The sequence below is a fragment of the Equus przewalskii genome, chromosome 32, assembly GCF_037783145.1.
Source record: "Equus przewalskii isolate Varuska chromosome 32, EquPr2, whole genome shotgun sequence".
NCBI classification, from domain to species: Eukaryota; Metazoa; Chordata; class Mammalia; order Perissodactyla; family Equidae; genus Equus; species Equus przewalskii.
Window position 1 is genome coordinate 23,613,680 of NC_091862.1, and position 109,849 is coordinate 23,723,528.

The 109,849-nt window shown below is 37.2% G+C and overlaps 2 protein-coding genes across 2 annotated transcripts; both read right to left on the minus strand.

Moving 5' to 3' along the window:
• Positions 1 to 1,324: 1,324 nt before the first annotated feature.
• Positions 1,325 to 75,558, minus strand: VTA1 (vesicle trafficking 1). Its single transcript, XM_070603235.1, has 8 exons — positions 75,318 to 75,558; positions 56,013 to 56,107; positions 53,075 to 53,202; positions 52,357 to 52,432; positions 38,728 to 38,836; positions 17,771 to 17,944; positions 11,012 to 11,092; positions 1,325 to 2,946 (listed from the first exon to the last, which is right to left on the minus strand). The coding sequence occupies exons 1-8, from the start codon at positions 75,427 to 75,429 to the stop codon at positions 2,801 to 2,803; spliced, it is 921 nt and encodes a 306-aa protein (XP_070459336.1). The 5' UTR covers positions 75,430 to 75,558; the 3' UTR covers positions 1,325 to 2,800.
• Positions 75,559 to 82,372: 6,814 nt separating this feature from the next.
• GJE1 (gap junction protein epsilon 1) lies at positions 82,373 to 84,508 on the minus strand. Its single transcript, XM_070602703.1, has 3 exons — positions 84,312 to 84,508; positions 83,449 to 83,631; positions 82,373 to 82,882 (listed from the first exon to the last, which is right to left on the minus strand). Exons 1-3 carry the CDS (start codon positions 84,348 to 84,350, stop codon positions 82,490 to 82,492), a joined length of 615 nt encoding a protein of 204 aa, XP_070458804.1. The 5' UTR covers positions 84,351 to 84,508; the 3' UTR covers positions 82,373 to 82,489.
• Positions 84,509 to 109,849: the final 25,341 nt, after the last annotated feature.

Below are 109,849 nucleotides of genomic sequence, written 5' to 3' on the forward strand. Positions count from 1 at the left end.
AAATATGCATGTCTCACACACTGAAGCATTTCCTATCCCATACTCCAGTTGTCTCCATAGCATTTATCTCTCTCTGATACAGAAGCTCCTCAAATGTGGTCCCCAGAACTGACAAGTTCCACATGATGTTGATGCTGGGAGTCTGTGGACCACACTTTTGAGAACCACCGCTCCAGGGGGATATCTCTCCTCCCAGACTCAATCTTTCTGATTTGGGTAGGGCTAACCCACTCAAACTAGGGACCACCAGACTATCTAAAGTGGTTTCTTAGAGCTCAGAATGCTAACCCCACCCTTAGAGTTTCTGATTGGGTAGGGTCTGAGATTTGCATTTCTAACAATTACCCTTTGAAAACCACTGGCTGAATACACATACAATATACTTTTTATTAAGTTGGTCTGTTTCTTCCCCATTAGAATATAAACTCCATGAGGTAGGGATTTTTTTCTTTTTTCTGCTCTTTCCTCGTGCAAAGGACAATACCAGGCACACAGTAGCTGCTCAATAAATACATGCCAAATGACTAAAGGAATATAAACTCCATGAGGTAGGGATTCTTTTCTTTTTTCTGCTCTTTCCTCGTGCAAAGGACAATACCAGGCACACAATAGCTGCTCAATAAATACATGCCGAATGACTAAAGGAAAACTACAATCCTAGTGTTACATCAGGAAATTTGTAACTTTATCTTATCAGATTTTATATAAAGAAATATAAAGTCAAAAAATCTTCACAGGTCAATCCTCTCACACAAGAAAGCATTTTTAAGCAAAGGGCCACAGAAACAACTGGGATTTCCTGATATTCAGGAAATAAATTCTGATTAACAATTTACCCTATTATGGTAACATTAATGCTAACAACAATAAACATTCATGGAACGTCACTGTGTGCTGAGCATATCATGCTTAGTATCTCACTTAGTTTTCATCATCAACTCTCAGGTGGCTAGTGGCATCGCTTCTGTTTTACAGAACCGGGCTGTTACAACAGCCTACTTATCAGTGGACTCCAGGGTTCCCACATTATTTTCTTCCGTCCAGGTGTTCTCCCAATCAGGAGCAACAAAATAGGGTGTGAAATGGGAGGTGACAGGTGTTCTTTCTCGTGTCCAGACATGTTAAAATTTGAATTAAAGTTTGCTGAACCGTATTTGCCCCTTCTTACACTAAAGCTCATTACAGCCACGTTTCTACTACTGCAGTGTTCTAGAGAACTGTGTCAGAGCACTGGGCTTCTTGATGCAAATGCTGAACCCTACAAACGTACGAATTCAGTTGTAAAGGTAGGAAAACAGTTTTCAGGAGGCATTGTTTGGGAGGCTTGTTTTTACAATAATTTAGAACAGTTTATTCTGTCTGAATATTCATCTATCAAACTCCATACAACAGCATCACACCTTTGCAAAGAAAAATCGAAAGACACAAATGATTATGAGTTAATGATTCATTTTCTTTCAAACAGACTATTAGATCAGGGGTCACTTTTTCTTAGGGAGCCAAACAGTAAATATTTTAGACTTGCAGGCCATACAATTCTGCAATTGTGGAAAGCAACCACAGAAAAAACAAATGGGTACAGTTTTGTTTCAGTAGAACTTCACTTACACAACATGTTCAGCCCATGGACCAGTTTGCTCACCCCTATGCTACAGGACTTTAATTTTAGTAGAATGAATGAAAGGGACCAGATAAATTTTGGGTAAATTGGCCAAATTTCTCTCTTTTAAAAAATTGTTTGTCTCTTACTATAGAAACATACATATTCCTGTAACTAAAAATAATGACTTAAAAAACGCCAATTCTAGCATGCAAATCAAAACGGACATTTGGCTCTGTAATAATTTGAACTAGTTAAAAGAATCCTTGTATTTATTTTTTACACAACACAATGCAGGTGACACAGTTAAGTCCATAATTCCCCACACAGCTTAGAAACGTAACAACTGAGAACGTACAGTCGTAGCATCTTCTGCATCATTCATAGCTACACGCGTACGGAACCCGTCCTACAGCAGCAGAGGAGACCCTAACCTAAGCACCAAGTGTCCAGGCGTTACCACAGACATCTTTTTCTCATTTTCTAATACATGCAGTCACACTGCTATGAAGCAAATACCAATTCACCTTAAGCTTCAATGCATAAGGGAAAGCAGGTGGGAAACCCACATTATTCTTATGTCTAAAAGTGATTCTATCTCTTTACCTTATTATATTTCCTTCCATGAAAATTTTAACTTTTAATGTAGTTACATTCAAAACATGAATATAAATTGAATTTTGACTTCACATTCACCTAACAGTTTAGGATGTTCATATTTGTTTTATAAATGCTGAGGAAAACAAAAACATGATCTCTAATCTCGAATATTCTGGCAATCTTTTTATTAAAAGTTAAATTTAGAATTTTATAGCAAAGTCATATGATCTGTCTGTCCAGACTATAGATTAAAAACATTCCTTAACTTACATTAAGATACAAAGCTTATTCCCAATACATTTTATAGAACTGTATTTTCATTTTTTGAAGCAGGGTTCAATGGGCATAAATTTTTAGGATCTTGCTAACATCAGCCCTGTATACCCAGAGATTACTGGATCCACTAAATGGACAACGAAAACTGGCCGAGGCTGCTGCTGAAGGCTTCACCAGGAATCTGAGCGCAGACACAGATTTCACTGTTACAGTCAGCGGAACTGAAGTCCTCCTTAAAACTGTGCTCCTGATGGGCTGAAGATAGAATGTAAGACACTGTTAGTTCTTTAGGCCAAAAATGCACGGATGTCTTGTACGAAGGCTTCATTCTCTGCCTGTAGTCAGTAACTTGAGAGCCTTCTGTAGATTCTGCACAGCAGTGCTGACATCTTCATATTGCAAAGCACTGCCAGCATACTTGCAGTATTTCTGAGCTCTAGCAAAGTCCTCTGGTGTTAGACGGATATCCCCTAGAAGAAAAGAATAACTAAGATAAATATAAATAAGCATATAAAATGTGTTCTGTTTAGGTTAGGCAAATGTTTACATCTAAGATTATAGAAAATATTTAAGTTTATGTAAAACACAAAGGTTTTTTTCAATCTCACTTGTATTTAAATAAATTTCCTTCATGCTATCAATTTTTTTATTACTAATATAAACAGTACATATGCCAATACATAGTTACTTATATGAGCAAGATTTTCCTTCCAGAAGTAATGAACTAGAAGCCTTTATATTTTGGCAAATCGCAAAAAATTATATTTTGTGTAAAACAAGGACAGTAGCTTTGGTGTTTATGCTAGAATCGCTCAGCCTCTCTTTCCATGGAACAATAAACAGAGACTCAACCATTCAACCCTCATTTGAACTAGAATATAAATATAACCCTCAATTTAAAAAATGAACAACGAACTTTATGTAAAAATATTACATAAGCCCCTTAACTTTTTTTTTAAGCATGAAAAGATTTCTCATTTGTGGGTGCCATCCATATAAAAAAATCTATGGTTTAACCAAGATTTTCTATCATTAAACTACACAATTAAACACGTAAGCAACCTTATAAATTACTTCTCCAAAATTTATTCTCAGCAAGTTTTCCAGGTACACATATGATTAACCTGTGGAGAGCCCAACTAAATAACATGGGTTAAAAAGCCATACTGAAGACATTTAATTGGGGCTGGTCCTGTGGCCGAGTGGTTAGGTTCGCGCACTCTGCTTTGGTGGCCCAGAGTTTTGCTGGTTCGGATCCTGGGCACAGACATGGCACCACTCATCAAGCCATACTGAGGCAGCGTCCCACATGCCACAACTAGAAGGACCCACAACTGAAAATATACAACTGTGTACCGGGGGGCTTTGGGAGAAAAAAGGAAAAATAAAACCTTAAAAAAAAAAAAAAAAGACATTTCATTTAATCTAAGATTTGAATATACTTGAATATATATTTCTAAAGATGAAATTAAAAACTGACTTTGTATCCTGTTTTTTGAAATAAATCTTTTCTTTAGAGATTTTTACGTGGATTCTAAGGAACTGATCTGAAGGCTGGCAGCACAGACTATAACAAAAAGATAATGTATTTTGATTTTCTTTATAGGCCTGTACTTATAAACAGAATAACTTTGTTAGTTGCTTCTAATTTTGCCATAGATATACAGCATAAAATGAAACTCTGACATTACCTAGGTAAGGACTTCAAAGTAGGTAGCAAATCCAGGTACTAGGACACTAAATTCTGATCCAAATTATTATTTTCTAAAATTTTCAAAAAAGTGGACTTCAATAATGTATCCTAAAGTTTCTAGCCCAGTACCAGGCATGTGTAAGTGCTCAGTAACTTGAATGAATAAATATAAAAAAGCTGTCTGTACTCTAAATTATTTCCCACATTTTAAAATGAATAAAGTTCATGTAGAATTAAACATTAATTAAATTTCAGATTTTGAGGTCATCACATATATCTACATACAGTAACTAGCCCAGCGTGTTACATGTAGTAAGTCTTCAAATATTTGTTGAATATTATTAAAGATTACACTGTTATTAGTGTAATCTTTAATAATATTCCTTCCTGTTATAAATCAGAGATTACACATTTAAATTTTAAAAGAACTTATTTTAATTTCCTTGAATTTTGGTCTTTATTAAAAAGCAAGGAATACAAATAAATAAACTAATAAAATATACATTAAAAAATCAAAAACAGTTTCTCCACAATTCTACTTTTAGTATTTTAGCGACCAGGCATCTGCTACCCATTAAATCTAAAAACCAACTATCCTGCAGTTCTACTGACAACTTAATTAGGCATGCTTCAGCTTGTATTTTTTCTTGAAAATATCTACCAGCTTCTTTAATGGTCACATGGACATACACAGTATCTAGGCTGAGTGAGACATCTTTAAAAATTGAGTTTACCTTAACGCTGCTCATTTTGTGCTTTAATATTCTATCCTCTTATCTCAGGGCTATCTTTAAATATATAAGGCATCCATCCAGAATTTACTGGACTTGCTGGAAGAAAGCCTTAATGCTCAGGACTAATCTTATTTTTACAGCATTAGCTTTAGCGCTGTTTTGACATATCACTTATTTATTAATCAGATAAAATGTGTATAGTGGCCAGAACTCTTACTATTTTTGTTTTATAAACTAAACTTATCCACCAATGATAAAAGTATTTTAAAACACAAATATTGAATTTTTTCATAAAATAATTTCAATATTTATAAAATGTGAATGAAGACATTTTAACAAAAAAATAGATATGTAATATATATAGCTTACAGACACGTATGACAAATTATATAACTCATAAAATATAGTTAGATAATAATAACATAGTTTTAGACACAAAATGTAAGTTATAGACTTAGAGATGTTAGATTTATTTTCAACAATTAAAAATATAAAGAACTTAAGCCATGTTAAATAGTTACTTTTGCTATTTTGTAACAGTTCAGGCTTTCCTTCATTTAAATAGTCTATAAGTCATTAATAATAAAATATGTGAATAAAAATTTTAAATTAAGTAGAAATAAAATCTGTCTACAATTATGGTTCTTTTAAACTAGCATTTAGAACTAAATAGAGAAAGCGGAAAAGACATAGGAAGGGAAAACACATTTCAGGAAGAGAACAATTGTTCGACTTCAGTTTGCCTAATTTTATATTCTAAATAGTAAATACTGCTTAATGCACCAAAAAAAAGTTTTTTTATCACTGAAATTTACTAGAAGCCATAACAGAACCAAAAAGAGCATACTGTGAACCCAAAAGTTGTTTAAAGGATTTGAAAGGTTGTCTGATATATCGTCTCCTTTCTGAAATCTGTACTTAGAAGTTTCAGATGGCTTCGGGCAAGACCATCTTTATCCCAGAGATGCTTCTGCCTTCACAGGGTTGGACGAGAACAGGGCAGAAGGCAGCTAGGGTCATCAGTCCAGTTCTCTGTGACAGCAGGAAGAGAGCCTGGGTCAGCACTGGATCGAAGATAACATTACTTGGTGTAAAGAGAAATTCCTACATGCTCAGTTGACATCAGCATCCATTTCCAAGACTGATTTATCTAATGCTATCACAGAAGATAGAATACTGTTTGTAAATATTTCCAAAATGGGTCTTTAGAGACTCTTTCCTATTTAACTAGGTAGTTCTAGAAATTCACGTCAAGGACCCAGCGTTAAGGTAATCTGACCCTCGTGCACTCGATCATCCTCCGACGTGAACAGAACGCACAGGAAGAAGCGTAAGGGAACCATGCGACCTGCAGTCAATTTTGGAGGTAGACAGAAAGCGCTGAGCCTGTGTATCCAGGCACTACCAAAATAGGTCACTCAATAGTGGCAACAAGGTAGAGTTTTATTATGGCAGGTGCTGTGCTGAATACTTTTCAGATATCCCATTTAATTGTCAAAAAACTTCACGAGGTAAGTTGTTATTCATACTCTAATACTATACAAAGATATACAAGGTAAAAAAGTAAATACTGTGCTTCAAATACCTACCTTTCCAATTCTATTCTCCTCTCCAGAGTCAGCCACAAATTCATTACTAAAATATTTAACATTTATTAATACTAACACACACACACACACACACACACACACACACAAAATATATGTATTAAAAAGTGTTAAGTACTAAGCACTAAGGAGAAAAATACAGCCAGAAACGGGTACAGGAAGTATCAGAGGTGGTGATGGTAGTGATGGTAGTTATGAAACCACTTTTTAGTTTGTGCATTCTCTAGACTTCTGCTATGCATTTACACACATGTGTACATGTAGGAAGATGGAGTTTAGTATTAAATGTTTTTTTTCCCTAAACAGGGTCATACTGTATACAGTGTTCTGCAACTTGCTTTTTTACTTAATACATCAAAGGAATCTTTTCACAGGCGAGCTATCATATTCTTTTTTAATATGTGCACAGTATTCCATAGCATGGGTGGACCATAATTAATTTAACTACTTTCTCATTAATAAGCACTTAAGATTGTTTTCTACTATTACCACAAATGACGCTAAAAAACATATCCTTGTGAATACATTTTGTGCCCACCTCTAAATATTTTTTTAAGATAGATTCCTAAAAGTGAATAGCCGGGTCAAAAAGAATTACATTTGCAATTCTGATACAGACACAATGCCACTGAGAAAAGCTTTACCACCTTACAGTCTCACCAACAGCATGCAAGACTCATCCTCTGTCTTCATCAACGTTGTAGCTTATTCATCTTTTTACTTAGTCATTTGTGGGAGCTCTTTATATATGCTCTAGACAGTAATTCTTTTTAAGTATCAATTTCCTCCCAGTCTATCAGTTGCATTTTAACAATGTAATGGGGAAAGGGGAGTCTTTCACTGTATAGAATTTACTACTTTTCATTGGTCAAACTTGTTAAGACACACCCAAAAACAGACACAAGAATTGAGAGCCAGTATCTAATATATTTTTTCCCTGATAACCAACTGTTCTAACATCATTCTTGAATACATATTCTTGCCACACTGATCCAAGTGTCACTTTTATAATTAATTTAATTCTCATACCATGTGGCTGATTTCTGGATTCCCCATCCTGTTTCACTGATCTGTATATTCTCTCTCAGATATTTTCCCGTCAGATGCCAGGCAGAGGTCTCACAGGTGGGAGGGGCTCTGAGGGGAACTGGGGGAACCGCATACAACAGAGGAATGCAGTGCTTGCAGGTCAGGTGCTCTGTCTGTCTGCTAACAGGTAAATTTTCCTACTATGTTCTTGGGGAGTTCGCCGGGCTATTCTAGGTTCCTATCTGCGCCTCTTACCTTAGCACTATGCTCCCCATGAAATATGCAAATACTCTTAAACTAGACCGTTTCAGGATTCAAAGGTCATGTAGCTCTTGATTTTAGGCTTCATAATACATCTGCTTTTGATGAAACTGAGAAAAGTAGAACACACAAAGTAACTCACATACTTAAATATAAGTAAAAAGTACACTCTATTGAAATGTGCAGTCACCAACACAGTCCCCAGAGCGCGGAGACACCACTATCTTATCAGCAGAGCGTACTGTGCTCCACTTCCGACAGCACAAACTTCCAATCTCTCTTCTCCCCTTCTGTTAGATTCTGAACCAACTACAGACAAATCTTTCTGCTGTCAGACAAGTAAGCCAACAGAGTAAAGAATTATAGAAACAAAGTTTAAGCAATTCATATTACATTCATAATAATATCACTTGACCCATGTGACAGGGATCGTGTTGGGCATTTTATTATTTTCAGAGTGATATGCAACGTGCTTTAAAAATAAGGATGGGCCAGCCTGGTGGTGTTAGTGGTTAAGTTCATATGCTCCACTTTGGTGGCCCAGGGTTTGCAGGTTCAGATCCCAGGTGTGGACCTATGTATCGCTCATCAAGCCATGCCGTGGTAGTGTTCCACATACAAAATAGAGGAAGACTGGCACAGATGTTAGCTCAATGACAATGTTCCTCAAGCCTAAAGAGGAAAACTGGCAACAGATGTCAGCTCAAGGCGAACCTTCCTCACCAAAAAAAAAAAAAAAAAAAGATGACGACAACGATAGGACACAAGTTATCTATCACGCTGCTCCCCACTCCATTTTGAAATTATTTCTATTTTTTGTTGTTCTCAACAAAAGAGCTAGGACTTGTCAGAGCTAGGATTGACAAGGTTATTTCCTTAACCCCAACTGATAAGCTTATACTACTAGTTTTTGATTTATCAATTTTTAGACATTATCTACTGACACTCTGCTATGAAAGGTAAGGATTTAGCTCCCTTACACTACTCTTTTCTCCTCTCTGCTCTATCTCCTCCTGTTTTTGTTAATTCTTTCAAATTCCTTAGTTTCTTACTTTTGTCTTCTATTTCTCATTCTATCAACTTTAGAAAAAAACCTCGGCATTTCACTTCTGTTCACTCCTCCTGACAGCTTTCTTTTATCCGCTTCACCTTTCAACTTTCAGGAATATATCTCTACCTTCACTTGTCAGTGCTGATAATATTTATATTCTGTCCTGAATGGAGTATTCTGTTTGTGATAAGCTTGTGTCATTTGAAGGAGAATGTCATCTGTGTCCAAGTCAAACAAAATCCCTTTTCTTATATTTCGTAATTCTATTACTGTTCAAAATCATGGCATATGTTAGTTTGTTTCTTACTTGAAATTTCTTGCACAATTTAAAATTTTTTCTCAGATCTTTTCATTGTTGTTGAGAGAAGAATTCTATGGCTTCCTATCTATGTCTTTCATATTCTATATATTGCATGGGATCCTTTTGATGTTTCTTAAAGAAGGAGAGCTCATTGATTTCTTGTTCTAATTTCACAGCAATTGCTTTCCAAGCCTACGGGGAAGTCTCAGGCTCCCTAAGGTTAATTTCAACATTTCTTATATCTCATATTTCTTTTCTTGGTCATCATGCTTTTCTGGATGGAGCACATCCTCAAGCAACTTCCATAGGAAAGGTATGAGGTAGGCAAAATTTCAGAGTCCTTACATATTTAGAAGTAGTTACTTTAGGGGGCCGGCCCCGTGGCTGAGTGGTTAAGCTCCTGCGTTCCGCTTCAGCGGCCCAGGGTTCGGATCCTGGGCGTGGACATGGCACTGCTCATTAGGCCACACTGAGGCAGCATCCCACATGCCACAACTGGAGGGACCTACAACTAAAATACACAACTATGTACTGGGGGGATTTGGGGAGAAAGAAAAAAAAAAAAGTAGTTATTTTACCCTCACACCTCACCGACAGTTTGGTTGGGTAAAGGATTCCAGGGTTCTGATTCTGGATAGTAGACTAAGTGTACATGATTGAGTACTCTTCCTCCTGAACCCATGTTAAAGTGATAAGATAAAATAAAAGGAAATAAATCCACAAAACTGAAAAGAAAGAGCAGAGAACAGAAAGAGTGGAAACATTTAAAAGGGAGAACTGATAAGTGATTTAAGGAAATTTCTAGAAAATCAGAAATTGAGTTTCACTCAGTTGAGATACACTGTTGATAACAGAGTGGAAGAAATCCCAACTCAGAACATGTACATAGGAGGCGACTCTGGAGCCTCTCCAGAGAAACTTCAGAAATGGTCTAGCCAGATGAGGGGTGGGAGTATGGGTCTTTACTGAGTCAGTCTAAAAAAAAACCCATACCAGTTTCATATTCCTCCCTATTCTATCAACCTCTACATACCACCCTCACCCCAATGGTTTCCTCTCTCTCATATTCGCCCCTAGGCAAAAAACATAGAGAATGTCTCTAAAATTGTGGAATGAACTGCCTGGTCAGAGCTCGTACCCTCTGCTCTCCCCTCTCCAACCTCATTCCACAACTGAGAGGCAGGTAAGCTTAATGGTCAGTTTCCACTCCCATGGGGAGACCAGAAAATCATGTGGGAACCGGACCTGCAGACATAGAGGAAACCAGACAGCTACTGAAAATAGTAAAGCAAAGTCTTCATTCTAAATATCATGAGACTTATGAAGAAAACTCTGAATGAGAAAAACCAAAATAAACACAACAAACTGGGGGAAAAAGCAGAGAAGTCAGAAAAGTAGGAAAGATTAAAATCAAAAACCAATCATCTGGCCTATGAACCAACCAATCAAAATAATTATCCTCAGAGATTTTTGTTTTCATTTATGGCCTTGCCTCTTCTCAGATAATCTAGTAGCTCAGTGCAGGTAAAGAAGATCAGCACCACGACATACGGTAATCTTGAACTAAACTAACGTCATCCAGCATAAGCTTCCATGGCAGCTTTGGCTACATGTTTGTGCCACTATATCCAGCAGGATACAAAAAAATGGAACTGTAGAGAAAGGGAACGCCTTTGGATTTAGGAATTTTTGATAACGTAAAACAATCTTGGTTCCATTGGAGAATGGAGTGAACATGGGCATTCAAAGAAACGTGCTTCAAATTCCCTAGACATGCCAATATATGGCATTCCTAAAGCAAAATTACAAACAACACCTCAGGACAAGAGACACTCTATCTCATAAAACAGCTGACTTACCCTGGGAAATTGTACTGAAAAGGGCTGGATCAATGGCCGGAATCGTCTGTGGAGTAGGTTGGATAGTATTACTTGTTACACCTGCAAATCAGAAAACCACAAATGGTATCAAACTGTTACACTTAATAATGCAGGAGGAAAGCACTTCAAAGGTTATGGAAGAATTTTATTACTTCACTTAATTACTTTCTTAAAACCTTAATGAATTCTCATTTGATATACTTATTTGCTGTTGGAGGCTGGTATAGAAAATATGCAGGAAATTACATATTGAGTGTTTACATACATGTACCGGCTACACACTTCCATTGTCTTTTCTTTGTCATGTCTAATGCTTCAACTTGCTTCTCAATGAAAGTTTACTGAATATCTGTAGAAGTAAGAGACTCCCTTCTTACATTTTTTTTTTTGAGGAAGATTAGCCCTGAGCTAACTGCTGCCAATTCTCCTCTTTTTGCTGAGGAAGACTGGCCCTGAGCTAACATCCGTGCCCATCTTCCTCTACTTTATATGTGGGACGCCTACCACAGCATGGCGTGCCAAGTGGTGCCATGTCCGCACCTGGGATCTGAATCAGGAACTCCGGGCCACCGAGAAGCGGAACATGCGCACTTAACCCTCTGCGCCACTAGGCTGGCCCCTGCCTTCTTATTTTTTAACTTCCTAGCCAATTAAATAATTTGGAGGAGAAGGTGAAAGATGATTATGATTTAGTTTAACTTATAGCATGAGCCTCCTTTCATCACTCTGCGTGAAATTACAAATTATACACTCCAAATTTTCCAGTTTACATGTTTTTAAGATGATATTTTTACCTATCCAAAAGCAATTAGTTTTGACTTCCTGTTAGAACTTATCATGACTGTCATATTCAGTGAATAACTAGTATTCTTGGTTAATGCTAAGTAATATATTAGAGCTGAAGCTTGTTAACCATCTAAAAAATTAACACAAACTATTGAATCTTCCCAAAGAGACTTACATGATTCCATCAGTAGGAAAGCAAATGAAGAAAAGTTGATTACTTTAAATTAATGGACTCACACAACAGGATTCACGTGCCCCAAGCTAGTAGGTTAAACTCGAATAGGCAATTTGTAGAAAGGGTAAAGTGGGAAAGACACTGGTATAAGAAGGAGGAACAGAAGAAAGGGAGAAAACAAATTGGGAAGTTTCTAGGGGCACAAATACATGGTCAATACGAGTTCTAGAATGATGGTTTCACAGAGTTGACTGAAGTCCTAAAATGTAGTCTTCAGGTAGGAAGTTTTGACTTTGAAGGCCAACCCAAAGGAAAAAATGGCTTAAATATATACCATTTTCTCTCATTTAACTTTGAGGGCAAACTAATTTCATTTTATAGGCTTTGGAACTACTAAGTCATGAAAATCTTATTTTTTAACTAAAAATTGAACTAACAAAAAACTCAAAAGTACAAAGGGACATAGATGAAAAGTCAAGTACAAATTTTGAATAGTACAAAAATATACCGGTGAAAAATCTGCTTCTCATTCCTCCTGCACGCCACTGTGGGGCTGTCGGGGGCTTTCAGGGCAGCTTCCATGCGCATACAAGCAGGTGTGGGTCCAGCCCAATGCAAATGCTGTTCTCTGCTAAGAAATGTGTGTTCTCATCTGAATCAAAATCCTCCAAACAAAGTCCTTTCTCTCTGGAGAGGAACACTTTGGTCTGTGTGTGTTTTGCAAATGATAATATGTCTGCGTACTGTACTATTCTGTGCATTTTTCACTTAATACGTCTTAGCAATAACTCCAGATTAGTATATAAAAATCTGCCTTGCTCTTCTTAATGGCTACAATGTGTTCCATTTCATGCATAAACCACAATTTATAAAGCTACCTACTGCTGATGGACATTTAGGTTTGTTTCTAATCTTTTGCCACTACAGATAATACTACACTGAGTATTCTTATACACTGTGTACGTATATACATTTATAGGAAAAATTTATAGAAGTGTAACTGCAAAGCCAGGGGACACACAAATTCTAAATTGAGCAATTCAATGACTATCTTTTACTTGATTTTGGTAAATGCTAACCAAATACATTAAACTATAAACATCTGACATAATTCTCCCCACAAAACTTGCTGAACTTTTAAAGACATATAATTACATAATATTAAAAAATAAAAGGTAGAATGCAAAATTTGAGAGGACTCTTCAGAAACTAGCTAGTCAAGTCTAGTGCTCTGAAGCAGCTGTACCTAAGACACAGGGAGACGACCATGTATGTTCTTCATAGAGATCTTAAAAACAGTTTAAGTCTGCAACCCTCTCACAGATCAATCTATAGATCAATGCCATTTCTTGCTGATTTGTATTTCTGCCTAAATTAAAATCCTCCAAACAAATCCCATTCTCTACAGGAAGGCATACTTTTTTTGGTCAGCATCCTACATTAATTTTTAAATGCTTGTTTGTACATCTCCATACAATTAATAAGTAGGCAATATTAACAAGAACAAAACAATTTAGAGAGAAAAAATTTAGTGACATAGTAAAAATTTGAGCATTATTAAAAAAATAGGTAGTCTGTATTTTATTAAGACCTTCTGGTCACAGTCATTCAACTAAGACCCGAACTAACAACACAGGCTGCCCAACACGCCTCATACAGCAGCCAGAACATGCTGCTTCTTGGTTGTCTTGACGCACATGAGCCAAGGCCAGTCCTCTTGGCTGCCATGATGCCATGTTCCCATGGGGGTCTAGTGCACTGGCTCAACACAAGTTCATAAATGCTGGTTAAATAGTAAAAACGGTTTTTAGTTTATGCTCTCTCTCTTCCTACCTACTTATTTATTTATGTTTTGCAGGGAAGGAGTGGCCCTGAGCTAACATCTGTTGCCAATCTTCCTGTTTCTTTCCTTTCTCCCCAAAGCCCCAGGGCATGGTTGTACATCCTTCCAGTTCTTCTATGTGGGCTGCTGCCACAGCATGGCAACTGGCAGACGGGTGGTGTGCTTCCGCGACTGGGAAACAAACCCAGGCAGCTGAAGTGGGGAGAGCGCCGAACTTTAACCGCTAGGCCATCAGGGCAGGCTCTATTTACTTATTTTTTGAGATGCCCGTAAACCTAGGGCATTATTTCTCCTCTCGATTGGGGAAGGTCTCATTTGTCAATTCGCAAATGGGTTACAAGCCCCTGGAGTGCAGTGATGTGATCAAAAAAACCTTCCTGAGGGAAAGCAGGACTGTGTGGGAAACTTCTTTCTATGATTTAACAAAAGAGAAGTGTTAACAAGTAACTTCTGGCTAATTTTTAAGTAGATGGTCACATAGCCTATTAGAAGGGATTAATATCATTCACGAATTAAACATCACACGATTTCTGATTAAGTACTAAATAGTTCTATTACTAAATGGTGCAGGGGATTCTGAAAAGGGAGAAATGGGTTCTGGTTAGAAAAGCAGAGAAGACTATCCAAAACGTACAATTAAACAGTGCTGAAAGGCAGCAGCCCTGAGGAGCACCCTGACAGGCAGCAGCAGAGGGAGGAGGACACGTGTCTGTGGGGAACAGCACAGGCAAAGGCAAGAAAAGAGGAGGACTGCGCTGAGTAAAACCTCAATGGAACCATGGAAAACAGCACTGACAGAATGGTCATGCCAGAAGAGCAATAACTGAACGCTGTAGAGAAGAATTCAAACGCAGCGCTTCCCACACTTAAAGAACAACAGAACAGCTGAGTTCTTGATCTACATGTGAGGTGAGCTGCATTTATAATTAAAAGGCTAGCATTAGTTATAAGATAATTCTATTATTTAATCTGTTTAGACTTCTTACGGAGATCTTCTGTATTTACTGACTGTAAAAAGCGTATGTTTCCAGAGAAGGAAGAACCAGTACACTCCTCGCCCACGTCTGCTGTTCCCTGGTGCTGAGAGCACCAGAGGCCAAGGCCGGGCCTGGCCAAACCGTCGCCATCCCTGCCCTCCTCGCACGCTCTTTGCTTTTTGGTGGAAGAAGTAAAAACCGTATATGAGTACATACTATTCTTTCAGCTATCTTAAGGATTTCCCTTTGATAAAAGCATATCCTGGCCCTTTACACGAGAGAAAGTAAATCATTCTTAAAGTGAGTAAGAGGGGAAACATCTGCTATGTTTATAAACTAAAAATCTTATTTCATTTTCTACTAGGCAAATATGAACTGATTATTTTTTTTACTGTTTGACAGAAAAACAACCTGCTAGTGAAGAGGAGAAGATTCCAATACCTCAAGCCAATCTTAGGGGGATAGATATCAGGAAAGTAGGGCTTGATGTGACAGGATCTTAGCTCCGTGCACGAAAGGACAGAGAAGGGCGGTGCCAAAACAGGAAATCAGAAAGACTTGGGTTCAAATTCTAGTTCTGTTAGTTACGAGGTATATCTGTATGTTTATTTTCTTGGGATAATTGCTTAATTTCTTTATAGTTTATAAACTAGGGACAGCAATATCTAATATAGTTTCTGTAAGAAGAGATTTATAAAATAGATATAAATATCTGAATGCTAAGTCTGTAAGAGTGTATAAAGTAACAAGATAGGCCCTCACCCTAAAAAGGTTCCAAGGATTTTAGCTTTATGCTCCCACTCTGAGGAACAAGAGAGAGAGAAAAAATAAAGCCCATGCCAGTTGACGGAATCAAAATAAACTCTTCATGCCAGAAAACTTCCTAACAGAAGACCACCTCTAACATGGATCTTTACGTCTTGGATATTCTAAGCAGGAGACAGTGTGTGTTAGTGGAACATACGAAACTACTAATATTTTGTCACTTTTATTGTACAAAAGTAGCAACTTCATATGGTTCAACCTAACAGCCCTCCTATTAGAAGTAAACCCTCCCTCTCATATACACACACAGCAGGTCTATATCTAACACACCCGTACCTATGCTTATACCCTGGCTCTACCCTGGGTATACTGTCTGTAGCAACAACCCCTAGGCAACCTTTCTGTAAGGTCAATATCCTACTCCAACGTGACACTTCCCTTGATTCACAAAATGATTTTAAGTGTTCATTAACTTGCTATTACATACTCTGTCTTTCTTTGGCACGGATATAGGAAGAAAGATTAAAAGAAAGGAAAAGGAAGCTAATTTGCTGAACGCTGATTTTATGCTAGGCATAGCAGTACGTAGTCAATTTTCACTTTTTTCCTCCTCACTAATTAAAACAACCATGAGAAGTAGGCACGATTAATTTCATTTTAGAAAAAGGGAAAAACTAGGTCCTGAGAAGTTGAATAGCAGTCGAGTTTGTGGTTTAGCAAGGGATAGCAACTAATAACCAACACTATTTGACTTCAAAAAGCATTTTATTCTCACTTTGCATTCTATAAGGGTGCTTGTGTTGGAGGTTCTGGTTACTGTTTAAACTTACTAGTAGAATTCGAGCAGTATTTATCTAAGTAGCTGGTTTTGCTTATTTTATTCTACACTGGAAATACTGAATATTTTTAAAAGATAAAATATTTAAAAGTGTTCCATGCAATTTTACTTACAAAACTAATTCAAATTTCTTTGTCTATTAATGTCATCACATAGATCACAAGGCAATGAGAAGTCAGGCTAAAATACACAGAATAATACAATGTTAAAATTACCATGTTCAATAATACTCTTAAAGACAAAAATATTAGCAATATTTGCAGATAATATAAAGTTGAAAATGTGAAAATAGGAGAAAAGAGACTAATAATTGCGGCTTACAATGGTCAAATGTTATTCAACTCATGCAAAGTAACCTAAATGATTTGGGTAACCTGATGTTGAAAATTTGGAAGTCAATTAAGTAATGGTGTGATATATAACAGAAATAGTAGGAATCAGGAGGACGACTCACTCTATCACTTAAATATTCTAAAATGTTTGTATAGTTTGGTACCATAAATTACCCCTATGCTAAGATAAAAGTAAAATTTTAAGAACTTTTAGAAAAAAATGAAGAAAAATTAAAGATTTAAATTATGGTTTTAAATGCCCTTCTATTTGGAAGTAAGGGTGATCCTTTGTTAACAATACCAATAAATGGAAGAGTGTGTCTAGAACTTTCAAAAATATCTTTATCTACTGACATTGACTTATTACTGGAGATTAGTTTTGTCAGATCTTTTTTCTATGAAAACACAGACATATAATACTGATTTATTCAAAGATAGCAGATATCACTTTCCTGTATTCTTTTAGTTAACGCATTTGTAATCTTAAAAGAAAATAACCCAAACCTCTTCTTTCACTTGTCTGTGATTTCCCTGCTACTGAGAGTCTGTGCCTGAAAGCCTGCTCCCTTCCTCAACAACACCCATGCTGAGGGCAGAGGCAGGGTCCTAAGGGAATGAGGCAAGAAAAACTGAATCTTGCTATCACAGTGGGACCCTGATGGACACATCCTATAATAAACCCCACTCATCTCAGTACTATTCTTGAACAACAGCAAAGGGGAAAGAAAGGGAGGGGAAGAAAAAGAAAACAAGCACACACAAAAAACAGAGAAACTATTCTTATTAATAAAATATAAGTTAATAGCAATTGATATATGTAGATTTTTGTCATTTCTCAAAAAACTAAATAAAATACAACTAATATCAAAACTTCAATGAAAAGGATTTAACGTTTTTTTGGCAGGTTCAAATGGGATTTGAAGATCTTATCATGCTTTATGGCCACCACGATGAGGCACAAATATGAGGAGTGCAGTTCTTATTTATGCGAGTTCAGAACTTGTTAAGCTTTAGTTTCCTACCTGTGCTGTGAGGCACTTCTGCTGGCGTATTGGCTGGAGCGTGTGCCCCGGGAGGAATCTGTGCTCCACCATAGCTGCCTGGCGGCATGCTGCCCGGGTCGTAAGCTGAAGTCGAGGGCTGAGGTGGCGGAGTGGGCAGAGAGGTTGCTCCAGCATCTTCATTTTCTTCAACATCTATTATATAAGATATATGCAGTGTTAAACCAGGTATTTTAAAATAAAAACGCCAAACATTCTTTTTGTTAATGGACATGACAAACAGACCTTCACACGCAATTCTATTTAATGCAGTTGATAAGCAGGCTCTCTCTTAAAATAATAGTTTTAATTTTTTCTTTTCTTAAAACACTTAATTGTGCCTGACAATAGTATCACTTCTTTTAAGTTAATACTTTCCAATTCTGTAAAATCTCTGCATATAGTACGTTTTTCTTAAAAATAAACGTTCTTTAACCTTATGAAAAACTGAGTACATTTTTGGCAAAACATGTTACATTTATGCTATCCAATAAGAACTCTATTTTCTGACAGCTGTCTTTTACTCAATAGTTATTATTTACTGGCTAGTAAATGATTATTTGTGTGTTTGTTGCTCAAAGTATTAAGTTAATCAACAAAAACAAAGGAATGAAGTTTCACATTGAGTTCTCCATGTAGAAAGGAGTAATGAGAGTTTGTGTTGGTAAGTTTTGAAGTTCAGACTTTTAAAATATACTATTATCATTAGCTGAATTTGAAAACTACTTTGAGAAAATTAAATTTTGATAGTCTATTAAAAAATGTCAATTAGCCACTTCTGGGAACCTTAGTAACGTAAAATAAAATAAAACAAATGCAAGCTGGAGATACAGATTTCTGGAGTTTGTTTCCTATCAAATTTTTAAGTAACTTTTTAAATGTTATGTCTGATCATAAACATATTATTTAATGTTCAATGTAGATAATTTTAAATAAAAAGAAAATCAAACCTACCTACTACTTTTAGATATCCATTTAACTAAGTAACCTTATATAAGTATTTACACTTTATACACACTAAAATAATTTTCTCCTATATTAGAGAACTTTATCATTTATACATCCTGGGAAGGAAAAAATCCCCAGTGCTTAAAGGCAAGGGAGAGTGAGCAAAAGCTGGTAGGAACTAGAGTGAAGATGGCCCTAAGGAGAGGAAATCTCACCTGGTAAGGTTTGTTTTCATGTGGCTTTTCACCTGAGGGCACTTAACATTCTGTGCAAAAGAGTGACAGAAAAGTGAGCCTTGAAATGTGTGTATGAACTCCAACTACATAGCTGTATAGCCCTGAACTATGCACACACACTCAGGGAAGATTCTAGGGGGCCCTGGAGAAAACAACAGCCTTAAAGCTGAAAGAAAGAGGGGCAGTGTTTGAGCTCAGGCAAGTTAACTGCCTGCTGGGAAAAGAATCAAGACTTTGCAAAGGAAGCTAACAGAATGCAGAGGAGCTACAAGATGTTATCAATAATAACAACAAGAAATATGGAGGGGAAAAAGAAAATGTGACCAGAATCAGGAAAAATAAGAGAGTTTACAGGAAAAGACCTCAAAATTACCCAGATAGTGAAATTAGCAGAAAATAATTTTACAACAGGTACTATAACCATGTTCGAGCTATAGAGAAAAATGTAGTCATAATGAGTGAAAGAGGAAAAACTTACCAGAGAAAAGAAAACTGTAAGAGGGAACAAAAACCAGATGGGACTAACAGAAAAAAACCCCAGCAAAAATAGTGGGCTTAAATCTAGCTATAGCAATAATTACATTAAATGTAAATGGACTAAATATTATTTTGAAGGCTGATGGTAACAGACCAAAAAAAAAGAAATACCACTTTAAGACTCAGATATGTTTAAATTAAAAGGATTAAAACAGATATAACATGTAAATACCAAGCAGACAAAAGCTGAAGTGGCTAATTTCAATAACAGACAAAACAGAATTCACGTCAAGGACTATTAGCAGAGATACAATGGGATGTTTCATAATGATAAAAAGGTTAGATCATTTAAAAAAAATTAAATAATCATAAAAATGTATGTCCCTAATAAAATACCAAAGTTTCAATGAAACAAAAACTGAAAGAAGTAGTAAAATCTCCATAGTTGGAGATTTTAATACCGTTCTATGGTTCACATTCACAGAACACCACAATTCATAAAGGAAGAATATATTCTTTTCAAATGCATGTGCAATGTTCACTAAAACAGATTATATTCCGGGGCATGCAACAAATATTAGTAAACTCTGAAATAATGAAATCTTACCAAGTATGTTCTCTGACCAAACTAGAACTGAATTAGACATGAATAACAATAAGATAGCTATAAAAATCCCAAATATTTTTTAACTAAATAATGTATTTCTAAACCCATTCCTCAGAGAAATCACAAAGGAAATTACAAACGTTTTTAAATTGAACGCTATCAAAATTTGTGGGATGCCATTAAATCAGTGTCTACAGGGAAATTGATAGCTTTAAATGCTTATATTAGAAAAAAAGAAAGGCTTAAGAAAAAATCTATGTTTTCTCTTTAAGAAACTAAAAAAAAAAACAAAGCAAATTAAACTTCAAGTACAGAGAAAGAAAAAATAATAAGGATAAATGCAAATGTAAAGGAAACAGAAAGAAGAAAAAGAATTTAAAAAAGGATTTGTTGAGACAAATTGAAAAATAACAAGACAGATTAGAAAAAAGAGAGAAAAATATTACATATATTAGTAATTAAAAAGATAATTAATACACATCCTACAAACATTAAAGGGATAATGAGGACAATAAGGAAATATTAAGCCAACAAATTACACAGCCTAAGGGAAATATTGTCCCTTTAATGTCTGTAGGATCATTATCATTATAAAACATAGATACAAACTACCAAAACTCATCTAAGAACAAAGACATGATCTGAATAGTCCTACATCTAAAGAAATTGAATTCATAGCAAAAAACCTTCCTACAAAGAAAACACCTGGCCTAGATGAATGAAGTGGTGAAGTCTATCAAACATTTAAGTAAGATATAATATCAATCTGATGCAAACACTTTCAGAAAAGAGGAGGAGGGATCACTGTCAACTTGTTTTATGAGGCCAGTGTAACCCTGACAGCCAAACTTCATGAAGGCGTGAACACTGACACAAAATCCTTAGTATCAGAATCAAATCGAGCCACATATTCTAAGAATATACATTATGACCAAGTGGGGTTCACCAAGGAGCGCAAGGGTGACTCAACACTTGACAATGTAACTCATATGAACAAATAAAGAGGAAAATCATATGATAATTTCAATAAATGCCTGAAAAGAATTTGACTAAATTTAACATCCATCATGACAAAAGTTTTCAGCACCTTAGGAAAAGAAAGGAAATTCTCAGTATCAGACAGGGCCATAAACAAAACAAAACAATAGAAATATTTATCGCTGTTGGTGCAACAGACAAGAAAAACAGGAGAGTGATGTCAATAACATGGCGGAGTGAGCTGTTCCCTTTGTCTCTCCCCCTTTTGAACTACAACTAAATGGACACTCACTGACCAACAGAGGAAGCTCACACAGCACAACAGGATGCCTGAGAGAGACACACAGCTATACATCTGAGGGTGGATGGACTGGCCCCCCTGGGAAGTGTCAGAGATAGGTGAGCACACTCTACATTCCCCCGGTAGCCCTGTGCATGCACACGAATGCTTTCCAAACTGGCGCAAGCCCTCAGAAAGTGGGAACATGCACCAGGGTGACTGTAGGAGGCAGTGGTAACCCTTACCCTGTGATCATGGTCACTCCCCAAGCATGGAGGGGGAGCCCACTGTGCCCCTGTGCCAAGGAGCGAGCCATAGCTTGGGGCCAGTGAGGAAGTCCCACCTGCCAAGCACAGAGGCCCCAGGGACTGCAAACCGTAAACAGAAACCTCAACAGATCTACGTGCTGGAGCAAATGCTTCTCAGGTGTACGCGCAAACACTCATGGTGCTGCTGAGCCCCTAAAGAGGGAATGGGTCCTGGGCGGCTGTGGGAATAGGAGTAGTTTTGAGCCCACTAGGGTTTACTTTCCTGGCGGGGAGAGGGAGCCCATTGTGTGCCTGTGGCACCAAGGAGCAGTCCTAGCTTGCGTCCCAGCAAGGAAACCCTGCCCACCAAGAACAGCAGCCCTGTGGACCACGAACCCAAACAGGGACCGCAGCAGAGCTACATGCTGGGGTAAACGCTTCCCAGGCGTGTGCCTAAGGCAATGTGACCTGGGTGGCTGTGGGTACAGGCATGGTAGCTTTGAGCACACTGGGGATAACTTTCTGGCAGGGAGGGGGAGCTCTATCCAGTGAGACTTTACTTCAGATATGATGGAGAAATAAAAGCTTTCCCAGATAAACAAAAGCTGAGGGAGTTCATCACCACTAGACCTCCCCTACAAGAAATAATTAAAGACGCCCTCACATCGGGAACAAAAAGGCAAAAGTCTACAAAGCTCTGAGCAAGGAGACAAATAGACAGACATGATCAGAAACCTGCAGCTCTCAACCAGAACAGGGAGCCAAAGGCTCAATTACAACTTAGAAAGGGAAAGAAAGCATCAAAAGTATGAAGTATGATAAACACTTCAACTCAGGCACAAACTCACAAAATTAAAAACAGAACAATTTCTAACAGCAATTACTCAGAAGGGGAGAGGAAAGGGAAGGAACCTGCTTAGGTTAATGGAGTTAACAGGCTACAAGAAAATGGACTGTCTCATCTCCAATATCTTTCATACAATCCTCATGGTAACCACTAGACAAAAAATCAGAGAAGAGCCACAATTCACAAAAAGAGAAAACTGAGAAATCCCCCTCAGAAAACCAACAAAATGAAATGGCAGTCAGAAATACAAAGGAAGAGAAACAGTGGAAACATACAACAACCAGAAAACAAGAGATAAAATGGCAGCATTAAGCGTTCATATAACAATAATCACTCTAAATGTAAATGGACTGAATTCTCCAATCAAAAGACACAGAGTAGCTAGATGGATTAAAAAACAAGACCCAACAATATGCTGCCTCCCGGAAACGCACTTGAGCGCCAAAGACAAACATAAGCTTAGAGTGAAGAGATGGAGGACAATACTTCAAGCTAATGGCCAACAAAAGAAAGCAGGAGTTGCCACACTTTCATCAAATAAGGTAGACTTCAAGTTAAAAAAGACAAAGAGACAAAGAGGGACAGTATATAAGGAGAAAAGGGACATTCCACCAAGATGACATAACACTTATCAATATATATGCACCTAACACAGGGGCACCAAAGTACATAAAGCAATTATGAACATACCTAAAGGGAGACATTAACAGCAACACAATCACAGTAGGGGACCTCAACACCCCACTTACTTCTATGGACAGATCATCCAGACAAAAAGTCAACAAGGAAATAATAGATTTAAATGAAACATTTGACCAGATGGACTTAGTTGATATATATATAGAACATTCCATCCAAAAACAGCAGAATATACATTCTTTTCAAGTGCCCCTGGAACACTCTCAAAGATAGATCATATGTTGGGTAATAAGGCACAACTCAATAAATACAAGAAGACTGACGTCATCCCAACCATCTTTTCTGACCACAATGCTAATGAAGGTAAGAAATCAACCACAAGAAGAAAACGAGGAAAGTTAGAAATAAGTGGAGACTAAACAACATGCTCCTGAACAAACATTGGATCACTGAAGAAATCAAAGGAGAAATTAAAAGATACCTGGAGACAAACGAAAATGATAATACAATATACCAACTCTTATGGGATGCAGCAAAAGCAGTCATAAGAGGGAAATTCATAGCAATACAGGCTCACCTCAAGAAGCAAGAAAAATCTAGAGTAAGTAATCTTAAAATGCACCTAACAGAGCTAGAAAAACAAGAACAGACAAAGCCCAAAGTCAGCAGAAGGAGGAAAAGAATAAAAATTGGAGCAGAAATAAATGAAATAGAGACTAAAAGAACAGTAGACAGTATTAATGAAACTAAGAGCTGGTTCTTTGAGAAGATAAATGAAACTGACAAACCCTTAGCTAGACTCACCAAGAAAAAGAGAGAGAATGCTCAAATAAATAAAATTAGAAATGAAAGATGAGAAATTACAACAGATACTGCAGAAATACAAAGGAATATAAGAGAATACTATGAAAAACTATAAGTTCACAAATTTGATAACCCAGAAGAAATGGATGAATTCATAGGCTCACACAACCTCCTAAAATTGACTCAAGAAGAAATAGAGACTCTGAACGGATCAATCACAAGTACAGAGATTGAAACACTAATTAAAAACCTTGCAAAGGGGCTGGCCCCATGGCCGAGTGGTTAAGTTCGCGCGCTCCGCTGCAGGCGGCCCAGTGTTTCGTTGGTTCGAATCCTGGGCGCGGACATGGCACTGCTCGTCAGACCACGCTGAGGCAGCGTCCCACATGCCACAACTAGAAGAACCCACAACGAAGAATACACAACTCTGTACCGGGGGGCTTTGGGGAGAAAAAGGAAAAAATAAAAAAATCTTTAAAAAAAAAAAAAACCTTGCAAAAAACAAAAGTCCAGGACCAGATGGCTTCTCTGGAAGATTCTACCAACACTCAAAGAAGATTAGTACCTATCCTTCTCAAACTATTCCAAAAAATTGAACCAGATGGAACGCTTCCTAACACATTCTATGAGGCTAATGTTACTGTGATATCAAAACCAGACAAGGACAACACAAAGAAGGAAAACTACAGGCCAATATCACTGATGAACTTAGATGCAAAGGTCCCCAACAAAGTATTGGCAAATTGAATACAGCAATACATTAGAAGAATTGTACACCATGATCAAGTGGGATTCATTCCAGGGTCACAGGGATGGTTCAACATGTGCAAATCAGTCAATGAGATACACCACATTAACAAAAAGAGGAATAAAAATCACATGATCAACTCAATAGATGCAGAGGAAGCATTTGACAAGATCCAACATCCATTTATGATATAAAAAACTCTCAATAAAATGGGTATTGAAGGAAAATACCTCAACATAATAAAGGCCATATATGACAAAGCCAACATCATACCTAACGGTGAAAAACTGAAAGTCATCCCTCTGAGAATAGGAACAAGACAAGAGTGCCCACTCTCACCACTTCTATTCAACATAGTACTGGAGGTTTTGGCCAGAGCAATCAGGCAAGAAAAGGAAATAAAAGGAATCCAAAGTGGAAAGGAAGAAGTGAAACTTTTGCTATTTGCAGATGATATGACTCTATAGAAAACCCTGAAGAATCCACCAGAAAACTATTAGAAATAATCAACATCTACAGCAAAGTTGCAGGGTACACAATCAATTTGAAAAAATCACTTGCATTCCTATATACTAACAATGAACTAGAAGAAAAAGAAATCAAGAATACAATCCCATTTACAACCACAACAAAAAGAATAAAATACTTAGGAATAAACTTAACCAAAGAAAGAAGTGAAAGACCTGTACACTGAAAACTATAAGATATTACTGAAATACATTGAAAAAGACATAAAGAAATGCAAAGATATTCCATGTTCATGGGTCTGAAGAATAAACACAGTCAAAATGTCCATACTACCTAAAGCAATCTACAGATTCAATGCGATCCCAATCAAAATCCCAACGACATTCTTCACAGAAATAGAACAAAGAGTCCTAAAATTTATACGGAATAACAAAAGACCCCAAATAGCCAAAGCAATCCTGAGAAACAAGAACAAAGCTGGAGGTATCACAATTCCTAACTTCAAAACATACTGCAAAACTATATTAATCAATGGAGCATGGTACTGGCACAAAAACAGGCAAACAGAGCAACGGAGCAGAACTGAAAGCCCAGAAATAAAACCACACATCTATGGACAGTTAATTTTCGACGAAGGAGCCAAGAACATATAATGGAGAAAGGAAAGTCTCTTTTCAATAAATGGTGTTGGGGAAACTGAACAGCTTCATGCCAAAGAATGAAAGTAGACCATTATCTTGCACCATACACAAAAATTAACCCTAAATGGATTAAAGATTTGAATCTAAGAACTGAAACCATAAAAATCCTAGAAGAAAATATAGGCAGTACACTGTTTGGTCTTAGCCACATCTTTTTGAATACCATGTCTACTTGGGTAATGGAAACAAAAGAAAAAGTTAACAAATGGGCTACATCAGACTAAAAAGCTTCTACAAGGCAAAGGAAATCATCAATAAAATGGAAAGACAAACCACCAACTGGGAGAAAATATTTGCAAATCATTTATCAGACAAGGGGTTGATGCCCAAGGTATAAACAACTCACACAACTCCAAAAAAAAAAAAAAAAAAAAAAAAAGATCAGAAAATGGGCAGAGGATATGAACAGACATTTTTCCAAGGAAGACATACAGATGACCAACAGACACATGAAAAGATGCTCAACATCACTAATCATTAGGGAAATGTAAATCAAAACTACAAAGAAATATCACCTTACACCAGTCAGAATGGCTATACTTACCAAGACAAAAAACAGCAAATGTTGGAGAGGATGTGGAGAAAAGGGAATGCTCATAGTATGCTGGTGGGAATGCAAACTGGTGCAGCCACTATGGAAAACAGTATGGAAATTCCTCAAAAAACTAAAAATAGGAATACCATGACCCAGCTATCCCACCACTGGGTATCTACCCAAACAACTTGAAATCAACAATCTAAAGTAACATATGTACCCCTACGTTCACCACAGCACTACTAACAATAGCCAAGACATGGAAACAATCCACGTGCCCATCAACTGATGACTGGCTAAAGAAGAGGTGGTGTGTGTATGTATATACAATGGAACACTACTCAGCCATAAAAGTCATTCCATTCGCAACAACATGGACAGACCTGGAGGATATGATGCTAAGCGAAATAAGCCAGAGACTGAGAAAGACACACACCCATATGATTTCACTCATAGGTGGAATATAAACAAACACATGGTCAGGGAAACAGTTCAGTGGTTACCAGGGGAAGCGGGGTGGGTGGTAGGTACAGGGAATGAAGGGGAGGACTTGTGTGGTGACAGACAAGAAATAATGTATAAGTGAAATTTCACAATGATGTAACTATTACGACTCTCAATTAAAAAAAAAAAGAAAGGCACAAAGATTGGAAAGGAAGAAGAAAAACTGTCTCTCCTCGCAGAAGAGATGATAATCTACATAGAAACTCAGAAGGAATCTAAAAAGCAAGCACCAGAATAGGTAAATTTAGCGAGGTTGCAAGATACAACATCATTATAAGAAATCAATTTTATTTCATACACTTAAAGCGAACAACTGGAAAACTAAATTAAGAAAATAACTCCACTTACAAGAGAATGAAAAGATATAAAATACTTCAAAATAAATTGCACAAAAGAGGTACAAAATCTCTACTCTGAAAAGTACAACGTACTGCTAAGAGACATTATGAAGGCTTAATAAAGGGAAAGATATACATGTTCATGTATTGAAAGATTCAATTTTGTTAGAGTATCCATTTTCTCTAAATTGAGTATCAATTCAACACAATAAAAATCCTAATGCCAGTAGACTATTTTTTTTTTAAATAGAAACTTAAAAACCTACTGTAAAATTTATGTGGAAACTCAGAAAACATAGAATAACTAAGAAAATCTTGTAAGAGAAGAGAAGCATTGGAGGACTTAAACCATGTGACCACAAGGTTTCCTACAAAAAGGCAGGAGGCAGTGTGGTGTTGGTATAGGCCAGAAACACAATGCAATTGAACAGAGTCCAGAAATAGAACTACAATTACACGGTTAATTGAATTTTTGACAAAGGAACCAACAAAATTCAACAAGAAGACGAAAACGCATAACAAATGGTGCTGGAATAATAGGATATCCTTACCAGGGAAATAATCCTGAACCCCTATCTCACATATATGCACAAAAAATTCAAGGTCTATCATAGGCCTAAAAGAAAGGCTCAAACTATAAATCTTCTAGATTAAAAATATAAGAGAGAATTTTTGAGGCAGAGGTAGGTAAAGATTTCTTAGGACATGAAATTTTAAAAATTATAAATTGAACTTCATCAGGATTAAAGATTTTTGGTAATCAAAAGACAGTTAAAACAAGTAGGCAAGCAATAGAGCGGGAGGAAATATTTGTAAAACATGTACCTCACCAAGAATTTACATTTATAATTTATAAACAACTCAATAACAAAAAGACAAACAACCCATGAAAAACAGGACAAGTACACCAATGTTCATAGCAGCATTATTCACAATAGCCAAAAGGTGGAAACAACTGACAAGCCCATCAATGGACGAGTAATAAAATGTGGTATATACACACTATGGGATACTATTTAGCCTTTGGAATGAAGTTCTGAAACATCCTACAACACGGATGAACCTTGAAGGCATTACGTTAAATGAAATAAGCCAGTCACAAAAGGACAATACTGTATGATTCCACTTAGATGAGGTACCTAGAGTAGTCAAATTCAGAGACAAAAAATAGACGGGTGGTTACCAGGGGCTGGGGGTTAAAGGGGACTTATAGTGTAATGGGTACAGAGTTTCAGTTTGAGAAGATGAAAAGCATTCTGGAGATGGATGGTGGTGATAGCCTAAACAACATGAATGTACTTAATGCCACTAAACTGTACATTTAAATGTTTAAAATGGCAAGTTTTATGTTGTGTATATTTTACCACCAAAAAAAAATAGGAAAAACTTTAAATGATTACTTCACAAATAAAGATACATGAAAAGCCAATAAACACACATAATAGCTCAATATCATTTAGTCATTGGGAAAACGCAAATTAAATCACAATGAGGAACCACTATACATGGGTCAGAATAGCTAAATTTAAAAATACTGACATTATCAAATGTTAGCAAGGACACAGAGCAAGAGAAACTAATATATTGTTGATGAAAGTGTAAATGGTACAGACTTTAGAAAACAGTTTGGGAATTTCTTACAAATTAAACATATAATGCAACAATTCTGCTCTAGCTATTGATAAAGAGTAATGAAATATATGTCATATGTTCACATATAACATGTGAAATATGTCTAAAAAACACACATATTTGAAGGTCAAGAAGCTTAATCATCATAACCTCAAAACAGAAACAGCCAAAACGTCCATTAGTAGGTGAACTGATAAACAAATTGTGCTATCCCTACAATGAAATACCCCTCGGCAGGAGAGAAGAACGGACTACTGATACACTAGACATGGGTGAATCTCAGAGACACAATGCTGAAAGAAAGAAGGTGGGCACACAAGAATACCGTATGACTTCATTTAAAAGTTCTAGAACAGGCAACACTGATTTTTGGTTAAACAAACAAACAACAAAATCAGTTGCTTCCTAAGGTGGGAATGGACTGGGAAGGAGTATGAGGTAATTTTGGGGGGTAATGGAAGTGTTCCATAAGAGGGTGTGTGTCAACAGTCACTGAGTCATTGAATTACACATTTAAGATGTATGAGGTTTTACATTAAAAAAAATTAAGCAAACAGTAAACTTTAACTTTGTACATCTACTTTGTACAGTGGTATGGATTAACGATTCTGACTCCATCATCTCTATCTAGACACGAGCAAATGAGTGAATAAACTGAAGCTAATGGAAACAAGACTTCTTAGTGTTAAAGAATGGATAAAAATATATAGAAATTTATTACTATTATATACGTAATATATATATTTACTTTTCTTGTGCTGTCTTCTGAGAGGGCCTAGAAGCAATGATCTACCAGTAGCAATGAGTACACCTTGTGCCCAGGTCTTGGCTTCTAAATATCATTCTCTACTAAACAGGACCAAGTGCTCTTGAAAGGCTGATTCCAGTGCTGAGTCAAAGAAAGAACTAGATGTACTTGAAGCATTTGGATGTGTCAGAAAGCAAGGAAGTGCAAACCTCCAAGAAAGACAGGAACATATAAAAAGGATACAGGAGCCAGTTTGAAAATTCCCACTGTCTGAATCTGGGACAATTTGACCATCATAATAAAAAATGATAGTAATGGGTTATAATCACTGAATATAAATTCATGAGCCCATACTGAAATAATTAAATGAGTAAATACATAAATGGAGGAAACAGGAAAGCTCTTCCTTATTGTATAATGCCAACTAATTAATATAGAAGGAATGATGGAGTTAGAACATCATTAGTAGATGCTAAAGATGGATGGTAACGTTTCACTAAAAATAGGATATTTACATAGTCTCAAAGTATCTTCCACAAACCGCTTATTATTAACAAAGGGAAAAATGATTTTACAGTGGAGTAACCCAGAGGATATCATATTATCTGAGTGATCAGTTAATATTACCAATGTTTCACCAACATCATACACTTCCAATGTGAAGTAGAGAGGAAACAGGCTCCTTCTGAGATATTTCTGCTAAAAAACGCATAACTTTAATCTAATTATGAGGCAACATCAGACAAACCCAAGTTGAGGGACAGTTTACAACTAAACTAACCTGTACTCTTCAAAATGTTGGGCCAAGAAATAGCTAGAAAGGCTGAGGAACCATCCCAGATTAAAGGAACTAAAGAGACAAGACAACTAGATGCAATGTAGGATCCAAGACTGGAACTTGCACAGGGGAAAAAAATGCTACAAAGGACATTATTTAGTCAATTGATCAAATCGGAATGAAGCACATAGGAGTAAAAGAGCATATCTCCAATTTATTTTCAAATACCTCAAAAAACTTACATATGTAAAATGATATCGTCTTGTAGGGCCATAAGCCACTTCTGAGGAGATGTTGTTAAAAGTTATGATATTAACACTAGATTACTTAAATTTTAGGTTAATGTATTGACTTATTTTATATCTTTCATGTTATCTAACTAAAGGTTTTAATTAATAGCAAATATTTACTGAGCCTAAAAAAGTGTTGAAGTTAACGTATATTAAGCTTTCCCCAAAGAGGGAAACTTTAAATCACTAGAAATTTGAATAAGTAATTACCTTCTTTAGTTTTTATTGCTGGAGTATAGGTTATTAATGAGCATTTAAAAATAATACCATTTTTCAGATACTGAATTCAAGTGGACATGCAAACCTTGAGTTTGAATGTTAAGAGAATTCCCTTCAGTTGAGCCTAATTTTTTCCTAGAATAGTTTTTTGTACTAATGATATGGCTTTCTTACACATTTTTTCACAGTAGTGACAATTTCACATAGCACTGTTTTCAAAAGTACGTACATTCCTCTCTTTTTTCTTACTCTAAATTAACAAAGGTATAGTGTCTATTATTTTTACTGGTTTTACTCAAAATTCAATTCCAGAATAACAGAGAATTAGACTTTTGTTAAACATGCCTTTTACACCTAGAATATCCTGTAACAGTTAACTTAAAAGAACAAGAGAGGGGCTGGTCCCGTGGCCAAGTGTTAAGTTTGAGCGCTCCGCTTGGGTGGCCCAGGGTTTCACTGGTGCGGATCCTGGGTGCAGACACGGCATCACTCACCAGGCCATGCTGACGTGGCATCCCACATAGCACAACCAGAAGGACCTACAACTAGAATATACAGCTATGTACTGCTGGAGCTTTGGGGAGAAGAAGAAGAAGAAAAGAAGATTGGCAACAGATGTCAGCTCAGGTGCGAATTTTTTAAAAAAAAGCACAAGAGAATATAATGCCATACTGAGAAAAAGAAAAATCAAGGTTCTAAAGAAGACTTTTTTCATAGTTAATGATATTCTTTTAGAGCCATAAGCCATTTCTGAGCAAATACTGTCAGATACTATGACATTAACTCTTGATTACGACACCAGGTTATGTTTTAAGTTAACAAGCTGAAAAAGTATAGAGTGGAAATATTCTCCGTTATATTTTAAAGACTTTATTATTAGTATTCTATAGCTCACAATTTTCTACTATCCAGAAGTTCTATAAAAACTGAAGAAAAATAACGAACAGAAATTACAGGTTCCATTTAAGCCGATTTTTGGAAAACAAAAATTATGTAGATTTAATAATCTATTATGTTAGTATTATAAAAGGCCTAAAACAATGATTTCAGAACAAAAGAGATCATGATAATAATCAAAATGTTATACGTCCTACTTTTAAGGGCAAAGGTTAAAAATTTTAAGATTAGAGAAGTCACTGATACTGAAAGAACGCCTAAAAAACAAAACTGATCATTTATTAGGCATTTCAATGTATCTAAAAAGATACCTCAGAAATCCTACTGCACAGTAAAACGGTATGTTTAAAACAACAAAGGCATTTTCATGGTGTATTTAAGAACATATGCATAACCACATACAAAAGGTCAAGTATCTCCTGAATCATGTTTGAAGGTAATGATAAATACAACATGTATTATTATATTTACTATGAATACGTTTGTGTAAGAGCCACCTTAAATGTAACGAGATAACAGAAGAGGCTCAGTTTCATTTCCAATTTAATGTAGTTACTAAATGTGAAGAAAGCTTCCATCTTCGGCCTTAGTTCTTGTTATCTGTTCTCCTGGGGTGACCAACATTTTTATTTCAGCTTCACCTCTTGCTTTCAGGCAGACAACTCCAAAGTTCTACTTTTAGGACAGATCTTTCTTTTTAAATCTTTGGTACAATATCTAATTGCCAGCTGGACATATTCAAGTAGCAATCACATTAGCATATCAATGCATACTCTTAATTTTTCCCACCATATCTGCTCCTCTCTTATTAGCCATGTCTTTGAACGGCTGGAAATTTAGGGATCATCTTCCACTTCCTTCCTCTTCTTCCAAATTAAACTATCTCTAAGTTCTACTGATTACACTTCCTTAACTCTACTTCCTTCTCCTTACCCTCATGACTAATATCTTACCCAGGCGTTTGTTATTTATAATTTGGGTTACTAAGAGCCTCTGCAGTCATCTTGCAACGTGCAGAATTATCTTTCTCTTATTCACTCTCAAAAGTATTTCTTTTTTTTCTTCCCTAATTCTCATAGACCAGCCAGTTCTCAGTCTGCTTCCTTGCTTTCGAAGATGCTCTTTTGTTTAGTTGTAGCATCCTTCTCCTTTTTGTTTACCTGATTTAGTTCAATTTATCTTGAAAGACTCACCTCAGGCACAGTCTCTACCACCATGTATTGTAGCTGCTTATTAACCTATTGCTCCCCATGAGGATGTAAGTTCTTTCAAGTAAGGGACCATGTCTTATTCATCCCTGGTACCTGGCTATTGCCAACAAAAGGCTATTAAAGAGAAAAAAAAGTATTTCTTAAAAATGATTGAAAAAAAATCTAACATTTTAAAAATACAAACATAAGGGTATGTCCTGGGAGGTGGAACGTCATGACAAATTTAGGGGTCTACATCATGTCTAAAGCACCTAAGTGTTCCTCATAATGTTGGTACTGTGTTCTCAAGAGAAGGTTAAGTTAACAGTTATCCTGTTGACTGGCTGAGACATTTTCTTGTAAGGCTCAATGGGGAAGACAAACACATATTACGACTTATCTAACGTCAAACTGGTTGAGGAAAAAATGCATTTGCTTAAATGCAGAACAAGAGCATACACTTTAAAATTAGAAAGATTTGGGTTCAAATCCTGGTTCTATTAACTAGTTATTTGAAGTTGGCTAGGGATGCCCAGCTACCTTCAGAAGTTACGAGGACTAAATTAGATAACATATGTAAAATGTTTAGCACAGGGCCTACTACCTAGCAAGTGCTCTATAAACTATAAATATTACCATGAATTATGAAGACACTCACTTTATCAAATAGTATATATCTTATAAGGCTTTATATACATACACACACACACATAAAATAGCTCTGCAAAAATTCAGATGAAAGAGAGATCATCACAGATAGGCAGGATTCAGATAGGTAAAGATTAAATATTAACTTAAGAGAGAGGAATGGTTTTAACTGAAGAGACAAAGGTACCTTCTGGCTTTTAACTTCTATGGCTGTAATAAATGGTTTACAGAGATGCTATGGACTGAACCGTGCTCCCCCCCCTCCCCAATTCGTATGATGAAGTCCTACCTCTAATGTGACTGTATTTGGAGATGGGGTCTTTAGAAGGCAACTAAGGTCATAAGGGTGGAGGCCCAATCTGATAGGACTGTGACCTTATAAGAAGAGGAAACGATCTCTTTCGCTCGCTCTCTCCCCGCAATGTGAGAACACAGAGAGAAGGTGGTTGTCTGAAAGCCAGGAAGCAGGCTCTCACCTGCAACTGAACCCTGCCAAACCTTGATCTTAGACTTTCCAGCTTCTAGAACTGTTGGAAAATAAACGTCTGTTGCTGAAGCCACCCAGGCTATGGTATTTTGTTATGGCAGCCTGAGCAGACAATCGAGACAGGAGGAGGAAATAAAACTGGCGGAGCAGGTTGGTGCCAGACTGTGCTGAGTCCGGCTTGGTAGGCTAAGGATCTTGTGGTCACTTGTAAACAGTAGGACTGACATAAAACATTCTTGATTATGATCAGTATTAAAGGAGGGAAGGAAGCATGTAAAACATTCTACAATATCAAATGAAAAAGTAAGCAATAGTGTTGTGGCAAGATACTTAAAAAAATCCCAGTTCACTGTCACGAGAAATAACCCAAAACCTTAACCATATTTAAGAATAGTCAATTTTAAATACTTAATAACAACTTAATATTACATTATTCACACTGTAGTGTTAGTGTAAAAACACAGGACATAGAGCAAGAAGGCCAAGACCCAAATTCTAGTTCTCCTTTGTGGTTCTGCGGCGAAAACTCATGTGGAACCTCAATTTCCTCCTTTGTAAAACTGGAATAACATAAACTATCTCTTAGGGATTTCTGTGAGTATGGGCTATGTGAAAACAATTTGCAAGCTTTAAGGCACTATACGAAGGCAAGGCATTTGTTATATAAAATGTATAAGAAGGATTCTATATGAAAAAGACTGCCTAAAGAGTAGACAAGGACATATCATGAGGTGTGCTTCAGAAACAGAGAACAAAAAGTTAACTTGAAATGCTGCATAGAAAGCTTGCCTCTCTAGAAATTGAACTGCAAAATAATGTACACAGAATATTCATATGTAAAGCTGCAGCATGTCTTTCTCACTGAGTGGCATTATAAAATCTAAATATTGCTATAAATAAATGAATAAGGAAAAGATAGTTCCCCACTTTCTGTTTTCTTTTGGTCTTTTAAAGGCAGATTTAGAGATACAATTTCCATATGGTAAAATTTATACTTCTTAGGTATGCAGTGTTGACACTTGCAAAATGCGTAACCACCACCACAGCCACAATGTGAAATATTCCCATCATCCCAAACCTTTCCCTGTGTTTCTCTGCACTAAATCCCCTCCTCTCCCTCTAGGCACTCACTCATCTGATTTCTGTCTCTAGAGCAACGCCTTTTCCGGAAAGTTACACAACTGCAATCAGTATGTAGCCTTTCGTGTTGGTTTCTTTCACTTGGCATAAAGTTTGTTTCTTCTGCCTTGCTGCCCTGAGTATTCTTTCTTTGTCATTCATTTTTGCCATTTTTACTACTATATGCCTTGCAGTAGGTCTTTTCACATTGACAAATCTAGATCTGAAAGCTTCCTCCACACACATTTCTCTCTCAATCCCTGGATTTGGGAAGTTCTCTGTTATTATTTCTTCGAGCACACTTTCTGCTCCATGTTCCTTTTCCACGCCCTTGGGCATACTGATGATTCTTAAGTTGCACTTTCTTATTGAGTCGGCTATTTCTCAGACATTTTCTTCAGTTTTTTTTAGTCTTCGTTCTCTTTCTTCCTCTGTATGGAGCCATTAACCCTATGTTCAATTATGCTAGTTTGCTCCTCTATGGTGTCCACACGGGCATTCAGGGAATCCATATTCTGTTTTATCTGATCCCTTGTAACTTTCATCTCCAGTATTTCTGATTGGTTCTTCTTTATAGTTTCAATCTCTTTTGTGAAGTAACTCCAGAATTGTTGACTTGTTTCTCCATATTTCCCTTTACCTCATTCAGTTTTTTGATGGTAGCTATTCTGAATTCATTGTCGCGTAGTTTACCTATTTCCAAGTTCTCAGGACATATTTCTGTGTTTTTACTGTCTTCCTTTTGGACTGGAGCTTTTATAAATTGCTGGATGGTAGAGGAACAGTTTTTGCGCGTGATGCTATTATTCGGTTGCAGCCACAGCCTGTCACCACTAGATGGGGGTCGAGAGCCACGTGTTCTGAGCCCTCCGACTTCAGCTGAGATGGCGGCGCACAGCACTGGTTGTGGGGAGGGGGGCACTTTCTGTGGCACGCAGACGCGGTTTCCTGATCAGCTCTCGCTATCTGCTCTCCTGGGGTCTTAGCTTGCTGAGGTCCCCCCACGCGAAAGCTTTCCCGTGTTAGAGGGTTTCCAGTGCACAGGTGATGGGAGTCCTGGAGGATCCCGTGGACGCGTGGCCCCTCCCCCCCTTCCCGCACCCACAGCAGTGATCCCAGTCTTTGGGGGAGGGAGTGAAGTTCTCTCCTACCCCGTTCCCGCTCCTCCGAGGGGGGCTCCAGCCTCTCCGCCCTCGGCTGTTTGGCTGCTGGGGGTCTCTGAGGATTCCAGTGCTATTAGGATATTTTTTGTTGGAATGTGGTTGCTCTTTTTTGTATGTTGGAGGGGAGAGAGTTCCAGGGAGCTCACCCTGCCATGACGCTGGCGTCACTTTCTGGAATAAAGCTTTTGAAATCAGTCCGTATTGTTGCGTATGTCAACAGTTCTTTCCCTTTAATTGCTGAGTAGTATTCCACTACAAGGATGTTCCACAATTTTTAATCCATTCACAAACTGATGACATCTGGATTATTTCCACTTTTTGGCAATTACAAATAAAGCTGCTATAAACATTTATATACAGATCTCTGTGTGGACACACATTTGCATTTCTCTTGGGTAAATAAACACCTAGGAGTGGAACTGCTAGATCTAATGCTAAGTATATTTTTAATTTTATACAAAACTACCAAATTGTTTTCCTTTTCTATTCTCAAGAGCAATGTATCAGAGTTTCAGTTACTTGGCGTTCTTGTCAGCACTTGGTGCTATCAGCTTGTTAAATTTTAGCCCTAGATTCTAGTACGTATATAGAATATCTTGCTGCAGTCTTAATTTGTTTCTCCCTTTTGACTAAATATTTCAGCATCTCTTCAAATGCTTACACGCCACTCATTCATTCTTAAACAATATATGGAAATACTCAACATAGCTGTCATATTTTATCAGTGGATACCTATACAATATTGTACACATAAATATACCAGCACACAGAACTGGAATACAAGAGTCATCTGAAAAATTGTGAGGATAGCACAGATATGCAGATATCACTAAAATGGCCTAAAAGAACTAAATTATCATTAATTTCATCAGTGCACATTCACTCATGGGGCACTAACTGAGAAAATTTTAAGAAAGCGAAGAGGATTAATTTTCATAGAAGAATAGTGCTAACAAGCCATCCCCAGTACCAAGGACAATTGGTTTCACAAACAATTCTAGGAAGTATTTAAAGAAAAGATAATTCCAAGCTTATTTAAAATGTTTCAAAGCAGAAAAACACTAGAGACTTTCAAGTTATATTTATGAAGTAAGTGTAACACAGATATCAAAAAGTAAAACTAGACCAATTTTACTTATGAATGTCAATGAAAAAATCCTGAATGATATAGTAGGAGCAAACTGAATCCATCAGTATTAAAAAAAATACATCACGGCCAAATGGGGTTTATTACACAGTGTAAAGGTGGTTCAACATTTGGCAATCTTTTAATAGAATTCACCGTAATAGATCTAAGGAGATGGACTAGCCTGGAGCTGGCCAACTACGGCCAGCGGGTTGGCTGCCTGTTACTGTAAATAAAGTTTTACTGGAACACAGACGTGCTCATTTGATTGCTTATTGTCTGCGACTCCTTTTGCACTACAAGAGCAGAGATGAGCCACTGCAACAAAGACAGTATCACCTACAAGCCTAAAATATTTACTATCTGACCTTTCAAGAAAAAGTTTACCAACCCATGCATTTGATGATCATCTTTCACAGATGCCTAAAAGTTGTATAATCAAATGCAAGGATCATTTTGGAATTTTCTTAATTCAGAAAACAGTTATTGTTTTCGTTGTAACAGTCAATTTCCTATATGTCTAGTCAACAAAAACAAGTAAGTGAAAAACGTTTTTCCTTTTCTTTTCCATCACACATTAACTGAAAGGCCAAGTGAAAATTTTTTCATGATTTAATTTTATAAAACCACTTATAACATGATGGTGAAATTTTCCTATATATATTAAGTAAAAAAAGAAAAACACACAAAAAAACCCAAAACAGGTGCAGAAGAGTGTGTATTTGCCAACTGTGTGAAAGAAGGGGGATATATATATTCCTATTTACTTGTAAAGTCATAAAATATAATCTCTGTAAAGACAGACCAAAAAAACTAAAAACAATATTTATTTATTTGGGTTTCAGTAGGATCTGGGAAGACGAGGGAATAAGAAATTCACTTCCTATTTTTTATATACTATATAAATTTTGAACTATGTGAATGTTACTACCAGCCTCCCGCAAGAAAAACCTCAAATAGATATATTAAAAAAAGAATAGCTATGTTCTTTGTAGTTTGGAAATAATTTATATATTATAAACGAATTGCCTGTTCCATGTAGGAATGAAATCTGATAAGAGTTGCAGGAGATAGTCAAGCCATTTGTTGACAAAGACAGATATTAGAACAGTTTTGCCTTAATCTCTCCTGTCACTAAATTTATGATTTTATATCTAATTTACATGGACTTTGGACCTGACGGGGAAAGAAAATTGTATGGCTCTTTCTGAAGACTTTGAATCATAATATACTAAACAACTATGATTCTACTGAATCATCTTACTCAGATAAATAAATACATACCATTATCTTCTTCAATTCCAACAGGCCCTGCTTGAGGAGTCTCTCCATTCTTTAAACAATTATGGATATATGTTGCCTTCCACCTTGCATACTTCCTGTGTTTCACATTCTAAAAGAAATATTTTTATATTAATATTAGACCACAGCAAAGAATCAACTAAAAATATAAAATTATGTTGACCTGTATCATATTTCTGAGATAAAACCCATTTTTGTATGGTACAGCTCTGAAAGGGTCTGGCAACCTCCCCACCTTACCACTGGATTCTACCAACTGTCTCGGGCTTGGCAGACTTCATAAAAACCTGTCTTCCCCAAAACACATGCCTTGTTCTCTTGTTCGGTTCTGTATTTCAGAAAAGGTCTGCAATGGAAATATGGGAGTGTCCTAGCAAAACTTGCAACCCTTACGCACAGGGGAGGACTAGGTTGCATGGAATCTAAAATTAAATAGAAAAGATGCTAACAGAGTCAACTATATTCAACAAAGAGAAAAAAACTGATCTGGACAAACCTATGAAAACAAAAGGAAAACTCAGATGATGTAGTAAAGCAAGCAAACACACAGAGAGATACCCAGGCAAACTTGGCCTTTTAACCTGCAGTATGCTGTCTATAGCTCTGACTCCCAGTTACCTCAGTTCCACCAAGGGGAAGATAATACCTCGTGGGGTCGTTGTAAGAAGAACTAGAAATATCAGTGAGGAATCTGCTAGTTGCCTCTTCTTTCTTGCCTTAAAATTTATGCTATATGCTAGAAAATAAGATGAGATTTTGCTTTAAAAAATAACAGGAGTAAAATCTGTTGGAATTTGGGATGCGCCAGGGAGTTTTAGCTTATATTTTCAATTGACCTTATGATACTCATGGACCAGTGGTACTGGTATCAGCTGGGAGCTTGTGAGACAGGCAGAATCTTCAAGCCCATCCCAGACCTCCTGAATCGGAACCTGTGCTATAAGAAGACACCCCGGAGGTTTGTATGCACCAACTTGTGACCTCCCACTAAATTTGTTCCTCCAGGTCAGCAAATGGCAACTCCATTCTTGCAGCTGTTCAAGCCCAAACCCTTGGAGTTATTTTTGAGTCCTTTATTTCTCTAACACTCTACCAATAAATCTTTTAAATTCTGTCAGCTCTACATTCAAAATATACCCAAGTCCAACTGCACATCTTCTACTGCAAATTCTGGTCTGAACCAGCACTACCTTTCATTTTGATTATTTAATAATATATTAACGGGTCTCCCTATTTCCACCCTCGCTCATTACAACGAAAGGGGTAATACTTTTTAAACAGCAGTCAAATCCTATCAATTCTGTTTGAACTGCCCTCCCCACCCTCACCTCATATCATTCTCCTCACTCCAGATTCAGCCACATCGTCTTCCTTGCTATTTCTTCAACTTGAACACGTAACCTTTACTGTCTCAAAACCTTTGCACTTTCTCTTGCCTCTTCCTGGAACATGTGTATGATTCATTCTCTTATCTTTTTCAAGGCTCCTAAAACGTTGCCTTCTCAGTGAGGCCTTACCCAACCACCTTATTTATATATATATTTTATTTTTTTGAGGAAGATTAGCCCTGAGCTAACACCTGTTGCCAATCCTCCTCTTTTTGCTGAGGAAGACTGGCCCTGAGATAACACCCGTGCTCATCTTCCTCCACTTTATATGTGGGACGCCTGCCACAGCATTGCTTGCTGAGCAGTGCTATGTCCGCACCCGGGATCCGAACTGGAGAACCCCGGGCTGCCGAAGCGGAACATGCGAACTTAACTGCTGTGGCCCTGGGCCGGCCCCACCAACCACCTTATTTAAATTGACCCTCCCTATCCCTACCTTGAGTTTCCCTCTGACGCTTATCATTTGATATACTGTACTTTTTCTTTATTAATTTGTCTACAGTCTGTCTCCACCAGAGAAGCGTGATTCCCATTACGGCAGGGATTTTATCCATTGCTGTATTACTAGTGGCTAGAACTGGGCTTGGTATATACTAGAGCTTAACAAATATTTGGTGAATGAATAACTGGAGAGTAGATGTGGAATCCATGTTCTTTTTATCAAGTACCCCAAATGATTCTGAAGCTGGCTGTCCTGGAACTACACTGCGAGAAACACTGGACTGGAGTAAAACCTTTTTTGCTAACGAATAACTGTGAATGTTAAACCTGAGTATGCAGTTTGGCTGAGGCTTGCAGAGGAAGGCCAGCGGGAAGACAGGGTGTCAATGAACCCTGATAAAGTACAAAGAATGCAATACACAGGGGAGAGAATCCATAGCTCTCACAACATCTCAAAGTAGTGATATAAAAGAGATAATAACCTCTTAATTTAATCGTAACATATGGGTAACACATACATACTCTTAATCCCTCAATTCTCCGAAGTATATTAAACAAACAACAAGGGCTCTATATAACGCCCACGAACACGGGACATAACACAATGAGAAATGCTTGAAAAACACAGCTTCAACGAATTAATCATCACAATGACTCATATACTGAAATATTTGTAACCACAAATTACATGTATTTCCTGATGGAGATTTATTCAATATTTTTATACTTTATATTTTTCAAAGCTACAAATTTTATAAAACAAGTTTTAAAAATGAGAGTAAAACTGTAACAAAAAATCATAACTATAATACTTAAATAATTCAATTTACTCTATTTTTATAATATTTGGAATGTATATTGAAGTAGCCAAAAGATTTCCAAAGGTATGGACATTAACTGTTTAATACTTAATCTACTGGGGTAAGAAAAAGAACCATTACCTTTTGAAAAAAGAAAATATATATATAGTTTTGTGAAATAATTTTTTATTTTATATAATTTCATCAAGCTTAGAGAAAAGTTTTGTTTTTTGTTTTTTTAAGATTTTTCCTTTTTCTCTCCAAAGCCCCCCGGTACACAGTTGTGTATTTTTAGTTGTGGGTCCTTCCAGTTGTGGCATGTGGGATGCCGCCTCAGCATGGCTTGATGAGTGGCTCCATGTCTGCGACCAGGATCCTAACCGGCGAGACCCTGAGCTGCCGAAGCTGAGCTCATGAACCTAAACACTCAGCCACGGGGCCGGCCTCGAGAAAAGTTTTAAGAACAGTACAAGATACTTCAATATACTTTTCACTCAGATTCCCCTGTTTACATCTTTCTTTGTTTGTTTTATCTATTTATACATGCATATTACTTACTATGAATATATTAATATACAATCTATTTATTTAGATATATGCATTTTTTCCTGTACCATTTAAGAGTAAGTTGGAAGTCACTCTGTCCCTTTACCCTTTCGTTATGCACTTCCTAAGATCACGGACAACCACACACAATGGTTATTAAAATCAGGAAATTTAACACTTATAGAAGAATACTGTTTGATCCACAGTCCCAATAAATTCTGTCAGCTGTCCCAATGACATCCTCAGGAGTTATGCCTCCCCTGGGTCCATCTGTCTTAAGAAGCATGTGTTATTTAGCTGTCATGTCTGCTAAGTCTTTAATCTGGAACAGCCTTTCGTTTCTTGACCACGGACATTTAAAAAAATACCAGCCTGTTGTGAAATGTCGAATAATTTGTATTTGTTTGATGTTTCCTCGTGATTAGGTTCAGGTTATGCATTTTTGGCAGGATTAGCACTGAAGTGATGTTTGCCTTTCTCACTTCATCTTATTAGGAGGCACATGATACTGGTTGGTCTCAATATTGGTTGTGTTGAGTTTGATGACCTGGTTAAAGTAGTGTCAGACGTTTCTCCATTACAGACTTACTATTTTCCCCTTTAAAATTAACAAGCAATTTGAGGGGAGATATTTAAGGACTAATGTAAATATCCTGCTCTTCATCAAACTTTCAACCCACTAGTTTTAAACCCCATTAATGATTTCTAACTCCATCATTATTTCTATATTTATGAGTTAGAATTCTACTGTAAACAGTCTTCTCTGTTCTTCCATTATTTATTTCACTGTATGTTTCAGTGCGGACTCATGGATTCTTTTTCATTCAGTAGGTTATCATCTATTAATATCATTCTTATTTTGATGCTCAAATTGTCCCTGACTTGGACAGTGGGAACCCATTCAAGTTGCTTCTGCATCCTTTTATTACGTCCCCAAGATTATGTGAACACTTCTTTACTTTCTGGCACAAGAAGAAGGTCCAGCTTCATCCAGTACGTTCCCTGATCCAGCCCTCGATTCAGCCCTTTCTACAAGAGCTCTAGTTCCTTTTACAGATGGATGGTATTCAGAACCCAAAATTAGGCACAAGGGGTGCTCACTGCTGCTGGTACTTCGTAGCTCCTAGGTTAGTTCAGTACAGAGATAGAGGAAATCTGTTTTATGTGTGCATATACACACGTCTATGTATATATGCTGTATATACACAAATACATGCATATATTGTAGGTAAAACATTTATAGTATCCATATATACTATCGATATACATATATCTCTTTTGCTCTATTCCTCTATATAATATACTTAAAAACATGAATTAATATGGACATCTCCAATTCCAATCGAACACCATAATACAATCTCATCTTCTCCCATCTCATATTATAACTTCTTTCCCTAGAAGCGAGAAAGCTGGCTCCCCCAATACATTTACTCGTTTGCTCAATCCTATAATACAGAGGAAGCAGTTTTAGAATTGCCAACCCAATACCATCAAGAAAAACAAAACTTAGAAAAAATAGTTCAATCTTCAACTATAAATATTTTTTGCAGTAAAACTGACATACCTTGAGATGCATGAGTTTTAATAGATAAGCCTGTGTAAAACATACTCCTATCAAAATATAACACTTCCAGTTTCCTAGAAAGTTACTTTATATCCATTTCCAGAACAATTTCCCCTTGTTATACATGACAAAAAGCATCCTATTTTTTTTCACTAGAATAAATTTGTCTATTGTGGTACTTTCTATAAAGGGAATCATACAGTTTGTATTCTCTTGAGTCTTCTTTTGCTCAGCATAATATCTACAAAATTCATCCACGTTGTAAGGCATATCAGTAGTCCCTTTTTATTTCCTAGTAACAGCACAATTTACTTATCATTTCCAGATGTTGGGGGACATCTGGGTTGTTTCCAGTTTGGGGTTATTATGAGTAAAGTTCCTATGAGCACTCTTGAACAAGTCTTTTTCTAGTCATACGTTTCCATTTCTCTTGGATAAACACCAAAGAGGAAATGATGGGTAAAAGGGTAGGTGTAAGTTCACCCTTATAAAAATCTGCCGAATCTCTTCCCAAAGTGGTAATAACACCTAACATTTTCACCTAGCAATGTATGAAAGCTCTTGTTTTTCCACATTCTAACCAATACTTGATGTGGCCAGTCTTTATTCATTTTAATTTTACTGTTTTTAAATTACTTATTCTATTGATGACTGAGGGGAGATGTTAAAATCTCCAACTATGATTAAGAATTTTTCTATATTTTTCTTTTATTTCTATCAATTTTTGTTTCATACAGTTTAAAACTCTGTTACTAGGTGCACAGGCATTTATAACTATAATATCTTCTTGATGAACTAAACCCTTTATCATCACAAAATGTCCCATTTTACCTCTAGTAACACACCTTCTTAAAATTTACTTTGTTTAATATTAATATGGCCACTTGGGATTTGTTTACTTAGTATGTGCATTAAATATTTTTTCCTATCCTTTCATTTTCAAAATATCTGTGTCTGTTTTTGAAAGGCATCTCTTGTAAACAATGTAAGTTATGGATTGCATTTTTATCGTTTGAAAATCTCTACTTTTAAATTTGAGTGTTAATCCACTTACATATACAGGATGTATTGATACAACAGCTATATTTAGGCCTAAACTTTGTTATTTGTTTTATATTAGGCATCTCTGTTTTTGTTTCCTTCTTTCCTTTCCTTGACTTCTTTTGGGTTTACCAAATATACATCTAGTTATAATAATTTTTACTTAGTCATGTATCTTTTAAAGAAATGAACAAAAGAAAAAGTATATAGTTTTTTATATACTTACTTACTATGTCTACATTTTATTCCTTCCTGTAAATCCAAGTTGCCATCTAGTACCGTTTTCCTTCAGCCTGAAAAACTTACTTTCTGCTGTTCTTTAGCTCTTTAGATGTTTAGTGCAGATTTGCTAGCAATGAATTAATTTGCCTGAAAAGGTCCTATTTTACTTTCATTTTTTGAAGGATAGCTTCATTCTATATAGAATTCTAAGTTGACAGGGTTTTTTCGCTTGTTCGTTTTTTCTTTCAGTACTTTAAAAATGTCAATGTCATCATCCTCTTGCCAGCACTTTTCTAAAAAGTGAGAAGTTAACCATCCTTCAAAGCACTGTTCCCTTGTGTGTAATGTAATGTGTTGTTTCCCAAGACTGCTCTTCCAGGGTTTTCTCTTCCACCACCAACCTGCACTGGTTTGATCACGTGTTCTCAGGTATGGTTCTCTTTGTATTTATTTTACTTGGTGTTCACTGAGCTTCTTGGATCCATAACTGTTTTTTCACCCAGTTTAGGAAATCGATGGTCTTATTTCTTCAAACATCTTTTTCTTCTACATTTTCTTTCTACTTTCTTTTCTGGGACTCCAGCTGCACATGTTGGACCTCCAAATATAGCAGTAATAATACACAATGCCTATCTATTTCTGAATAAAGTCATCTTAATATATAAGATTGAGCAGTTTAGGATAGTTTTCATTAAAATTTTCATATATTTGCTTATGTCCTCTCTAAATATAGTACACTAGAACATCACCCATCAACTAATAAAAACAAGAAGTAATGTTTTCTAAGCATTTACTATATGCTAGGCAATTTGCTGAAGGCTTTACAAGCATTTTTCATTTGAAATCCAGGATAACTTGATGAAGTAGGTATTACAATTTTTTTCATGTTACCGATGTGGGGAACAGGCTTACATAAGTCAAATAACTTACCCAAAGTCACACAGTTATGAAGAGGCATATGGAATTTTGAGACCAATGCCTGTAGTATTCTTAACCACATTACACTAACACTGCATGTGAAAATGTGGAAAGATGCTCCATTCATTCACAATTAGTTGAATATTAGGTGTAAGACACGGTTCTTGGCAACTATTATATAAAAGTGTGTACAAGATACATAGAATTCCTACTCTAGTAAGAGAGACAATAGTACCCTCATGTTTTTCTATTTATTTTTATAATTACTAAGAAGACGACCTTCAGTGTACAATGACAGCATGAAAACCGAAGGTACGGTCTATGTACAGAACACATGCTTTTGTAATTAGATAAATTTCTCCCACTCTACTATGGTTTTTTAGGCTAGCAATGACATGTTGCTTAATTCAGAACCTTCCAGTGCAAATGGATGCCTTAAAAGACTACATCCTTCGCAGCCAGCTATTTAAGTACATGATCATTCCAGTAACGTTACAGCCCTGTTTTTCAAGCACAGAGAGTCCCAGACTGGGATAGAAACAGGACTCCCTGGGGGCATCCCTGGAGGGATCTAGGTCAGTGCCAATCAAAATGTGGTCCCAGAATCAGTGCTGGTCTGCAAACTCTTTACCAATTTGTGGCAAGATAGTACAGAAAAAGAGAGTATTTGGGAAACACAAATTAAGTTTGCATTTTATGTGTCTTTGTAAATTTCATTTTTCTAGTTCTTCACTTATTGCTTGTATTTTACAAAACAATCAGTCTGCAACGGAATGGAAATAAAGAAGAAAAATAAAAGCTGGACCTTTATCACAGAGAGTTTGAGAATACTGTTCTGGGCCATAGCATCTAGGAACAAAGTACTCATATCTGTCTGATTCTCAGTTTTCTCATTGTGATTCAAAGTTGTGACAGATGAACAAGATATACCTAAAGCGTCTAAGCACAGAGCCAGGCAAATGATAGGAGTGGACCCCTTCCACGTATTTCATCATTACTACACCACATATCCTCACAGTGAGTTATTCTGCTTTTCTTCCCCAGTTAGACACAGGCTCTGTGAGGGCAGGAAAGCATCTCTATTCAACTGATTCCCCCAAATTAGCAGGAACTCAGTAGATAAGAACAGTTTTATTATCCTTTACCTGCCATTCCCACATTCTTCTTAAGTCAGCAGTATTAAACTTAAATCAAAGACTATGAAGGAAAAAAAGCAGATTGATACATTGCTAGAAGTGAAATAAATCTAAAACAGTAAAAGGCAGCCTATCACCAATACCGGCCATAAATAGATTACACAAGAAGCTACAGTAGGATAATAAAATATTCATGTTTTGAACATCCTTTGCTTTAAAACACAAAATTAAAAACTTTAATATATACTCTGGTGACTCTATACCTAAAACTGATACACTGATTTCAAGACAGCTATAGGAATGCTGGAAGTTTACTTAACAATGAATTAGACACTGAAATGGAATTATATAAGGCACATTTAAAAGAGTATTTAATCTATTTAATGATTTAATGTATAACTAAAAGAGAGACAGGAGAGTTAAAAAACAGAATATTGGCAGATAAAATATTAAAAAAAAGAACAGTTAAGACTAAAGAAAATACTGGTTTTATTTATTTTTGTGCAACTATGAATAATGATGTGAAATTAAAAGGGAAAAAAATCAGAAAATAGACCAAGAAAAATGCTATGAGAAAATGAGATCTATTAGATTTTAGAAGAGGTATGAAGGAAGTTCCGTGTAAACAAGTCTGAACATTATCTCCATCTGCAGTTAGAAAAATGAAAAGCTAAACTATAGCCACTTTTGAAATATCAACTAATTAGCCACTGTTTTTACGCAGAGATTTTACTCAGTGTGCAAATTTAGACAATGCCAAAGAAGACATAAGAGGAGAATAAGACAAAGTCCCTTCTTCAAGAACCTGCAGTTTAATCTACTCCGAAATATAATATATAAAACTTAAGTCAATACATTTCTAGCGTAATATCCATACAGTTGAGAGTGTAAGGGTGGCAGAGTTGAGAGAATGGAGAAATTCATATAAGGGCTGGAATAACGTAGCTAAGACTCAAAGAGAACGTAAGACTTAAGAAAAGCAGCCTAGACACAGGAAGCCCCCAAGGGTGGAAGCTGAGAGGCGGTAAGCAGACTGGTCTGCCATGCATGAAGCAGGATTGGTAGGAAGGAGCCTGAGGAGGAGCCTGGGCTTGCAATGACCTGAAATGAAAAGTCCCTGGAGGTTCTTTAATGAAACAATGACAGACAATAGGTTGCAGGGGAAAAGAGCCCAAAAAAGGGAAAACTACTTAATCAGGGAAATTGCAGTAATGTAGCTTGTGAACCAGTTGCCTTTTTAAAGAAGGCTGGAATGTTAGGAAGACTCAAAATCTCTATGCACAAAGGTCATACAGGCGGCCTCAGGTGTTCAGCCTGCATTCCTACACTGACTACCCCCATATATGGCTATGCTGTATTTCTTCTCCCTTCTTCCTACCAGAAATCTGTTCTCTGCCATCATAATTTTCAGTGGTTCTACTTCTAGCATTTGTATAACTTATATAATTTGTTTACGCCCCCTCCTTTTGCAGCTTCTAATCTAAAACCATTTTTGCTTCTCTTTTTTCTTTTCTGTCTGCTTTTTTCAAGATTGTTTTTTATTCTCCTTTTCTTTCATTTCTCACATGCTTAGAGCATAAAATCATAGACTGGCAGAGCTGTAAAGGACCTCAGAGATCCACTCATCCATGTTTCCCATTTTACAGAAGAAAAACCAAGTTAAGTAAAATGACTTGTAGGTTTGGAGTATAGTGGGGCTAGGCTCTGACAACTACTGTCTCTTTTCTTTTAGAATAAATTTTCAGAATGATATGGAAAAACCATAACATTTTCTAAACTTTAAAAAATATAATTTAGGGCCAGCCTGGTGGTGTGGTGGTTAAGTTCACGAGCTCCACTTGAGCAGTCTGAGGTTTTCAGGTTTGGATCCCATGTATGGACCTACACACCACCCATCAAGCCATGCTGTGGCGGTGTCTCACACACAAAACAGAGGAAGACTGGCACAGATGTTAGTTCAGGGACAATCTTCCTCACCAAAAAAACCCACTAAAATATATATATATATATATATATATAAAAAACATTTAAAAACGACTATCTTGATTATAAAGATGATAAAATTAAAAGGTAATTTAAAAATACACACAAAAAATTATAAGACAATTCTAATGCCTTCCTCCTCCCTATTTTCTGTCATTACTGCTGATTTCAGTGTTTTTCAAACAGCATTCTTCGAGAAGCAAGGAAAACAACAATTTCTGAAGTTTCAGCTTTGATAAAAAGCTATGGAATATTATGCAGTTAATAACATGACTGCATTTCTTTTATAAATGAACAAATAAATTACCATAGGTCCTGAAATATATCCACAGGAGTATATATATACTTTTAAAAAACTGCCAACCTGAAATCCTTAAACTCATTCTTTTCCCACCTTTCTGTTTCCTGTCTTTGTCTCTGCTGGTGTTTTAAAAGCACCGGGTAAACTACGGTAGCGGTGGAGAGGAAGGAATAAGTTAAAATTGCGAAATGCTTTGACTAACCAGTTTACATCCACAGCTTTTACAACATTTCATCTTTTTAATACTCATTATGAAATAAATAATGTTACAGTAGCTATGTCTCGTCTTGGGCATACAGTGCTTTATCCCAAGTCAATAAATACAAGCCTGAGATTTTTGAGACAATAATGAGAACCTATGAGAGGGTTGATGTCGATTGCAACCTTGCTTATTTGTACTGGCAAGAGTGGTAAAGTCACAGCCAGAGTGGATTCCTCCTTATTCCACTCAGTGAAGCATTATTTAAAATTATTTGATATTTTAAAGCATTGTTGTGAAAAACCTAGCTCTCAGTAATAAGGATGAAGATGCCATTTCTAGAAATGGGAAATGATGGAATAAAGAACAGCGTGAAAAGAGAATGTGAAACTAGACTGATCAAACTGGTTGCCCTGGGGATTATGCTAACGGCATATGGACAGGCATACCAGTCTTTTACTTTCCTTCTTGGCTGACTTCACATATTCAGTCAATCTTACCTTATGGTCAAAATTCAGTTCACCAGTCTTATAAGGATAAGATTGTTGTATAATAATGAATATCAGAAACGTCAGTATTGTGTGTTGAACAATTTGTAAATTTTGATATACACACTTTTGCTGGATATACAAACTTTTTGGTAACTGACATATGTAAGGTATTGAAAAGCACCTACAAATAATTACATATTGTGTATACACACATTTTCTAATTTTAATATTCAGGATTTACATAAAGGCCCAAAGAACAAACCTCAGCCAAATCAAATAACTACAGGGACTTCCTTTCCACGCTGGCCTTAGAATGCCTAATTTCTTTTCTCTGTACCATTTCAGACCCCTTCAGCCAGGTGGGTCTTCACCCACCAACACAGACACTGTTTCCTACTTCAGTCTAGCCCCAGTGCAGGGCAGAAGAGCAGAGGTAGCAGGCTGGGTGGTGAGACAGGAAAAGAAAAGAGTGCCGACATTCTGGGAAAATGCCCCTTTTACTCTTAAGCTACATATATTCTTTAGTATCCTCAGTCTCTAAACAAATCTTTCCCCAAATGCTTTTGAAGTCCTCTCATTTGCCCCATTTAGAGTCCCTGCCCCAGCTTCTACGTTCAAATAACTAAGGAAGCTGTGCTTTGTAAGGATATAAACCTAGAATTTTCTTCTGAAATGCTGATGAATCGTATGCTAATTATGTGTGGAGGTATTTGTGTCTCTTAAGTAAAACAACAACAACCAAAAAACCCCCTATATTACCCACCATTACTCACTAAGACTAAGACTTCTGGACACGTTGTTCTTTTTCCTGTATCTATTACTTTACCTATTATCTGGGGTCCCCACTGTCGGCAGTTATAACTTCAAAGGATGCTCAAATTTTAAAATCAAAGTCTGAACATAATATTTCCCTCAAATCACAAACAACGCAGCTTGTATGAAGCTCCTCAGTCATTAACTACTCCTTCTGCCAAATGACTTGTAATTCTTCCTCACCCCAGTTCGTTCTACAGATTCCTATCATACAAAGCACCTAAGGCATGGTCCTTTATCCAAAAACACACTAAGTGTGAAATTTCAGGCCTCCAGGATCTGTCTGATCTGGTTTATGACTTACATTTCTAATTCCAAGTCTCATTATTCTCCTCCACCCACCTGGTACTCTCTAAGACCTTCCTAAACTATGCAAAGCTTTCTGTAATGCCATGTTTAAATCACCTCTGTACCCTCAAGTATCTAGAATAGTGCCCCATACTAGTAAAACAGAGGAAAAGAAATCCAGATAAGTGATAAAAGGTGATGGCAGCAGAAAAGGAGCCCCACAGAATGGATCCACATGGCCCTCAGTAAACACAAAAGTGATACCCCTGAGCAGCATTTCAGGTTTTCACACTCCAGGCCTGTTTTTCTTATACTTCTCCAACTCAAGAAAACTTGACAGCAGTGGCTCTCAAGGGGCATTGTCCCATACCCTAGAGGGTGTTCTGGAAATATCTGGGGGTGGTTTCTGTTATCTGAATGACTGGGGAAAGCTGTGGAGGCCAGGGCCAGGGAGGCTTGATGCTGTGAAATAAAAGGGACAGTCACACACTATAAAAATTGCCTCTCATTTGGCACAATTTTGAAATGTTCTGTACATTTCTGCCGACACAAAATCTCAGCTTATAACCATGAGGCTTAACTTGATTTTACATATGAAGAACTTTTTGCACAGTTTTGATATATTATTTTATGAAAATGCGATCTTCTAGATAGACTGTACTTTGGTTTGTTTGGAATTTTACTACCAGCTGCTCATCATTTTGAAAAAATCATACTACACAAAGTAATGTTCTTCGTAGATTTCAAATCACTAAGATAGCATGCACCTATCAGTCTCATTTATGGCTCTCTTTCTTTCTTTCTCTCTTTCTCTTCCTAATCACTCTCCCATCAGAAAATAAATTTTCCATGCCGACGGTGAAGCCCACCAGCAAGAAAGAACAGCACTGAACTGACAACAAGTCTGTCACAGCCTCCCTGTGCTCACGTGTGAGATGAGCATGTGCTCCACTTATCCCAGGGGTTACAGGAAACAGACATAAGATGGATATGAAGCATCCAGTAAAACATCAAGTTCTATATGTATTCTACAACAGAAACAAATCAGAAATAATAATACTTCTGACCAGAAATGAAATAGGAAAAAGAAACAGTCCTAAAAAGTCTCTACTTCTAGTACGCTGACCAAATAACAGTATAGAAATTTAACAGCAAACAGGATTAGGAATATTTACACTTAACAAAATCAAACTTTAAACCCGTGCTGCCCAATACAGTAGCCATGTATTTGCTAAAGTGGAAAATACACACTGGATTTAAAGAACTTATTACAAAAAAAACATACATTTTAAAAATAATTTCATCTTTTGTTTTTACTTTTTAAAACGTGGCTAGTAGAAAATTTAAAACTTTATTCTTTGCTTACACCACATTCCTGATGAACACGCTGCTTAAAATAAACAATGAAATAACAAAACTGGTAAAGAGAAACAATGTGGATGTTCAGCTAATAAGACAATAAAGAATGTACACTCACTTCCTCAGTGAGTTCTCCAAACACTGTTATGACATCTATTAAAAGACTTGCCGTATAGAAGGACTTGATCATGTTTCTGGAAGAGAAAAGAAAGCTGGTCTAGTTCAAATGAAAAACATTAAGATGTAGAATTAGTCATGTAGCTTTAAGGAAAAAATTCCAGTGTTTTAAAATAAAATCAGATTTCAAGAACACAATGGAGCGCCTTTTGTAATCTCTCATCAGGAGAAAGTAACAACACTCATATTGCAAGTAAATATGCTACAGTAAGGTTTTATAGTGATTTTACAAAGTGTAACTACAGCATTATCTGAACGCATATCAAGCCATGTGCATCTCTTTGCATTTAAGTATTATTATAATAATGACAAATCATTTGAATTGGTAGGGGTGGGAATTTCTAAAATCAATTATCATTTAACCAGGCTGTTTTTGGCTGAAATCAACTCTTCGACCTGACTAAACGTTAAAGAATGGCTAGTGAGGGCATATTTACTGAGAAGCTGAATCTGTCCTGCGTCCTCTTCTTCCTTCAGCCCCTTCTCTAAAAGGACAGAATTGCTCTCAGAATCCAAAATCATTCTGAGATTTATAAGTAATTAAAAGAAAAATCTTAATCATTAATCAGGAAGTCTGAAAGTGTTCAACAGAAAACTGGATAATTCTGGTTACACAGTAACTAAATGTGTAATTTTTATTTTCCTCTTTCTTTACTTACTTGTGAAATCGCCCAGCACGATCTTCATTATCTGCATACAAAAACATTTTCAAAGCGTAATTCTCCAAATGGGCAGAACCAACTATTTCTTGAGTAATAGCTTCATTATCACCCAGCTGTTTCTTAAGCTAAAATAAAATCAGATACAAAGCTTATGATTTTGGACTCACAAAAGTGTATGCGTTAAGTACAAACAATCCTAATAATCACTTTAAGTAAATTATTTTACTTTCATTTCAGTAAAAGACATCAATGAAATCTTGCAAAAAGAAAATTGCTCTGCCTCAGCCCAAAGTGTTTAAAACAAAATCCAAAGTGTACAGAATTTTCAAGAAACACACTCATGATAACCTGAAAGTATAATTTAGCTTTAAAAAACAAAATAGCCAAGAAGAAAAAGATAACACATCCAACTATCTATGTAAAGCATCAGGCAAATATTTCAAAATAATGTATCATCCAATGTACTATATCAGGTATCCTAAATACAGAATTAGGAAATTCTTTCCTAATCATATATAATTTAAAATTTTAATTTATTCCCATTTCAATTTCTTCTATCAAACATAAAAAAAAAGCCTTAGAAAGATCATTATATCCTAAAATAGTATCTCTCAGAGGACACTGTGTAAAAAGAGATCTAATTCTAAGAAAGGTATATGACAAACTTAGAATAGGATTATGGAAGTCTTAAAAATTTAGATAAATATATACCTAAATCAACACAATTTACAACTATATAAACTTCAAGTCAGTATATTTCTTTCCTACACGCACAATAATTCAAAGTATTTTAAAAGCAACAAAGTTCCTACATTTTACTCAGACTGTCATATTGAATAAAATGACCTCCTGGAATATTCGATCTGAGCACCACACTACTGTTTAAAAATTGCTTTTTGGGGGGGGGGGGAAGATTAGCCCTGAGCTAACATCTGCTGCCAATCCTCCTGTTTTTGCTGAGGAAGACTGGCCCTGAGCCAACATCTGTGCCCATCTTCCTCTACTTCATATGTGGGACGCCTACCACAGCACGGCTTGCCAAGCGGTGCCATGTCTGCACCTGGGATCTGAACCAGCGAACCTCTGGCTGCCGAAGCGGAATGTGCAAACTTAACTGCTGTGCCACCGGGCTGGCCCCTAAAAATTGCTTTTTTAAAAGACGTTATAAAGTAAAAACTTAAATTTAAAAAAGGCCTTAGGATTTTTCATAAAATTAACAAAGTAAATATTCTCATAATTACAACAGAGTAATTTAAGGTCCAGAAGAGATTTACTGTTGGAAGTTAAGGACATTTTGGCTCTGCTTATCCTGAACAAAATCAGAAAGAAGCCCCACATATGACATTAGTTTACTGTATCCAAATTGTGAAATAATTTAATTCTAGAGGCGAATTTGATTCTAGAAAAATTTAGTGGGAGTAGGTCACTTCATCTCATCTCCAACATAAAACCTCTGACGACAAAAAAAAACCCATATACTCGAAGTTTTCCAACTGTAATGTAAACACTACAGCACAGGCAGATGCGCTCTCACTACATAATAAACTTACTCGTTATTTAATTTAGATGACGATAAACTCCTGATGAGCCCCTTTATAAAATAAATGCGATTTTATACTTTGCTCATGATAAAGAAATGTTTGAGTTTTGTCTATCTATAAGCTATTATTATTTTAGCTATTATTGTTATACTATGAAATTAATAAAGAGATCTATTCTATATCAAATGTCTGTTACAGATGGGAATTTATGAACGGACTGCTATGTGTGAAACACATTCTTCCCCTCACCTCCTCACTCCACCCTCCGAGAAAAGAGGACTCAAATTCTTCCTGCATCCATAGAAGCAGTGTTAGAAGTGGAAGACCAAACAGGCTCCAAGGGCAGCTGAGTTCCCATCAGTGGCGCCACCAGGCCCACCTTGGGTGGTTAACAGCAGCAGATGACAGAGGCTCTGGGTCAGAAGGCCAGACAGCCATACCAAGTTAGAGAGAACACTATTGCCCACAGCTGCTTAATACATGGCCACTGCTTTGAAGTGAATAACTTCTAACATTTATAAAAGCTCTGGGATGACTAGTATAAATGCTTTGATTTTTAATAAAGCTAAATTTTGTCTCTCTAAACAAAAGAATGCAAATGATCGAATAAACATTTAGGTTTCTAATTCTCTTGAGCAAGTCACATAACTAAGTAAGGAAATAAAAAGTAAGCTGCAGCTATTAATATAACAGCCTTGGAGATGAATTAATGAGCAGACGTTGACATTGTTAAAAGAGGAACAGTGAGGGCTGGGCACGGGAGACACAGGGTGGAGCCCTGATCACTAAGTGAGATTTCTGCCTTCCTGATGTACTGACATCCAATCCAACCCATTCAGTTTTTCCTGGATTGGCGCCTCTACATAACCTGTGAAATTACATCAGGGTTCAAGAAGGTGAGTCATTAGTCATCTGCCACCTTTCTGCTAGCAGGGGAGAATGCTTGGACCATAAGAGTATCTTGTCTTGGGACCAGGAGTGGGATGAGGAGACAACAGGCAACTGATATAATTTCCTTCATTGTCCCTTTCACTAAATAAATAGTCCATTTCATTATTACAAGAGCTATTTAAGAATTCCCAAATCAATCATCCATGTGACTGCATGAGGGAAGGCTAGAAAGCGTTCATCACTTATGAAAGGATGACTTAAAGGCCATCTACAATAAGAGGGAACAAGATATAACGGTATATGCAAGGATACTGAAACCTACTTTCATTTGTGTTTACAATTCCCTTATCAGTATGATGTAAATGTAAAACACTGGGTTTAATTTTTCCTTACCTATAATGACACTGCCAGGGGGAGAACTAAAATAAGACACACATACACAAATGAGAGAAAACGGCATTTTAAACATTATTTAGAAAATAAATTATCAGTGTTTAACTTACAGCTTCTAACTGATCCATTAGCTTTGATAAAAATTTACGACATTCAGGAGTTTTACTATCAATCTTCATTCCAGTTTGCATCGCATATAAACGACCTACAAAGAAAAGAAAAATAAGATGATTTGAACAATTTCATTTTCATCTTCCTCCATGACTGAATGTGAATTTAGAAATAAAACTTTGATTTACTATGGATCTTATTTACAAATATAAAGAGCACAAAAATATTATCCAAAGAACGCAAGAGATTCATGAGGATGATGATGACTTTTCACCAAGTAAGGCCTTCTCTTTTGGCACTGTTTAAAAAAAAAGGACTAGGTCCTAAGCTGTCAAAGGGACCTGCAATTTAACTGGTAAGTCAGAGCACTCAGAAAAACACTGCAGCTACAAGAACACTTGTCAAGTGTCAGATAAAATATACAATGTGGGCTGGGATAGTGGGAGATGTGACTGTAGCTGAGACTAATAGGCTGAATTGTTTTAGTCATTTTTATGTATACAAATAAAAATAAATATACCCTCTCTTTAAAAAAATTAATGAAAACATTAGAGATAAGGCAAAAGCTACAGACCTCTCTGACACCACAATCCGAATCGCTGTGAACAGGTCGGTGGTGGCTGTTGTTACCCTTGGTGTGCACATGTACTGCCTGTAATTTACCTCTTACATTCAACCATATGTTCTGGGCATCTGTGTTAGCACTACAGTGCTCCACAGTGTGGACATATCACTCTAACTACGGCCCATTTGGGTAGTGCTCAGATTTTCATTGTTACAAGTCACGCTGTGCTACCAGACCTTCTTGTACACACAGGCAAAGAGTTCCCTGAGTAGACACAAATTCCTGGGTCATGGTGTGTGTGTACCTTTTTCATTTTGAAGCTACTCTTAAACTGTCCTCCAAAATAGATTACCAATATGCAGTTATAGCTGTAACATATACAAGCACCGATTTCCCCCAAACTCACAAAAAATTGCTATGATTAAAACTTCGGAGCCAGCCCTGATGGCCTAGTGGTTAAAGTTCAGTGTGTTCCACTTTGGCGGCCTGGGTTTGGTTCCTGGGCATGGAACCATACTACTTCTCTGTCAGTAGCCATGCTTTGGCAGCAACTCACACAGAAGAGCCAGAATAATTTTCAACTATACACAACTATGTACTGGGGTTGGGCGGGGGGGAAGGGAGAAAAAAGAAGGACGACTGCCAACAGAAGTTAGCTTAGGGCAAATTTTCCCCTGCAAAAAAACACAACAACAACAATTTTCAACTTCCTATCAATCAAGACTGTAATTGGTATTTCACTGTTTGATTCTGCATTTTCACTACTGAAAAGTAATTAGGCATTTACTGGCTAGCTGTATATCTTCCTTTACGAATTAGGGATAGCTACCAAAAGAAAAGAAAAGAAAAAAATGTTCTGCCCAGTTTTCTCTTGGGTTGTTTGCTTTTGAACAACTTGCCTTGCGGCAGTCCTTTGTATAGCATGAAGGAGGGATACAACATTTTCCCCCAAGTGGAATCTTGTGAACACTATCCCTCTTCCGTGCTTCACTTTTCTCCTCAGCATGTAATCATCTTCTATTTATTTATCCTCTGTCTCTACTCAAACTAGAAATTAACCTCCACAACGATGGCAATTTCAGTCTATTTGGTTTGCTTATGTTTCTCTGGCATCTAGGATAGTGCTTGGCCTTCAATAAACATTTTCTGAATAGATAAATACACGAATGACAGAATAGCTCATTCTGTTCCACTGACTTAAATGCCACTTTTATCATATATTATCATATATTAAGTTTCCATGGGACAAAAGGGCCCAATTCTGTATATCGTCAATCTTGCTTTGTCAGTCTATCACTGCTTCATTTACTAAAGCATTGTAACATGGCTTGGTATCTGTTAGTTACTCTCAGGATTTCCATTTCAATTATGTCTACTTGATCATATCTTCTTTAAAATGTATTAATATACACATAATACACATTTATTTGATCTGTGTGTTTTGAACTTTAATAGCTTATCTGAAGGCACTACTTTTTAATGCTTAGACTTTTAGGGCTATCTCATGTTACAGAGCTTGAAATTTAATTCATTAATGTATCTATTTCCATATATCAAATTTAAGGGCTTGATCCATCTAGGTATTAATGAGAGAAAAAGAAATGGAATTCCGAAAGTGTTGTACAGAGTTACACTGCCACACAGCATAAAAACACAGTGCTGTCATTTTCACTGCTCATGAGGCAGCATTGGATATCACTCTGACCCAAAACCAGATTCTAATTGGAGAAGCAAAAAAGGCACTTATTTTAAATATCCACTGCTTTGAACACAAAGGTGACCAAATTTCCTATCTTTGTCTCTTTCTTTTTTTTGTGTGAGGAAGAGTGGCCCTGAGCTAACATCTGGGCCAATATTCCTCTATTTTGTATGTGGGACACTTCCACAGCATGGCTTGACAAGCAATGTGTGGATCCGCGCCTGGGATCCAAACCCGTGAACCCTGGGCTGCTGAAGTGGAGTGCGCAAACTTAATCACTATGCCCCCAGGCCAGCCCCTCTCTCTCTTGCTTTTTAACAGCCATATTTCTTCAGCAACAAGTCCAGGCTCTTCACCCACCTGTCTATTAGGTTTTAGTCATCCCCCAACCCTCACCCTACCAACACCTTTTAAAGCATGGTTGAACACCCTCCCCCTTTTAAACCAGTTGTATCTTTTGAGTTGTTGGAGCTCTGTGCCTGTTTTAGTCACCTCTTTTGTTCTTGAAACCGTGATTAAACTCCCCAATACTGCCTCTTTGTGAGTTCTTCAGGTCTTTCCTTTCAGCATTTTTGTTGCATTTCTTTTTTTAAAGGGCATCCCATGAACTCTTCATATTAGCTGCAAATATTATCTTTCAATTTTTGAATGTTGTTTTAAGAGACGCTTAAAATATTTATGTACTTAAAGCTATTATTTGTGATTTTTCCCCCTAACAGTTCTAAGCTTGAAAAGTTCTTTTTATCTCCAAGGGACTTGATATTCAGTTACATGGTTTTGCTAGTTTTTCCTATGGTTCAATTTTTCAAATTTAACTCCTTAATCTAACTTACGTTTCCCCTCCTTCCCCAAATATTGGCACCTATCTCAAATACAATTAATAAATAATTCTTCCTTTCTCTAATGATTTGTGGTTCCTTCTTTAATATATTTTTACTTTTTATATTTCCTGGCTATTTGATTTCACTGAGACCACAAATCAAATGTCATCTCCTCACATGACCTGATAATATGCGTTTTTTCCCTCCAAATTTAATCTTAGTATGTCTTACTGTACTACCAAAATTTTCTGAGAAAGTTTAAGTGTTCTTATTCCCACTTTTAAGAGGAAGGCTTTTAGGTGAGAGTAGGGATCAATTCCATGCCAGGTTGCTCACATTTTCCCTGTAAGAGTTCCCACCCTAAGCCATACTGCGGCTGTGGCGTTTGAGACCCATCTGATGCCAGGGATCGGCAAACCAATCGGGTGGAGTGTGGGGAAGAAAAGAGCAGCATTTATATTGATATTTTTATCTAATTCTTTACAAGCTTCTGTTTTTATATATCTTTTATAATATAGTTTTTTTAATAATTCATACAGTATTATGACATCAATACGTAACTGGAATTTATAAATAATTTACAGAATAATTAGAGATTTGTGTTTAATGTGTTTATTTTTTAACTCATATGGATAGGTGATCAGAAGGTCACTGCATCTGCACTCCTCTCAACTATAAACTGTTTTCTTGCCCTAACCTAGCCCGTCCCTCTTCCACAGCCCTGTTCCTCCCACTGCAGTCCCGGGAACGGCTGCTCCATAACCAGCAAACTCCCCTACATCTCCTCAGATTCCTTCTCCCTCTGTCTTGACTGAAACATCATGTCACTTAAAGAAATCACTTTATTTGCCGTCCTCTCAAGTGTGATATTTAATTCTCTTCCATTCCTCCTATCTCGAGGTTGGCAAGCATGATTGGTTTTCTCTTTGCGTCCCAGTGCCACTTATAGTATTCTCCCAATATCTTCTACACACGTTGGTCTAGGGCTCACGCTACGCTCTTCCACTTGATCTTGTTATGCTTGTAATTGCCCATGGACCTCAGGGTGCTTCCTTCTTCTTCCATCCTCTTGAAAAGTTTGCTGTTTACATGGACAATCCATCCTTGAGGCAGAGACTGCTAGCTGTCTACCCACATCCTTCCTTCCTATCTTCTTTACTAATAAGACCCCTACATTATTAGGGAGCAGTAACATACCTAGCCAAAACAGTACATTTCCTAGTATTCCTCAGAGCAAAATATGGCCATGTAACTAAGGCTAATATCACGTAACCAGAAATTGTTGGAAGAGACTTCTGGAAGTCGCCTTGAAAGGAGGAATGACAGCAGGGGAAAGACCTTACTGACCCTTTCCCTTTCCTCCTCCCTGCTGCCTAGAATAGAAATGCGATGACTGAAACTCTAGTAAACATCTTGGACCACAAGGCAATCTTGGAAATGGTAATCATGTGCTAGTTTGTACATCTGAAATTGGAAAGAGCTTCGGTCCCCGATGACTTCATGGAATTGGCACAATGGCACTGGGTACTGCCAACATCAGATTTTCTTTTAAATGAGGAAGTAAATCCTCATTTTACTTAGCCATTGTTATTTTGGATTTTCTGTGATAAGAAAGAAAATTTAATTCTAACGCAAACACAGCATCATGTTCTCAATTCTTTTTTTAAAATTTTATTTTTAGATCCTTTGTTTTTGTTTTTTGAGGAAGATTAGCCCTGAGCTAACTACTTCCAGTCCTCCCCCTTTTGCTGAGGAAGACTGGCCCTGAGCTAACATCCGTGCCCATCTTCCACTACTTTACACGTGGGACGCCTACCACAGCATGGCTTTTGCCAAGTGATGCCATATCCACACCCGGGATCCAAACTGGCAAACCCTGGGCAGCCGAGAAGCGAACGTGTGAACTTAACCGCTGCGATACCAGGCCGGCCCCCATGTTCTCAATTCTTATCAACTGTGATCTCCAATAATTCTATGTGCTCTCCCTTACATGCCAGTCATTCCATAAATAAATTACCGTCTCAAACTGCTATACCTCCAAAATCAGTATATCAAGCACCCACTCTAAACACAATTTCCTTTTCTTCCAACTTTAAACTATGCCTATTACTACAGGCTTTCAGTTCACTGGTGTCTCCCTACTTCTTCACTACAATGTCTTTTCTCTTTTAACTTCCCTCTGCAACCAGCTTTGATTTTACAATATATCTTTCTAGAACTTCATTGCCCTATCTCCTTCTACCCTTAAATCTTTTTATTACATCCCTCTGGCAAAAGCTGACTCATACATAAACCCAACTATCCTCTTTCTCTATGCCTACATACAAGCAACAGAGCCCACTGGCAGATTAGCATCATTATAAACACCAAATTATCAATATTGCCTTCTCAACCTCCCAAATTATTATTTCAAATGTACTTCAATTTCTTTAAAGTACCCAAATACACAGACTGATAATTGAATAGACACTAATTTATTCACTATCTACATACACTATTGGCCAATACAAAACATGATAATGTGAGGAAATACAGTACTGACAATGACATTTCCCTAAGAGGTCTTATTTTCCAATCCTAGTAGGGAACTCTATATGCATCCTACCATCTGTGGAGTGTGGTTAGCTACTTGGTAGACCAGCTTTGGGGATAAATGGCTATCCAGCACAGGTAATAGCCCAGGTAATAAAGAACTGAGACTGATTCCTAGATTCACATTGGCTTCACAGGCAGCCATCTCAGGACTTAACCATTAAGAAAATATGCAGAAAATTAATTCAGCACTTTCTTGTTACCACGTGAAAGTGATTATTCCTATGTAAAATGTGCAATTCTCAGTTTCTGATTTGTTACTCTTAACTATTTCTACTGTTGTTTATAATAAAAATGGACATTACCTATATCTCCTTTGAAGCAAAAATCAAATTATTCCCAATTCACTATCATCAGACCATCATCCTCCCTTATAAGACAAACATAAACGAATATCAGCTTCTTGTCCTTTAAAAGGTAATCTTCATACAGATGGCTGATACTTGAATATAGTATAGTTTGCAATACAGCTCACTGGTTTTGCCTACATGCATTTTTCCCCTTGTTTTACATGCATGTTTAGTTTTCAAAATTACACGGACATTATTATACGGTAACACTTTTAACTGATGAACTGAAAGAATCATCTCAGAATTGGGAAGATTTAAGATAAAAATTGGCCTGGCTTTTGCATTTTTGAATATCTTATGTGGTTTACAATTCTTAATAAAATTAATGAAAGTGAAAAGACCTTAAATCTACTTATGAAAATTAATAAGTACACTAAAAGATCTTTTTGCCATGAGGGATGGAAAAAAGGATCACTTTGATATAGAACTCTGTTCAACACAAGTAATTCATTGTAGCATCAGCAGTATGACGAAAAATTAATGTCTAACTTGGAAAATTACCTCCTAAAACAGAATAAATGTGTAGCTAAAGTCATCTATAAGAAAATATATTTGATTTATTTCATCAAGGAAATGTGCTTATTTTTATGAATAAATATTATTTGAAGTTGAGTAATGAGGCACATTTGCAAAAGGATAAACTATTTTCCAACCTAACTTTAATTTAATGTGAGGCATTTAGGAGACAAACATTTACTCATCCTGAAGGTATGCCTAATTCAAAGTTCCATAAAATCTAAACGTTAATTCTAACACATCTTTACTTATACATGAGAAATACGAAATGCATGATATAAACACATAAAAGATATATAAAAGCAATTGTGAAGAGTGATGCTTTAAAAGGTTAAATAAATGTGGCAAATAGGAATCATTATGACACATATAGATGTTTAAAAGCAAATTTTATTCCAACAAACAGAACTGAATATACTGCGGTATTCCTAAGTATATTATAAATGCCTGCTATATGGTTAGCATTATCTTTTGTGAAGGAACTCCTAAAGCAAAGATTAAAAAGAAAGTATGGACAAATGTCTATTAATAAGGGTACTTATTCCACTCATTCTCTTCATTGAACAAATATCTTTGAAGCTCCTGTCGTAACACAGCAGCTTTAAGAAAAAGTTAGCTACTCCTGAATTCCTACTAAAACACTGTGCCGGTCCATAGTAAACATATAGGGGTAACCTTGAGGCTCAGCTGAACACGGCCACGTGTATGCGTAGGGGAAAATTCCGCAAGGCCACACAAAGAATTTCTTGAGCAGGAACTGTGAGCTGACTGGCCCCGAGGCACACACGGGGCTGGGATGCACTCACGTTCCAACCACCAGACTGCACAGGCCTCGATGCTTACCCAGGATATTTCCTACTTTAAAATTTCTTTTACGACAAAATGACAATTAAGAAAATTAAAATGCTTTCTAGTGTTTATGGTACACCTATAAGTAAAATGTATGAATCCACAGCCAAAGGACAAGAGGGGGAAAAGAAAGCGAAGTTCTTAGCTTATATGTGAGGTGGTATAGTGACTGTGGCAATTCATTGAAAATGCTAGAGAAATCACTAAAAAAATAACACAGAGAAATATCTAATAAGCCCTCAGTGGAGGTACCAGAGAATCCAAAGTGCCTCAAAAGAGAAACAATAACTGAAGTTAAAAAACATCTAAAAACCAAAAAACCTTGAGAAGCCTCAGAAAAATAAATGACAAATTGAATGAAAGCAGGAACGTATCAAGCATTGAAACCTCCTATATATAACCCTGTGCTGCTTAAGAGTATGTGAGCTTTCACTCTGAAAAATCAAACATAATTGTCATAAAAAGTGAACCTTACCAAAGACACTTTAAACTTGCATGGGGACAGCCAAGGCAGAGTTGCTTGACTCCACTAACCCTCTCCCTTCAACCTTAAGGACAGGTTGAGAGACTAAAAATGAAAGGATTTAATCAAAAAAGAAGGAACTATTAAAATGACTACTGTTTACAAATAAAATTCATGTTTGCATACGTCTGCAAAAATAAACATAAGGTAAATGAATGGACTGCTCATGGATACATTAGTAGTCCAACTTTCTGTGTTATTATTAACCTGTCATTGCTTCAGTAAAGTACCCTGAGTCAGTCTATAATAAAAAAAGATGAGCACTTAAGACAACAGGACTATGGGTTCCAATTAATCATACGGATCCAGAAATCAGCAAAAAAGGGAAAAAACTGCTTATCTTTATTGGCTTATTAAGCTTGTCTGACTGGCTTTAAAAAGTCCAATTTCTGTGTGATTAACAACAACAATAAAAAATAATAGGCAACTGATTATTAATCCTAATACCCACGTGGCTTACCACCATCAATAAAAAAATCCAACACTATTTAGCCTTTAAACGAAATTAAAATTTTACACTTATATGTCCTATAAAATCTCAGCATTGAAATAACCATATGTACTTACAACTTTCTGAACAACTGTATTTAATTTTCCTATGATCATATAAACAAACAACTCTCAAAGAACATTCATACACTTCAAATGAAAGTCTATTAATTGTACAATGTCACCCCCTAGAGGAAACTTTAAAAAACCAAACTTGAAACTTTAAATGTTTAGTTACTTAACCAAATTGAAAAGGAAGGAATCATTCTGGGTTTAGCTTTATCTACAACACCAAATCTGACAGAATAAAAATATTTATCATATACTGTCCACATTTAGATACGATTCAAATATTTTCTGACTTTATGAAAGAACAAAAAAAAGAGATAGACATGGAGCTCAGAGATGTGTAATACCATCAAGGCTGTCCTCTATCCTTATTAGGAATCTCCAAGATTACTGCACTGGCTTTTTGCCTCCCTTTCATTTTTCACCAATTTAACTAGTCTCTTTACTCTCACTCACTCTGTAACTGGTTTTCTAATTACTACCTATTATCAACAATTGTCCACATGACCCTTTCTCATCTAGCATCTGTCATTCAGGTCCTGGTTCCATCACTTACTAACAGAAGGACCAGGATGATCAAGAGATTCAAATCAGATATCCTAAAGAAAAGCATTGTTAAAAAAGACAAGAGCCACACGAACGTTAGTTGTCTGGCCTCTTTATTCAGTGACAACTACACGGACACAGTTCCTTCTAGGGACCACTACTGCCTTAAAATCTAGGTCAATTTAACAAACACTTTTTGAGCACCTTTTCTGTAGTGTGTAAATCTCTCTAGTGGCCTAGCACTACCTGGCACAGTAAATGAATAAAGAGCACCCAGCAGGGTGCAAGCCTTCTTAAATTTACAGTCTAGAAGAGAGAAGAGGGCAATGAAAAGCAATTAAGGTAAAGCCACACAAGGCACAACGAGGACATAGAGAAGTAGCACCTTAAAACTAGGGCGTTTAAGAGAAGGCCTCCCAGAAAAAAACATATTCAAGCTAGTACCTTAAGGATAAAAACGGAGTGGGCGTAGTGGGGAAAGGAAGAGGTGTCCAGGCGGAGAGAACAAATGTTGGAAGGCTTGGAGGAGATAAGAGAAAGCAAGGAAGCTTCCAGAAACAGAATGCAATTCACTTTGATTAAAACTACAAATGATGACTCTCAGTTCAAATGAGGAGCGGTCGCTACAGGCACTTACATTTGTTTCTGATAGACTATGGAGCTACTAAAGGTGACTTTAAAAAATTTTTTACTTTTAGTAAAGGTTTTGTTTTCAAATTTTTTATAGTATGAAACACATCCACTTACAGAATATAAAATATAAAAAAAGACAATCATAAGAAGAAACACCATCCATGAAACTAAAGCCACCATTTTTTTCTCCAAACATACATAAAAAAAGTTCAGATTATAGTATATATACAATTTTATACCCTGTATTTTCATGTAAACTTTTCCCTATGTTACAAAGGATGATTTACAACTTTTAAATGATTACATTGCTTTCCACCCAGTGGATACACCATAATTTTACCTAACCATTTCCATAACGATATATCTTTAGGTTGTTAGTTTGACACAAATGTATAAATAATCATTCAGAGGATTCTGCATAAAGCTCTTAATATATTTGTGATTATTTCCTAAGCACAAGGTTTTCAAAACTACAATTCCATACATTTTGCCAAAATGCTTTCAAAAACTTTGTACCAATTCACAGTCACGACAATGAAGATTTCACCATATATTCATTTACACTGAGTTATAATTTTACAGTCAAAAAGTGATATGCCATTTTAACTTACATTTTTACTTATTAAGCTGAAATGTTAATAATTAGTATTCCCTCCTTCAGTAGTTGTACATACATATTCTTTGTCCCTTTAGCTACAGGGATCTTAGTTTTTTTTTAGAATGGATTTGAATGAGTGCCTCCAGTATCAGGGATACTGGCCCTTGTCTCCCATCCATTGGAAATACTTTTTCTTAATGGATTATTTTTTAAAATTAATTGTACTGTTTGTGCGACACAGAATTTTTAAATGTCTACAGTCAACTCTATCATTCTCTTACTCTGGGTTTTTTTCAGAGCATTTAAAGCAGATCTTTCTGGTGGCAACAGGCGTTACCCGTCCAAAGTAGAAACTAGGAAGCAATGTCAACAGCTCAGGTGTAAAGTGAGGGCATGATACCAGAGAAACTGAGGAGATGATTACATTTTAAAAATGTGATGACTAGTTGATTGTGAGAGATATGAGGGAAGGAAGAAAAGATTAAGTTTTTAATTTCTAGCTAACAAATTTGAAAATCTGACATACAGAAGATATTCTGGAAAACTTTAACATATCAACATTGGCTCAAGTCAAATTTTTTAATGGAAAAAAAGTTGATATATATATAGAGAGGAACTCCCCCCCAAAGGCAAAAAGTTCTGCTTTATCTATGACTTCTTTTTTTAATTTAAAGAAACAGAGAAATCTGCTGCCTTTTCACCCAAGTCAGACCTGAGAAAAAAGAAGCAATCTTTTCAACAATATTTAGGAAACCAGCATAACATTGTTACTAAAAATCTGACAATGACGATACTTACAAAAAAGAAAAAGCTGAACCAAATTCACTTAGTAAAATTATTGGGGGAAAAACACAAGAGAAGGTAAAATAGACTAGGACATTAAGAAAAATACACAATAAAATAAATAGACTGGAAACCAAAAGCATGATAAAAAAAGGAAAAACCTGGGGCTGGCCTGGTGGCATAGTGGTTAAGTTTGTGCATTCTGCTTCAGTGGCCCGGGGCTAAGAGGTTCAGATCCCAGGCATGGACCTCCACACTGCTCATCAGGCCATGCTGTGGTCACTTCTCAAATACAAAACAGAGGAGGACTGGCGCAGATGTTAGCTCAGTGACAGTTTTCCTTACCAAAAAAAAAAAAGAAGAAGAGAAAAAAGGACAAACTGGGCACCACCAAAATCAAACACTTGTGGTCTGTGAAACCGTGCTTTGATGACAAAAGACAAGCAACAGACTGGGAGAAAACATTTGCAAAACACACGTCTGATCAAGGACTATTAACTAGAATATATGAAGAAGCCTCAAAATACACTGGAAAAAAAGAAAGAACAGAGGGAAAAAACATGAAAAGACATTTCACTGAAGATATACAGATAGTAAATAGGCATAAGAAAGGAGGTTAACTTCAGTAGCCATCAGGAAAATAAAAATTGAAACTATGATGCGATATCACCACACCTATCAGAATGACAAAAATAAAAAACTGACACACCAAATGCTGGGGAGGATGCAGAGCAACTGGTTACTCCTCACTCATATGCTGCTGCTAAGAATATAAAATAGTACAGTCAGTGTGGAAAACAGTTTACCAGCTTCTTGTAAAACCAAAAATGCAATTACCATATGTCCCAGCAATTGTACTCTTGGCCATCGAGCGCAGAGAAATGCAAACTTATGTTCACACAAAAAAATCATACATGAATGTTCATATCCGCTTTATTCATAGTAGTAACAAGCTGAAAACAACCTGTCTTAGTCCATTTGGGCTGCTATAACAAAATACCGCAAACTGGGGAGCTTATAAATAACAGAAATTTATTGCTCACAGTTCTAGAGACTGGAAGTCAGTGCCCACATGGCCAGGTGAGGGCTCTCCTCCAGGCTGCACTCGTGGAGGGTCCACCCTTATGGCCTAAACACTTCCCAAAGGCCTTACCCACTAACACCATTGCCTCTGGGAGCTAGGATTTCAACATGAATTTGGGGGAGGGACACAAACAGTCAGACCACAGCATAATCGTAATGTCCTTCAACGGCTAAATTGTTAAACTGTGGAATACACACACCATGGAATACTACTGAGCATTAAAAAAGAAACAAACCACAGATACATGCAATGACTCAGATGCTCTCCAGGCAACTGTGCTGAGTGAAAAGAGTCAGCTCCATTGGTTACATAACCGTGACTTCATTTATATAACACTTTTAACATGCTACAATTTTAGAAATGGAGAACAGGTGAGTGGCTGCCAGGGGACAGCAGGCCCAGTGGAAGGGGAGGTAGGTGTAGTTATAACAGGGTAACATGAGGGAGTTTCAGGAAACTGTTCTCTATCTTCACTATGGAATGAGCACAGGTCTACACCTAATAAAGCTGTCTAGAACTAAATATGCACACACACAAATGAATACACGTAAAATTGGGGAAGTTTAGAATAAGACTGCTGGATCGTACCAATGTCAATATTCTAGTTGTGATACTATACGACAGTTTTGCAAGATATTACCATTGGGCACACTGGGTAAAGGGCGCACAGGGTCCCTCTGTGTTATTTCTTACAACTGCATGTGGATCTACAATTATCTCAAAATAAAAAGTTTAGTTAAAAAAAAAAGCTAATGGGATTCTTTCCAGGAAGAGAGGGATGTTTCAAATATGAGTAAATTCAACAATTTGTTATAACTTACTACATTCGAAATTTCAAAGTAAATAATAAGCATATTAGCACTTCAATAAATAGTCAAAAATTAATGTGCTCTACAGTATTTTAACACTTATTCCTGATTTAAAAAGAAAACAAAGACTAGACAACTTAGAAATATAGTAATATTAACGTAACAATTTAAAAAATGATAAAACACTAGAGTATTCCCATTGAGGCCAGAGATAAATCACCTTTGGAAATCATGAAATAGTAGAAAAGAGGCCCAACGGGCACATCCTATGATGACATATGTATGACTTAATCTAAAATCCATTATAAACATAGCAAGGTAACAAGTTTTAAATTAGAGTGTTGGAATTCTTCATTACATTGCCTTACTGTAGTGAGAGCAAGTTAGAAAGCTATAAATTACTATATACTTCATTTATTCAGTCACCAGATAAAATTTACAAATATCCACCATGTCTTAGGTACTGCATAAAGAGTTAGAGATTCGAAGATCGTCAATGTAAGACATACCTCTTGCTCTCACAGAGCTTACATTCTAGTGGAATATTAACAGAGACAGCATTCATTAAACATGTGTGAACACCAATTATGTGCCAGGTGGTGAAAGACAGCGAGGTATCAATCCTTGTCCTCCAGGAGAACCCACAAGATTGAAACGTAAACAGGTGTTTATAACACAACATGATCCAGATGAAGAGCACACTGGGACAATTTCTAGACCATCCCTGCCTTGTGAGATCGTGAAAAAGCAACCTGCTAAAAGGAAAATCTGTACTGAACCAGTAAGAGTAAGTTAGTTAGGAGGAAGTCAGAGGGGATTCCAGGCAGAGAGCAACACACATACAGCATCAGAAGGAAAAGAAAACATGGAGCTTTTACAATCAGCAAGTAGTTTAGCAAAATAATCTCAAATTTTTTTCTCAAAAAAATTCTTCCTTGTTCTAGGAAGTTAGGAAATTTTTGTATCCTCTAAGATTACAGAAATGTATCCCTTCAAACATTTTTAAGTTGACATCTATCCGTGTTCATCAGAAGTTTAAATGAGTATAAAAAATATAATTTCTATACATCAAATATTGACATCTAAAAATTATATCACTCTTTCAAATGTAAATATCCTAGCAATTTGGTATCTATCATAATCTATTTTAAAACACAAAAAGCTCTTTTCTAAGAGTCAGAAATGTTACAGAGTTTTCTTTTAACTTGTATTTCCACTTCTTATCCTATAGAATTTATTATAAAGGAATATATTTGTATGCTCAAAAGTCCTAATGTGATTATCTTATCATACCTCTCTGCAATAAAAAGTGTATAAAAATTGAAATTTAAATTTTTACAAAATTTCCAGTTAGATAAGGTGCTAAGTATTAAAATTTTTCTTTTGGAATGGAGTTCTTGCAATTATACTTGATCAAAACAACATAAATGTTATCTATTTTAATAATCCTTACATATAAAAAGTAAAATTTACTGGAACTGCATCTTATAATGAATTAAATCACATATCTATGAATCAGTATAATTTACTGTCATAATAAACCAGCTTGGTTCCATTCCTACTTTCATTTTTATGAATTTAACATGGGGGAAAATTCATTCACATAAAGCAACAGATAAGAATGGAAGTTTTGTCACAACAAAATCATTGAATTCTTTAAATTCCTTCTGGGTTACATGCTAGAAAGCATATAATCACCTATTACCAAATAATATTTTTAATAATCTTAGCTGACATTTCAATTAGGCCTGCCTCAAAAATTGTTTTAAAACTGGAGAAGGATTTGTCATCCCACCTTAGAGTACTCTTTTTCTCAATTCCTGTGAAGTATACAAAAAAGATCTTACAAAGACTCATCATTTTCTTTCACTCAGAGGGTTCCTATTTATGCTAAGACATTGAGACAGGATTGGGAAAACTGAAACACTATTCATTTCAACATACTCCGGCAAAAAAAAAAAATTAAATTGTTTTTATCTGATCACTTGTTTTAAACGTATTTCTGAAGAGACAAAAACCTCAGAGTTGAAGATGTACCTCATTTAAAATAAGGAGAATATCTACCATACTACATAAATGGCAAAACCAGTTGTTAACGTCAAACCAATCAGCCAATGGAGGCTTACTTTTTCAGAAAAATATGACAATTTTCCAACTCAAATAAATATGTTAACCCGTGTCGCCACATGCCTCATCCCATTTCTGAGTTCTAATTCTAAAATTTCAATAAGCCACACACCCTTACATGAGCTTGTCACCTGGATGAAACAAGGCACTGTCCCCTTCACCATTTCTCTTTTGCTCTTATCTCAGGAAAGATATTCTTTAATAATGAACAGACAATGAAGCGCTAAGGTCACTTCATGAAAACTCTTATCCCATTTTTGGAATTCAGAACACTGCAACACACGCCACTTTTCAACATGAGGCATTATCCTTAACAAATATATGTATAAGTCTAACAGACTCTGAAAGACAGAATTTTCCATTATGGTCCTTCCACGTCCTTGTCCCCACACCCTCGTGCATATGACTTTGGCCCCAAAAACCAAAGGGACCTTGCTCCTCCGCACCCATCTGGATAAAATCCAAAGGATCAAACAATGGCTGCTAACACATAAGAACAATTCTCCTTCTGAGATTCATTCTTGACCAATTACTTCTGAAAGGAGACAAAATCCAGGTGACTCCCCCATCCTCCTTATAAAATGTTCCATTCTCTCTCCCCGAATTAGAACGTTTCTTTGACATCCTTTCTCACACCTGGCATTTTCAAATAAATGCTATTCTTTGCTCTGATTTTCTTCCATACAAGACAGGCTAAGACAGGAAGCGCCACCTAATACCTTAATTAGCGGAGGCTTCACTAACACCAGTAATTTGAACTGTTCCTTTTTTCTGGACACCCCACAGGTTTTCCAACCTTCCTCCCCAGCGCAATACACCATAAAAATACTCGTGATGCACGATGGTGTGCCTTTCTTCTTAAAGCAGAAGGGCGATGTGAACAGGATGGGGGGAAAGAGAAGCAGCCTACTCTTCTGTTACCCTGACCAAAGGCTTCGCCAGGAAAGAAAACAAACGGAAGGTGAAAATTGGGAAACCGATTCCTGTAGAACTACTTGAACACTGAAACTTGAAGAACACTGGGTTAGTATGTCTATAAAACAAATTGCAAGGAAAGAAACCACCATGAGCAGTCTTCTGTGAAACCGAAGAATCAGACCCACAAATATAGTAGCTACAGGAATTATCAGACAGCAAATCTAAGTAAATATTTTTAAAGCACTTAAAGAGATGAGTGTTTAAAAAATATAGGAACAGGGGCTCGCCCCGTGGCCGAGTGGTTAAGTTCGCGCGCTCCACCTCAGGCGGCCCAGTGTTTCGTTGGTTCGAATCCTGGGCACGGACATGGCACTGCTCATCAAACCACACTGAGGCAGTGTCCCACGTGCCACAACTAGAAGGACCCACAACGAAGAATATACAACTATGTACCGGGGGGATTTGGGGAGAAAAGGAAAAAAATAAAATCTTTAGAAAAAAAAATATAGTAACAAAAAACTATCAGAAATGGCTAAGCCAATTTGAAAACAAATAAAAGAGAGAATATCTAGAAATAAAAAATGGAAGTAGAAACTCAAGAAATGGGTTACACAATAGGAGATATGGAGGTGAAGACAGACGTCAAGAAATTACACAGAATGTAGCACAGAGAGAGACAAAGGGATGAAAACTATGAAAGCATTAAGAGACAAAGAGGTTAAAGGCAAAAAATGCAATACGTGTCTAAACACAACTTGGAGAATAGAGAGAACAGAGGAGAAGAAACATTTGAACAGCTAATAGTAAAGAATTTTCCAGAATTGATGAAAGATACCCATCTACAGATTAAGAAGGCAAAGTCCCAAACAAGGTACACAAAAAGAAATCAAGGCCTTGCAGATCAGCATGTAAATCATAAAGGAAGAGGCTGATAAATTGGCTATATTTTAAAATTAAGAATGTTTGGACATCAAAGGACTTCATAAAAAGAGTGAAAAATCAAATTGTGAACTTGCAGAAGACATTTGCAATGCATATAACAAAGGATTAGTATTTGGATTAAGAAAAGACAAACAGCTAAATAGGAAAACAGTCCAAAGCAATAAATAGGAATTTCAAAAGGGAATCACAAATGGTTCATTAACATATGAAAAGATACTCAACCTCATTAAGACTCAGAGAATTGCAAATTTCCCCCCAATGAGACCCCATTTCATGCCCACCAAATTGGCACAAATTTAAAAGTCTAATAACATCAAACGTGGTGGGTACATCAGTGTTCATTTTATTATTCCTTAAACTCTATACACACGATATATGTTTTGAGTTTGCATATGTTTCATAACAAAAATACTTCTGAAGTGCCACCTGGGCTTAGCAATAAAAATGTCTGCTCATGACCCTGCTGAGAGCATTTCAGTGAACTAATGGGCACGAACACCAGACTCAACGGGCTGAAAAGGTGCAACAAGACAAGGATGTAAAGACAACTACAGACAACAATTTCAAGCTTATCTATGAGGCTGGGCAGACAGGACTTTGGGGGAATGTCATAGTCAGAGCTTCTATTTTTTTATTTTTTAAATAAAGGAAACTGGGACAAGTTTAGAAAGGAACAGCAAAAGGGAGAAGATAATGACACAGGAAATAAAGGGTCCCTGGGTAATCACAAAGGTATACAATACAGAGCCCATGAACAGGATTCATTTTAGACAGGAACAAGGGTTCCCATGTCATTGTTGTAAGAGATCACCTCTTTGTCCTTATCACACCATTCTTCTTGCTCTATCCACTCCAGTCACAATGGCCTCCTTGATCCCCCTCCATGCAAGCCTCTGCCTCAGGACTTTAGTGCCGTCATTCTCTTTATGGAGAACACTCTTCCCCAGAGGATGCGAAGCCTACCTTCCACTCCTTTCAAGTCTTTGCTCAGATGAGAACCCAGGGAAATCTTCCCTCACCACCTTGAAAGAGGAGTCTGCTCCGCACTCCCTACCACCACGACTCTTGGTGCTCCCTGTTCTCTTTCTCTGCTTTATTTTTCTTCCCAACATTATAATATTCTATACAATAGATTCATTTTATTGTTTAGTCCCCCCACTCCATTGCATGTAAGCTCCATGGATGCAGGAACTGTAGCCACAGGACCCAATAATGCTTGATACAAGCAGATGCTCAATAAACACATGCTGAATGGATGACCAATGATCCCTGCTTGACGAACCTGAAGAACAAGTATAACGGATTTAACGCCGTAAGAGTTGAACAGAATGAGGTAAAGCCTAGAGAGTAATCAACTTACTGCCTACAGAAGAGAAGACGACTGAGTTAGATCGCGAATCACGAGTGGTTTGCCAAGTGGAGAAAAAGGGGAGACATTCCAAGAAAGTGAAGAACGTGGAGGCTGGAAAGGGCCTGGAACATCTGAGAAATGAAAATGGGGTACACAGGGATGACAGTGGGCAGGGGCGACCGCGGACCAAATCTTAGCTGACGGTATACCATTCACAACAGGGGTCACGGTATAGTGAGCTTCTCAACTCTAAAAATCCTTTTCAGACGATCTACGGCGGCTCAGTTGTTTTATCTGCAGTCAAGTTAGGGTAGAGAATATAAAATAAAGTTCACATGAAACTACTGGAACTACTCTCTTCGCTGCAAAAGAAAAAGTTGAAACAAACGTAATCGGTGTTTTCCACCAACTGTAGATCCTACGCATCACAATCGATCAGAAGGACAGCAAGACCACCAAGCGTCTCCACCCCAGGCATCACCTAAGTGGAGACTGAACATTCTCCTGGGTGGGAAGGAGCGGTCTGGACGCAGGACGGGAACGGTCAGATCCAAGGGCTTGCTCTGCAGCAGACGCCCTCCATCAACCCCTGCTGAGTTTCTGGACCCGCCTGCACGGCCATAACGGACTGCGCTTCTCCTCCGTTCCCGATCAGCCTGTCTTCCTTTGTCCCCATCACCACTGTCTCTGGGCCTTGCCTTCGCTTTCGCTGCCACTCCCTCAACCACCCCGGTTATCTTCAGGACGCCCCGGCGGAGGCAGGAGCTCCGCGTCCACACGGAGAAGACCTCAGGGCAGAGAGCCGGAGCTCACGGGCCAGGGCCGGCGGTTCGGGAACCCCGAAGCCAGCGCGGGGGAGCACCGCGCCTCCCGAGCGCCGCCGCTCCGGGGCCCGCGAGGGGCGGGGAGGGCCGCGGAGTCCCCAGGCTGGGCCCGAGGTCAGAGCTCGAGTCCAGAGCCCGGGGCGGGGCCTGCCCACGAACCGAGGGGCGGCGCGGGGCGGCGGGGGTCAGGACGGGCGCGGCGACTCGGGGACTCACAGTAATAGGCCACCACTGGGTCCCGCTTGTCATGCTCCTGAGCCGTCCTCAGGTGATGCTGGATGCTCTTAAACGGGGTCGGCAGCGGGGGCAGCCCGGCGAGCGCGGCCATCTCCGCTCCGGGACTCACCACTTCCTACTCGCGCGCCACCGACACTTCCGCTTCCGACCAGGGGGGTCACGGCCCCGAGAGCGCACGGCCAGCCCCGCCCATTCCCTGGTTGCTCAGCGACGACAAGTCAACTACGGATCCCCAGCAGGACCAACCTCGGTGGGCTGGGCTCGTGCGCGTTCAAGGCTGAGCAGCTCACCGCTTAAGACACCCGCGCCCTCTGCTGGGAGGAGGGAGGAGAGCTTCTGCTTTGTTTTACTTTTTCCTTTCGTTGGTCCCTTCCCCTCCCCTTTTTGTGGCAAAAAGCATAGAAAAGGAAAAACAAAAAGAAAATGTTTTGTTGATTGGGAGAAAGGGTAAAAGTGTGAATTGCTTTTGGCATCATTCAGGAATTATTGCTTCCAATTCCTCCGATCTCAGAAACTTACATTCAGTTCTTGCGTAAGATGAGAGAGGATAGGTTTAAATTTTTAAATCCATTCTTCGATATGGACACATTGGATAAAATAACCAGACGTTTTTTCAGCTTACACACTAAACACGTATCGGTTAAAGAAAATTGAACTTTTGTTCTGAACTGGATAGTGTATCCTTCAGTGAATGAATAATCTGTAGGTCGTTTATTTCTGGAGAGTGATGAACAGTTTGCAAAGTATTTCGACGTTATCTTGTCAGTGCAGGAAGGCGTGCCCGTGTGCTTCTTGCTCAGAGCTGCTGACTCGTGCCATCCAAGTTTCCTTCTCCCATCAACGACCTCAATTCTCTTTTTCCTCTCCAACCCACAGTTTCATCTCTCAGGACTTGACGCTTTATTTGCTTCCTTCAATAACTTTCATCTTTCTTTCTTTATTTTATCTCAGTCTCCAGTTTTGAGAGTCCATCTTGAAAAACTAGTTTTCTCTGAAATCCCACCATCTGCAAGAAACAGGGTCTCAAGCTCTGAAATTTCTCTGTCTGCTCTTCTCTAACCAGCACCCCTCTCCGCCTTCTTTATCCCTGCTTGGAGAGTCCACTACCTTACTCTGAGTCTGGCTTTTTTACCCTGCAAGAAACTGAATTCTGTATTCTCAGCAACATGTTCACTACCACGTGAGAATGTGTTTGTTATGGACTGAATATTTTCGTCCCTCCCAAATCCATGTGTTGAAACCTAACGCCCAGTGTGATGGTATTTTCAGAGGGGGTGCCTTTGGGAGGTGATTTAGATCATGAGGGCAAAGCCCTCATGTAAGAAACAAATTTTTGTTCTGTATAAGCTACCCAGTCTGTGGTATTTTGTGATAGCGGCCAGAACAAAGACGTTATGGTTTCTTTCTCTTCTCCCGCAATCCTGACTTTACAGTCAGAAGTTGCTGGATTGGCAGAGAAATTAATGAGGCAAAGCAGAGTGGATTAACCATAAATGCCTTCTCTGTTCTTATGACTTCTCATTTGTTCTCTACGTATTGCTTCTCAATTCTCGACTGTGGTAGTGCTTGAAGATGGTTTCAGATGTTTTTTTTTTTTTTTTAAAGATTTTATTTTTTCCTTTTTCTCCCCAAAGCCCCCCAGTACATAGTTGTATATTCTTCGTTGTGGGTCCTTCTAGTTGTGGTATGTGGGACGCTGCCTCAGCGTGGTTTGATGAGCAGTGCCATGTCCGCGCCCAGGATTCGAACCAACGAAACACTGGGCCACCTGCAGCAGAGCGCGCGAACTTAACCACTCGGCCACGGGGCCAGCCCCGGTTTCAGATGTTTTTTTAAAAGGCTCATCTCCCCGTCACATCCCCAGGCATTCAGATTTAGCTGTTTCAGGTTGGAACCTAAATATCCTAAAAAGATCTTCAGGAAATTTTAATGGCACCTCTAGGGTTGAGGACCAGTGCTAGTGAACCCCCAGCACATGGCTGATGCTTCAAGCCTTTGCTTCTGTCTTCAAGCCAACCCCTCTGCCTGGATTGCCTTGGTCAGAAATTGCACACCCTGCTTAAGCTTAGGACCCCCAATAGGAATTGTTTCACCTCACCTCTGCCGCAACAAGTAATAACTAGCCAGCAATTCCTGAGCATCTGTTGTCTCATGCATGCTTTTAGAGACTTTCCATCAACTTGTTGAATCTTTACCACAACTCTCTGAGGAAGGTATTATCATGTTAATTCTTTTACAGATGAGAAAAAGGAGACACAGAATTTTTGTAACTTGCAGCAGGTCCCAGCCAGTGAGTAGGAATGTTAGACATTAAAATCTAGGTCCCCTGGTTTCAGAGCCAGTGAACCTACCCACTACTGTTTGACTTTAATGTCTCTCTGGACCAATATATTCTTGTGTTTTATCTTTTCTCTGTTGCATCATCCTATGTCTGGAAATCAAGGGTTCCTCTTCCTGGTGAAGCCCACACCTTCCTGTTATTCTCCTGCCTTCTCCCTTCAGGACTGGAGGCAGCTCAAGGTCCCTTCCTAATCTACACACCTTCTAGGAGGGGAGGGGCAAAATAAGCAAGTAACTGAAATGGTTAGAATTGGATTTTACTCCGTCTGCCAACACATGTTCTCTTCTTTGTAAGTATGGCACTCCCTTCTCAAGAGGATAATTGATATGAGGGAGAAAAGTAACGGAAACACTGTTAGCATAGCGACACATTGAAATTATGTCATGAAACAAAGTAAATAGTAACAACATGAGGTTGAGTTTTCTTGTTGATGTTTCACAATGAAGAATTTACTCTGATATTTTAACATGAAGCAAGACCTAAACCCTCCTCCATCCAGCTCTGTCCAGTTACTGAAGGATGTTACATCACCCTCCAGGCTGGGGCTAGAATCTTGGCAAGTGAGGGGAGGGCAACAGTGCAGGAGTGGAGCAACCACAGAAGAGGGAGAGACTCCAGGACTGACAGGTGTTTTGATGGGAAAACTTACGTGTTTGGCACTACCCTCTGGACTCTAGTGTATGTGCGATCGTCTCACAGCAAAACTTTCTGTTTGAACTGTGGTCACAACTATTTTGGTGGCAAATGACAGGGCTCAACCAGTGTAATCAGGATAATATATCATTGATAGCTGTATCTTTGGGGTACGCTGTGTATGGTAGAAATTTGGCTTCCAGTATCACAAGACTCACATTCTTTTAGTTCAGTACCCCCTAACATAGGGATAGTTTTCCTTAAAACTTCCTGCAGAAGAGTGAAAGAGAAGACCCTGATGATTTGGCAAGGCCCATTTGCACACTCATGGCTGGGACAGGGCCAAAGGTAAAAATTGCAGTTTACTTTTTCAACACGGACATCCAGTTGTTCCAACACCATTGAATTATGTTGGCAAGTTAAATTAAAAAAAACCAGCTATATATGTGCAGAAATAATTCTGGTCTTTCTGTTGTTCCTGTATTCAACATGGTTATCCTCATGCCAGCCCCACACTGGTTTGATTACTGTACCTTTATAGTAAGTCTCGAGGGTATGCAGTGTAAGTCCTGGAGTTTTATTTTGCCTTTTCAAAATTGTGTTGGCTATTCTAGGTCTTTTGTATATTTCCACGTAAATTTTAAAGTCAGCTTGTTAATTTCTACAAAAGCTTGCTGGGTTTTTGCCTGAGATTGTGTTGGGTATACAGATCAATTTGGAGTGACTGAAGTTATAAAAGATTAAGGCTTCCAAACCGTGAATGTGGTTTATTGTTCCACTTGTTTAAAAAGTCTATAATTTCTCTCAGCACTGCTTTGAGGTTCTCATTGTACAGGTCTAACACATCTATTGTGAAATTTATCCCTGTGTCTTTCATGTTTTTGAATATTATTGTAAATGACATCTTTTAAATTTTAAATTTCTTTTCTTATTACTCCAAAGAAACATTAGCCTCGATAAATTTAATTATTTATTCTAGTAGCTTTTTGTACATCCTTTAGAATTTTCTGTGTACATGATCATGTCTGTGAGTAAAGACTGTATTTCTTTCCCAATATGTATACCTTTTACTTTTTTGTTTTACTGCATTTATTGAATAAATATGTATTCAAAATATATATATATTTTGTTTTGTTTTCTCTTATTGACCTCCAGGTCAATGTTAACCAGAAGTGGTAAAGGTAGACATCCTTATCTTTTCCCCCCGATTATAGGGGAAATTGTTCTTTCATATTAAGTGGAGTGTTTCCTGTAGGTTTTTTTAGATGTTTTTTAAACCAAATTTAGGTAGTTCCTTTTCTTAGTGAAAGGTTTGGGTATTTTTGGTTGTTTGTTACATCATAAAAGGCTGTTAAATTTAATCTAATACTTTTATCTGCATCTATTAACATGACTGTAAATTTTCTCCTTTATTCCATTAATCCAGTTGGATTACATTAATTGGTTTTTGATTGTTACAACAAGCTTTCATTCATGATGTATTATCTTTATATATGTTGCTGGATTACATAAGCTAGTATATTTTTGTTAAGGAGGCCAAGGAGGCTAGATTTCGCAGGGCGGACTACCTTAGAGGGGAGAATTGCAAAGGAAGAGAGTGGCAGAGATCTGCAAACAGTCTCCAGCTGAGCTCTGTTTAGTGTAACAGCTTCAAACATCTTTCCAGGAAAAGAACTATCTGAAAAAATTAAACAGAACGAGACCCAGGATTCATAGGACTGAGAAGATGAGAATAGCTGCCGTTCTCAACAGCCAGGGTGGAAATCTCTTTAAAAAGGGGCTAATGCTTTGACAATGTCCTCGAGGATGAATCACAATAAGTGTAAATCAAACTGTTTATCTATGTAGCTATGAATGGGGAATGACATTAAGGGGAAGACTTTTGTGGTTTGTTTGAAAAAATAATCTTCTCTGAAAAAAATTCATGAAAGGCAAATCAGGAGAATGTCCTTTTGCCCCTTCTCCCTTCTTTCCTTGGGTGCAGCAAAGACCTGCGTCCTGACGCCACAGCAATTTATGTTGCAACCATGAGTGCAATGGACTGAATGATTGTGTCCCCCCAAAATTCATATTTGGAAATCCTAACCCTCAATGTGATGGTATAGGAGGTGGGACCTTTGAGAGGTGATTAGGTCATGAAGGTGGAGCTCTCATGAATGGAATTAGTGCCCTAATAGAAAGGGACCCCAGAGAGCTCTCTCGTCTTCTTTCCACTCAGTGAGGATACAAGTCTGTAACCAAGAAGAAGGCCTCGCCAGAACCTAATCACGCTGGCACTTCCATCTCAGCCTTGCAACCTCCAGAACTATGAGAAATAAATTTCTTCTGTTTATAAGCCACCCAGTCTAGGTATTTTGTTCTAGCAACTTAAACACACTGAGACACTGAGTCAACCAGCTTGAGGATGGAATTCAAGATCTTGAAAATGGTGGAAGGATAATATTTTCAAATCACCAAAGTGGCATCTGATAGAGCACTCCGAAAGGCTTTGCCTTATTAATGGGGCAAAGTTAGCCTTTCAGTGCAGACTACACTGGTCTTGTCTAACAAAGCTTTAAAAGGAAGCACAAAGGGTCTGCTATTTTCAAGTAATTTAACTGTGCCCTGGAATAAAGTTCAAGAACATGTATGGGAAGACAAAAATATCCAGCATCCAAGAAGGTAAAACACAAAATGGCTGACATCCAGTCAAAAATTACCTCCCTTCCAAAGATCCAGGGAAATATGACCCATGATGAAGACACTTGTGTGTGTGTAAGGACTGGTGTGAGCCATCCACCTGGCTGCAGAAAGTAAAGGATACCTTTTCCGTAGAGAATTTAAAAATAAGATTAAACAGAATAAACAGCGTTGTTGTTTATTAGCACTAAGGGCCAGTGGTTCTAAACAAAGGCATCCCTTCGGGGTGGGCTATTTCCACCAGATCCTACTCTCGTGGCATGCCACTGGACCACTCACTGGAATATGATCCCATAAAGGCACCAAATCTTAGTTATCTTTGTATATGAACTCTTAATGCAGTACATGTTAAATATTAGATACTTAGCAGCTGTTTGTTGAAAGAAGGTAAGTTAGATTTTCTCCTGTGCATTCATGTGGAGAATGCCTCAATGATTTTAAAAATCCTAAATCTAGAAATTCATGATATCAAATATAGGCTGAATAATGCTTAAGAAAACAATTGGAAACCTCAGTATTTGACTGACCATACTTCTTTCTCTAATAAGGCACCAGTATAGGGCAGTCATACATAAAGACTTTAAATGATATCAAATGAAGATGATTATTGGTAAGGCAGGCAGATAAAAAGAAATGCACTGAAATGATATAAAATTGTCTCTGAAATAATTTCATAGCTATTCAGGAAGTCTAGCTTAATATGAATATAATTTTCCATTTCAATAATCTTGAATATAGAAGCTATAGTTATAGGGTTTCTGTGAGCTCAGAGGGTTTTTCTTTCAACAGGAAACAAACCATGCACAATATTTTCCATAGCATTTTCTTTTACTTGGTGGCTATATCACCATATCACTTAATATTAAAAATTTCAAGAAAACGGGAGAGGATAATATTAAAAATGTAATTTCTCCATTTCTTCAAGTTAGTGATCAAGCTATAAAATAACTCATTTAATGATAATTTATAACTTTTGTACTTAAATAATTTATATTTTACATGAATGCAAAAATCCTTACATCCTCCGACTTTAAGAAGCATGGTTCAGTGGAAAGAGCAATGGCTTTAGAGTGAGAAGAGGCAGACTCCAGTCTGGTTGTCTGTTTGGGCACATAGATTAACCTCCCTGAGCCCCGACTTTTCACTCTGTGTAAAAGCTATAATAAAAGTTTCTCCGGCCACAAAATATTGTGATCGATTAAGATTTTATGTGTGAGAGAAATTTGTAAAAGTACTGTTTAAAAATGAGTTAACATTATTTCTGTGTATATTTTCTAATATGTGCCAAAGTTAAAACAGAATGAAACGTTTGTTCAAGCATCCCTGCCTTAGAACTTAGTCTTCTATTTTATATTAAATATAAATTCCAGACACACTGAGGTAAGTTTAAAGAACAGATATTTATGTTTGAAATTGAGATACTCAATGAATAAGATATAACTAAATAAAGATGATTCATAAATAAGTGTGGCATGACAACAGGTAATCCAGCTTTTGGTCACTGTCTAATTAGAAAGCATCTTCTAAATATGATCTCAAAAATCTCAGCAACACATAAGACCATTGTAATTACAGTAAATGTGTACATTGCAATGAGAAAAATTGTCTTCTCCAAATGTTCCGGCACCATGCATTGTACAATAGTAAACTTTCCTCCAAGAGACCCAGCATCACACAGGTAGAGAGGTTTCACTTGGAAACCAAAGAGGCGTGTTTGGAGCCAAAATGCTATCACCTCCAGACTAATCCTTAATAAAACAGAGAGGATATAAAGCACAGAGTAGATGGGCTTCTGAAGGATGCATTCTTGATTGATGCTTTTACACGCAGCGTAAAGATGGAAAATAGCTCCAGGAACCAGGACAATCACTAGTTGTAAAGCCCAGAACACCTAAAGTATGTCAGAAATGTCTTAGTCAAATCAATCAACACGTAACCAAAAATACGCTAAAAATGTTCACTGACTCTCAAGAGAGGCTGACATAAAATTCTAAGTTTCATGTTTTATAAAGATAATAAATGAAGATAGTAATGTTGAACATATCTCATTTAATTACTAAGATGCTTAAAACTTTAAATATCTTAGTAATTGTGAAAATATCATATTTTACTGTCATCAACTACCAATTACTAATTATGATGAAATATTTTAGTAGCTGCCCAATTTCTATTTTCTAATTACAGTCCTGGAATATAGATAGATCAATATCTATTGTCTGTTTTCGCTGTATCACTATATCTATAATAGAAAATAGGATGCTGGAGTTGGAAGAAACTCTTGACCAACTCAAATTAACTTACCTGAAATATACAGCCAGTTAGAGAAAAAAAATAATAATCCTAGAAATAAGACCTGTTAGGGCATTCTTCATCTTATCATGACATTATTTTACATTTACAAAGAAAACAATTTTATTTGGTGTAGAATAAGGTTTATGTGAACACAGAAAGGCTTACTTGTGGAGTGATTGGCCTGAACTGACTGTAACAGAAGAGGTTAATTTCTCTCTTGTCGGGATCACAGCTGAAGTGCTGAGCCTCATTCCCATAGACTGCAAAGCCCAACACCCCAAGGAAGAACATTCGGACGGATCCAAAGAACAGCGTGTGGAATTGACCGATCACCGTCGGAGGCTTCATCTGTTATGGTTTTAGGAGAAAAAAAAAAAACCTTTTAGAAACAAACGTTAAAGGAGGACATTTTAGAGGATGTTTTCATTATCACATTTTTAAAAGTTTAAGATTTATGAAGTTTTGAGGCGCGATAGAACCTTAGAGATCATCAAGCCCAATGCAAATCCCGCGTTATAAGATTTCCTACCCTTTTTCACTCCGAAACCATGAAGGGCAACAGTCAAATAGGGACATGCTGTTAACCAAATGTATGATTCTGGAAATATTTAAAAGCCTTTGAAGTCAATTAATAGCTCCTATCCCTGTAATCCTTTTGTGATAAAATCCAGAGAATCTTAGGATCTCTAGTACCTCTTTTGGAAAATTAGATAACAAACAAAACATTAAACTCATTAGGATGCACACTATCCTACCAACCAGATGTTTGTTTAGTTGTCATTACAGTTTATTTTCTACTTATCAGTGATCAAATCAGAGAGAGTGAGCTACTTTAAAACACCAACAGCTAAAAGTACCTCCTGAATTATTCTAGTCATAGTTTTAAATTCAGAATACTTTGAAGTATCTGGTTAAGATTTATATTATTCTCCAGATACGTAACGGACCTTAGTCATCAACACCCATGCAAATCAGGTTAAAATACACAGAGAGGATTCATACAGTTTGTTTTTTTGTCTAATACTTACACATCCTTCATAAAAGTTTTTGATGTAATTTAGAGACATGTCTCAGGAGCTGGTATCCTGGCATCCCTGTGGGGGAAATCTTGACCCACTCGTCAGTTCGCTTCCACCAGAATCAAACTCAAATTCTGTCATGACTCCTATAATAGAAAGCATTTATCACTGCAAATGACTCTCCCCTCCTCCTTTTCTGTCTTTTTCTTTTTTTTTTTTTTTTTCCTGGATCTCTGGGGCCCCAGTCAATTTTCCTATCTCTGTCCCAAAACAAAACAAAAACCAAGAAACAAAAGCCGAGGGCATGTGGTCAATCTAATAATCCCTTGATTTACGCTGTCAGCACAGCTAGTGAGCCAGACAGGAGTGCCAGCAAAGCAAGAGGCCAGCAAGGGCTCAGAGCACTCAGTGCCTTTCAATTACCTGAGAATTTCCTGTATGTAAATCAGTGGATCCTCAGCTTAGAGTTTTCCATTTAGGTGTGTCTGAAAACACAAGTACATGAAAAATTTTCCTGATTCTTTCTTGTTTACCTCTATGGAATAGAACTAATTTCTGGGAAGTTTAAGAAACTGTAATCCAGGCTATGATAGCTATTACACCATTGAATATTACTGATGTGTTGCTGTATTTGTCTTTTTGCTGCGTGCTTGCCACAGACGTGGAAAAATCTGCAATTAGATCTCTGTTCTAAAGAAAAGGATAGGGTACTGCTAACCAAGACAAGACTAGCATCTAGCCCTCCCTTTCTTTTGTCCTTGAGTAGATGCATCATCTGCTAGACATTGTTATGGGTGCTGAGGAATCAGCAGGAGCCAAGACAGATAAATAGCTGCCTTCTAACTGGTACATCTGCTTGCTTTCTTCCATCAACCTGGAATGCCGTACAGCCAATGGTGGGTCAAATCTGCTTTCTTCACCTGCTTTTCTCATCTTTGTTTTGTTTGTGATCTGAGAAAGTTGTAACTCCAGACAACTTCGTTACTCTCCTCAGCCAATGGAGAAGTGACTGCGTAACACATGTAATTATAACCAGTGAGCAAGGGGCAGTGGCCTCGTTGAATCCGAGTGTCGTATTGGGTAGGAAAAAATAAGAATTGGGCAACATAATGACCTGTCAGAGCTGTTGGATAAGAGAAATTGGTACATATTCTCATCTTCTCAGAAACGGAATTCCAGGTTTGCTATGTGTTGATTTCTTCACAGGGGCATCCAAAAGCCAAAACAACCACTTGCATGGGAGGAATTCTGCTTTGACTTCTACCCTTGTACAGTAATGAATGTTTTTGTTTAGACAAATATGTACAGGTGTCAACCATGTAAAAATCATCAAAGTTTTCCTGTGTTCTTTCAGAGATGAATAAAATTGGCTTGAACTTTAATTGCATGTGTACAAGAGGGAAATGCAGCATCATTTTCATTGTTGGGATCCATGAGGGGCCAAATAAATAGTACTGGTATTCCACTTACAGGTTAAGATCCAATTGAATCATAAAACAAAGGAATAAGGTAGATGGTGGCCAAATATAACACTTATTACCCTCTTACTACCATAAAAATTAAGTTGGAAGAGGGACGTGGCTTATTACTTTGGGAAAGTGTGATTCTCAGACAGGCACAGAAGCAGGCCTGGTCAATGCTGTATCACAGCGCGTTTCTGCATGGGATGCCCCCTGCCTCTGCAAGATTTATCCACAGAAAGAGCTGAATGGGACTTCTGAACTCTGTGAGCAACTTGCTCCCAAGGGGAAAGTGCTCAGAAATAAATGTTCTATGCCCAGTTTCACCTTCCAAATGTAAGGTAAACCCACTAGATAAGATGGTGGATATAGTGAGGCTGGCCTCACATGTGTGGCAATTGGTAGGGCTGTTAACTAGGGTCGACCTGGGCTTCTTTACATGCTAACAGTTGCAGGTTTCCAAAAGCAGCAAAAGAGGGCAATCCTCAATGTGCAAGCATTATCTAGGCCTCTGCTTGTTTCATGTTACATTAGACAAAGCTAATTTCACTGCCAACCCAGACTCAAGACACAGCTTCTACCTCTTGTTGGATCTGAAAGTCATATTGCAGAGTATGCCCTCTGATCACATATATTCATATCCTTCCCACACGTCTTCACTCTCATTCCAGAACGTCAGCATTCTCATCTAATTACAGCGGTAAGATTAAAGTCCAGGCTTTTGTGATTTGCATCATGTGTAAATCTGGATGTGGCTCAGAAGTGACTCCTGATGATCCAGAATCTAATGAAACAAAAGAAAAAGTCATCTTCCACACAACTCCAATGTACAATGGTGATAAGGGGTGGGATGATTCCAATAGACACTTTCACTCCAACAGCGGGAGAACAGGAGGCACACTGCTGTCAGTGATCCATAACAATTCTGAAATCTTGCAGGAGAACTATTGCCAGGTCTTCTTACTCTGGAGGCAGGAAGTGTTCTGTGATTAAGGCATAGACTATCCCTGAAAGCTCTTCCCCAGTTCACTATACTCTGCTACTTAGTGGAAGTAGATCCCTGATTCATTTTTTGTCAATGGCCTGTGGCTCCATCCTCTGTGTTCTTGGCTGAAAACATGGTCTGTTTTCATTTAAAAAAAGTGGGTGTGTTTGAAGCTGGTTGGCTTCCTCAGGCTGCTTCCTGTTAGAAGAAAGTTGGGGGACCAGAAGTCTTTTTTTACATTTGAACATTATCTGTACCTTTTAATCCAAATTAGTAGTTCTTTTGCTGGCATAATTCTCAATCACTTTTAGAGTTTTCTATGTATCAGGTTTAATGCAATTAGTTTGAAAAAAAGTCACACCCACAGTTATTTTTAAAGACATGCCTTTTTTTCAATACTTATCCATTTGCTGCTGTTTTTAGATTCGGCTTCTCTGAGACCACGCTTTTTAAGATTTTTGGAAAACTTTGTCTAGTTGAGATGGTCACTAGTCATGCCTTAAGTATTTGAGAAGTCTTATCAAAGGATGTTATAGACATACTACTGGTTTGCTTTTTACCCTGAAATCATGTTTTACACTAGAAATTTTTACCAGCCAGGGACACTAGGAATGAAAAAAATAAAATAAAAGAATTCCTCTGTAGAAACTCCTGATCCCTCTATATTTTCCCCAAAGTTTGCTTGCAAACTCATCTCTAGGCTCCTTCACTAGGTAATCTGTCTCTTCCTCTATCTTATCAAACATGACTGGGAGTGCCAAACTCTTACTTTTACTGTTCTCTCTGGATTGCACCTTAGACAAATCCAAAATTTCACTGTACATTTTTAATCTTCTATTTCAGGTGACTGTTGTGTCAATTGTTTTACTACTGTATAATAAGGGTCAACAACTCCAGGCAGCCACAGTAAATTTCTCACTGCTTTTCCAGCCCCCACATATAGTTTCTCATTGCTTTGCCTGCCTCTGGTAATAGTTGGTTACTTTTTACCTCTGCCTCCTGGTGGTCCCAAAGATGATGCCACATTTTAAAACTTTTGTTATAGTAGCACCTGACCCTTGGTACTAATATCTGTAGCAGTTAAGAATTTTTTAACAGCAAGTCATTCACATATAATGGCCAAACAACAAGCATTTATTTAGCTCATGGTTTGGGTTGGCTCAGTTGATCTCTGCTGGGTTCTTACACACATGTGTGGTCAGTCAGCAGGTCAGCTGCCAGGAGGACTATCTAGAATGACTTCACTCACATGTCTTGTGGTTGGCAGGCTTCAGCCAGAGTGATCAGGGTGACTAAGGCACTGGTCTCCCATCATCCCGGAGACTAGCCCAGGCTTCTTCTTATGGTGGGGATTTCAGAGTTCCCAAAGCATCAAGAGCGGAAGATCCTAAATGTGTAAGAGTTTCTAAGTCTCTGCTTGCTTCATGGATGCTAATGTCTCATTGGCCAAAGCAGGTCTCATGGTAAACCTGGATTCTAGTTCTTAATAGGAACATCTGAAATCACATTCCAGTGGCATGGATGTGGAGAAGCGAAGAATTTGCAGTGAGTTTACAATCTACCACGTGACTGGGGGAAGTAATTGAGGAAATCTAATAGCCAAGAACCTTGCCTGTTTCAAAATGCCATTTGGAATCATGGCTATGTGCTTTCTTCCTAGAGAAGCCTAGAATCAATAAATGAGAACTAAAGTTTGAGGTCATGCCTGTGTGCTGTTACACTAAGCCCCTCCTTCCTGATGTGGAAGCAGCACGAGAAGGACTAGAGCTGATGGGAAAAAAAACTCTCCCACAGGAAAAATCTAGTAATAATGTGTTATGCTTATTGAATCGTTTCTATTTGCTACTAAGTGTTTTAAACAAATTATCTCCCTGAATTCTTACAACTCCATGAAGTTCATAGTGTTATAGGTCTATTTTTAAAATAATTTAAACAAAGTTACGGTTGGTAGGCAGCAAAACCAGGTAGTGACAACAGTGGATGAGTTACTCGTTGTTATCTGGTAGGCTATAGGCACATGAGAACGTTATTAGGTTGATTGCTAGGCTCTGAAACATGGAAATTAAGAGGAAATAAACTTGGGCTTTCTTATTTTCTCCTCTAAAGAGCTCAGGGGTTTATTGGGGTACACAGCAGCTGGAGGGTGCTGCAGAGCTTGGCCCTTATTCCGTGCTCCTGGCCAGGTCTCATTGTAAAGAGGAAAAGCCAAGCAGAGAACCAACCAAGTCTAATATGTGCCAGGGAGTACTTGAGATGCATGAAGGACTCTGTGGAAATGAATTTAGGTGACGATTCTTTCTCATTTGGTGTCAATGTGAGGAGGAAGCTCCACATGGCATCTAAGGTCATGGGCTCTGGAATCAGAAAGCCGATGTTTGAACTCTCGTTTCACCTCTTGGCTAGATTTGAGATCTGAAGAAACTTACTGACCATCTGTGAATCTCAGTTTCTCCATCTGGAGACAACATTAGTATTTACCTCATGGGGTGGGTGGTTGCGGATTTTTAAAGCATTTAGGGAACATTCCTCCTGTCTTTAATGAGAGCCTGAACCATCTATCATTTTCTCTTAGCTTTTCCTTGTTATGCAGACTATAGAATATTAACAAGTTCATAATCCTTCCTATGCAAGAAAGAGTCACTACTTTCTTCAGTGTAAGGAAACTTTGTGTTGGCCGGAGTAGGAATGCTTTAGGGAACGATGGATAACATACGCACATCCCATGTCTGTTTTCAATTTCTCTCCTCTCTCTCTCTCTCTGTTTCATCTTTTTGGGACAGGGTGTCTCTTTCTTTAGAGTCTATTAAGCTGTCAGGACATGGACTTCTGCTTGGCAAGGACTGGTAGGATTAAACCCCCAGGGGCTTTGAGTAAATTTGATCATTAAAACCTGCCTCTGCTCTCCCAGCCCCAAAGATTTAAAAAATGCCCAGAGTACGTCCATTGATTTCCTGAGTAATTGGCCTAAAATTTGAGGCAGCTACACCAGTTTACTTGCTCAAACTTGCTGAAAGCTTTTAACTTCAGAGCAAGGAATGAAGGCAAGCTCAGATCTGCCACTGCTACTGCTACATTACTACCACGACTACTACCACCAGCACACACACCCAAGTTGCTGACATCTATTGATCACTACTATCTCCAGTACTTCTCTAAACCCTGGAAGTCATATATAGTCTTTTGACAGATATTCCTGGTGTCCTAAAACTTCTGAGATTAAAAATGTTTAAGATCTATGCCATCCAACCCATAAAAGGGTTGAACCTCTAATTTTGTGCAGAATGCAAGACAGGATTGAATGAAATAAAAGTGTAGAAAAGCCTTACACATGATGGCTAACACATGAAAATCAATCCACATATGTTATTCATTATTACTATTTACAATCTGCTCTAAATTCATACTTTAACATCTAGGTGTATTTCTTTAGAGCTATGCTTTTCTAGGTATTTATACTTATTCACTCATTTTTTCATTCGCTCAATAAATAGTGAGTCCCAGTTGCTGGGTGAAGTGCTGGGAATGTGTGAGAACAATGCATTCCCTGCTTCATGGGGCTCACATAAGAGCATGTGTGCTTGTGTGTGTACATATGTATGTACATATATAGTTGTACTGAGAATTTGCCTAAAATTAGGCATCATTTATATTTAATCCTTCAGAGTAGGGTTATAAATGATCTTGGCTTATTTTACATCTGGCAAACAAGGAGAAATGATCTTTGTGTAACTTTCTCCTCTAACTCTTTTTGATTCTCAGAACTTTGCATTGCATTACAGTAATTTATACTCTTCTTCATGAGATGCTGATGACTGTTGAATGAGATGGAATAGAGGTCAATTTAAGTTCTTGCAATAGGATGTTTCACAGGAGGACAGCCGAGATAAGGCAATCTGGATAGCTGCCTCAATTCATAAATCACAGTCCTTAACCAATTCACATCTCATTGAAATCTCTGACTTGCCAAAATTGGGTTTGTCTTTCTGCAGGAATAATTTATATTTTCTGGAATGGAATTGGGATGGCTTAGCAGAAAGGGTCAATGACCAATAATGTTATTTTAGGCAAATGATTTAACCTTCTGGGTTGTGTTTCCATTTCTCTAAAAGGAATAGACTTGATTTTACAATCTGTAAATAATTGTACAGTTCTATAGTTTTATGATTCTAAGTCTTAGAACCATACTTGGAACTATTGTGCTAGCTCTGAGATTTATTCTCAGTAATTTGTATGATGCCAGTAATTGATTGACCTAATGGTTAAATTGAAGGCCTCCTTTTCCTTTTTTATCAATGTTTCTATTTCAAATATTCATAAGTTGCATGGTTGCTAGTATATAAAACATGTGCCTTATTTCTTTTTCAAATACTCCATCCATGTAGCCAAACTCCATGGGAGAGCACAGCTGTAAATCCAGCAGACCAGAGTTTGTGTCTTTTACTACCATTACTGGTTGCTATTTAAGCATTCTGCTTTAACTCTGAGTTTTAGTTTTTCTTTCTGTGAAATGAGGAAAATTATTCTTGCCCAGTAGAGATGTTGTAATTGAATGAGAGAACATATGAGATAACATCTAACATACTGCTGACATATAGTTGGTTACTCAATAAATATTATTTCCACTCTTCTTATGGAGACTAGACTCATTTTATCAAGCTTAAGAGGAAGTATACCAAACAAGTGAACTTGGGTTCCTGAATCAGCAAACATGGATTTGAATCATAGCTTGTAATGGAAATGCTTTGGGAAAACTATCTAACAACGTAAGCCTCAGTTGCCACATCTGCTTGGAATTTGTTGAGCTCTCTGGATCTGTGGATTTGCTTTCAACAAATTTGGAAAAAAATCAGCCATTATTCTTCAAATATTTTTTCTGTCCCTTTCCCCTCTTACTCTGAGACTCCAATTACGTGTATGCTAGACTGCTTGATATGGTCTTGAATGTAGCTGGTCCTCTCTATAGATCTTTTTCCTAATTGTGTTTCATTGTGAATCATCACTATGTTAATTTCACTGATCTTTTCTTCTACAGAATCTCATTTGAAGTTAATCTTATTCAGGGCATTTTTCATTTCTGATACTTTTATCTCTAGGAGAGGGGTCAGTGGACTTTTGCCCATGGATCCTTCTGTAAAATAGGGTTTTATTGTAGCATAGTCATGCCCACTCATTTGTGTATTGTCTGTGGTGGCTTCTGTGCTACAAGGTCAGAGATGAATAGTTGCAGCAGAGATAATATGGCCTATAAGCCTAAAATATTCACTATCTGGCCCTTTAAGAAAAAGTTGCCAATCTTTGTAGAGCCCACCCTGCTCTAGAAATTCAGTTTGGTTCTTTTTTTATCTTCCATTTCACTAATCATCATGTTAATATTTTTCTCTACCTTTTTACAGGTAGATGGAATATGTATATTTTTTTATTTTACTTTTTTTTTTCTTAACCGAGAAATAACACACTAGTTTCAGGTATGCAACAAAATTATTTGATATTTGTATATATTGTGAAAATCACCATAGCAAATCTACTTAACATTCATCACCACACATAGTTACAAATTTTTTCCCTTGTGATGACAACTTTTAAGATTTACTTTCTTAGCAACTGTCAAATATAAAATATGGTACTATTGACTATAGTCATCATGCTGTATATTACATCCCCATGCTTTATTTTATAACTGCAACTTTGTACCTTTTGACTCTCTTCACCCATTTTGCTCACCTCCCACCTCTGGCAACCACCAATCTGTTCTCTGTATCAATGAGTTCAGTTGGTTTTTTTTGATTCCACATATAAGTGAGATTATATGGTGTTTGTCTTTCTCTATTATCTGACTTATTTCACTTAGCATAAAGCTCTCAAGGTCCATCCATGTTGTCACAAATGGCAAGAATTCTTTATTTTTTATGGCAGAATAATATTCCATTGTGTATATATATATATATATATATATATATATATATATATATACACACCGCATTTTCTATATTCATTCATCCATTGATGGACATCTAGGTTGCTTCCATGTCTTGGCTATTATAAATAATTCGACAATAAACATGTGGGTGCATATATCTTTTCGACTTAGTGTTTTTGTTTTCTTTGGATACTCAGAAGTGGAATTGCTGGATCATACGGTAGTTCTATTTTTAATTTTCTGAGGAACTTACATACTGGTTTCCATGGTGGCTACACTAATTTACGGTCCCACCAACAGTGCACCAGGGTTTCCTTTTCTCCATGTCCTCACTAATACTTGTTATTTCTTGTCTTTCTGATAACAGCCATTCTGACAGGTGTGAGGTGGTATCTCATTGTGGTTTTGATTTGCATTTCCCTGATGATTAGTGATGTTGAAAATGGAATATATTTTAATAGCTGTTTTCTAGTTCTGTCATTTCTGTCACATTTGTGTCTGTTTCTAATGATCAATTTTCTCCTCATTATGGATCATATTTTCCTGCTTTTTATATATCTGGTAATTTTTAACTGGATGCCTGACATTTTGTTGGTTGTTATATTTTTATTCTCTTCCGTTCAGTAGTGTTAGAATTTGTTCTGGTATGCAGGTAGGTCACTGGAGTTGGTTGGATACCTCAGAGGTTTGATTTAAGTATTATTAAGATGGGTTTACATTAGGTTGTAGTGTATGGCAAATTTTGGCTCGCAACTAAAGTACAGTAGTCCCCCCTTATCAGCTGGGGATGTGTTCTAAGACCCCCAGTGAATGCCTCTAGCCTCGGATAGTACTTAACCCTATATATATTGTCTTTTCCTATACACACCTACCTACGATAGAGTTTAATTTATAAATTAGGCACAGTGAGAGAGTAACAAGAATAAATAAAATAGAACAATTAAAACAGTAGACTGTAATAAAAGTTATGTGAATGTAGTCTGTCTCTCAAAATACTACTGTAATATTTTCACACCATGGTTGACCGTGGGTAACTGAAACTGAGGGAAGCAAAACCACGGATAAGGGGAAACTGCTGTAGTATACTTCTGAGTGTTCTACAGGACACACATGGCATTACGAGGTCTTTCCACTCCGGCTGTGGAGGCACAAACTACTCTCAGCCCAGCTTGTATTTCGAATCTTTGAGTAGTTCTTTCTCTGGCCTTGGGATGTTCTCATGCATGAGCTGAGCAGTACTCAGTCAAAGCCTTACATGGAGCCCCTGCAGATCTCTGGAGTTCTCTCTGTTTAGCTCCCACCTCTGTAATACTCTGCCCTCCAAGTTCTAGCCATCTTTGCCTCCTTGAACACTGATCTCTAGTTCCTCAATTCACTGAGGCCCCTGGGCTCTGTTAGAATTTCGGCTTCCTGAACGGTGGTCCTGAAGCTGCCTCTAGGCCATAAGCTCACGCGCTCAGGGCTCGCCTGGTTTGTTTTGCCTCTTTTCAGTGATCCCAGTCCTGTGCTGCTTCTTTTCCAATGGCTGTCTCATATTTTACAATCGTTGTTACCTTTGTGGATCCAGTTTTCTAGTTGTCATAAGCAGAAAGCAGAAAAGAACACCTAACCTCATTACTCCATTTCTATCAGAACATAAAAGACTTTTAAACTGATTTCACAGTCTTCAACAATGTTCTGAAGAGTTAAGATCATGTGATCTTTGAGCAACTATAATGTCAATCTTGCAATCTTTGTAATAAAATAGGTCTAACTTTATACTTAAAATTAAGAAGTCAACAAAGTTCCATCCAAGTGTCAAGTAGTCTATGGTCAGTACTAAGTCAGGCTGTGTAGATAGTCTAGTAAAGTTCTTACAAAGAAGGAGTCTGAAACCCTTTGTTTCAAGTTCTATGCCTTATCAGTAGTGTGATATTAAATACATTTTCTATTTTTCTCTGGGTTTCAATTTCCCATCATCTGCAACATAAGAATAATAATACCCACTTCAAATGGTTCCTGTTAAGATTAAATGAGATAGATTATATAAAAGTATTTAACATAGTACCTAGCACTGTAAATACCAAATTAACATAAAATATTATTATAGTGTTGCTGTCAATGATGTGATTGTCATTGAGAAGTTGGCCACTTGTTGTACCTAAGATGAATCTGTAAAGCCCTAAGTGCCCACCATGCTAGAGTCTTTGGCAATTCTTTGTGTTTTATGTTTTGGGTGAAAGCAGTCCAATTTACTTGGCCGTGAGTAACTGAACCAGCTCTTAGGGCACCAGCAAAGCCGGCCAAGAATAGACTTGGTAGAGAAGGCCACACCCAGTGAGGTGTTCTTATTTAGGTGGGGGGAGCCTGACTGAGTTAGATCTCTCTTCGTGCTGTGGTGAATGCTATGGCACTTTGCCTATGCAACATCTTCACACTGCTGGGAATATTGGCTGCAGGAAATGCACAACTGCGTCCTTCACTGAACATAGTCCTCCACTGCAGGGAAATGTCTCACCCACGCTTGTGTCCCTTCTCAAAGTGTGGTACATGGCCAGAAGCTGGCTGATGCAGAACGAAAGGCCTGCTCCTATCCCGTTTCAGAACAGCTCTAAAGGGCCATCCCAACACGAGGGCAACCCTTGGAATTGACGAAGACTTTAGTTGCAACCGCATTGCAGGTGTTTCATCATCTGCTCAGTCCTGACTTTCTCATTTCCTTAGAGGGTCAACTCATGAGAGCACTCTCCCACAAATCTCCTGCCGTCATCTCAGAATCTGTTCCTATGGAACCCTGTCTAAGACACTTGAGAGCGTGAATGTGAGACACACACAAGTGAGAGAATGCTGTATTCTAAATGTGGACAATTCACTGCTCTAGCTCTCTCTTTGACCTGATGTAGCCCTCTGAATTGGGGGCACTGAGATTAAGAGATTTTGTACAGCTGCTCAGATGGTTTTCTATATCTCCCTTCCTTGTTGGTTCTTAACAACAACCTTCTGCCACCCTAATGAACCTGGAGATGTTCTATCTTTTTAAATTGAAACCTTTGTAGTACATGTGTTCTTGGAGACATTTCAAGCCTGCTGCACGTGAGCTTAAAAGAAGAAGGAAGGATGTGGAGAAAGTGAGGAAAGAGAGGCAATAGTTAGAGCAACCAGCACAGTCCCTTCTGAAGTAAAAAAAAAAGAAAAGAAAAGATAGCTCTGGGTAGCTGACATGTTCACCCTTCAGAATCCAGAAGATGGAATATTTCTCAGCTCTCAGATCCACAAATTCCCAAAAGCTTCTAGGCCTCCTGACACTTTTTGAATAGTCCATACATTCCAAAAGACCTTCAGACATGGGCTCTTTCCCTAAGACTGATTCCTGGATAAACTTAAAGTGGTATTAGGGTGATTCTTCAATGAACAGATTCCTCTATCACGAGGCAATCTGCATCATATAAACCTGACTCTGGAGGACCCTTATCTGAAGTTACCAACTGCCATTAGCAAATGAGGAACTTAGGTACTAGGGTTGGCTACGTTCACATGTTTAATGTTCTTAGTAATAACTTAGAGATGACTATAAATATGAGTGTATTACACATACCTTTCAACATGCTCAGGTTTTCATGTTATTTCAAATTACTTCGGTACCAAAGGAATTAATGAGCATTATGGCACTGTAACTAGATCCTTTAGATTTATTGGTTGGAGGATTATACTCATTTTTCTGAAAACACCTGAATTTTTAAATTTATGCACACTGAGTTTTATTTATTTATTTTCTCTGAACCAGTTATTTGTAGGGAGGTAAACATCTGACAAAGATTTTTGTGAAACTATTTGCTATAGAGTCAAACTCAGAAAGCTCATGCTTGATACGACCCCTTTGTCAGTGCTTGATTTTGATTAAATCCATTTTCATCAATATAAGTTCTTCAGGTCATCAATTGGCTGTGATTGTTGAATGTTGGACATAATGAGAAATTGTAAATGCTTTTGTTACATACTTCAGTGTGGGGAAAAGTAATGTTTTTTTATGTTTGGCAAAGCGGTGTACTCTGCTTTTTTCTTTCAATATATATTGAATGATATTTTGTATTATTGAAACACATAGCATTCCTTTAATTTATGAAATGCTTATAGAATCCAACTTTAGTGCACATAATCAGTCTTATGTGCATAAACTCCAGATTACTGAATTAAAACCCTGTGCTAAATTGCTGGGCTATCATTAGAACTTCCGTTCCTAATTCCCTTTGTGACATGTTACCAGGGAAAATTCATTGCTTTGAATAATAATGAGCTTGAGACAAATTTAGCTTTTGAAAGCTGATTAATGCCTTTCCCTGCTAGAAGCAGCTAATATATAAACCACCTATGCTCCCTTTTATAAGGAAAATTTAACGTCCATTTTTTATGAATTCTTACTTATTAAGTATTAAGATGTGCTAATTTATCTTTAAAATGTTAATACAGATCTGAGGATGCAAATGTACTGGATCTGGTAAAGTCTGAGACCATATGTGAGATGATTATATTAACATGCTGCTGACTATAATTTTTTCAGTTTTATGAGTCATATGAAATAAAACCATCACATATTCTCTAATGGTTTCAGAAAGGATGATTTTTCCAGCTTTATAGGTTAGGGATATAAACTTTTCAAGGTGTAGTGAAAGGTCTGGTGAATGTCTAGTGACCTTTAGTGACCTTGTCATCACAAGCATTCTTGTACAACACAATAAATGGAAACCAACCCAGCATTTACGTTATTGAGATACAAACAATTTAATATGAGTTTTTATGCTGCAAGTTTCTAATAACATTTTTAATTTGTAAAATATGTATAAGACTTAACTTATTTTGAGTGAGGTGGCAGGTTTCTAATAATATTAATCATAATAATGTTAGAAGTTAATAATTTGTTAAAAGCAGTTATGTTAATGACAAAGGTAATAATTATGGGGTTATTTGGTTAACAGTGGATAAAATTTACAGTAATAATAAGCTGAAAGATGATTTTATGCCAATAGATGTTTTAAAAAATATGTAATACTGAATTATGAATGGAAACTTGAATGAATAAGAAGATAAAAGAATATCTAAATAATATCTGACTGAAAATTGCTAGTCAATTGTCAAATGACACAAAGAGATCTTGTGAAAAAGCAAGCCCCTGCTGGAATGAATTCCCTGGAGTTGGTACACAGGGAAATTTGGAATCGAATGGTATCACAGAAGTGATGTAGAGACCTGCCATTGACTCCTGAAATGTCAGAACTCAAAAGCATCAACAACCAACTAGGGTTTCAAGACAGTTAGTGAAAGTATGGTTCTAGAATGAGTCCTTCACAAAAGGCTCTGAAAATAGAACTCCTTGAAGACCTTTATCTGTGTCCAAACAAGATTTTAATAACTGCTCATACCACTTTACAGCCAAATAGTCTATGTACAGCTTCCCATAGCAATTGTAGGCTGAAGACTTATTTTTGGGTAAGTGTGGGCATATGTGTTTGGGTAGGTATATAATTTTATGAGATTAAGAGAATGCAGGGAGCAATGGGTATTGAAGTTCTTTCTTTGATTTAATATTTCTATGAAATCACAATTCAATGCCTTTGCATAATTTTTCATAACCATTATCCTTATGTCATATTTCAAAAGATCTTAGTGTTTTAACTCAATACCCACGTGGACATATACTAGATCTAAGAACTTAAAAAGACTAATGTTCCCAAGAAGAAAGGGCAGTAATGCATCTCTAGTGATAGATTATCCCTCGTGTCCACTTCCACATCTTCTACATGAGCGTAGTTCAGATCTGGTATTAATATTTTCTCAGTTGTCTTCTTATTGCCATATTACCTGCTCAAAAACTTTTACACTCAATGCTGAAAAAATTGCCCTATGTACGGGCTTTATTGTTTTCCTCCTAAATTCTCTGCTGCTCCCCAAATCTTAATGACCATAGACCACACACCTTGCTGTAGCATTTTGGGCATTCCACAAGTTGACCTTTTCCAGTCTGATCTTCCACCCTTCTAGAAAAATCTGTGCTTCCGCTGCTCCAGACTGTCTCCTGTACCTCAAATGCGCCTTGTATTTTTCTACATGTGGATCCTTTGCATTTTCCAGAAATGTCCTACTTTACTCTCCCACCATGTACTCCATCTTTCCCATTGAAATCCTACCCGTTTTTCAGGCTAAACTTCAATTTCTTGTGTCTGTGATCCCATCCCTGATCAACTGAGATAACAGCAAACTTTTCTCTCTGAATTTTTTGGAACATTTGGCAACACACAGGGCTAATACTAAGTCACTTAACATCTTTGTATACATTAGAAAAACTCACTACATTTGGGCAGACAGCCCCACAGGCACACGCTTGGTGAGCAGACTAAGTGAATTGGGAAAAAGTACCTCTTCATCCTTGCAGATGTAGCTCCCTGCCAGGATGAATGTCTTTAGCAAATGGAGATTCGCTAAACTTTTCTCCTCTTTTTTGTCACTGTCTAGCTGGGTGACCTTGGACAGATTATTCTGCCACTCTAGACTTAATTTTCTCCTCTGTAAAATGGGAATAATAATATGGAGTTGATAGTGTTGCTAAGAATATGACATGAGATAATGAATGTAAATTGTCTAGATGGATATTTGGCATATAAATCCTAATCAGTAAATTGTACTGCCCATTGCAATTATTCTGTTTTATGCCACAGTCTTTAGTCTCAAGCCTAGTCTGTTTTTCTCTTTGAATTAACGTTTTTGGCATGGGAATTAAATGTTTGAGGACACAAATGTATTTTTGCTTTCTTGACTGAAATGTTTGCTGATGATCATTATCAAGTCAGTACCTCAAGTAAATATTAACAAGCCAACATTTCTTGAACCGTGATGTTATTTTCTTCTGCTGTTGACATTAGCTAGACACACTCTGACATATGAACCCATAGGGAGAAAATAAATATGAGGAAGGTAGTATTCTTATTAATACCCTGACTTTGATTTAAAGTTATGATGGATTTTGAGACATTTGTTAGCTTGATCAATCATTCCCATTCAACTAATGAGAACATTTTCCATTTTCTGAAAGACAATTTGCGAAAAAATGTCAGAGTACTGGCTACAAAAATGTCACAAACACCTAGTTATATGGGGGAAAAAAGTGATAGAGATGATTCTCAACACAACACCAAAGAAAGAGGCCTTAGCCTTGACCCATGGAGATTGCCTTCAAGGCGACAAGGTAATTTATTTTTCCAACCTAGGCTCATTCAAATTCCTGTCTTCTCTGGCAATATCACTGCAGGTTATATTCAGCGGGACGAATTCATATCAGTCTCTTAACCTCTCCAGAGCACTTTGTAACTGCAGGCTTCAGCTTCGAGTCGAGCTTTTCCCGTTTCATAATTGGACTCTTCATGCTGAGAAACCTCTGGGGGCTTTAGAGGGGACAGCCAGGAAGATGTGAATGGAGGAGGGAATTGGGCCAAAGGAAGATTTCTGTTAAATATTAATACCTTTGTATATATTTTGGCTAGGTTTATATTTACAAAATATCCAAGCCTCTATGTGAATAGGAAGGATTCAGGCAAAATTGGCAATTCAGGCAAAAATGACAAATATTTAAATGTTTACAGATATTTAGACGCTTCCAAATTTGGTAAGCTACTAATTATAATATTGGAAACTGTGGGTGAGAAAATATGTCACGTGGGCATTATTTGACTCCTCAGTCCTGGTGTTCTACATGCGTTATAAAGTATATTTAATCAGAAATATGGAATTATTTTATTTTTATTTTATTACTAATTATTTTTTATTTTTCATTGTTATTTTATAACTTCAGACAAGACCTACAGAAAGGTGGTGAGAAAGCTACAGTTTGTGAGAGGAGCTTTTCTTATGTAGAATCCTTCTGTTTTATAAAACTCGCCGACAGTTAACGTCAGTGAACCTGGTGCTGAACCACATTACATGCTTTCTGAGTCTTCCAGTCGCTTCAGCAAAGTCAGGAGTTTGAATCACCAACTCCAGTTTCATCAACTGAGTCTTTATATGCCATGCTCAGTGGGTATGATTCATTGCATTTTTAGAATTGAAAAATAAATACACCTTTAGGTACAAAAATAAACCTTTTTTTTTTTTTTGGAAATGAAAAAATACTAAGAAAGGAAATTCAAACTATCAAACGTAGGAAATCTCTTTCCACTGAACTGACGTATTTCAGCCTTTCCAAATGCTTAGATCAACTGTCTCGCTTTGATTATAAATTCAGTTGTGGCGTTTTAAAAGTTTTTGAAAAAATTAAATAAAACTGAAAATGTTATTCCATTACGGGTTAAATTGTATAGAATGTTTTACACTTTTAATGTTTTGTCATCTGCAAAGATTTTTCACATGCATTAATTTATATAATTTTTCTTATAAATCTGTGAGATGAGTAAGGCAGGTATGGCTTAGTAAAATTTGCCTTTGTCAAAGTAAAACCTCTTTTAATTAAGTACGTATTATACAGGTGAAATTTAAAGTGAATTGATTTCATGACCTGACATGTCACTGCTCTGGTAACTGCAGCCATACTCAAATAACGTGGATGAAAAGAAAATGCTGGAGATGTAATCATGCTATTGTCATCTTTTTATTACTTTGGTTCCTTTTGCCTTTACAGCAACGGAATTGTAACTGAGATTTACAAAATGTGAGCAGCACTCAGTAGGTGGCGCTAATGAGACATAAAATATTGACTTGTTAAGCCCTATTGACAGAGAAGATGTGTTATAGATTTTAGCAATAAGAATGTTGGGGGTAAAGACAGACTGATCGTACTGTCTTTCATTTGAGGAATGCTGATGCTGCATCAAATGACTTTAGAGATTTATTCAATCCCTGCTCTATACCGAATTTAAAGATAACGTTTATTCTTTCTTGTCTACTTCACAATATTTGAAAACAATTAAGCAACTTCTTCCACTAAAAACTAAGTCTAGTCATTTGCATATACGAACTGCCTTCCAGTCATATGCTGGAAGAGAGGAAAAAACTGGACCACTTTGTGGTGATTCCTTTAGACACAAAACAAGGAATTCAAATGAGATTCTTGGGAGCTCCTAACTCCCAAGAAATTGTGATCCTGCTTATCTTTGAAGGATGCCAAGCAGATTATTTACCAGTTTCACATAAGGTCAAGTGTTACAAGTTGGAAAATTTCTTGTGGCTGTACTAACCATTCAGAATGAAAACTGGATATGCTGTGGCAATGAAAGGGACTTTTTAGACTAAAAGAATACCATTTAATCAGAAAGGACCAAAAGATTTGTTGACTTTGTCAATTTAGCGATTAAGCTACACAAATAACATTTGCTCACGTGTTGGGAGGTGCCTTGGCGGCTTCTGAGCAAGTTATCTGAGAGAGATCTCACCGCGGGAGCGCGAGCTGCATTTTAAATGGGGTCTCAGCCGAGTTTACTAAGAACACTCTAATGTATGTTCTCTGAAGTCCCATTTCTACGCAGATTAAAGTGTCCTTGATGTTTCTGATATCCTGTCTTTCAACGTTCAATTTTCTTCCATTATAAACCAATCCCATCCCACTTTCAATTCTGTGCTCCAATTTTCATAAAGTGATCTGTTTCAAATTTTTATAGTCCTACTTGACACCAGTGGATGGATAAAACTATTTCAAAGAAGTTCTCTTTAACATGACTAAGGTTAAGAGACTGCTACGTGATGGTCTAGTTAAGCTTTTTTTCCCCAAGTGACATTAATAATTGGAAAATGCATGGAAACCGCATCATTACGTAACCAAAACAACTTTTTCTCATTAAGAAAAGTATGTAATCTTTTCGTTTTTGTCAACTTCAGAAATTACGGCTGTTGTATGCACTGCCTCTTCCCGACAGAAACACCTCTTGCCAGGTCCCAGATGTTATGTACAGTGGTGTAAACCAAAGGCCGTGCGTCAGTGAGTTCAGGCTACAGGCATCTTGTGGGCTGAGCCACAGGTCTTTAATCATTTTACAGGACTGAGTTAAAATGGTTTCCCAGTGAGAGGGGCCTTCTAAGACAGTCAATCAATTTCTCAGCAGGATTATCAAAGAAAAATTTAATATATTTCCTGTCCCCACAAGTTCAACAATAGGGTATGACTCATTTCAATCTACCCATGGAACCAAAGCCGTCAAGGAGACTGATGTGAACAATATCCCCTGTTTAGAAACTTCTATAATTTAAAGGGTTCATAGATTTTTCTATAAATGGATTAAGCAGTAAACATGATAAGATAATGACCTTCCTCCACCTCCTATTCTTTCTCATCTTCTTTCTTCTTTTTTCCTTAACATGTTTATTGATATATAATTCACATATCGTACCACTCACCCATTAAAGTGTACAGTTAACTGGTTTCAAATATATTTGTGGTTGTGTAACCATCACCACAATCAATTTAAAAATATTTCATTACCCCAAAACAAACACCATGCCCATTAGCATTTCCCCCATTCCCTCCCATTCTCTCCCAAATCCCAGTCCTAAGAAGTATTTTCTCTGTAGATTTGCCCATTCTGCACATTTCGTATAAATTTCATGCATTCCATTTCATATCAATGGAATCATACATTATGTGGTCTTTTGTGATTGACTTCTTTACTTAGCATATTTCCAAGGTTCATCCATATTGTGGCATGTGTCAGTACTTTATTCCTTTTTAATGCCAAACAATATGCCATTGTATGGTTTTATCGTATTTTATTTATCCATTCATCAACTGATGGACGTTTGGATTGATTCCACTTTTTGGCTGTTATGAATAAAGCCGTGATCATTTGTGGATAAATTTTGTGTGACATGTTTTCAATTCTCATGGATGCACACTTAGGAGTGGAATTGCTGGATTATATGATACTTCTTTTTGTAGCCTTTTAGGGAACAGCCAATCTATTTTCCACAGTGGCTGCACCATTTGCTTATTTCTACCAGCAATGTATAAGGGTTTGAATTTCTCCACATCCTTGTCGACACTTGTTTCGTCTCTCTTTCTGCTTATAGCCATCCTAGCGGACTTGAAGTGGTATCTCCTTGTGGTTTTGATTTGCCTTTCTCTGATGGTTAACGATATTGAGCATATTTTCATGTGCTGATTGGCTGTTTATATATCTTCTTTGGAGAAATGTCTTTTCAAGTCCTTTGTGCATTTTTAAATTGGGTTATTTGTCTTGTTATTATTGAGTTATAAGAGCGCTGTTTTTTCTTGTGATGAGAACTTTTAAAGTTTATTCTCTTAGCAACTTTCAAATGTGCAATATGGTATTATTGACTGCAGTCACCATGCTGTATGTTATATCCCCATAACTTATTTACTTTATAACTTGAAGTTTGTACCTTTTGATATCTTTCACTCATTTCATCACCCCTACCCCCAGCCTCTTGAAACCACCAATCTATTCTCTGCCTACGAATTCTTTTTTTTTTAGATTCTGCATATAAGTGATATCACACAGTATTTGTCTTTCTCTGTCTGACTTAATTTCACTTAGCATAATACCTCAAGGTCCATTCATGTTGTCCCAAATGGCAAGATTTCCTTCTTTTTTAAAGCTGAATAATATTCCATTGTATATATATGCTACCTTTTCTTTATTCATTCATCCATCGATGGATGCTTAGGTTGTTTCCATATTTTCCATATCTTGGCTATTGTAAACAATGCTGCAATGAACATGAGGGTGCATAGATGTTTTCAAGTTAGTGTTTTCATCTTCTTTGGTTAAATCCCCAGAAGTGAAATTGCTGGATCATATGGGAGTTCTATTTTTAACTTTTTGAAGAACCTCCATACTGTTTTCCATAGTGGTTGCACTAATTTACATTCCCACCAGCAGTGTGCCAGGGTTCCCGTTTCTCCACATTCTCACCAGTATATCCGAGATACAAGCCCCTTATCAGATACAGCATTTATAAATTTTGTTCTGTGGATTATCTTTCTACTTCCTTGATGACACTCAGAAAAGCACCCTCTTTCATACTTGATTTTTGTAATTTGTCTTTCTTTTTTTGTTGGTCAGTCTAGCTAAAGTTTAGTCAATTTTGTTGATCTCTTCAAAGAACACACTTGATTTTATTGATTTTTGCCCCCAATTTTCTATTCTGTATTTCACTGATTTCTGCTCTAATCTTTATTATTTCCTCCCAACTGCTTGATTAGTTTTAGATTGCTTTTCTCTTTTCATTGCTTTAAGGCAAAAAGTTAGGATGTCAAATTGAGATTTTTCTTCTTTTTTAACATGGGTGTTTACAGCTATAAATTTCCCCCTAAGCACTGAGTTTATTACATTTCTGTAAATTTGGTATGCTGAACCTTTATTTTCACTTCAAAATATTTTCCATCTTCTCTTGTGATGTCTTCTTTGACACATTGATTATTTAGGGGTGCGTTGTTTAATTTCCACATATTTGTGAATTTCTTAAATTTTTCTTTTACTGATTTTAATTTTATTTATTAAATTAAATTTCTTAAATTTATTGAACATACTTCCATTGTGGTTGGAAGACATACTTTGTTTGATTTCAGTAATTTTAAACTTAGCGAAGGTTGTTTTATGACTTAACCTGTAGTCTATGCTGAAGAATGCTTCATGTGTACTTGAGAAGAACATGTATTTTACAATTGTTGGGTAGATTGTTGTAGAGATGTCTGTTATGTCCTGTTGGTTTATAGTCTTAAATCTTCTACTTCCTTGTTGCCCTTTTGTCTAGTTGTTCTAGTCATTGTTGAAAGTGAGGTATTAAAGTCTCCACCTATTGTTGTTGAATTGTCTATTTCTCCCTAAATTTCTGTTAATATTTGCTTCATTCATTTTGGGACTTAGTTGTTAGGTGCATATATGTTTATAATGGTTAAGCATTCTTCATGAATTGACCCTTTTATCTTTATAAAATGCCTTCTTTATCTCTAGTGATCTTTTTTGTTTTAAACCTATTTTGTCTGGCATTAGTTTAGCTCTCCAGCTCTCTCATGGCTACCATTTGCATATTTCTTTCTTCAGTCCCTTCCTTTCAACATATTTGTACCTTTGAATCTGAAGTGTGTCTCATGCAGAGTTGGAGCTTATTTTTTTATCCAGTTTGGCAATCTCTGCTTTTTGACTGGATTATTTAATCTTTTCACATTTGATGTTATTCTTGATAGAGTTGGATTTGGGTGTGACATTTTTCTTTTTCATTTTGCGTGTTTCACATCTTTTTTGTTCTTCTCTTCCTCCTTTATTGCCTCCTTTTGCATTAAATGAATATTTTCTAGTTTAACGTTTTGATTCCTTTAATAATTTTTTAAACTATGTTCTGTTTTATTCTCTTAGTAGTTTCTCTAGGGCTTACCACATGCATCTTAACTTGTCAGAATCGACTTCAGATTTGTACTAAATACTAATAGTATATAAAAACATTACTTTTATATAGTTTTATTCCCTCTTTCCACTTTTTGTGATATTATTATATTATATCACATTACATTATATTACACTATGTATGTTACATACATAATATATATTACTTTATGCATGTTACACATTGTTATCATTTTTACCTTATACAGTTTATGTCTTTCAAAGAAGCTGAGACAAGAAAGGAGAGCAAGTATGTATTTATAGTTTGTTATATTAACCTTCTTATTTACTACTTTTGGTTCTTTTTGTTTGTTCCTGTGAGTCCTCTTTATCTGTTCTTATGAATTCATTTGGTGTCTCGTCTTACTCCCATAAATCTACTTCTACCCACTAACTTTGTGTATTTATTGTCAAATATTATTGCACTTCTTCATATAGGCCCAACAGTATAATTATATACATATTATCTTAGACAATTGCTTTTTAAAATAAGTTAAGAAAAGAAGGGAGAAGAAATATGCATATACTGTCTTTTGTAATTACATTTACTCACATTCTTTCTTTTATCCTGTGGATTTAAACTACTGTTGGGGCTACTTGCTTTCTCCCTGAAGAAATTGCTTTAGTATTTCTTGTAAGATAGGTCTGCTGACAAAAATTCAGTTTTTGTTTATCTGGGTATGTGGTTTTTGCCTTCGTTTTTAGAGGATAGTCTTACTGGATATAAAACTTTGGGTTGACTTCTTCTTCGTTCTGCATTTTGAATATGTTATCCCATTGGAGGGTTATGCTTCTGTTGCTTCTGACGAGAAGTCAGTTGTTAGTCCAACATATGACAAGCCATTTTTCTTTGCTGCTTTCAAGATTTTATCTCTGTCTCTGAATATTTTTATTTTCATATATCTGTGTGTAGATCTTTTTATGTTTATCCTAGCTGGAATTTGTTGTGTTCCTTTGATGTGTAGATTAGTAGTTTTTATCAAATATGGGTAGTGTTTAGCAATGATTTTGAATATTTTTTATGCTCTTTACTCTGTCCTTTATTTCTCATACTCCCATGATGCATACTTTGATATATTCAATGATGTCCAACATTTCTCTGAATCTGTTTATTTTTCTTTACTTTTTTCCCCTTTCTGTTCTTCAGATTGCATGATCTCTACCAATTTATCTGCAGTTTCAGGAACTTTTCTGCCAGTTCAAATCTACTTTTGAGCTTGCTAGTAAATATTTCATTCCAATTATTATACTTTTCAACTTGGGCTTTTCCATTTGGTTCTTTCAAAAATAATTTTTATCTCTTTACTCATATTTTCTATTTAAACGGCAAGTTACCATCAAGTCTTCCTTCGCTTCTTTCACTTCGGTGTCCTTTGGTTCTTCGAACATATTTATAATAGCTGCTTTGAAGTCTTTGTCTGCTAAGACTGATATCTGGGTCCTCTCAAAGGTAGTTTTTGTTGTCTTGTTTTGTTCTGTATATGGGTCACACTTTCCTATTTCTTTGGATATCTCACAATTCTTGCTTGAAAATTGGACATTGTCGATTATATATTGTAGCAATTCTGTATAGCAACCTCCCCCTTCCAACTTGTTATTTTACTTTACTTTTTTGCCGTACGTTACATCCACATGACATTTATTTTATGACTGGAAGCTTGCACCTCTTAATGCCTTTCATCCATTTCACCCATTCCCCTCACCCCCTCCTTCCATCTGGCAACCACCAGTTTGTTCTCTGTATTTAAGAGTCTCAACTTGTTATTATTGTCTGCTTGTTTATTTATTTAGTGAGTAGGTTGGGCTGTTTCAATGTCATCTATTTTCCCCACGTTGTGCAGCCTCTGATGTTGTTCCTTAGAGGGCACAGCCTTGGGTGTGTGTACAGCCACCCTGGGATGGAGTCCTGTTAGCAGCATTCTCTTTGGCTTTCTGTTTCTCTGATCCTTCTATTAAGCTGACTGCCTCCATAGGTATAACATTCAGCTGTTAATGTCCACTAATTGCTGGTTGATTGCTCTATTGTTTTCAATAATGCCCTAGAAGCATAAATTGCTCCACAGTATGATTCAATTAAACCAGCTCCCTTTGCAAGAGTAGTCTTTAAGGCCCATCTTTGACATTTGTTCCAACTCCAGGAGGGCTGTTCTTAGCTACCTTTCTCCACTTCTTCCTGGGAAACTTGTAGCTGGATTACACTTTAGTATGTTCCTCTCACAGAGCTATCAGCCTCCTCTTAATTTCTTGACACCATAATGTCCGTTGCTTTTAAGAGTGTCTTTGAACTTGAACTTCCCCATACTCTGTTTTCACCCAATAAAGTCAGTTCCCTTAGGGAAAGCTTCGAAGAAATCTGCTTTTACAGCCTGTTTCCCCCCTGGGCAAAACCTCTGCTGCTGCTCCAGTTCTGAGGCCAGGGATGATGACTCGTTTTTTCTGAATGACACCCCTGCTTTATGAGCAGGGCGAGGGGTAGAGGCGTTAGCCTCTGGTCTCTTTGGCTTGCCTCTACTGGCACAGAATCCCCCCACTACAAGCAAGCTAGGGTGGGGTGATCAGGGCACCAGTATTCATGGCCTACTGCACCTGGGGCAGAATTTCTGCCCCATTAAATGGGTTGAATATAGTAAGATAGACCCAGACCACTCAGCTGCTTTGGCCTGGAATAAAGCACAGAACCTAGGAGGATGAGAATTGATGGAGGCCTGCCCCTTTTGAGGGGGATGACATAGCACTTGACTGGGAGCGGGGGAGAGGGAGTCCTGCGTTCTTCGCTTCACCCAACTGGAGGGGAGCTTCCATACTGCTGAGCTGGCTACGTGGGGGATAAAAGAAGTTGGTTGAGTTTCAAATGCCAAATGTCAAGTTTCAAAGTCAACAGACTTTGGCTGTTTCACTGAGATGTAGTAGATATTATTGAATAATATTTCTTCATTTGCTGTATGCACTTTGAACAATTTCTAGAGACATTAAATGGTTGTTTACATTTATTTTTAATTTTTACTAATTATGATTGTTTCTCTGGGAAGAATGTCTGTGGAGCTCTTTATGCTGTCATTTCAGAAGTTGTCCTCTCATCCAGGGCAATAGCTTCTGCTTCTACTTGAAATAGTATGTCTCAAGCCCTGCTTGATTTTGAGCACAAACTCCTTCCCACCATTTTCTTCAGTCATGTTTTCTTAACATTTCTTCCATTTGGAAGAAATTTAGTTGTAGCTTCTTTACCAGACTAAGAAGGTTGCTATCATTTGTCTTCTTCCTGGAATAGGATAACCATGGGGTATCATATTCTTGCAGGAAGATTTTATCCTCTGAATGTCTCTTTGCATTAAAGGCAAATTCTATTTGTCCTGATTTTCCTATGCCTAGTCCTATTTCCCCTAAAAATATTTTTGATCTGGTAGTCCAATTTTGTTTTATCTATGATACATGTTGTATCCATTGTGTGCTAATAGCCTGAGTGCAATTAAGAAACATTTACACCCCAAATTTTTGTGTTTCCCATGACAAACTCATGTAGTAGTGGTTATCTCTAAATATACCTTTATCTTTGTTTGCCTGAGGGTCTCTCACAGGTCACCTGGATTACAGGTGTGGTGGTCTCTAGTACATCAACCCACTTTTGTTCCCAATGGATTGGTCTTCTTCAGTAATCTGCATGTTACATTCTTTTTAAAACACCAAGTTAGGAAAATGTTTCGACACATGACATTTATGACATGCTAGGAAAGCGGCAGACAACTTTCTATCACTATGATCTAGTATTTTGCTTAACAGTTCATCATCAAAATTTATAGTTACACAATAATCTTCAGCTCCACCATGAATCG

What these genes read in the sequence shown, in the direction of transcription:
- VTA1 (XM_070603235.1), bottom strand. Translation starts at nt 75,429, where the DNA reads ATGGCCGCGCTCGCCGGGCTGCCCCCGCTGCCGACCCCGTTTAAGAGC. An exon ending in TAATGGATCAGTTAGAAGCT is followed by an intron (nt 53,203 to 56,012) that starts GTAAGTTAAACA and finishes ATTTTATTTTAG; the next exon opens with CTTAAGAAACAGCTGGGTGA. An exon ending in TTGGAGAACTCACTGAGGAA is followed by an intron (nt 38,837 to 52,356) that starts GTGAGTGTACAT and finishes TATTTCTTTTAG; the next exon opens with AATGTGAAACACAGGAAGTA.
- GJE1 (XM_070602703.1), bottom strand. Translation starts at nt 84,350, where the DNA reads ATGTCTCTAAATTACATCAAAAACTTTTATGAAGGATGT. An exon ending in AAAACTTTTATGAAGGATGT is followed by an intron (nt 83,632 to 84,311) that starts GTAAGTATTAGA and finishes AAACCATAACAG; the next exon opens with ATGAAGCCTCCGACGGTGAT. An exon ending in TCAGGCCAATCACTCCACAA is followed by an intron (nt 82,883 to 83,448) that starts GTAAGCCTTTCT and finishes GACATACTTTAG; the next exon opens with GTGTTCTGGGCTTTACAACT.